Raw genomic sequence first — 144,179 nt, 5'->3', positions numbered from 1 at the left:
GGGGAAGAACCCATCAGAGACACCGTGGGGGCCGAGGGAGCCCCCCACCCTGGGAAGCAGCAGCTGTCACTCAGCCAGGCCGCTCTGCTGGGCATCCCTGAGGATGAGGGAGGGGCAGCCGGCCAAGGAGGGCTGCAGGGAGGCGGGGACGCTGATGATGATGATGCAGCAAGAGCCTGGAAAGGCCCTGGAGAAAGGCCTTTGACACAGGAAATGCACAGGGTGGGGCTGCTTCTGGAGGGGAGCCTCGCACTCCCTTCCCGGCTCCCCCCACCGCCGCCCCTACCTGTGTGCACAGGGAAGCTGTTGGGATTCCAGGACAAAGCCTTCATCTCTGGAACTGCCCTTCTTGAATGAATCAGGGTGGGAAACAAGGCAGCGTAGGGGGCATCGTGTAGAGTCCTGGCTCTAGGGTCCCAGAGATCTGGTTTCATAGTTTGGTCCTGCCACTTCCTAGCGAGGTGGCTTTTGACCAGTGTTTCACCTTTCTGGCCTCTGGGGGACTGGATGCTGCTTTTTACTTGTTCTGAATGATCTATAATATCTAGCACAGCACTCGAGGCTGAGTAACGGATCCGCTCCTTCCTTCCTTCCTTCCTTCCTTCCTTCCTTCCTTCCTTCCTTCCTTCCTTCACTCATCAATCACCTATCACATCTGACCCACTCACTCCCATGTCCACCGTCCTACCAACTCCCCACATTTACCCTTTAAACCCCAACAACTGGACCCTGCCTAGAACACACCTTCCCACACTCCTACACTCTAGTGGCCTCACCACCTGTGGGTTCCAGAATGTCCCAGGCTCCCTGGTGCTTGTGAACATCTATAGGCACAGCCCCGGTCTGAAACGCACCCCGCTCCAGCCTTCCCCCCTCCCCAGGCAGAGCTAGTTTGGCCCCTTCTTAGCTCTTGAATCCCCTTATACTTGGGCCTTTAGTGTGATGGTTATCAGGGCCTATCTACCTCCCTTGTAGCCCGGGGGCTCGCGCAAGGACAGTGCTTTGGTCGTGGACTTCTCTTCATGCTCAGCATCTGGCGTGGCACCTGGCACAGAGTGGGAGCTGAGAAAATGTTGAGGCCTGAAGGAGAAAAGAAACTACACTATCCGGTATGTGTTATGGGTTGAACTGTGTCCTCCCTCACCCCCAAAAGATATGCTCAAGTCTGTTATGAGTTGAATTGTGTCCCCAAATGTACATGTTGAAGCCTTAATGCCCAGGATCACAGGTGACTATTTGGAGATGGAGTCTTTGACGTGGTGATTAGGTTAGAGTAAAGCCTTTAGGGTGGGTCCTCACCCACCTCCCTTCTTTCTTTTTTTTTTTTTTTAAGATTTTATTTATTTATTCATGACAGAGAGAGAGAGAGGCAGAGACACAGGCAGAGGGAGAAGCAGGCTCCCTGCAGGGAGCCCAAAGTGGGACTTGATCCCAGGACCCCGGGATCATACCCTGAGCCCAAGGCAGATGCTCAACCACTGAACCACTCAGGTGCCCTGACCAGTGTCCTTCTAAGAAGAGGCAATCAGGACACACACAGGGACTCACTGGGGAGGTGTGCACCAAGGAGAGACCACGGGAAGATACCGGAGAAGACGGCCACGTGCCCAACGCGGGGGAGAGGCCTCAGGAGAAACCAAAGCTGCCAACACCTTGATCTGGGAATGCCAGTCCCCAGAACTGTGAGAGGACACAAGTGTCATTTAGGCGGGGCCCCGCCCGTGGAATTTGGTTATGAGCCCAGGCAAAGTGATTCCAAGTCCTAACCACCAGCACCTCACGGTGCGGCCTTATTTGGAGACAGGGTCCTTATCGCTGTGATTCGTCAAGATGAGGTCATTAGGCTGGGCCCTCTTCCAATCTGACTGGCGTCCTGTGAGAACAGGATGTTTGGACAGAGACGTGCGCTCCGGGAGAGCGCTGCGTGGAAGTGAAGACGGCATTCTGTGGACATCAGCCTGAGACCCCGGGCTTCTGTGGTTGGAGGCCGCCCGCCCAGTGGGGGGCACCCTGTTACAGAGGGGAGACCCACCCGCTACGGGGATGAAGTACTGCTCTGTTACCTGCTCTCGGAAGCGAGGGGGTTTCTGCCTATGGTAGTGCAAATCTCTGGTTTCCCGGCCGAAGTCTTGGAGATGAGCTCCGAGGCCCTCCTCCTGGACATGGGCTCCCGGGCCCTCCTCCGCATCACTCCCTGCTCTTAACCTCTGCCTCCTCTCATGCTGCCCGGGCTCAGGGAGCCTTGTCCCTTGCTGCTGAGTTACCTGCCCCAGACCACGATGCCTCCCTGAAACTCCACCTGCAGGAAACCCGGACCCAGGCCTCATCCAGCCCTCAGCAGGTCCCCCGAAGCCCCAGATGCCAAAGCTTTGAAGCTTCCTGTTAGTTTGCAGCTTGGCCATCCACAGCTGCCTTCCATTCTGTACCTTCGCTGTCACCTGTCCAACTGTACACCTGTTCACACCCAGCTCCCAACCGGGAGAGAGGGTGGAGGAGAGGATGGAGCACAGGCCTCCGGGAAGCTGTGGGAGAAGAGCCCGGATGGGGTGAGCCTCCCTGCTCCGGGACGGGTGGCTGGGAAGCACCATCCCTGCCAGGCCTGCCCCCTGCAGGCAGAGCCAGGAGCAGAGGCATCCCCTGGAGGGACACAAACGCCTCAGAGCGATCTGAGCCAAGGCTCCTTGACTTTCAGTGGGCCTGCAGATCACCTGGGGTCTTGCTGACGCCAAGATGGTGATGCAGAAGGCCTGCGTGGGGCCCAGACGCTGCGAGGCAACCAAGGGATGTCCATGCCTATGCTGCTGGCCCAGGGACCACGCTTTGAGTACTTGGGGCCCCAGCCCAGGGTACCCTGGGTATCCCTCCCTCCTGGGTGGGTACCCGGGTGTGTGTTTGAGCACCTTGGCTGATGGGTGTCAGCACCTGCGGGGCAGTCTGGGTCTGAGAATGCCTCCCTGTGGCCTTGTGGGCTGCTTTCCATGCCCTGCTAGGGCCCCGGTGGTATGCCAGCGCTTCTCTTCTCGCACCAGCCCTTCTCATCCCAGGCTCACCCCCTGCCGGGGGATCTGGATATGGGCTGTCAGCCTGGGGCTCATGCAGTCTCCACACTCTGAACCCCAACTCCCACCCCGGCGCTCACATCCGTGACTCCACGGTCCCAGGCTCCCTCACGGTGTGTCCCCTCCAGGAATCCCTTTCCTGGGAGGAAGCGGAGGGCACCCAGTCTGTACTCAGCTTTGTGGTCCCTCCTCGCCAGTGCCTGCTCCTCCTCCCCAGCCCTCCTCCATCCCAGTCAAGGTCAAGCCCACCCCTCCCACCAGGTCCAAGCCTGCTCCCTACCACGGAGGCAGGCTCCTCAGGCCAAATAGCCAGTGACCTGTCCTCCTCCACCACACCTGCGCTCCCACATGTCCTCACTCCTGGAGTGGGGGGGGGGGTTCAGCTGAGAGGACCCCAGCTCAAGGGGAGCCCAGTGCCGCTGTGACCCTGCTGCCCCACGGGGTCCCAGGAACCTCTGAGATGCCCCCAGGGCTGTGACCTGGGAAGGGAGTTAGCTCTGAGCATCTGCCACAACACAGGCAAAGGGGAAGGAGGGAGGAAAAGGAAAAGATGGAAGCAAGGGGGGCTGAGAGAAGATGAGAAAATGAGGGGACGTGGCACTTGCCTGGGCCCTGGTGGGATTTATGAATTAATATCTTCAAGGGTGCAAGGGTCTCCTGTGGGTGGGGACCTTCAGGCCAAGGTCACTGCCCTCCCCTAGCTCATGTGTGGTGGGTACTGACCTCTGCCTTGAGGGTTCCCATGGCAACAGGCACCTGGCCTCTGCTCAGAGCCCCCCCAACTCAGCCTGATTGGCCCAAAAGTTCTGGGGAGCCCATCTGGTTTAAGACCCGCTCTGGCTCTGTTGGTGGGTCTGGGCCCAGAACACTTCCCAGGACAGTGACGGTGCCAAAGGGTGGCGTGGATATAGGCACAACCTTCGGTAGGGAAATCTGAGAGCTGCCCCTGGTCCTAGACATGCCAACTCTCAGGCAGGAGTGCTCAGATGAAGAGCAACCGCAGGCCTGCTCCGTCGGCGCCTCCCCAGCCCTCCCCAGGCTCTCCCACCCCCTTCCCAGCCCAGTGTCCACTGTTCCCTCATGTCATTCCTATAAAATGAGTGTGTTCACTGCTCCGCTCTGCGCCTTTCTCAGCTACACACATTTGTCCACTCTTGGAATCTATATCTCGAGCGGCTGAAATCCCACACAGCCTTCAAGGACTGCCCCACACACCTCTTCCTCCAGGAAGCTCTCCTTGATAGCCTCAACCAGAAGCAGTTTTCACTCCTGTCTTCACCTCTCCTCTGTCCTAGCTGGGTGACCTTGAGCAAGTTACTTCTCTGTCTGGGTTTCAGTTTTCCCATCTGCAAAGCGGGTTTTAGTAAGGCCTCAGGTTGAAGGAGATAACACACGTCAAGCAGTCAGTAGGCGGGGAAGAAAGGCAGACCCCCCCCCACCAGGGGCCACTTCAGGGACTGGACATGGTCCTCCATGGGGCTTCCCCTGGCCCTGGCCATCGCTCAGCTGCTGCGCCTCCGCCTCCCACGTGGCCCAGCCGCCCTATTTCCACTCTCATCGCTTCCCTCCCTCCCCGCTTCGTGGTCTGCCACTAATTTATTGAGGTCTGTGTGCTCCGGGGAGGGTTTCGATATCTGGCCCTGCTGGAAGGAGAAGGGAGATGGGGTGGGGGGCGGGGGGGGCATGAGAGGTGTTGCCCGGGGTCCCAGAGTTCTTCCAGCCCCCCACCCTCTCGGTGAGCTTCCCCCAGGTCCCAGCCCTGCCTCCCCTCATCCTGTGTCCCCCCCAGGACACGGTGTAAAGAGCCATTCCTAAAGCCCATCCTTCCAACACCCGAGGCCCGGATTAGGGGAGGCGACCCGGGAGGGCAGCCTGAGCTCCAAGAATGTGATAACCATGAATTTTGTGATTCAACCACCCACCTCAGCCTCAGGCTGCCCACTGGCTCCGGGACAGAAAGATGGGGTGGTGTGCGTGCTGCCCCACGAGGCAGGCATTCCACACCCATCCCATCATGTCACTTGGAAGTGGCCCCAGGAAGTAGACAATGTTGTTTCTCCCCATATCACAGGTGAAGAAACTGAGGCCCGGGCCGTATGCCCAGGGCCACAGAGCAGGTCCTTGCAGAGGGTTGGAGCCAGGGCTCACGCTCACTTTGCCTGCTCCCCCAACTGTGCCTCTTCTGCTGTGACCCCATTTTACCTTCCTCAGCCAGACCAGGCTGAGGCCTATGGTCCTGCACACCGTGGCTGTGTGGATATCCTGTGTCCCTTCCCGAAGCCTCTGTGACCTCAGGTGGGCACTTGGCTCCCATCCCTTTTGACCTGTAGATAGATGCTAATTTGCTTAAATAATCTTCGGTTTACCACCTGCCAACGTTGTGTCTTTAGGCCCTCCCCGGAGCTCTTTGATGTCAGGGCTGGAGTGAGGCCGCCTGGACTGCAGAGGAAGGGGCCGTGGGGCGGGAGGGACAGGATTTGTACAGGAGCCCAGACGGGTACACGCGAGGCAGGGACTTGAAGCCTTCTGGCTGGCTTTCTCCTCTCTGCTCCTGGCAGCGTAAAGCAGGGTGAGCACCAGAAGCTGACTCACAGCTACAGGCGACAGCCTAGGTTTGGGATGTCGGGGTGGCTCAGTCAGTTAAGCGTCTGACTCTTTATTTTGGCTCAGGTCATGATCTCAAAGTCATGAGATCGAGCCCCGAGTCGGGCTCCCTGCCCAGCACGGAGTCTGCTTGAGATCTTCCCTCTCCGTCTCCCTCTGTCCCTCTACCCTATACACTCTCTCTATCTAAAACGAATGAATAAAATTTAAAAACCCACAACATCCTAGGTTTAAAATACGCTGGGTTATCCATTGTCTCATCAATGCGCAGAAATTGTCCTCTGATACCTGGTGTTCATGGAGTCTGGGTGGAGCTGCCTGGTGCGGCAGGTCCCGGGGGGGTCTGGGATTCCCGTGGGAGCAGAGGGGTGGGCTGGCTGCTAAGTCTCTGGCCACTGTAGTCCCCTCCCTCCAGCCTCCCTGGTCACCGAGATGGACCAGACTATCCACCGTTGAGCTCCCAGCTGCCTTCAGCTCCTTTGGCAGGACAGACCTCCAGCCGCTGTTCTTAGGAAAGACTCATTTTGCCCAGAGCATCTCAGATGTGCTACAAGCCCCAAAGCCAGGGGTTGGGTGACTAAGCCGCCGGCGGTTACGGCAGCTGGTGGTCCTGGCTGTGAGCAATGCCTCTGCTTAAACACCGATACTTTGCAAAGAAGTGTGCTCCCTTATTGGCTGTAGGGTGGAATTCCATAAATGACATGAAGCATTTGTTTAGCACCGACAGTTTACAAAGTGCTTCCACAATGACAGTAGTCACCTCCGTGTTAGGGCTGTGAGTCTAGAAGGACCGCTGACTCTTGTTCTAGGGCTTTCTTTACACCTACAGGTCTCTAAAACCAGGGAGCAAGACCTCCAGTATGTCTGGATTGGATGTGATTTTTTAATAACCCTATTTATTTTTCATACATACAACTTGTAGGAATATGAGATCAGCCACAAATATTAGATGATAAATTTTACTCCCTTCTGCTGTGTTAACTCCTGCATATCCTGGCGAAGAGCTTGTCAGGGTTCAACTCTATACAGCCTTCCAATTGGAGGCAAGAGCCAGGAGACTCATTCTGTCAATCTCTAGAACTTTATAGTAAAGTCTCAAAGATAAATAAGTTTTTTTTCCTTTTCCCAGAATTTCCTCAGTGTTCCAGCTAACCAGATTCTGTTAGCTTTATTTTGCATTCATTCATTTACAATAAAAAGACTGTCCTGGTCTGGGGCACTTCTAGTCCAGTGGGGGGCAGGGGTGGTGTTGGTCAATGGCCATCTACACTCTGAAAGCAAAAGTGTACTCATAATGGAAAGTCTGGGAGCACAGAATAGAGACACCTAATCCAGGCTTGGGCATATCAGGGAGGGCTTCCTGGAGGGAATGACGTCTGAGAGAGGTAGGTGAAGGAAAGAGGAAAAGTCCAGGCAGCAGAGTGAGGCTGGAGGCTTGAGAGCACTGTGTACTCAAAGGACTTATTTAGTGAGATGGCTCTGAAGGAGCACAGTGGCCGTGGGGACAATTGAACTTTAACCCCCAGCCAGGAATCCTGTGACTCCAGGAACCACTGGGATTTTTTCAGCAGGGAAACATTCTCATGTTACCTTTTACTTCCTCCAGGTACCAATCACAGCTGTTATTAAACAATCACTGGCATAGTTTGATAGCTAATATTTCCTCCACACAAATATGGATATAATCTCCATGAGGGCCGAGAGTAACGCTCTAGACCTACAATTCTCCAGCCCTAGAACAGTGCCCGGTCATCGTGGATGTTTAGGAACCAGGGAGAGGAAGGGAGGGAGGGAAAGAAAGGCAGCGATGAGATCTGCAAGCCCTTTGAGAGAACTCATCCTGGCCACAAATGGAGGGAAGCCAGCAGAGGGTCGGGCTGGGCTGGGCCTGGTTAGGGTGACAAGTGCAAGTGGTCTGAAGGAGGTGGCAGGGGTGGGAAAGGGAGGGACATAGAGCCCAGAAAAGCCGAGCAGGTGAGATCTACACAGTCTGGCTCCCGGGTGGGTGAGTGAGGAGAAGGAGACGATCCCTCTAAGGGGGTCGGAGGCCCAGGCCTCCAGCATTAGTTGGTCTGGGGTGCTGCAGGAGGCAGGGGTGATTCTCAAAAGGCCCCCGGGGACCCTTGTGTGCAGCCAGGATGGAGAACACAGGAGGGAGAGAAGGTTCGGCAGAGTCAGCACAGACAAGGAGGTCATAAGAGAAGTATTGATGGAGCTTGAGGCATGTGAATTAAGAAAGGAAGATGTCAGCTGGCTCCTGTTCGCTGTTTCAGGAGTCGAGGTGGGGAAAACGCTTGCTTTGCTCAGGAGTTAGAGAAAAGGCGATGAATCTCTTGCTTCTCGGTGGGAGTGATTCTGAGCCACGGAGCTCAGGGGGAGCCCCCTGGAAATTCTGTGTGCGAGGTGCTCTGTTTTCAGGCTGAGCCCCGGGTGATGGGAAGAGGCATGAGTGTGGGCGGCCAGGAAATGGCAGGGCGAGCCCTGGAGCAGGTGCTGGGGACAGAAAGGTGGCCTTCCCCGCGCCACGCTGCCAGGCTTCTCTGCATGTCGGAACGAGGCCCCGACTTTGTTTCATAATACATTTCTTAATGGGCTCTGGCAGCACTGATGCAGACTTCGTGTTCCATTTGTTCCTTGGATAATGAGCTGAGCCTCAGAGCCACCGGAGAAAGACCTAATGCTTATTATATATACCGTCGTGGGCCGTCTGCTCCCCCAAACCTCCAGACAGATGTTGCACTAAAATCGTCCGGCTCGGTCAGGCCATTTGCATCCAGGCAAGTAGCCCTTGGTGGCTAATAGAAATCCAACCTTATCTTGCCCAGAAAGACCTTTGGTAAGCTGCATTCATTGTGTTTGCACGGTGGAATGGAGCGCATCTTTAGTTCCTTTTGGGGAGCCGGGTTTGTGCTTCCCCCCAGACAGCGCTTCCTGGGGGCTCCCAGGCGTCGGACTCGCCCGCTGTAATTAAGCTCGGCGGCTTCCAGGTCCAGCTCCTGCAAACAAGGCACAATCTGCCTCATTGTTTCATGGCCTCCCAGCTCAGAGGCTGTGGTGATGATGGGGCAACCTGAATTCTAATAAAGCCCCAAGTAGTCACTGGGGCTTGATGCATTCGGTCTGGCATATGCAGAACCTCCACAGCTGGGATGATGCTGTCTGGCTTCCCCCCACCCCAGTGGTCTGGAAATTAAAGCTGTTATTTTCCATCTGGAGTCCTGGGAATTGGGTCATTATTGGCAAAGATGAAAGAACGAGTTTCAACAATTATCATGCAGGAGAACAATGCATCAGAGAGAAACTCGAGATGTTTCCAGAAAGGTAGCAGCAGGCATCTCGGCAGCATTGTAATCCGAACATGAAACATCTCTGCCAGCTACTTGGGACCATCTCGGGCTGGGTGGAGCACCCCTGGATGCATCTTTACCAGGCATTCAGAGGATCTGGGAGGGCAGGATCACTTCCTTCAGGATTTTACTGCACCCATTGGGGAAAAAGCCCATAGCCGTCAGGGGTCTCACGACGCAAACTCAGCAAGGATGTCCAGCCACGAACTTCCAGAATATATCCAGTCCAATTCAAATAAAAATGTTGAAGAACTACTGGTGCCAGGTGGGAGTGGAGGGGTAGTGGGGACAGGAAAGGAATGCAGTTGGTCGTGCCATCGCTGACACCAGCAGTCCTGGACCGAGCACGGCTACGTCCCAGCTATTGCGCTGGTACAAAGATGGATGATGTGGCTCCTGCCCCCCAGGTGCTCTTCTACTGGGGCAGATAGACAGGCCTCACAGACAGAGCCGCAGAGGGAGGCACACTGTCCCAGGAGTTGTGAGACAGACACCAGAAAAAATGTAAGAGAAATCGCTAAAACACAGGAATTGCTTCTGAGTGCAGAAACTAGGGAAGACTGAAGGGAGGAGGAAATCTGGATGCAAACAGGGCATTTGACCAAGTTTCTCTTGGTCTGGTCAACGGTAGCAAGAGCCAATGTGTCCATAGCATTTGCCATGTTCTGGGAGCTCTTTCAAGAGCTTTGCGTATATTAATTCCTTTAGTCCTTACTACAGCCCTCTGAAGTAGTTACTGTTATCATCCAGATGAGGGATCTGAAGCACCGGAGGTTAAATAACATCCCCCCACCCCCGCCGAGATTACTGCTAATAAGTGGGCAGAGCTGGGATTTGCTCCTAGGGAGTCTGGCCCTGCACATCGGTATAGTTCAGTAGATTTCTTTCTGGTTGAACAAGCCTACCCCAAAGAGGTGTTTCTTTATTATTTGGTTTGATCTAGTCAATACGAATTCATGTTATAAGAGCAGTACAGCATTACAGAAAGTGTGGAGAAAAGGATAAAGTGTCCCCACCCCACCCCCCGCAACAGTCCCAGCGCCCCACGCTGGCTTGCAAGGTGTTGGCAAGGGGGGGCTAGAATCCAGCCTGCCTCCCACTCACCACACTACACCCCGTGGGGCCGTCCCTCCCTCATTCACACAAAAGGATCCTATGCGCTACCTGAGGCCATGACATAAGGGAAATGAAACCCACAGAAAGGACCAGGAAAACGGGGATGAACAGACTGCAGATAGAACAGAGGTTACCTGCTTCACCACGCTGGCCACGGTTGTCATTGATCGTCCCAAAGGGAAAAGCAGGAATTAATAACAAAATTAGCTGTCTTATAAATTCTTGGTGTGTTGTATGTATTCAAATATTCATATATATCCAGTTACCCAAGTTAACTGGTGCGTAAACTCCACCTACATCTCCTGGAGTTTGGGGTTCAGTTATTCCCTGTGACACCCCCTGCAAGGGGTTGTTCCAGAAAGATCTCTTCAAGGGCTGGTTTTCCTGCTTGCTGGAATCAAGGTCATGGTGTCCAGACCGGCTGAAAGCAACGATGGGTGGCCCTCTTCCAGAGTCCTGCCTGCCGTGCCACCCAAATAGAGCCAACGCTACCCTCTTGTTTTCTCCATATGCGTGTTTACACAATGATTTCATTTTGCATATCGCTCTTCTCGCCTGACATATGCTAAGCATTTTCCATAATGGCCACATGATTTCCACACCTGTCATTTGTACAGCGTAACTGTATAATATCCCACTGAGCAGTGCTCTGTAGTATGATTAATAATTATCAAATGGTTTACTTAGCAGAGAAATGCCAGCAATGAGGGACGCGCTGAGTGGGGGCGTGCTGAACAGGGGTAGGTGGACATGTCCTGTCAGCCCCGCGATTCTGGGGTTGGTGAGAGACTGCAGGGTCTTCCCCACAGTCTCTAGACCCAGAAGTGACCTGCTAACAGATGGGTAAGAAATCCCTGGGGAAGTGCCTGGGGGGGTCAGTCAGTTAACCGACTGACTCTTGATTTCAGCTCAGATCTCCAACTCAGGGTTGTGAGTTCAAGCTCTGTGTTGGGTTCCTCACCAGATGTGGAAACTACTTTAAAAAAAAAAAGAAAAAGAAAAGAAAAGAAAGAAATCCCTGGAATAAAATGTTGGTCTTGGGCTCTTCCTTTGCAAACCATCCCTCATTTACAAAGTTATTTCAGAAACTGGGGAAATCCTAAGGGAGTGGGGTCCCTCACCCCAACGGAAGCAGCAAAGGAGGCATCTTCTGAAGCAAGGAACTGTTCCCACGTGCCTGGTGGCTCTCCTCTCCCACAGGTGGGAGCAGAGTGCACAGGTCTCTGTGACTGTCCCCTCCTTGGTGGGGACCTGAAGGAGGCAGACATATGACCAGGTCCTCTCAGGGTGAGTACGAATGCCCCCCTCCAAATAAGGATGGCGTGCTGTTTTCCATATAATGAGCTTGCTTCGTGAACTGGGTTCCCTTGGCTCAGAGTCCACATGGGCGGAAGGGGAAGGAATCTTCTAGAAATTAAGCCTCCCCTGAACCCTCAATAGCAGGGGCATCTTCCTGGAGCCCATGTGAAATGCAGACTCTCAGCTGAACCAGAATCTGCATTGTAACAAGATCCCAGGGGATTCGTAGGTCCAGAGAGGTCTGAGGATCCATGTTCTGTGGCACTTTGTTATGTGTGCGTGTGTGTGTGCACACGCGTGTGTGCAGTCTCCTCCTCATTCTCCTGTGGGACCTGGGAGGGCAAGGTCAAAGCTTCATTGGCACGTGAATGAAGCACATAGTAAGCACGTGGGAAATTTTTAAAGAATAAGCTCATTCATTAAATCCTCTTACAGACAGAATTGGTGTTCCTAATTCTTTCCTTCCATTCTTCACCGGAGCAATGCAACAGCCTTGTGTCCTTTCCTCCTCTTCCAAACCACAGGCCCCCAGGCGGGCACACTCATGTGGGCACCACCCCCCACGGGTTCCACGCACATCCTCACGGGCGTACAAACCCTCTCACCCACGCCCCTCCAGGGAAGCAGAGCAGGAGTCCCTGCAGGTGGGCTGATTTGGGGGCCTGAGAATCTGTGGCTGAGGAGGGCGAGTGGTGAGCTGGGGTGTCTGGGGTTGGAGCTCATCAGGACAGCCCAGCAGGGTGGGAGCCCCCAGCTGGGCCCAGAAGCTTCCTCATCTGGGGCCCAGCTGCGATGACTCCAGGCCTTTGGGCCAACTCTAGTGAGATCTGCTCAGAAATGTCCTTCCCGCCCCCTCTCCTTGCATCCTGCAGCTCCTCCAGGCTCATTGCTTCCTCTGTCACCCCCCTACCCCCCCAACCCTCACGTAACAGGCCTGACTCAGCTCTGTCCTGGGCTTGCCCTCTGCCTCCCACTCATTTCCCAACACTACCCAGAGAAAGTCTTTTAAACAAGACTTTGGGCAGGTCACTCCCCACTCAAAACTCAACAGCAACCCATTATCCTCAGCAAAAAGCACATGTTCAGTCCAGCATTTTATTTTATTTTTTTAAAAGATTTTATTTATTTATTCATGAGAGACACACAGAGAGAGACACAGGCAGAGGGAGAACCAGGCTCCACGGAGGGAGCCGATGTGGGACTTGATCCTGGGACCCCAGGATCATGCCCTGGGTTGAAGGCAGACGCTCAACCACTGAGCCACCCAGGTGTCCCAGGATGTGCATTTAAACAAGAGCCCAGTGACCGGGGTGTGCGGGGAAGTCTGAGCAGCGCCGACCGACCACCCTGCTCAGAGTCCAGGCGCCTTGTTCCCCTGACCTGATCCAGCACCCGGCAGCCCCAGGCCTCGCCCCCACCCCATCCCACCTCCTGATCCGGCTCCGGGGCATCTGCTTCCCACACTGCCCTGGGTCTGAGCCTTGCCTGTCCCCCCAGTGAAGTCCTTGATCTGGCAACTCCATGCGTTATTACTCACCAGCCTGGGGGAGCATGACCGCTCTGCCTTTTTTCCTTTCCTTCTGACATCTCTCTCTTTGATTTATGGCTCTGTCGGCAGCAGGGGTGAGCAGGGGCCTCCCAGCAGAGCTGGATGGTGCCCTTTGTCACTCCCGCCCTAGCATCTGCCAAGGGGGTGGCCCTTCTGGCCCTGGAGCCTGTGGGCAGAGCGCTGCCGGGAGCAGGTGGGAGAAAGCACAAAGGCATGGGGTCAGGCCGATGGGGTTGACCCCTGGCCTCCGAAGCCACCCGGGTGACTTCATTCCTTTGTGCTCCCATTTCTTCCTTATCCACTGGCCAGGGGAGGAGAAGAAATACTCATGTCAAGAGAACTGAGCATTTAAGCAATTGTCATTTGATGGAATTCTGGGTAGTCAGAACTAGATGGTCCATAGAAATCGTTAACAGACGGGGAGACGGAGGCCCAGAGACACTGTGTCCTGTGCAAGGTCACATGGCCAGTTGTGAACAGAACCAAGACTACACGTCCCTTCTCTCCTGACGCACAACCATGGCCCTTTCCACAGCTTCTATTCTTTGCACGAGGAAATGGAATTGGGGGGCGGCTCAGGAGAAGATGATGTGGATTCTAAGGGTCAAAGACCAGCATGCTGTGTCCGTGGGCTAACTGCTGGCCCTGGCCGAGAGCACAGCAAGCTGGCCAGTGGGTGCCCCTGCTGGCTACTGCTGGGCCCCGAGCCCCCTAACAGAGTGGGCTGGCGCTGGGGTCCTTCTCCCGCTGGTGGGGAAGTGCAGTGGGAGGAGCTGTGATCCCTGAGCCTCTGGCACATAGAGGCAGCCGGACCCGCCCCTCACCAACCTCTGCCAGAGACACGGACACAGACAACACCCAAACCCCAGGGTGTGGGCTCATTGACAGATACAAACTCACACAGAGGACACACATACAATTAGGCATCTCAGGTGGGCTCCCAGGCCCCACAAACCAGAGTTGGATGACGTGTAGGTGCTTTTAACACGTGCACCTGCAATGCACGTACACCTGTGCACAGCCCTGCCCAGACACACACGCGCACACACACACATACACACCCTCTATCACTCTGGCCTGAGGGGGACGGAGCAGGTGCACAAGTGAGCACTGAGCCTTGGCCTGGGCAGGTGCGTGGGTGTCCCCTCAACCCAAACGGGCAGCCAGAGAGGAGGGCACAGGCCTCAGGTTAGCTGAGCACAGCTGTCCTGTGCGGGGGCGGGGATTGTTGCCATGGAGATGAGAGCCAGAGATGCAGCCTGGGAGGCAGGCTCTGTGTGGGCGGCCGAACACCACGGATCCACAGATCATGGGGAGGGAGGGCGAGCATCGGAGGTTCTGGGCGGGGAGGTGGGGTCGTGGGGTCAGGTTGGCGGGGGCTGAGGTGCTCCAGGATGGCAGGACCAGCTGCCTGACTTGCAGGCTGGGCATGAGGCAATGAGCTTGTTAGTTGGTCTCTGGCTGGCTGCACAAAGCCACAGTCTGGGGCCTCTGTCTATACCCACCAGTGATGGGGCTTCTGTCTGTACCCACCAGTGCCATGACACCCCTGGCCCTATTCCCTCATGGCTGATCCCAGCGCCAGGGTGAAGCCCTCAGCGAGGGCAGAGCGGGGGCTTGGAAAGGCGAGGTAGTAACCAGCCTTTGGGAAAACAGCAACGTGGTGAGGGTCTGGCTGGCTCCCCGGCCTCTCTGTCACCTTCCCTCCTGCAGGCCGGTGGAATAGAAATCACACAGGATCAGGAGTCAGATAATAAATCAGGATACAGTTGCTGCCAACCAACTCTGAGAGTAAACAACCTACCCAGCGCTGCTGAGCCTTAGTCTTCACAGCTGTAAGATGGGATGAAGAACCTGAGCTCCCTAACTCGAGTTGCAGGGACCATCAAGTGACTCTGAGCAGAGCCTGTGGTCGGTCCTCAATAAATTCAACCAGGCAGGCACTGAGTACCTACCATGTGCCAGCATGGTGGAGGGCTCCACGGAGGAAGCAAAGAAGAGCAGGTGAGAGGACAGCACAGAAGAAACAGGAGACGGCTTAAATGAACTCCAGTCTCAGCCTACGTAAGCAGCTCACACGAGCACCTACTAAGTGCCACATGTAGGAGACACAAACAGGCAGGTGCAGCAGCAGAAGCTGGTGCTCCGTGCGATGCAAGACACAGAGAAAAACAATGATAGTCTGCTGAGCATCCCTCGAATGCATCCTGACTTGTTATAACAAGCCGAGCGGTTGTTAGTTAGCATCAACCCCATTTTACAGGTGAGAACAACCGAGGTTCACGGGCAAGAAGTAGCTGTCCCAAGTGAATGACCGTCTCAAACTTGAACCCACCCCTGGCTAGGGGGTGGCCGGGATTTGACTCCCCTCTGGCAGGCCCATCTCTGCTCAACCTCTTCTTCTTCTGCCCCCATGGTCCCCACACCTCCAGGAGGGAGCCTGCCTAGCCATCTGGGGCCTCCTGCCTGCGTGAGGGGCTCTCCTGGCCTGGCCTGGCCTGGGTGCTTGCCCCGACCATCCACCCACCTCCACCTGCCCCATTCCCTCCTCCTCAAGGACGAGGGCGCCTTGAGTCCAGGGATGTGGACAGATGGCAAGTGCTCACGGAGCCTGGCAGATCTGATACCTGCTTCCTGGGCCACCACTTGTGAGCTTGGGCAAAGTCGCTTCACCTCTTTGATGGTCTGATAGTCAAGAGGGTCGACAAGTCCTTCATCCACGTGTGGGAAGTGCAGGGCACCATGGGCTGCACCCTTGACCATTAGCGTCCCACTTGCACAACCAGGAGCTCTGTGCGCTTCCTGAGCGGGCCACCTGCCTCTCGTCTCTCTGCAGGGGATGATGTCCAGCCTGCCAGGCAAGTGCATAGAGGCTGGGCCTTGTCACCAGAGGGACCAGGGTTCAGATCCTGCCTCTGCCACTCCTTAGCTGTGTGTCCTTAGGAAAGCCCTGGCCCTCTCTGAGCTCCTACCGGCAGATGCCTTTTCCCCCTTGCCTCTCCCTGGCCTGAGACCTTGCCCTTTGTCAGGTGCTCCTCCCTAGCTTCTGTTGACTGGGGCCTGTGTGGGTCCTGGGGGATGAGGGAAAAGGAAGGGGAAGCACAGGCTCCCGTGTCTGAGGTGAGGTGGGACTGGCAGGTGGTCCAGTGAAGCCAGCCTGGGCGGGAAGGGGGTGAGGTGGGGGGTAGGGGGTGGGGGGGGTGGGAGCCCTGCTGCTTCCCCTCTCTGGGCCAACATTTCCTGTCTGAGGGTGGGGGGCTTGGCTCCCCAGTGCTGAGAGCCTGGCGCTGGGGTGCAGGGAGGGTGTGAGGTGAAGCTGGCTTGACTCAGCTTTGAATAGGGTGGCTTTGGGGAAGCCAGGGAAGGCCACGAGGCCGAAGGGCTGGCTCTGTGCTCCGAGGCAAGGGGGAAGGTGGGCGCGCTGGGGGAGGAGGGGGCACCGCGCTGGCAGTCACCCAGCAGGGTTTCCGAGCCAGTGTTTGCTTCCACAGAAAAAAAATCTGTTGCCATGGCAACCCGATGTCTTCTTTGCCAAGCTAAGTCCCTGGGGGGAGAATAATCTCAGAGACGCCAGCAGCGGGTACCTTTAGGGGGCTTCCCGGGCACAGGCCCCGGAGCAACCAATAAACCTGCCCCCTGCATCCCTTCAAAGGCTCCTTCGCTCAACAACCCCTCATTGGGCTACACCAGGCACTAGGCTAGGTCCTGAGGCTGTGGGAATTCACCAAGGTCACAGTCTGGTGAAAAGACAGGTGTGTAAATGATGAGGATTCAGAGAGTCAAGACTTTCACAGGGAAGTGGGACAGTGGTGTGTCAGCGCGGGCGGAGAGTAGGAAGACTTCCTGGAGGAGGTGACCATTTTGCTGGTCTGGCCGGGGAGAGCCCTGCAGGCAGAGGGAACAGCAAGTGTGGAGGCAGAGAGGAGAAGGGGCAGGACAGCTTCAGGAAGTGGCCTCGGGAGGCAGACGGGTCTGAGGCCCCTGTGGTGCACAGGTCGGCTTGGAGGCCAGGCTGCCCGGACTTGAACTCCAGCTGTGTCACTCCCACCCTGGGTGACCTTGGGCAAGGCTTCTTGGCTACTGGGCACCCAATTTCCCCGCCTGTAAAAGGGAAATCCTAGCATTACCCACCGTTCGGGATTGTCGGAGGGTAAGTCGGACTGCGTCAACCCCTGTGCAGGGCCTGGCACATAGTGATGTTCTTATAAATAACCACTTGTCTCCTTCCTGCTACCTGAGCTGCTCAGGGGAGGTGTGAGCAGGGGGAAAATCTGATCCTGAGGGCAAAGCGTGCAGGTTGAAGAGAGATGGGGTGGAGAGAACGGAGACTGAGGGGCCCCAAGAAGCTCGCCAGTGCCTGGGAGCCCTGGAGACCGTCCAGCCCAGTCCCCTGCCTGGTTCCACCCACCCTACAGATGAGAACACTGAGGCCCAGACTTGCCAGAGCGCACAGCATATTAATGGCCGTGAGCTGGCGGGGTTGATGTTCAGGAAATAAAAGGAGGCTTTATATCTGACCTGAATAAATAATTTATTTCTGGATTTTAATAATTTAAAAGCCCCCATTTCATTGGTGCCTCACCAAAAATAGAAACTTTCTTCTTTTTTGATTCCAGTTTTCTTTTTAAAGTAGCCTGTGGGAGCAGGGGCTGGGGCAAGGGATCTTTGAAAGGTTTTGTGGCAGCAGCGCCACCCCCACCCCCTGGACAGTCCCTGAGCACCAGGCCTCTGGCTGGAGAAGTGGCGAGTGGCCGTCACATCGAGCGTCCTCCCTCCCTTGGCTTTGGTGGGTCCCACTGTCCCAGGAATGGCTTTGTGAGAGGATAGAAGCCTCAGGAGAGCCGGGCAAGAGGCCTGAGGCCCCGGGCACAGCGTAGAGGTGACGATCAGTACCTGCTGTCCCTCCACGGCCACCAGCCCCCCTTCCCTGTGGGCACCCTGGGGGTCACGACACCCTCCTCCCAGAGTTACTGAGAGAGTTCCTCAGGTCTGTGTCCGCAGTGGTCCTGTCTCTGCCCACACCTGACACGCAGAAGGCCCGAGGCCTACAGGAATGTTTGTCCTTGGCGACAGGCCTTAGGGAAAAGTCAGGGAAGCAAAAGGGCCCAGAAGCACAAGAGGGAAACAGCACTGCTTGAGGGACAGCTTGGCATCCTCCGCCGGGGGGCGATCCCGTGGCTTCCCATCTGGACCAGCTCCCTAAATCTCCCCTCGGCAGGGGCCCTCTTCTCCCCCGACCTCAGCCCCCAGCGGCTCCTTCACCATCTTACAAAGCCTCAGATTGGGAAGGGACCAGTGTCTTTTCGGGGAGAAGTCAGCCAAGGAGAGGCCTCCGAACCACCTCCCTGAGGCTCCCAGCTCCTACCGTGCACTTTCCCCGTGTGCTCATAGGAACTTCCATGTCCTGGACCCCTCCCTGGAGCTGACCAGAGGGCACCCACAGCTCAAGGTGATGCCCCCAAGCCAGGTCACTCCCACATGCACCCCATCCACCCCAGAGCCTGTGCTTAGCACCCGCATCTCTCCTGCAGAATGTCCTCAAGCCCGAAGCCTTTGGCCTTCCTTCCTCCACTTGTTCGCGGATTTGGCTGCTAGGGTCTGTGGGTAACAGTAACCCCTAACGCAGCAAACCCCAGTGGGAGCTCTGCAGTCTTAAATCACTTTCTTTTTTTTTTTTTTTTTTTTAAGATTTTATGTATTTATTCATGAGAGACACAGAGAGAGAGAGAGGCAGAGACACAGGCAGAGGGAGAAGTAGGCTCCATGCAGGGAGCCCAACGGGGGACTCGATCCCGGGACCCCAGGATCACGCCCTGAGCTGAAGGCAGGCACTCAACCGCTGAGGCACCCAGGGATCCCAGTCTTAAATCATTTTCTATCAAATTAACCCACACCCACACCCCCAAATAATCCTCAGAAGTAAACAGTATCTTTAGGTAACTTGGATGAGGACAGTGAGCTAGTAAGTGGCAGACCCAGGGCAGAAATGGAGGCCAATGTGCCCACCTGAACTCCTTACCCTTCCCACGCTCTCTGGTCCTCCTTTATTCACATTCACTTGGACCTGAACAGCCCTGGGGAGAAGTTGTTACCCCACTTTCTAAATAAAGAAGCCCATCAAAGGGAAGTGTGTGCCCAGGTTTCTGGAACAAATGTTTTGACCTCCATGAGAACTTAGTGTTCATTTGCCAGTGAGGGGGGCAGGGTGTGGTCACCCCTATCTCTACCTAGAAAAGCAACTGCTGAGGCCATCAACCTGGCCTCAATAACTGGCTTCCCCAAATAAAAATGCCTCCATGCTATATTTAGCTACTCTGGGTTAAAAAATATCTCCGTTGAAAATGAGGTCAGATCATCAGTTAGCCTGAGTTTTCCTCCCTGGGACAGATGGCAGTGTGGGACCCCACGGCTGGTCCCACCAACAGGGCGCTTCCATATAGACACATTGCATACTGCCCCGAATGGAAACGTGGGGTTTAGATAAGAGGAAGAAGGAAGTCTTTTCTAACACATTTAGAGGGTGCCCCTTCGCCTTTGCCCTGGGGAGTGGGGTGGCATGACAGGAGAGCTCAGAGATGGACACCCTGGCCAGCGACCTAAGCAAATTCAGTCACATTCTGCCTGTAGTCCCAGGCCTCAGGTGGGCAGAGGGAGAGCTTGGATTCCAAACTTACTGACTCTGGGCAACAACTTTCTCCAATCTTGGTTCCCTAATCTGGGCAGATGGAGGTAACTAATCCTGCCCAGGCAGCCTCTTTCCTGGGGTTACTGGGGGTAATCAATGGTGTCTGATGTGAAAAGGTGCCTTTACTCCAGTGCAATGCACACAAGTGTCAGCTTTGGGTGAGGCCCCCAGTGTGGCATGAGGACAAAGGGCTGCAGAAACCATTTTGATTAGAAATGAGGACTCTGAGGTCCAGAGAGCTTGGCCAGCATATAGAGGGAGCACAGCAGGGGCTCCCAGACCACCCGTCCACCCAGGCCTGGCTAAATGACCCTTCCTCTGGGCTGGGGGAGCCTGCTTTGGGCAGCAGACATGCCCTTGAGCTCACATCCAGAGAGAAAGGTACTTTCAACATGTTTGGAGACGTATCTTGCTGACAGTTGCTTTGACAAAGACAGGCCAGATGATGCGACACCAAGTTCCTAATGAGACACGCCACTGGGGATTGAGGATTGCTTCTACCTCCCCAAGAAGTCAAGCAGGGTTTTGGGTGGATCTTACAGGAGTCCTCCTTCCTTACCCCAGAGGCCAGCCACACCATCCTATCCCCCAGGCCTTGGCCAAAGACGTCCCCTCAACTGGTTCTCCTTACCTACTCCCCTGCCTGGGGAAGTCCTACCCTACCTTCCAGGCTGCCCATGGCCCCCTGCTCCAGGAAGCCTGCCTTGACTGTCCAGGTGGAAGTAGTTGTGCCTCCCTCTTCCTCTAGGAAGCTGTAGGAAACCTGGCTTCACTTCTCATGTCATCAAGTAAGACTAACAGTGAAACCGTGGGCAAGTCACTTGGTCTCCCTGGGACTGTTTCCTTATCTATAGATTAAGGATAATGATACTTATTCTACTGATTGTTGGGGGAGGGGGGACTAAATTGATATGCTGAAATGCTTTGGAGCACCTATTAAGTGCCAGGCTTGATTTTAGACATTTAAGATGCAGTGGTGAATAAGACAAAGTCTTCCTGGAATTAACATTCTACTGGGGGAGAAAGTGAATAAATGGACAAGGGCATAAATAATAAGAGAGCAGGTTAGGAGCATAGAATGTTGTTCATGGGGGCAGTGTGCACTCTTTTAAACACAGTGGGGACTTAATAAATGCTGGCTGACTGGATGATAAGTGGATGGATGGATGGATGGATGGTTGGAGGGATGGATGGAAGTATGAATAGATGGAAGGATGGATGGAAGCATGGACAGATGGAAGGAAGGATGGAAGAAAGGAAGGATGAACCAGTGATGGATGGATAATGGGTGGATAGATAAATGGTTGATGAATGCATGGATGATGGATGGAAGGATGATGGGTAGATGGATAAATGGATGAATGGATGGATAAATGGATGTTAGATCATGTTACCCCCACATTTCATAACCAACAGTGACCTTAGTTGTAGCTCATTTCATCTCCTTCTCCTTTTGAAGCCCTGACGCTGGCTCAGGAGAGGTCAGAAGGGACCCCTGGAGTAGAGGCGGGCCTCGCTGTCCTTCCACACTGCCTCCTTCTCTCATTACCGTCTCAGAGCAGCCCCCCCTGCATGAAGACTCTTGTACCTATGGAGAGCCAGGGCCACCTGGTAGGGCAGAGAGGGCCACACACAGCCCTGGAAAGAGCCACTAGCAGCAGATAGCAAGAGTGCCAGCCACTGTGCTAAGGGCTTTTCCTGCTTCCCTGACTGGGCCTCATGACAACCTGTCAGGGGGGCCTCATCCCCAGAACGTGATGCTGAGAGGTGGGCTGAGGGGAGAGGAACAAAGACCAATGCATGGGGTCCTGGGCCATTGGAGCCAGCAGGGCCTTTCAGAGTCCTCTGATCCCTGCTTCTTGTCCCTACACGGAGAAATGGAGGCCTAGCAAGGGAGACGACTGGCCTGAAGTGGTACAGGGAGTCGGGAGGGCAATGGGCTCATCTCCCTACATCTTCTCTTACTTAAATCACAGGCCTCCCCGCGTGTGTCCTGCATCCTAAGGCCTGTTGCCAACCGTGGTAATAACAGACATCAATGAGTGACTCCTGCTTGTGACCTGAGATGAGGCACAACCCAGCCCCCACCCCACATGCTGTTCTCTAGCAGGAGCACCCACGCAGGCAGGCCGTAGGTGCGGATGGAGTGGATGAAGTCCCGGGGGTCAGGCAGCAAGTGCTGCCCCAAGGTGGGGCCCTGCTCTTGCCTGGGCTCTGGAGCGCAGGCTCCTCATTCTTCCGCCTGACTCCTGGACCTTCCCCACGCGCGCTGGTCCCATTTCAGCAGCCTCGCAGGGAGGTGACATCCGTTAGACTGAATAGACAGGAAAACCACAAACCAGGCCTTCCCTCGATTCCTAGGAGAAGTCACAGGCCAGGGGTTGGCAGGAACCCAACGGGCTGATCCAGCACAGCGTGAATCAGAGAGTGTGGGCATCACTGAGAGGTCCTCCAAATCACAGAGCTCTAGAGACACAGGCATTTCACGTCACTGGATCCCGGCATCGTGAATCCTTGGAATCACCGAATCCGAGGTTTCAGGGATCCCTTGGACAAAGATGTTCGGGGTAAGAGAATGTCTGTGCACGTCCGGGCTCAGGGAAGAGGTGCATCTCTCCCTGCCTCCTCCCCACTGATGTCTCCCCAGCCCACGCTCTGATGCCTGGAAGTCCGTGGTAGTGTCCTGGCTTCCGGGCCGTCAGCCTCACGCACCGTCTGGTCCGTGCCGCCCGCCATCCGGTGGCCTTCCCACTCACAGCCCCAGGGACTGCCCCTCCTGCTCAGCAACCTTGGCAGACCCATTCTTGTCAAGAGGATAAGTCCACAAGCCTGAGCTCAGCTGCTGAGGCCCTCGTGACCTCCAGCTTGCCCTGTCCTCTGGCCCCTACATCCCCAGACACACTTTGGGGATCAGAAACGAACACTGAGCACACAGCCTGGTAGGTACTTACTGTTTGGTGTAGACCACACCCACGGCATTTTCTCGTGGCGCGGCTCAGGGCTCCTGGGGAGAGTGACCAGGAGGGAGGAAATGGAAACTGCTGGCCTCTCCAGGCCCCGCCAAACCCCGGACCAGCTTTCCTTCTGCCATGTTCCATTGGCAAAGCAGTCCTGGAGCATGCCCAGGCTCCAGGGCAGGGGACACAGGCCTCACTCCTCAATGGAAAGAATGTCAAAGAATGTGTGTCTGTCACTAATGCACCACAGATGTGGGCTGCCCTGGGAGCAGGACTTGACCTCTCGGCGGCTGTGGCTGCTGTACGTCTGCCCTGGGAGGCAGGCTCGGAGGGTCTGGGCAGGTCGGCGGCACTTCACTACATGCTATTGTGTTGAACAGTCCTCCAGGGATTCTGTTGCATTTCCACTTGCTCCAAGCCCGTGGACTTCACTCTAGATCTTAGACCCTGGGGGATGGATGTGAGAACATCTGTCAAGGTCCCAGTTCTCAGTTCCAGGGGTCACGGCCATTGTTTCTGGGAGAAGCATCACAGCGTCTGGAACACATCAGAGGAGGCCTGAGTACAGACTCTCCAGAGCTCAGGCAGGATTCTCCATCCTTCGGGGCTCTTGGCTGCAACACCAGGAGCCAATTCCAGCTGTGTGCAGCAAACGAGGAATTTTGTTTTGGTTTTTGGCTTTATTGTTGTTGCTCCTGCCACTCAGGACTGCAGAGGACTCACAGAATAGACAGGAAGCTCACAGACAGAGGCAGAAATGGAGGGAGTCCCAGGGACGTGAGCCAGAGGCAGCCGCAGCCGGGCCAGGCCCTGCTGCTGTCACAGGCTGGTCTCCTCTCCCAGGTCCCAGCACGGTCACCGCCACCATGGATGGCAGCAGCGGAGTCTGGGCCACACTGCAGGGCCCCCAGCAGCCAGACACAGGAGACGGCGACTTCTACCTTCCTGCACCCCTAGTGGGGGGCAGGCAGGTGCTGGGGACTGCCGCTGTGCATGAGGAGGGGTGATGGAAAGACATCTGTCTTGTGCTGGACCCTGACTCGATTTGGTGGAACATTTTTTGGAGAAATGCCTCCTCAGTTCAGGAAGAATGCGTAGAATTTTTCCAGGAAAAGTAGGGGGAAAGGTACTCTGACAGTCCTTGTTAAGTGGTAGGAGTGAGCCCCTCTGGATGGTCCAAGGGAGGGGGCTTGATGGGATCTGAACTGTGGCTCTGGAGGGCCCACCCCGGCCTCTGGAAGCTCACCTCTTAACTCAGAGCAGGGCCACCCACAGGGGACACCATGTCTGAACTACATCTTTATTTTTTTTAAGATTTTATTTATTTATTCATGACAGACAGAGAGAGAGAGGGGCACAGACACAGGCAGAGGGAGCAGCAGGCTCCATGCAGGGAGCCCGATATGGGACTCGATCCTGGGTCTCCAGGACCAGGTCCTGGGCTGAAGGCAGGCACTAAACCGCTGAGCCACCCAGGCTGCCCTGAACTTCATCTTTAAAGGTACAAAAGACTCCCCCAGGCATCTGGTGGCCATAGGGTGGGCGTTGGGGGTGAGGGAGCCAGTTCAAGGGGCCTTGGCGGCAGATGGGGTGACCAGCAGCAGCTCCCACCCTTGGGCCATGGCAGGGGCCACAGCTCTCCTGTGGAGAGGACGGTTGGGAGATCTACTTCACCTCTGATTTCAATGTGTCTCCCAGGAGGGGGTACCTTCTGTGGCCTGCCCCCCACCCACGGAGGTGTCCCTGCTGCCTGCAGATCAGAATGGGATGGTGTGGGGGACTTGGTACAGCTCCCTGTTCCAGGAGTCAGAGACGGGGAGTCGAGGCCAAGAGAGAGCTCTGTGCAGCAGACCCTGGGAGGACGGCCACCTGCCTACAGCCTCTGCATACACACCGGCTCCTTTTCCATACTTGCCTTGCTTTTGCTCAACAGGTAAGTAGGTTTGGCCACCTCATTGGGGCTTCCTTTTCCTATGGGGCTCCCAGGTACCCACAAAGATCTGTATGCTGTTCTCCTGTTAATCCTTCTAGGTCAATGTGATTTTCAGGCCCTGCTCAAAACCTAAGAGGGGAGAGGGAAAATCTGGCCCCCGCAAGGGCACAGCCCAGGCACAGGGGCTGTGTGTGGCACCTGCAAAAGTCCAGGAGGGGCCTCAGGACCAGGAGGGACTGAGCCAGGAGGGAACAGAGCACGTGTCCTCCAGGCTCAGATCTTGTTCAGGCCAAGCAGGGACGGGCAGGCCGGAGAAACCAGCCGGCCAGCCCCACGCGACACATTTCCCTCAGTTCTATCCTCTGACCAAACCCTGCAGACTCCAGGTTTCCAGCAGCTGGTGGACGGTCAGCGGGCACGGGAAGGGCAGGATGGGAGCCAGGAGAATAGGGAGGATGTCTCAGGCAGCCCCAGACCGTATCTCCGTGGCTAATAAAGCCCATGAACAAGCCTGTGCTCATCGATGGGGTGACGGTTTCCACATGGTGCTGTCAGCAAGCCAGACCTGCAGGAATAGCAACCCCATAAAAGGCAGCCAGTTCGAGTCCTACGCTGCCAGTAATTTATGAGCACTGTGGGCAAATCAGCTCTCCTGTTGGGCTTTAATTTCCTCATCCGTGCACTGAGGTGAAGCAGGTTTTCCTTCTGGATCTGTGACCATCCCATTTTTGGGTCCTCCATCTAGTACTGCTGTTAAAAATAAGCAATTTCTTCAAACGGTGAAAATTTCCCCATTAAGTCCTTACAGAATATAAAAAGAAAATTAGTCAGGCGAGCATGGAAATCCTGTTTCTCGGGCAAATTTCCTTTGGGTTATAAATAAGCAGACCTCAGCGGAAGAGAGCCCGCACACCGGGGCCGGGAGGCCCACACCGCTTTGCCTGATACGCGGGCTCAGCCCTTCTGGTGGGAAGGATGCGCGGGCCGGGGGGAGACAATGTTCCTGTTGACAGTTGTCGCCAAGGTAACATCAGGCCAGACTACAAACAGGTAGGAACAGCTGGCTCTTCTTACTCACCTTGGAAATCACCAGAAAGCTGATTAATTTTATTTATTTATTTATTTAAATTTTTATTTATTTATGATAGTCACAGAGAGAGAGAGAGAGAGAGAGGCAGAGACATAGGCAGAGGGAGAAGCAGGCTCCATGCACTGGGAGCCCGACGTGGGATTCGATCCCCGGTATCCAGGATCGCGCCCTGGGCCAACGGCAGGCGCTAAACCGCTGCGCCACCCAGGGATCCCGATTAATTTTTTTTAAAAGATTTTATTTATTAGAGGGCAACCCTGTCGGGACCCCTCTCACTTCTGAGAGCTTTCTCCGTGTCTCTGCTTAATAAACTTCTATCACTTTGCTCACACACACACACACACACACACACAAAAGATTTTATTTATTAGAAAGAGAATGAGTGGGGGAGAAATAGCAGAGGGAAAGGGAGAAGCAGACTCCCCACTCGACGGGGAGCCTGACGTGGGGCTGGATCTCAGGACCCTGAGATCGTGACCTGAGCTGAAGCCAGATGCTTAACCCACTGAGCCACCCAGGCGCCCCTGAAAAAATTTTCTTAGCATCACGGCTGGGAGCCGAGAAGCCTTCTCCTCCTCCGCTGGAAGCTGGCTGGAAGCGAGCACACCTGCCGCTCATCTCTGCGCGGCCACACTGTGGTTCTGCTATCGCCGCCCCTCGGGCTCCGCACCTGCCACACGAGAGGTCAGGTGGATCCCTAAGTCCTCAGGGTTTCAGGGCGCCCCTTGGCAGGTGCTGTGGGCGTGAGGCTGACTTTCATCCATCTCCCCCCTCCAAGGGAAAAAACCAAACTTTCATTCTGACTGCATAAAACGTAGAAGCACTTAAGCAGCAAAGAAAACCCTAAATAGAATAAGGAAGGTTGAAAGAAAATCAAACACCAGAACCTGATGATAGTAGAATGTTAACTCCCTTCACTTAGTCTGTGAATTTACGGCGAAACCGTGAAAACCATGGACAGGTTTAGCTGGGGCCCGGGGGGGCGGGGGGCGTTGTTTGGGTTTGGGGGCAGTTGCATTGCTTTTAAAACTAATCAGGATCCACAGAGGTGCCAGTTGCGGGACTCCTGCATATTTCTCCTAACAGCTCATAGCAAATCGAAACAGTGTTTGTTGTTTTATGCGTCTCCATCTGGGCATGTCCAAGTTCCATTATGGTTTAAGTAATAGTGGGCCTTTTGTTTCTTTCTGGTTTTTTTTTTTTTTTAAAGGAGAGAGAAGTTTATTGAATACACCGCAAGGGAGCCGCGGGCAGGACAGCAGAGGAGAGATTGTCTGCCAGACCTGCGGTTTCAATCAAAATACAGTCCTTATCCCATCTAATTCTAGAAGGTCCGACGAAGTACAAATAACACATTCATAATAATTACATTAAAATTGTCTATATTTGAAGAACGCTATCTTAGGAAATATAATTCTATTGGATTTCAGTAAAAGCAAGCGTAGCATCGATTAAGTAGCCGCAACTAAACTAAAAATACTGATGCAAAATTACTTTTTTTTTTTTTTTTGCAAAATTACTTTTGAGAGAGAAAGGGGGCTAACATTCTGCTGTGTGGACATGCGGGGCCTCCTGCGTGTGGCCCGGGTCCCTGAGCCCTGGTGGCTCACCTGGCCTCCTCCCCTGGGGGCCTGAGGCGCCCCCAGAACCCTTGCCCACCCCGACCTCGGCCTCTATCCTGGGCTAAGTCGGGGTGAGAGGCCACCAGGGGAAAGCTGATCCTAAATCTACCTCCACCAACTTGTGTCTGTGTGACCAGCTCCCTTTCTTACCCGTTGCACTGGGAAGGGCTGCTCATCACCTTTCTGGAACTTTCTCCTCCTTTGAGACGACAGCAGGTTGTAATAGAAGGAGGTGGCTCTTTCCCGGTCTCACTCCGGGTCCTCGGCCCTCTTCCTGTCGGAGGCCCACTTTCTGAGTGCTGTTGACATTCGCTCCCACAAAGGTCAGTCAGGCTTAGAAATTTTGGCTGTGGGATTTCCGACTGCAAACACGCTCACTCAAAGTTTGGAGGCTTTGTGCTGAGCTGTCAGCAGTCTGTCCCGAGACCTTTCCCTACGCTCCTCACTTTCCTCCTCCAAGCCTTTGGGAGGAAGTGGCCAAGCTGACAGCATCCATGAGTTCTGGTCTGGTAGTTCTGGTCTCCTTTTCCCAATTCACTCTGTCTGGTTCCAGGTTAAGGTTAACGGCATCCGTGCGACATTCTCCAGAGTGAGTGGAAAATGTGTCCTCAGCCTGCGTCCCCTCAGAGATCCTATGTCCCCATGTCACCTGCAGCTCTCTGCCTTCTCTTCCAGAACCTTCTCCTGCTGTCCCGTGGCTTTCCTCAAGATGACTGTTTTCATCCAAACCTCCAATATTTGCCCCTGAAGTTGTTCTAAATTCTTCTGAGAAGCTTTTCAGATGCTTCTGGCATCAGGCACTTGGGGTGGGAGGGATTTCAATGCATCATCCATGTGTGAAGGCAGCTGGCATCAGTCCCTGGAACAGAGGCTCAGGGGCTCACTTTTCTGTTCTTTTTCAAGAAGTTTGCCTGCATTGAGTGAAGAGGTGGGTCTGTTGGCATCTTTGTGAAGTGCTGCCAAACACACAGTATGTGGCTTCAGGGGCCTGCTGCAGGCTGGGGACTTGGCGTCCCCCTTGACTTCACCACAGCTTTCAACTCGGGCAGAAGACCTCTTGGCTGGCTCCTTTCCCTCCTTAAAGTATGTTGGCTCTTTTACTATAAAATCAATCACAGCGCCGCATACCAGAAGCTCCCAGGAAAACCCCGAGTCTTGGGCTCTGTCTCAAGTTTTCAAACAAGCAGGAGAGCACAGCACAGCAGCTCCAGGATCAGTGGGAGGGGATTTGGGGGGCTGACATCAGGCCCTCCTTGGCTCCAAAGAGCACCGCAGCCCTGCCCGTGTTTGCTGTGTCTCTGTCTGCCACAACTGACCACAAGGAACCCTGAGGAATATTCCAGAACTCTGACCCAGACAAGTGTCCCCAAACCAGGACAGACCCCTGGTGGGCTAGGGGAGGGGAAGCCAGGCACTACAAGACAAGGCCCTCTGTCCTTGCCCTGGTCACTGCCCAAACAGAACATGCAGTATGTGTCTGTCTAGTGTATGAGGGTGGTGGACAGGGCTGCTACAGCTGAGCCACCTCTGGCCCCAGCTGGCCCTCCAGGAAACCTAGGGACCAAAGCGAGGCCACACTGAGACCCCTGTGCTGCTGGAGAGCACGTTGGGGTGTGTGATGTGTGCACTGCAGAGAGGACAAATGTACCACATCCCCTCCTGAGGCGCCTTCTCCTGACTTCGAGCTTCCTTCTGCAGCTGGCAGCCCACCCAGCCTGCCTACCAAGGTCATGGGGCTTCCTTCTCCCTCCCTGCAGGCCCTTCCCTCATTCATATCTGCTACCTCCTCAGGGCAGGGGCAGAGGACCGAAGGACCTCACCCATGGGATTCACTCACGACCTGCTTTCCACCCAGAAGTCAGGAGAAATTCATCCAAGTGGGCAAAGTCTTAATATTTCACAAATGTTCAATGGAGCCAGTTGGCCCTGTTCAGTCCAAACATTCCTGGACAAGACTCCCCAGCAGGGACAGGGGGTGACCCATGGCCAGGTGCCTTCCCCCATGGGCCTGCACCTTGAGCTCACTGCCCAGCCCCCAGATGCCTGGTTGTCTCAGCAGTGTACCTCTGAGGCAGCTCCACCAGGCAGCAGGCCCTTTTCTCGCTGACTGGGCTGCTCTTGATGCTTCAGCAGCATCTCGTGGTCCTGTTTCCTCTCTGGCAGGCTCAAGCTTAGCACCTTCCTGTCCACCACCCAAACCTGCCATGAGCCACTGTCCAAACTGCCTTTACCTGTGGCGGGGGATCCCCATGTGGATATGGGGTTCGAGGATGGGAGCAGGCCCAGAGGGCAGTGGATGAGGGGGTCAGATGTCTGATGGAGGGGGCAGCCTTGGTCCTCCTTTCCATGCACCAACGGTCTCATATCAGGCTTCTGCTTAAGATTTCATTTGAACAAATGTTACCTTAGCTAGAAAAGCCAATCACCACTGAACAGTGCACTTAAAGATGGTTACAATGGGAAATCCCATTTATATTTTACCACAATAAAAGATCTGATGGGGGCGCCTGTGTGGCTCCGTGGTTGAGCGTCTGCCTTCGGCTCAGGTTTGACCCTGGGGTCCTGGGATCGAGTCCTGAGTCAGGCTCCCTGCTCAGCGCCTGCTTCTCTCTCTGCCTCTGTCCACCATTCGGCCTGCCTGTGTGCTCACTCTCTTTCAATCTCTCTCTCTCTGTCAAATACCTAAATAAATAAAATCATAAAAAAAAAAAAAAAAGATCTGGTCAGTTGCTGTCAGATCAACTCTCAGGCCCCTACAGCACCAGATTCAGCACCCTGTGGGCTGAGTCATGACCCCTGCCCTGTCTGCTCTGCTGAGCTCCTTCTCCGTCCTCCCGGAGGCTCCCGCTCCTGCTGAGCACTTCGCGATGTGGGTATTCTGTGGGTGAGGAAGGCCCTGCCAAAGTCCTGGGCACCTGGTGAGCACCGCAACCCATGGTGGAAAAATTGGTGGGGAGAGAGAGAAGTGGGATGTTTTTGCTAAAAACCAGGAGTAGCCCTTCTGTTTTTTTGTTGTCTCTAGTCTTCCAAATAGGATACAAGTCAAAGGAGCAAATACATACAAAGCTTAAATTCAAATATTACATAATGAAGTGAAAAGGATTTTTTAAAAAGATTTTTTCATTTATTCATGAGAGACGCAGAGAGAGAGGCAGAGACACAGGCAGAGGGAGAAGCAGGCTCCCCACAGGGAGCCAGATGTGGGACTCATCCCAGAACCCCAGGATCACGCCCTGAGGTGAAGGCAGACGCTCAACCTCTGAGCCACCCAGGTGCCCTGAAAGTTTATCAACTGGTATCATAATGCCTCTTGGTGGAAGGGGAAGGACTGTCTTTGTTGGGTGGGGGGGAAATACCTTAAGTGACCCCCAGGGCCTTCCAGGAGGGTGGAAGTTGTTCTAAGTAGGACAAAAGGGAGATTTGAGATTTTAGTTCTACAAAGGGAAGAAGGGAGAAGTGAGTCACCTGAGGTGGAGGAGGGGAGAGGGGGAGCCCTTTGAGGTGGGGAGGGGAGAGGGGAGCCCACTGAGGTGGGGGAGGGGTAACCAAAGGAGACACAGTAGCTGCAAAGGTGGAAGGGCTCTAATGATGAGAGAAAGGCCTCCTCAAAGAAGCTGGCAGCCCAGGTGGCTCAGCTGTTTAGCGCTGCCTTCAGCCCAGGGCGTGATCCTGGAGACCTGGGATTGAGTTCCGCATTGGGCTCCCTGCATGGAGCCTGCTTCTCCCTCTGCCTCTGTCTCTCTGTGTCTCTCATAAATAAATAAAATCTTAAAAAAGAAAAGAAGCTGTCCGAGCTTCTCAGAAGCCTTCTTACCAGGGAGAAGCTCAGAGAACTGACTCCTTGGAGGCGCAGGAACCCCAAGGCTCTTGGGAATTGGTCAGACGTGGGCAGCACATGAGAACCTGGAGGATGTGCCCAGGCCTCCAGGGAGTGGGGTCCCAGTGCCCTTGGTTTGGCAAAGAGGATGGAACCTCCGAGGCCCCACAGGCCCGCCTGACGCTTTAAGCTGATTTCGGATGTACGAGTTCTGGGGGGAAGTGAGGGCCTCCCCAAGAGGGGAAATCCTGCCCCACCCTGACACCCCCTGCATGGTCTGTTGTTTCCAGAGGGGAAAAGAGGGGACCAGTGGGAAACAGGGGGTTTTCCCAGGCTCTCCTGCACTTCCTCCTCAAAAACAAGCCCACAGACCTGCACAGCTGCGGCTGGGCCCCAAATAACCTCTCCGCCAGTGCTGGCAGAGCTTCCTGGTTAAAAATAACCTGCAGCCACTGTATCAGGACAGAGCCAAGGGGCCCCCACCCGGGGAAGACCTCGCTGCCCCCTGGTGCCTGTAGGAGCCACTGGGAGTCCTTGAGCCTAACTGCTAACACAGGGCAGGGTGTACAGGGCTGGTGCCACTCCCACTTAAACCCTACAACAGTCCATTTTATCAGCACTTAACAAAAGAGGAGGCATCTGCACAGAGAGGTTAATGAACCAGCCCAAGGTTACACAGCTGGGGAGAGGCCTAACCAGGACTCACACTTGGAAAGCCTGGCCAAGTCTGTTGCTCAAGAGGCTGCCTTTTCCTCCCTCAGAGCCAGGAAAGCAGGTTGCATGCTGTTCCTTCCACTTGGGCAAGTTGCCTCCCAGTCTTATTCTCCTTACCAGAAAAGTCAGGGAAGAGGCTGAGGGAGAAGTTTAGGCTCAGAGCTGGTGCAGTGTCCCTTCTGCGGCACCCTCCTGGTCAAAGCAGTCCCAGGCCAGACCAGGCTCAAGGAGAGGAGAGAATGACCACATCTGTCAAGGTAGGTGTACTTGTCTCCTTCCTATGGATTAGTAGATCGAGGCTCAGAGAGGTGAAGCGTGCAGAGTTACAGAGCTTATGAGACAGAACCAAGCTTCATGCCTGGGATGGTAGCCTGATCTGCGTGGATCTAAAGTCTGAACTCTCTGCCCTGCCACCCACCTGTCTCACTCCGTGTGTGCCTTGGCAGAGCCATGGCTCAGGACTGACTTCTAACTTCAACATCTAACCTAGTGGTTCCCACCCTGGCAGCAACCTCACCTAAACACTTCAAAATCACAGGTTCTGGGCCCTGCTCCCTGGACTTCGGCTTGAAATGGTCTGACGTGGAGCCTGGACATTGGGAATTTTTAAAGCACTCAAATGATTTTTACTGCAGCCAAGGGCAGAGGGCACTGTTTAAACAAAAGAGGTTCCCTCCCTGCCTGTGGCCTGTGTGGAGAACCTTACTCTGGATGTCCTTCCTTGACCCTAAGCATCTGGCTCCAGCCCTGCTTCTGTTCCTCCCTCCAAGTCAGCAGGGAAGAGGAGATTGCCACCTGGCCAATCAGCTCCTCCCACAGAGGATGGAGGAGAGACGTCCTGCCCCTGTGCAGGGAGGAGCTGGAATAAGTTGCCACCACCAGAGCAAATCCAAGGTCTATCTCTGCTGCAGGACTGGGGACACAGGTTCAAATCCCAGCTCTGCCACTAACTGGTTGAGGCTTCTTTAATCTACAAAATGGAATTAATAATGACCACCAAGCTACTTACTTCATAGAGGGTTTGCAAGGCTCCAAAGAGGAAATGAATATAAGAACACTTTATAAAGAAGAGCAAGAGCAAGAGGGTACCTGGGTAGTTCAGTGGTTGAGCATCTGCCTTCAGCTCAGGTCATGATCCTGGAGTCCTGGGATCGAGTCCTGTATGGGGCTCCCTGCAGGGAGCCTGCTTTTCCCTCTGCCTGTGTCTCTGCCTCTCTCTCTGTGTCTCTCATGAATTAATAAATGAAATCTAAAAAATAAATAAAAAGTGCAAGACTTTTACTTGGAAAACTGCAAAACATCTTTAAATGACTTAAATAAATGAAAAGACAGCCCATGTTCATGGATTGGAAGACTTAATATTGTTAAGATTTAAAATTGTTAATATTGTTGGTGCTGGGCAAATTGACCTACAGATGCAACGCGATATTCAGTTTAAACAAACTCTCATGGACAGAGAATCAGAAGGCAACTGGATATTGAATAGGAGATGCATGTTTTTTCTCCACATTTTAATATCCCTGAAATCAGTGTATCTTATAAGTGAGGGTGTGTTGCAGTCTAATTGTCACAGGACCTCTCCAGCTGGAGCCTTCCTCATGGGGTTATGATGAGTCTTCCAAGGCCCTACCCCACCCCCCCTCATTTCCAGGGACTCCTTGGGTTCCCCACCCCATCTATTACCCTGGGGCCTATCCAGCCCTTTGCATACACTGGGGAGAGATCTGTGTGTAGGATGGTGTGCGTGATAGGTAGGCTGTGTGCCTGCCTGCACATGTCCTCCAGGTGGGGTGCAGTGGGGGTGCGGAGCAGGAAGAGGGTGGGCAGGGGCTGGCTCACTCCACACCATCCTGTTTGGGCATATAAGTCCAAGAAAGCCAAAAATTCTAAATTTGATCCTGGACTTCTAGGTCCCTATGAAGCTTATTTGCCAAGGTAAGAGGCTGGAACATAGTTTAATTGTTTATGAACTTCATTTATAACTTTTGAATGTGTAGACATTGAACTCATGGGCCTGGGCCCTGGCGGTGTTTGAGTAAGGTCTGCCAGCCCCGTCCTCTGAAAACACCAGCTTGGGAATTGGTACAGGCGGCCTACTTCGCTGGAGCACCTTCCCCCATCAGTCTGCCTGGCCAATTCCAATTTTCCCCTCAAGTGCCAGCTCAGATTCCTGACTCCCCCGGGGCAGATGGAGGCTCACAGGGACTTGGAACCTTCCTCTAGCTCAGCACTCCTTTGCCAGTGCTGCACTGCTTCAGTGACTGTGGGGAGGCCTGGCTGTCAGGAGGAGCCATGAGGCCCTGACCTTGGCCATCACCCCTAGAATCTCCAGATCCAGGCATAGATGCTGCCCAGGTGAAGGCACAAGTATCACCCTGCAGTTCATGGCCCACCTGAGCCCAGGTGCTTGAGACACTCATTCCTCCAACCATAACATGCACACCGATCACTCAGGCTCTTGTTAAAATGCAGATTCTGACTCTGTGGGTCTGGGGCAGGGCCTGGCATTCTGCATTTCCCACCAGCTCCCAGGTGATATCAATGCCGCTAGTTCAAGAATCACACTCCAAGTAATGAGGCTTGAGAGCTCATCAGCTTCCAGAAAGACAAGCTCGGGAGATATATTGCCCTTAGCCAGTGTAAACTGTGGGTGACGTGGCTCTAAAACCAGATGGCAGCTGCCCTGCAGGTCCCACAGGAGATTCCTGAGCTAAGTCCTCAGTGAAGAGAGCTGCTCAGGGACTCTCACACGAGGGGCTGTACCAATTCCAGGCTGTGGCATGGTCTCAGGAGCACACAGGATGGAGCCCTGCTCTCAGGCTCCACACTCAGCATGGCCCTGGCTTGCATGGTGTCCTCAGGCGAGACATCTCCTTCTCCTGGGCCTCTGTCCTCATAGGTACCATCTGCCGTGACAGTGACAGAGCAAACACTGACAAAAGAAAGAAGGGCTGGTGTAAACAGCACTCACCAGCTGCCAAACACTGTTCTACGTGCTCCTTTTATGCCAATACCTTTCATCCTTATGGCACCATCCACATCCCTCAGAGTGGGCACTAGTCTTCTTATCAGCATCTCACTGATAGGGACACTGAAGTCCCAAGAGAATGTCTAAAGGTCACAGGACGCCATAAGGCCCCAAGCAAGCACTTAACCAACTTGTTAACTTGGCCTCTCCAGTGTGGAAGATGGAGGAGTGAGAGTGTCTCGAGCACCTGGGCTCAGGTGAGCTGCAGAGTGATGCACGTGTCTTCCCTGGGCAGCACGGGTTCCAGGACCTGGAAATTCTAGGGGGTGTTGGCCAAGGTCAGGGCCTGGTGGCTTCTACTGTCAGCTGGGCCTCCCTACAATCACTGCCGCAGTGGCGAGTGAGTGCTGAGATGGAGGAAGGCTCCATGTCCCTGTGCCCCACTGGTAGGCCAGTGAAAAGGCATGGGGCCCATCCCACTCACCCCACAAACTCTGAGGCTCCTTTGCAGACACAGCTGAAAACCTCTCTCAGATGCACCCTCTGGAACCCCACCCTGATGGGCAGCCTAGGGCCTCCAGAGCAGGGACTGGCAAACTTCTCCTGGTCTGGTGGGGCCTTCAGCTGGGAAAGGCTCCTACTGATAGATTTGGGGCCGCATTGTTTTAAAACAGTCCTATTCTGTGGCACCCCAAGCTCCCCCCAGCCATGACCCTCCCTCATTGTATTGTCAGGGTCTGTTCCTCCTCTAGCTTCTCCCCTAAACGGTGCACTCTCAGACACAAGGCCATTCTCCTCTTTCTTGGATCCCCAGCTCAGGTCCTGGCACACAGAAGCTGCTTGACCGACCTTTCCATTAGACGCGCTCCTGGGCAGCGGTGATGTTTCCAGATCTTGCCACCAGAGGGCAGGGGCACACAGCAGCTGGAGCGCTGGCGGAGCCGGGCCTCCGTGGGGCGGGAGGGGTGCCTCAGACCCCAGGGTCCGGCCGGCTGGGGCGGGGAGCCTCTCTGCACTTCCCCCGCTGACTCCAGCCTGGGCTCCGGGGCCTCCCCCCTTCCCTCCACCCTCCTCCCTCCCCTCCTTCCCTCCTCGCTTGCCTCTCCAGGTTCCTGGCTCAATCTCCACCTCCCAAAGTCTGCGACTTTGGTCAGACACCTTCCTCTCTTAGTTTTCTCATCTGTGAAAAGGGAAAATCCTGTGCATTTCTGCCCCCCGGGGATTTGGGATCGCCAGCGCAGGGCTCCACTTGTCACCCTGGGGCCTCCTGCCCCACCCCTGGTGCCAGAAGTCTCCAGGCCTGCTGAACCAGGAGGGCCACTCCTCCTCCAGCCTCAAGGACACGAGGACACAAGAACACAACCGGTCTGCTCTGTTCCCCGAACGGATGAGCCAGAACAAGTGGATGGATAAAGGTGTCAGTGAGAAAAATTCATGAATTGTTCAGAGCATTTGTAGCAAAGGGACTTCCGTACCCACTGCCTGCAGAACCCTAGGGCCTTGTTAGGCTCCTCCGAGCTCGGCTTCAACTGGAGTCAACCGATGGCCTGTCCCCCTTTGAAGCTCCTTGTCTCCTTGGGATTCCCTACAGCAGCCCTCGCGGACCTTTGTCCTTGGTGGTGGCCGCTGTCCTGGGGAGGCTGGGGGGAAGGATTTTGAGACCTGTGAGGGTTTCCTTGTTCTGCTGCAGGACCAGCCGGCCAGCTTCAGAGGAAGTCATTGGCCAAAGGGTCGGCCAGAGGGGACCCTGCATGCTCCCCAGGGAACGGGGATGATGTGACAACCCACAGTCAAACCTCCGAGCCGGTCCAGAGTCTGGGTGACTCCTAAGCTCCTGTCCTCTGCTGATGCTATGCTGCCTCCGCAGAAAGGGTTTCTGGGCGCGCACGGAAATGAGATGTGTCATAGCAGCGGGTTCTGGGTCAGCGGCTGAGCTCACCGCTCTTAGAGCCAGGCCTGTCTCCCTCTCCGGGCACTGGGGCCGCCTGCAGGGACTTGCCCGTTGCTGACCCAGATTTCCAGGCCACTCTGTCAACACCTCCGGGGCAGGGCAAACGTGGCTTCTCAGAGGCCCCAACAGAATCTGTGACCAACATCACAGGGACCCAACCTGCTGGGGGAGGAGAGGTGGGGGAGGGGGAGAGGGAGGCCCTGAGGTGGGGGAGGGGAGGAAGGGGAGCCCCTGAGGTGGGGGAGGGGAGGAAGGGGAGTCCCCTGAGATGGGGGAGGGGAGGGAGGGAAATCCCCTGAGATGGGGGAAGGGAGGGAGGGGAGTCCCCTGAGATGGGGGAAGGGAGGGAGGGGGCTCCCTCACAGGGCACAAATGGCTGCCCTGGGCTTCCTGGTGTGCCTGGCTCAGCCTCCCCGACCCCCCGAGGCTGTCCTCAGGCATGAAGGAAGAACTCCTCCTTCTAACACTCCCCTCCGTGAATAGAGAGTAGGTAGCTGCCAACAGAGGCATTTGGGGGCGCAGAAGATGTAAGAACCTGGGGCGGAGGGTGCCGTTTGTGTCTGGGGCTAGTTTTACTTTGTGACTCTCGCAGTCCCAGGCCCCGGCCCTCCTGCTGCCCCGGGGTGACTCAGCCTCCCCGTTGCTGCTGCACCCCCCCACCCCTCCACCGCCCCCAGCCTCGGCGCAGCCAGTGCTCTCGGGATGGCTGATCTTGTTGCCGCGGCCTAGAAAACTCTGCCCCTGGCTCGGGGCCCCAGTAGCTGAGCCAGGTTGAGGCATGAATCACAGGGCTGTGTCAGGAGGCGGCCTGCTCGGGAGCCGCCAGAGCTGTCCGAACCACAGGCCCGAGCGCAGAGCCGCGGCCCCTGCCCTCCCCGTGGCCTCCCTCCGGGCCGTGACATCATCCGCTTCTCCCAGTTCTCCTCAGCCCGCTGAGTCCCAACAGCCCCCCCCCCCCCCCCCCCCCCCCCCCCCCCGCTTAGTGCCCCCAGCAGGTGGGGGCCCGACGGGCCATGGCAGCCGCCCCCCACCCCCTTTATAAGAGCTTTGTCCGACGGTCCAGGACGTGCAGGTGGTACTGCTTAGATTTTTCTTGGATTACAAACACCCAAATAAAATTCTTCACAAAAAATTCCTGCGCTCCCAAAAGGACCCGGGAGGACCCCGCTTGAGAAACATTCAGAGCAGGAGTCAGGGCCTGGGGACTAGCCCTGCGTCTGGTTTGCCGCCAGTTGTCCAAGTGCCCACCGTTCTCTGAGCCTCGAAGCCTCCGTGCAGCTCAGGCATCTTTGATTCCTCTGACGCATCCCAGGCGCTGTGGCCCCTCAGACACTGGGCTTCAGGGGCCGCCCGGCAGGCTGGCCACAGGCAGGGTCCTCTCTGACCAAAGGCTGGGCTGTAGGGCTGGGGGGGGAGGACCATGAGGGGGGCTGGGAGGAGGGGCAGGGCGTGCCCAGGGCTGGGGGGAAGGGACAGGGCATGCCCAGGGCTGGGGGGAGGGCAGGGCCATACCCAGGGCTGGGGGGAGGGCAGGGCCATACCCAGGGCTGGGGGGAGGGCAGGGCCATACCCAGGGCTGGGGGGAGGGCAGGGCCATACCCAGGGCTGGGGGGAGGGCAGGGCCATACCCAGGGCTGGGGGGAGGGCAGGGCCATGGGGGGGGGGGAGGGGGACAGGGCAAGCCCAGGGCTGGAGGGAGGGGCAGGGCATGCCCAGGGCTGGGTGGCTGCTTCTCTGCCTAACCTCTGCTGCAAAGTCCCCTGGCGCTGGCCCAGGGCTTGACCGGAGGACATGGGTACCCCGGGCCTCCTGGCTCCCAGCCAGACCTCTGGCCGCTCCAACCACAGGCCGCTCCAAGGCCTCCAAGCCTCAGAATCCACAAATGTGAAACCTCTCTGAGAACCAGGTCATGAAGTGGACACACAGGGTGACGGCCGCTTAAGGGAGCTGGGACTGACGTATTTGCTATCTGCCTCCATCCCCTCTTCTTAACAGCTCCCCGTGTGCAAGACGAGAATGACCCCCACACACACATGGGACATGTCCTGGTGGCACCACAGGAACCAGCCACCTGCTCCCTCCTAGAATTTGAATCCTGAATGAGGCCCAGAGCGAGTGGACATCGTGGGCCAGTCCTCTTGGGAAGCAAAGAGGCAGCGGGCAGCCTGACTGTGTAGACTCCACGTCAGTCCTGTGTCCTGCTCAGAAGCCTCTAGAACCACCTTGGCTACTGGCCATGCCTGAGCCCTGGTCCTCTCCTCTCCTCTGAATTTGTCTCTGTTACTGGTTGAATTGTGTTCGCCCAAATTAGAATATTGAAGTCCTAACCCCCAGGACGTCAGAATGGGACCTTTTTTGGAAATGGGGTGACGGCAGATAGACTGAGTTGAGATGAGGTTCTAGAGCAGGGTGGGACCCTCATCCAATGTGACTGGTATCTTTAGAAAAAGGGACATTTGGATACATACTGGAAGCGCTCACACTGTGACCATGAAGACCACATCTACCAGCCGAGGAGGGTCCCCATCCCCTCCGAAAGAACCAGCGCTGCGGACACCTGCACCCTGGGCTTCTGGCCTCCAGAACTGAAATGTGAGAAGGACGAGGTAGGCTGAAAGGATTCTCCTCAAGGCTGCCCCAGAGAAATCCTGCCTGAGTTTCCAGGCTGCCAGCCTGTAAAATGCGACTTGCCAACCCCCACAACCATGTGACGCAATTGCTTCAAATACACCTCTCTGTCTCTGCCTCTCTCTCCCTCTCTCTCTTTCTCTCTCCCTCTCTCCCAGCCTCGCCTGTTTCTCTGCAGAACCCAGATACAGTCTCTCACATATCCTTCCGATACATTAACATTTGCTTACATTAACCAAAGTTTCACCTCTTGCAGTCAAAAAACCCTGATAAGACAGAATGAAAGGTTTTTCCCTTTTGATTTTTTTTTTTTAAGATTGTATTTGACAGAGACAGAGAGAGAGCACAAGCAGGGGGAGTAGCAGGCGGAGGGAGAGGGAGAAGCAGACTCCTTGCTGAGCAGGGAGCCTGGTGTGAGGCTCGGTCCCAGGAACCAGAGATCATGACCTGAGCCACCCAGGAGCCCCTTGATTGAATTTTTTTAAAAAATGCTATTTCTTAAAAAAGTGCTAATCGCTAAGGCTAAGAGCTTGTTCAATCATGGAGATAGGAGAAAAGAAACAACGGGGATAACTGCTGGCAACATCCCTCAAACAGTCCAAGGAGCTTAGTTAACACAACTTGAGACTATCTGGCCGGCTGGCGAAGCCACCCCCACAGAGGAGCTGACTACATCGGCCGGAACAGTCTAAGGCCATTAAGTATCCAAGTGCTCCAACTCCCATATTCCGATTCCATTTTCATCAAGTGGACTTTGGCTTTCTAGAAACAAAAATGCACTAATCACGTCTGTGCAAAAAGTTGGTCTGTAGGACATTCATTTCTCAATAGAAAAGGATATGTTGACTTTTTATACATGAGTCACAGGAACTGGGTCAGTACGACTCCTTCTGTGAGAGAAGGATCTATTTTGGCCAGTTGACAAATCTGGTTCTGAGCCTGCAGGACTGTTGGTACCCAGAGGCCCTGGTGGGGAGGGCCTTTAAGGCTGGGAGGACCAGGCCCTGCAGCAGCCTTTCTGGGAGAGAGCAAGCCTGTCTGTTTCCGCTGCACACTGTCCCTCCCTGACCTGCCTGCACTGGCTCTTAGTTCTACGTTCCTTCACACTGTAGGAAGAGCTTAAGGACAGGCTTTGTAGAGGGTCCTGGTGTGGCCTGTGCCACACACGCTGCCTCTCACCACCGTGGTGCAGCCAAAGATGAATCTTAATGAAACTCTGAATAAATCACCTCTCCTCTGAGAGTCTCACCCAAGGGGTGGAGCCCCCTGGTCTCTAGGCTTCCCCAAGGAAAGTCTCCCATGTTCTTTACTCTCTTACCACTGGGTGGCTTCCTCCAGAGTGACACTCCCTGGAGCCCTTAAACAATCTCATTTTTTTCCTGTTATGTGACCTGTGCCCACTGGCCTCTTCCTCCCAACCCACTGCCTTTGTTTAGCCTCCCCTCGAGCTGTGGTGCCAGTGGCCCACCTGGACCAGGAGCCGTCATGGAGGGCTGTGGACAAACAGCTTCTGCTCCAAACCAGACCTGACCCCCAGGCCCGACCACAGGAGGCACTGCTTCTGCTGCCTCAGCGCAGGGACGCAGGGACGCGGCCTGCCAGGCCTATCCAGCCCCTCCCACACCTCCATCTCTCCTGTCTTCTGCTCCTGCGGTGCTTGGAGCTCCACTACCCACCACCTCCGACCAGCTTCCTCAGGCCCGCTCCTCTGAGATGTGTCCTGACCCTACAACCTGAGGCCTGGCCTCTGAGGGTGGCCCCGCCCGGTCACCCTGCCCCAGTCAAAGCCCCAGCTTGTGTGCCCTCTCCTGGCCAGCCCGTCACACCCACCTCGGGCTGGCCTGGCGGTCACGTGGGGCCTCAGCCCTCCACCCTAACTTCTGGCTCACTCCCTGTCTCTGCTCAAGTCAGAACCTTGGCTCCAAACCCCAAGCCTGGTTCTGCCTTTGACCCCGGGATGGGCACCGGTCCCAGGCCGGCCTATGGGAGAACAGTCAGGGCCCGGCTCCCTGCACAGCAACAGATTGGGCCCCGTGCGTGTCACCCACAGTTCCCCCAGCCCCCGGAGGATGATGAGGGCACAAAGACAGACAATAATGAGAGTTCACAGGCTGTTTGGAAGCAAAGGGAGGCAAAGCGACCAATTGAGCAGCACCAAAGTTTCACACAAGGGCCCAAAGAGCAAGACAGCAGTGATAAGGTCAAGTGTGCCTTGCAGAACCATTGACGACTCTTGCAGCATGTGAGGTGGATGGAAGCACAGAAGCCTGGCATCGAGGGGATCCCTGGGTGGCTCAGCGGTTTAGCGCCTGCTTTTGGACAAGGGTGCGATCCTGGAGACCCGGGATCAAATCCCACATCGAGCTCCCGGCATGGAGCCTGCTTCTCCCTCTGCCTGTGTCTCTGCCTCTCTCTCTCTCTCTCTCTCTCTCTCTCTCTCTCTCGGTCTATCATGAATAAATAAATGAAAATAAATATTAAAAAAAAAAAAAGGAGCCTGACATCGAAAAGGGGAATGGAGGGGAAGTCTTCATTCAGGGAAATGACCCCCAGGTGTTCCCCCACCATGTAGCCAGGAGACTCCCTTCCATAGGAATCCCCCGAAAGCGTCTCTGGAGAAAACTGAGCCCAAGAGGCCGAGGCTTCGAGATGGGCTGGGAGGCAGTGGGGATAAAGTCAGAGTGGGGGCCCGCGGAGGTCCGAGGAAGAACCTGGCTGGCCCTTGCCCCCTTCCTCAGTTTTGCTGCCTGCAGTGAACACTCCCCCCATTCCACCCAGATGCCCTGGGGCCCTTGGAGTCCTTCTGGGTGCGCCTCCTGGGCATCTGCCGCTTGAGCTTCTCGTGGCTTAACCCTGCAGCTTGGCCAAGAGCTCCAGAAGCCACTTGGTGGGCACTTGCTCAGTCCCCAGGGTGGCCCTTGGCTAGTGACTGGCTGGTGGCTGTTCTCCCAGGGCAGCACCAAGGAGCTGAAATCGCCAAGAGGCCACAGCGTATAGCAGGCAGCCCTGCTCCGCCACTTCCTGGATGGGAGACAATGAGCCAGTTAGTCAACCTCTCTGAAAAAAAGAAACAAGTAATTCCTGTCAAGTGGATTAGCAAGAGTGCAGTGGGCGAGCACCGGGCCTTGCACAGATACTCAGAAATAGTGGTTGATGTTCCCTCACCCAATGAGATGGTATAACTAAGAGACAAAAGCCTCCCACACAGGCCATAGGCTCACCCTGACCCACCCAGAATGGGTGCCGCCTTAACGATCTCCCTCCTCTAGCAAATCCTGCCTAGAGAACCCTTGGGATCTGTGGGTGAAAACCAGGGGCTTACAAACCCCCCAGAGGAAAGGTCGCTGGCTCCTGGGAGCACAAAGGGACAACAGGTTGCCTGGGGCCAGCCTGGAAACACGGAGGAAGACAGGGACTAGGCTGCTCAACACCCCTGGGGGAAGGGAGGGGGTGTCCAGGTGTCCCAGCCTGGATTCCCCTGGGGGTTGACTTGGGAAAGGCACAGGGCAACCTGGCAGGTGCTCACGTCTACAGCAGGTGTCCTGGCTTCATCCGCCCTAAATCAGTAGATTATAGGAGGGGCCTGGGGTGATGGGCGAAACTGAGTAGACAGGCAGTTACTGGTTAATGGGGGGGGGGATCACACTCAGCCTCGCCCACACACTGACAGCGCAGCACACAACGCCCCCCTGCCCACACGTGGATCAACGTTTGCTACTCTTTAGGGTACACCGACCCTTATTTCTCTGTGTCTGGGCTTCCTACCCGGGCAGGGGTGCATGTCATTCAGGGGTGAACCTCCTGGCGCAGCTATAGGTGCCTGGGGAGGCTTGCTGTGTGGACGGAGGGGTGGGTTCAGGTAGTGGTGGTGCCGCTCCAGCGAGGGACCTCACTTAGAGACGCTCACGGTACTGACCGGAAACATTTCTTTAAAAAAGAGCGCACTTAATGATCTTTGAAGCAACCTCCAAATAACAAGCGGGACTAATAATGGTGCACCCCCTCCTTTTCACATAGAAACTTTGAAGGGCATTTCTAACATGAATATTTGGGAATATGATATTTGAATGTGGTGTGAGTGGGGTTTTGGTTTTGTTGTTGTTGTTTCTATCTTAATGAAAATTGAATTAAATTAATGAAAATGGTATGGGTTTTGCCATGCAGAGACTCTTTCTTTCTTTTCTTTCTTTCTTTCTTTCTTTCTTTCTTTCTTTCTTTCTTTCTTTCTTTCTTTCTTTTTCTTTCTTCTTTCTTTTTATCTATCTATTTATTTATTTATTTAGAACAGTGTTTCTGTTTCGGAATTCACGTCATTGATTTTCTCAACAAGTACCAAAAGCTCCTCTCCCCAGATGTGGCAATGTTGGGAGGACATACGGGGTTTTTCCCCCTTCCCTCATCTCCCCCTGGTCATATGTGAATAGCAGACAAGCTGGTGAGGCAGCCAGAGCTCTGAATTCTGGTCCTGGCCCCTGATCTAGTAGGATGTGACTTTAGTAGCTCATTAACCACTGTGAACCACAGTTTCCTCTTGCGTTAAATAGACCCGCCTCTCTGGGTTTTTATGGGAACTAAGTGAATTGATGTTGGTTTATACTTTTCCAACTGGGCCATGAGTTCACTTGAAAAAGTTCAGAAATGTACTGAAGGCTCATGAAGCCACAGGATAAACATGTCACTTCGCCAAAGTGTCAAAGATCAGAGGAGATATGATTTCATATTGAAACCAACATGAGTTTATAAAGGAGAATGGCGTTAAAAAGATAGGAATTTTAAGGATAAAAACTGAGGCTTCAAAGAAACTTCAAATCGGGAGCTCCTAGCTCCAACCTCCGTGTCTGATCTCACCGCAGCTCAGATTCTTCCCTGGTGTGGGTTGGACTGTGCCCCCCGCTCCCCAAAGATATATCCTGTGAGTGTGACTTTACTTGGAATAGGGTTTTTGCAGATGTAGTCCGGTTTAAGATAAGGCTGCGAAAGTGGCCCCTAAATCCAGCATGACTGGTGTCCTTATAAGAGCACATTCCGTGTGAAATCAGAAACAGGGTCATGTGGCAGAGACCAGAGTGACAGCTGTAGGCCATGAGATGACAAGGATTGAGGGCCAGAAGCCGGCAAGAGGCCAGGAAGGATTCTGCCCAGAGTCTCCGAGGATGCGTGGCGGCCCGACACCTTGATTTTGGTGTCTTCTGGCCTCCAGAACTGCGAGGGACTACATTTCTGTTGTTTTAAGCCTCCTAGTCTGTAATAAGCCACCTTATTACAGCAGCCCTAGGAAACGAAAAGACCCCCTGTCTTCAAGAATGTGTGGGAATCCCTGAGGTTGGCCAGAGGGAGCAGGAGACTTATTACTAAGCCAGGCATCTGCCTGCATTGGCTGTGTGACCGTGGACAAGTCACTTCGCTACTTCGCTACTCAGAGCTCCATTTCTGTCTCATTTGTGCCTGGCCTGTTCCTGGCATATGCTCTCTTGTGTCACTGTTAATGTTTGCTGTTCCTGTCCCGCTGTTAGATTCCATGAGCAGAATCTAGCCCCGGGCCACCACCTGAGGGGAGCTGGGTCTTAGGGTGGCAAGGCCCCGTATGCTTCCCGATTAAGGTCCTGGAGGAAGGATGGCAGCTCAGGCTTCGCCCTCAGGTGCCTGGGAGTAAGGCCATAAGGATCTTGTGGCCCAACAGCTCAGAGAAGGTGCCAACCAGACTCCCAGGGCCCTCTGTCTGCCTCAGCCACCAGGACTGAAACGAGCGGAGGGGCCTTCAGACCAGACCCAGAGAAGTTTCTTGTGTGCTCTGCCCATGGGGGCGGCAGGACGTCCATACCAGCCATAGGTGCCGCTGGGTGCTGAGTGCCTGCCTGTTCTCAAGTCAACCAACTACACATGAGTACTCAGGGGAGGCTTTCTCCAGGAAGTGGGGTTCCAGCCAAGCTAAGGAGGGGTGGCTTCATTGATAGGATCTGTTTACCTGTCTGTGTTCTCCATCATCACTGTAACTCAGCACAAAGCCTAGCGTGGAGTAGGTGATTGAAAAATATTTGTGGAAGTGAATCAAGCCAGGTGGAAGGAGACAGGAAGGTGATTTCTCCTGTAGGAATGACTCCAGTGAAGTCTGAGTGGGAGCACTCCAGGCATCAGCAAGAGCGGTGCCTGGGAACATGGGACCGAAAGACTGCGGGGCCCGGGGCCTTTCCCACCCCATCCTGATGGAGACTCAAAGGCATTCTGAGACCAGCGCCCCCAGCACTGGCCCTACATTGCCTCCTCTTCCACACGGAGGTGGAAGGCTGTTTGTAAAGATGAGGAGAGGAGGCTGGGAGTAGGAGTCCTTTTTTTCCCAGACAGTTCTGGAAATAATCCAGTTCAGTTTTTCCTGGATCCCACCCAGACCCAGGAGCCCTGCCGGCCAATCCTCATGGCCTCTGGCTGGTGAGCAGCAGGGGTGCAGGTGCATTTTCTATAGCTGTCTTCCAGTGGGGGGGGGGGGCACCTCTGCTTGGATCCCCTGGTGCAATGCTCTGGTCTCTTGGTCGGAGTCTCAACACTTAGGTTCTCCTGAGAGAAACTTGGGGAGTGCAGGCCACCCCACTTCTTCACTCACTGACCGTGTCTTGGGAGACCTGCAGGCAAAGTTCTCATCCATTATGTGCTGGCCTAACAGCTTCCGTGTCAGGACTCCCCTCTGACCTGAGACAGGTGCCTGGTGCTGAGGAAGATGATCCTGTACCTGCCACTGACCGCTTCCCAGGCCGGGTGGGGCGGCCACAAGCGGGCAGCTGCACAGCACCGGTGTGTGTCCCAATGAGGGCACCCGGGGGCCCCTGAAGGAAGACGCCTCCAGACAGCAGGGACCGCGCTCCTGGTGAAGAAGCAACGGCTGCCAGTGAAGTTCATAATGTTAACAGCTGCCATGTTTAGCACCTATTAGATGCCAAGAGTTTACATCCCTGTCTCCAATTCTTAGGGAAACTCCAGGGTATAAATAATTATCTTCTTTTTTTAAAAAAGACCATTTATTCATTCATGAGAAACACAGAGAAGCAGAGACACAGGCAGAGGGAGAAGCAGGCTGTCTGCAGGGAACCGGATGCAGGACTCGATCCCAGGACCCCCGCCGGATCACAACCTGAGCCGACGGCAGATGCTCAACCACTGAGCCACCCAGGTGCTCTAATGAAAACCCAAGACCCCAAAAGATGGCAGAGCTGATCACCCCAGGCCTCCCTGCCTCCCAAGCGCACCCTCATCTCCCACCCACACTGCACCCTACCTGGTGGTCTCAGAGTTGGTGCAACCCTGCACAGGTCTGGGGAAGAGGGGGAAGGGGACAAGGAGGGAGAGGCATCAGGACCTGTAGGAACAGGACCAATGAGACCTTCCCCTTCCAAGGGCTAATGCCGTTTTTCCCTGGAAGGAGGCCCTGCGCACCCCGGTGGCCTGTCCCGGCAGGGGTGGGGTGTCAGGACAGGCAGGCTGGCAGAGTGAGGTTTTGGGTCCAAACTTCGGGATCTTCAGATCCGTGGGTCAAGGGCCTTTGGTGCGATGACGGCGTGCGGCCACTAGGTGGCGCCCGCACCCCTCCCGCAGGACCGTCGGGGACCCCCCCCCCCCCACCCGCGAGTCCTCCAGGAGCCTGGGGGCGGGGCTGGGGCGCAGAGGGGCATCCCCGAGGCCTTCAGGGTGCCGGGGCGGGGAAAGGGCCCTCAAAGCGAGGGAGCCCTGGGAGAGCCTGCGGGGAGAAAGGGTGTCTTGCGGACACAGTTCCCCACCCTGATGGGCCCCAGCCCGGATTTGGAAGAAAGGTCTTAGTTTTAAATCACAGGTCCCCAGCCGTCGTGATGCCTTGTTCTTGTCATTTCACATGCCCCAGTGTGGCTCAGAGAATATTCCTAGGTCTGCGGATGAGATCCCAGAGAGACAGGCCTTAAGAACCAGGGTAAGGGGCACCTGGGTGGCCCAGCGCTTGAGCGGCTGCCTTCAGCCCAGGGCATGACCCGGGGGTCCTGGGATCGAGTCCCACATCGGGCTCCCTGCAGGGAGCCTGCTTCTCCCTCTGCCTGTGTCTCTGTCTCTCTCTGTGTGTCTCTCAGGAATAAATAAATAAAATCTAAAAAAAAAGAAAAGAAAAATCTAGGGTACAGAGTTTCTTCAGGACAGGAGAGACAGGGAGCCTCAGAAAGGCTCCATGTGAGGGAGGGATGGGGAAAACCACAGGTGACTAGGAAGAAAGCTGTGTCCTGAACTAGGGGGGCTGGATGGGGAAGGGGGGCAGAGAGGAAGTTAGCAGAGACTGTACCCATCGCCCCTTCTCCCCATGCCCTTTGGTCTGCTGCCCAGGGTCATTACTAGCTCTACATCCTTCTCTGGTGGCCACACAAGGACACATCCTCCCAGGTCGATGCCCTGCACCAGCCCTGAGCACAGCCTTGGTCTTCCTCTGTAAGACTTCCTTCCATCCCATTCCTTCAGAGCTCTGCTAAGAGCATGCTGATGAGCCCACCAGCCAGTCGGTGCCACTGCATTAGCCGGTGACGTGTTTGCGCCCAGCACTGTCTGGCAGCGGAGGGTGTTTTAATAGGAACCTCCCGCATTCACTGTCCTAGTCCAAAGCAGTGACCAGTAGTGAAATGTCAGGCAGAAGGGCCAGCCAATAGCTGGGGACGACCAAGTGTGGGAGGGAGAAGCCTCTGAAGTGCCTCAAATCCTATCAGAGAAATAAGCCCACTGGAATCGCCAGTAAAATCAGCCCCCTTTGATCAAGGGCCCTTCTCTGGTTCCCAAGGCCATCTCCTGCTTAATTCACAGGGACAACGTGTTGGCCAGTTGGCTTGGGGTTAGCATTCAGCTCTGTCCTACCCCAGATCCTTGTACTGAAATGGGAAGGTGACTGCAGTTTGAACTCGGAGCCAGGGGCCATTTTTGGCTCAGTGAGACGAAGTAAGTCACTTATTCAAGGTTCTGTGATAAATCTTAATCGCAGCCAGCTCAGAATTGTGTCTCTGTAGGTCTAAGACCAATGGTATATATACATGCCTTTTATAAGAGGAAGTCTTGTTCGTTATTTGCCATAATAGTTTCAGACGGAGGAGCAGATTAGCTCAGGTCAGAATTACTGGCATTTGACAAAATCTAGTTAAGCCAGTGTTTTGTTTGCAAAGGATTTAACCGGGATGCTATTAATGCTTTAGCCAGAGAACACTTTGAATATAACACAGATGCAGTCTCAAAAAAATAATAAATCTTACTCCTAAATGTTAAAAAAGAAAGAAAAGATGCTTTTACGTGGCGAGTATAAGGGAAGTCAAAATGACATATTAGGGGAAAGTATTTGTAATATATATCAAAGATAAAAGACTAATATGGTTAATATTTAAAGAACTCTTTAGGGGATCCCAGGGTGGCTCAGCCATTTAGCGCCTGCCTTTGGCCCAGGGTGTGATCCTGGGGTCCCGGGATTGGGTCCTACATCAGGCTCCCTGCATGAAGCCTGCTTCTCCCTCTGCCTGTGTCTCTGCTTCTCTCTCTCTCTCTCTCTCTCTCTCTCTCTCTGTGTGTGTGTGTTTCTCATGAATAAATGAATAACATCCTTAAAAAAAAAAAAAAAGAACTCTAAAATTTGAAAGAGGAGCAACTGAGTGGCTCAGTTGGTTAGGCATCCGATTCCTATCCTCAGCTGATGTCTTGATCTCACCATTGTGAGTTCAAGCCCTGCATTAGGCTCCATACCTAGCATGGAACCTACTTAAAAATAAAGAAAAAAAAGTTTAAAATTTGAAAGAAAGACCCAAATTCCAATAGCGAACTACATAAAAAAACCATGAACATGAAATAAAATGGCTCTGAAACATATGAAAAGATGTTCAACTTCACTCATCATTAGAGAAACATACATCATAACAAACCCTAGGGATGCCTGGGTGGCTCAATGGTTGAGTGTCTACATTCGTTCCAGGGCATGATCCTGGGGTCTGGGATTGAATCCCACATCGGACTCCCTGAGAGGAGCTTTCCCTCTGCCTGTGTTTCTGTCTCTCTCTCTGTCTCTCATGAATAAATAAGTAAAATCTTTTAAAAAATTGTAACTACACTAAAATGGCATCTTCACCTATCAGATTGGCAAAAATTCAAAAGCCTGTGAACACACTGTGTTGGAGAGGCCATAGAAAAGTTGGCATTCTCATACATTGTTAGTGGAAATCAAAATAGTAAAGCCTTTTGGAAATGATTTGACAATACTGAACAAAACTATATGTATTTATGCCCTAGCAACCCCCTTTCTAGGAATTTATCCTGAAGATATGTTTCCAACAACGTGAACAAACATAGGCACGTGGATATTCATTGCAACATTATATATAACCGCAAATTCTTGGAAACTGCCTCAATGCCATAATCTAAGACACCATGAATTAAACGTGATAGGCCCACAAAATGGAGTACTAGGCAGTTGTAAAAAGAGAGAGAGAGAGAGAGTTCTAAAAACTGCCATGGAATGATTTATAAGATCTATTAAGTAGAAAAAAATAAAGTGTATGTGTGATATGCTATCTTTTCCGTAAGAAAGAGAAATAAGAACATATACATATAAATCTGCATGTTCTTGCAAAAAAGAAACATGGGAAGGGTAAACTAGAAACTAATTAAGTAAATAACTTAACAGGGTGGGACAGAATGGAGTGGAGGGGAAAGGAGAATGATATTTCTCTGCATCTTCTGAGCGTAGTTTTGGCAAACTTTGGATCCTTGCTAATAAGTAACACATTCAGTAAATAAAATTAAATCAGTATGAATGGGGAGGTCACCTCTAAAATTGAAAAAGCCAAAACAACAAAACTCTATAACAAATAGATAGCATAACCACACAAGAAAAAGAATTGATTCAAATAACTTTGAACACAGTACTTTATACCCTCAGTCTAAACATAAAAAGAACAGGAGGGGCACCTGGGTGGCTCAGCCGGTTGAGCGTTGACTCGATCTTGGCTCAGATCATGATCTCAGGGTTGTGAGATTGAGCCCCACATCAGGCTCTGCACTGAGTGGGGAGTCTGCTGGGGATTCTCTCACTCTCTTTGCCCCTCCCCACTGCCTTCTCTTTCTCTCTCTCAAATAAATAAATCTTTAAAAAAAAAAACCTGGAAAAAAGAAAATCATAAATTTACTTAATAATTTTGTGGTTGGGAGAGATAGAACAATTCTGAAACAATTTCTGTGTATCGTAAGACTGAGAAAATGGGTAAATACATTGATACTAGAAGCATCGAGAAGGATGATGATAGCAATGGACTCTAATATGCGGATCAACAAGAATGCAGGAGTCCGTGCTGATTCTAAAAATGAAACAATGAAACAAACATACAAGTAAATTGGGGGAGACAGGAAAGCTTTTCTTTATAGCAGAAAGACAACCAATGTAGAAAATGAGAGCTTGAAAATATTTCACAACCATTGTTGAATCCCTGCTTCAAACGAGAATTCTAAAACCATTGAGTGTGTTGGGTAACTAGATATTTATAGCCTCAAATCATCTCCCTGGAGATCACTTAGTAATTATAAAGAGAAAAAGGGGCGCCTGTGTGGGTCAGTTAAGTGTCTGACTCATGATTCCTACTCAGGTCATGAACTCAAGGTTATGGGATCGAGTCCCACATCAGGCTCCATGCTCCGTGTGAAGTCTGTTTCTCCCCCTCTCTCTGCTCCCCCACCACTGCCTGTGCTCTCTCCTAAATAAATAAATAAGAGAAAAGAACAGTATCTTTGCCATGGAGAAATCTGGAGAGTACCACCTTCGCCAAGTACTCAGAGTAAACATGAACATAACAGGATAGTCTGACGTCACATGCCTCCTGGTGTAATGGATGGAGAAGGACACGATGTCAGTCAGGTAGCATTCCTGCCAAAATAACACAATCTGAGTCAGATCTTGAGGAAACAATCCAACAAATGCAAATTGAGAGACCTTCTCAAAATAACAGGTTTGTATTCTTCAAATATGTCGGTGTCACAAAAGACAAAGAGAGACTGGCTGTGAAACTTTTCCAGATTAAAAGAATGAGATGTTTTACAGAAGCTTTGTAAATTTACCCTAACATTTATGTTAGAGGTATAAAAGATCCTTGGATAGGTAAATCAGGTTTTAAAACCGGGTAGAAAGAGGATTGACCTTGCCAGAAATTAAGATGTACTACAAAGCCATTTTAAGGAAAATAGCACTAAAACAGACCAACAGACGGAAGCAAGAGAATGGAGGACTCAGACCCATGGGGGGCCTTAATCTAATAGGACTAGTGTCCTTATAAGGAGAGGAAGAGATACCAGACAGACCCAAGAATATTTGGCAACCTAGTGTAAGAGTCTGGCATCACTATCAATAGGGAAAAGAGTATATATATATACACACACATCTAGGTAAATGCTGTTGGGAAAATTGGTTCCCTACATATAGAGAAAAAAAAACCTAGTTCCTTACCTAACATCATATAATCTATTCCAAAGATACACTGACATATTACAAGAAAGAAACATGAAAGGCAAGCAAGCATGCTCTGCTAAATTCATCAGTAATCAGAGAAAAGGAAACCAGAACAACAAAACAGTTTCCCACACCAAAGGGCTGAATAAACCAAGCACTGGGGAGAGGCAGGAAGTGGGTAAATGCTTCTTACGCTGGGTGGTGAGATTGTGAATTTGTGCAGCCATCCTCTGGAGTGATCTGGAAATTTGGAATCGAATTCCTTAACCTAATTCTAAATAAGGTTAATCCAGTAGAGGACCCTGTGATGCCATGCCTCCACGGGACAAGGGTGTTCTTTGTGGCCTGCATTGTGGTCCCATCCCTGGGGAAGGTCATGATTGATTCCAGGTCGAGGTAGGTCAGAGCAGATTCAGAAGGAAGCAATTGAAGAGATCAGTTGTTAAAGGACAGCATCAAACCTGAAGAAAGCCCTACAGGCCCAAAGATAAGACAATTTGAGCGTTAATAGGGTTGATCATTGAAACGGATGAAGACAATCAAACGTGCTTACGTTCATGAGTTTATAATGACAGCGAAAGAACAAACAAGCAAAAACATATTGATTACCCTTTAGACAACACTAGGAAACTGCTCCATTATTTTGAAAGTGGCTAAATAAGGAGGAAAAATTAAGTATTTTTTCTGCTTTTCTGATATGAATTGTATCTCAGAGTTAAACCAAATAGGTGACAAAGAAATGTTTCTCTTTATTTACATATTCCAACTAATAAGCTAACAAAGAAAGAAGGAAATTAAAATATCACTCTTATGGCTTGGATTTTGCCCCCCTTCTCTCTAAATTCACGTATTGGAGCTCTAACCCTCCCGTGTGGAGATAAGGTCCTTGTGGAGGTAATTAAGGTTAGATGAGAGCATTAAGGTGGGACCCCAATCTAATAGGGCTAGTATCCTTATGCGGAGAGGAAGAGACAGCAGAGGTCTATCATGCTCACAGAGGGAAGGCCAGCCGCAAGAGCATGAGGTGAGAAAGTCACCATCTGTAAACCAGGGAGAGACATCTCACCAGAAATCAACCTTGCCAGGACATTGATCTTATCAATCTTGGATTTCCAGGGCTGAGAAAATACACTTCGTTGTTTAAGCCACCCAGTTTGTGATATTCTTTTTTTTTTTTTTTTTTTAAGATTTTATTTATTTATTTGAGAGAGAAAGAGAAAGAGTGCACGAGCATGAGCCAGGGGAGGAGCAGAGGGAGAGGGAGAAGCAGACTCTGTGCTGAGCGGGAGCCTGACGTGGGACTCCATCCCACAACCCTAAGATCACGACCTGAGCCGAAATCAAGAGTAGGACGTTTAACCAACTGAGCCACCCAGGGGCCACCAATTTGTGGTATTCCATATGGCAGCCCGAGAAGACTAATGAATACACACAGCATTTCACAACTCTTTATGAATGGGCGGATCTGGGCAATGATCATCATGGCTGATAGCACCACAAAAGAGAGAGAACCAGACATAGGTACCTCCTAATGGTCCCACTCAGGTGGGGGTCTTCTCTAAGCTAACAAAAATAGCGAAACCAAGCAAAACAACCCCGAGCCTGAACAACTTTTAGATCTAACCAGTAATTTACAGAAACTACAAGAATCGGGGGACATGTTAACCAATACCACAGGATGCAATTAGCAGAATCCAGAGTGTGGGAAATTTGACAATATCTGGTTTCTTCAACAGAAAAATTATAAGGAAAATAAAATAGAGGAGACGTCAACAGATTGGCAGAGACTGAAAAAATATAGCAAATAATCACAATGGATCACTTTTAAGTCACTTTTAAGAACTAGTGGATGAAATATTATGTCTGGGACATGTCTGGGATGAAATAGTAGGTCTGTGATTTGGTTCAAAATAAACCAGAGGGTTAAGAGGAGGAGGTACATATAGACAGGATTGGCCACAGACCAGCAATCTCTGATGCTGGGTAATGGATATGTCTGGGGCTATATTATTCTCTCTACTCTTAAACACCTGAAAATTTCTGTAGTTAAAATAATTTTGTGTGAGAGTATTTCTTTCTTTCTTTCTTTTTTTTTTTTTTTAAGGAAAGGGAGAGAGAGAGAGCAAGCTGACTCAGGGCTTGATCTTACAACCCTGAGATCAACGACCTGAGCCAAAACTAAGAGTCAGATGATTAATCGACTAAGCCACCCAAGCACCCCTTGTGGTGAGTGTTTTTAAACATAATAAGCAAAATGAGACTTATTTTTAGCTGATCCCACTTAGGTAAGTGAAGTATCTATACACAGAACAGGGTACACTTTACAAGAGCACAAAGTGATAGCATCTAACGTGTGAGAGTAGGGAATGAGGATAAAGGGAATTGCGTTTCTTCTCTTTTTTTTTTTTTTTTTGAGTTTTTATTTAGATTTCAGTTAACATACAGTGTAATATTAGTTCCAGGTGCACAATTTAGTGATTCAGCACTTCCATACAACTGGTGCTCATCACAAGTGCCCTCCTTCATCCCCATCTTCTGTTTATCCCATCCCCACCCCCTCTGGTGACCACCATTTTGTTCTCTATAGTTAAGAGTCTGTTTGTTTATTTGACTCTCTCTCTCTCTCTCACTTTTTCCCCTTTGCTCATTTATTTTGTTCCTTAAATCCCACATAAGTAAAATCATATGGTATTTGTCTTCCTCTGACTGACTTATTTTGCTTAGTGTAATACTGTCTGGCTCCATTTAGGATGGAGGGGTTTTTAAAGACCAATGATGACTGTCTACCACGGACGGAGGAGTGGATTAATACCATCCTCTACACCTGAAGTCCAAGAAAAGAGAAAGGATGGGAGATGGAATAGCACAAGGATGCACAAGAAATTCCTGTGGCCCTACCACTCAGAAAGAAGCATCGTTGCCATTTTAGTGTTTCCTTCTCGTGTTTTCGCTGTGCTTACAGAAAATGACCCTTTCCTTTTCACTCATTCTCAGGCTTTAGAGACATGTAGGAATGCATTAAAATTCTGGATTGCCCATTTTATTATAGGTGTTATTTGGAGGCAAGCTGCTTCCTCTTGTCCAGTGTTAGTTTTCTCATTCTGAAAAGCATAAATGATAAGGTTGCGTGGTGATGAAGTAAAACAATCGCTGTGAAACTCATCTGGCATAACTGGGAACCCAGCAGGTACTCGGTAATTCCAGCTGCTTTTTCTCCTAGAGGTTCGCTGGGGTGGCTCCCCCAGGTACTTTGCACAGAGTCCTGCAGACAGAAGCTGTTGATAAATATTTGTCAGACTGAAAGGAACTGAGTAGTGACAGAGCCAGACCTCACATTTGGTTTTTTGTCTCATAGCATCTCCCTCTTCTGCCAGGATGGAGACACGCCCCCCCAAAAAAGACAGGGTGTCATGCACACTGCATCTTTTCCTATGTTATTCCATTCTCTCAGTTCTGAGTACGGTGAAAAAGAACTCACTATTGGGCCCCCCAATTTTCATGGCAGTGGTGAAACACCCCAAAAATGGTTTTGTGTTTTTTTGGTTTTGTTGTTTTGTCGAGGAGCATTTTCCAGGGAAGAGTTCAAAGATGTGGAAATTGATATGGGATGCCTGGTGGTTCAGTTGGTTAAGCGCCCACCCCATTCTTGTTTCCACTCAGGTTGTGATCTCAAGGTAATGAGATGGAGCCCCGTATTAGGCTCTGCACTCGGCATGGAGTCTGCTTCAGATTCTCTCTGGCTCTCCCTCCCACTCACCTGCTTTATCTCTCTCTCTCTCAAATAAATAAACAAAATCTTAAAAAACACACACACACACACAAAGATGTGGAAATTGACAGAAATACTGTGAGAAATCTTGAAAAGGGCTTCCTGGTTGCAGGGAATATGCATGTTAGCTCTTAAGGACCCAAAGTGTCCCTGAAGGTGTCTTGCTTTCAGTGTCTCTGTTTCACATGAGCTCTCCTGGAAGCTGCCATACATGGTGATGTGTTGTGTTCCCAACACAGTATGGGGTGGCCAGGCACAGAGCTGGGGACAGGTGCCCAAACCAGTCATGACCCCTGCATGGCTGTGGGACTCCTCAGCTTCTGCAGCAAAGCTGTCCTCACCAAGGGGCCAACGGGTCCTATGAATGTTTTCAGTTCGAGTGTTTTTGGCATTCATTGTTAGTAGAAATTGTATTTGTGAATTAGAGACTTTTAGAAGTGTCTAGAATATTGTCCTTGTGAGTCTCAAGGGCCTGCTTGACATCTGGCGACAGCAGATGACAAGCACCAGGTCATATAGGCAGGTCAGCAGAGGCAGGTCCCCCACAGCAGGGTACAGATTGGAGCACCAGAAAGTTGAGCTGGCATGAGTCAGGGTTCTTCCCTTCCCTCTCAGAAATATCAGAATGGCACATGAAAAGAGCTCATTGGCATCTATTCCCTCAGTCCTGTTTACTTTCATGTTTTTATCATTAGTTTTTAGTCCTGTTTACTTTTTCTTTTTTTTTTTTCTTTTTTTTTTTCTTTTTTCCTGTTTACTTTTTAAAATGACTGATGGAAATGTTAAAATCTAAGAGCTCTGGAGCTGGAAGGAGGCTGGTCCAGTATGTTCACCTTGTTGATCAAGAAACTGAGGCCCAGAGTGAAGGAAGAACTTACCCAGGGGACAAATGGCTCTGGTCGCAACCCTGGGGTAGAATTCTGGTTTGCAATTCTACATCTCCCACACCTTGCCGTTGGGATGAATATACTAATAGGTGCAGATTATGATCTGGATGTACTCATCCTGAGCACACCTATGCTTACCTCTCGGTAGTAGTCACAGTTAGGGTCTTCAATGCAGGTCGAAGAGGTAATTACTGCAATTATGTGTCTTAAACTCAGAACCACCTAATCTTGGTGCTTAAGGAGATTATATTACATATTACTATTATTCATGTATTCACTCTTGGTATGTTGCTTTATTGTTTACAAAGGACTTTTCCCTGCATGATCTTACTTAATTCTCTCAACAACTCCACAAGGTAGGTATTCATGGTTTTTCTATCATCAGGACCTGAAGGCTTAGACAGATGAATTAGACACTTAGCCAGTAGTGTTTGACTCCCAAGGATCCTTCCCTCCAACCACAGAGGCCTTGGGAGCCAAGACTCCTTGGCCATTGGCAGGACGAATTTCCATCCTGGAAGTAGCAACACACGTAGGCAAACTTCTTTTGTTTGGCCTCAGATTGTCTTAAAACATCTTAAGCCAGCATTTTAAAATCCAGGGACTTCTTTAAAAGTGAGAATTTCCGATTTGTGTTTTTCCAAAGAAATCTGGAAGCTCTGGCAAAACTGGAGCCTTCTTATCTCTGTTTAGCAGGTTTTCCTTCTGTGGTGTGTCTGCTTTGCTTGGTTCTCATCATTGTGATTTCCATGGTTGCTTCTACCTGTAATAGAACCATGGTAACTGAGGTTTACATCACTCCAAAGCATAGGGAGCTCTGGTCTTGGACAGGTGGCTCAATCTTTCTTAGTCTGGAAAGAATCTTTTCTGAGGGCAGGCAGTAGTTGGATCTCAAGGAAAGAGACACGCTCACTCATGCACAGCTGTGTTCACAAATACTCACAGAGGACCAGCTATGGCCAGGCCCCGCTGGGTATGGAAGTGTATGGGGTAGAGTGGGAATTCCGCTTCCTTAGAGCAATCTCAGCTGACCCAAATAACACACATGTAAGCTCCAGTTCCAGTCCTAACTAGTTATTACTAACTAACATGTGCCCTTGGCAAGCTACCTGCTCTCTAGGGGCTTTAAGAACCCTCCAAGGAACGGGAGGCTGGACTGGACAACTCAGGTGGTTACCCCTCTGTCTCTCTGGAAGTCTGTCCAGTTGATAAAGGCCATGGCTGGGCCAACCCACAGGCTGATTCTGGTCTAGGCCATCTTTTTTAGATAAATTGACAAGGAATAGATTTTTGCCCAGGGCTGCAGAGCCATCTTCAGGCTAAGTGTTGCTCCAGCCTATAGTTTTCTATCTCTAATAACACTGAAGAGCACCCCGCAGGGCTGTGCCAGAGCCCACTGATTGCTGACCCAGTGCTAAGTGGCTTATTAATGCCACAATTCCTGGGAACAGCAAAGGAAAATCAAATCTCGATAAAAATCATGGGCTCTCTGGAGCACAGACCTTTATCAAATCCCAGGCTACTATTAACATTTCAGGATACAAAGAGATTTTTGCTCTATTTTTTGAAAAAAAAAAAATCTTCCTGCAGGAAGATTTAAATCAATAACAATTTGTTGGGATGCCTGGGTGGCTCAGTGGTTGAGCGTTTGCCTTTGGCTCAGAGGGTGATCCCGGGGTTCTGGAATCGAGTCCCTCATCAGGCTTCTTGGATGGAGTCTGCTTCTCCCTCTGCCTGTGTCTCTGCCTCTCTTTGTGTCTCTCATGAATAAATAAATTAAAATCTTTAAAAAATAAAATAAAATAAATTTAAAATATCCATTTGTTGAGTGTCACCGCTGGTAGATAGTCTGGGGTGACTGAGCCTCAGCCTCATAGGGGAATCAGACGTGGCCTACATTTGTACAACACTTTACAGTTACAGAGCATATTCACATAGTCAGAGTTAATCCTTACTACAACCCTGAGTGGAATCAGAAACTCTGAGAGGTCAGGTGATTTCAGTAAGGAGATGCCAGTGTTAAATGTGAAGTCTTCTGCCTCTGGATTCAGGGCTCTGCGACACACATACAGTTAAATTGTTGGGAGACACAGGGTGGGGGTGTTCAAGAAATGTATTATTATTGTTCTTTATGAAAGACTTTTGGAGGTGTTAACATTTGACATAGGATTAAGATGAGTATGATTTTTTTTTCCTGTTTGAATAGGTCATCATAGATCTGGAAAGTATAATAAAATGCAAAAACCAAGCTAACAAACAAAATGAAGGATTTATCATCCCAATACACAGGTATTGCCACTGTAAATGATTTATATTGCTCCAGTTTTCCTTTGCATTTTTTCTTGAACTAGTTGAAATCAGTCTTCTTTTTTTTTTTTTTTTTTAAGATTTCATTTATTTATTCATGAGAGACACACAGAGAGAGAGGCAGAGAAACAGGCAGAGGAAGAAGGAGGCTCCATGCAGGGAGCCCGACGTTGGACTCGATCCCAGGACTTCAGGATCACATCCTGGGCCTAAGGCAGGCACTAAACTGCTGAGCCACCCAGGGATCTCCTGAAATCACAGTCTTAATATAATTTTGAACTGTTTTTTCTCTTTACCTTACATTTTATCACGTACATTTTGAATGGGTTGAACTCCAGTAGGAAGTGATGGTGTGTGATTAGGGAATGCTGTGCTAAGAACTTAGCAGAACTGGAGAAAAGGTGTGGGTAAGGCAGGGCATACTCAGGAAACGGTGAGTAATTCTGTGAGGCTAACCTTGTGGTTCAGTGAGGAGTTGCAGTGTGGCAGGGAGTCTGGAAAGATGTTCAGTGTCAGATAGTGGAGAGCCTTGAATGGCCCCTTAAGGATTTTGTATTCTCACTAAAGAATATTACACCATACACTGTACACATTTAGAAACATACAAACAAGAACATTTAGAAATAATTTACAATCTGTGCAAATAAAATTGCTATTAATGTTAGATACATGTATAAACTTCCAATTCCTTTCTGCACACATATATCTTCCTTTTCCCCCAGAGACACAACATACTGATTCTTTTCTAATCTTATTATAATTCCACATATGTCTTTCTTGGTCATTAAATTTTTTTCTGCAATAATGGTTTTTAAACATTTGATGAATTGGAACTCTGTTTTTAAACAAAATCTTACCAGGAATCTGAAAAGCTGAAAAGGATAAAAATAAGGCTACAATGATTAGAACATGAGTGGAGGCCCTGACGCCTGCCTGACCCTGTAAAATGCCCTGACCCCATTCTGAAAACCACGGTTGCATCACATCATTTTTATGGCTACATGGTAAGAATACACCATCTAGTTAATCAGTCTGCTCAGTTGTTTCCAATTTTCTCCTTTGTAAATTGATACTACATTCTTTGAGCACATCCCATAATTATTTCCCAATGAAGGTTTTTGAACATGAGTGTGACATAATCAGAGCTATTAGTGTGAATGCCAAATACAGTAAAATATGACTTAACTGGAATTCAGCTAACCACAATCCTTAATTAACCAATTTTCTTTTACTCAACTTGGGGAAACATAGAGGAAACTCCCTCTCTTCCTCCCTCCCTCTTTCTCTCTCTCTTTCTCAAACACACACACACACACATACACACAGAGAGAGGGAAAGAGAGAGAAAAAATTATGAAATAGGGATAAATTTAACAAATATGTGCAATAAGTATACTCTGAAAACCATGAAACATTACTGAGATAAATTAAATATTAGCATAAATGGTGACATATACCATATTCCTGGACTGGAAGATTCAATTTTGTTAAAATGTCAATTCTTACCTGCTCCCCCCAACACCAAATGCCAGTTCTCCCACAAACTGATACATAGTTTAAACACAGTGACATTCAAAATATTAGCAGGGTTATTTTAAAATTCAGTAAGCAAATTGAAAATGTATGTGGAAATCCAAAACAAAAGTGAAAAAGAGCAGAGTTGGAGGACTTAAATTATCTAGTTTCAGGACCTACTACAAAGGTAACAGTAATCAAGGTATTATGGTACTGAACTAAAGATAACATATAATATAGACTAATGGAACAGAATAGAAAGTCCAGAAAGAGACCCCCACAAAAATATGGTCAACTGACCTGGCAAAGATGCCAAGACAATTAAATGGGGAAAGGATAATCTTTTCAATAAAAGGTGCTAGAATAATTGGTTGGCTACTTGCACAAAAAATGAACTGAAACAATAAACCTTATTTTGAAAAAACAGCAGAAAATCTTAATCACCATGAATTAGGCAAAAATATTTTAAATATGATACATAGAAAAATCAATAATTTGGACCATCAAAATTAAAAATGTGTACTTTTTGAAAGTGCAATCAGGAAAATGAAAAAGCAAGCCACAGACTGGGAGATCATATCTGCAAAACATACATAAAATAAAGGATTTGTATTCATAAGATATAAAGAATTCTCACAACTCAATAATGAGAAAGGATAATTAAAATTAGGCAAAAGATTTGAGTAGATATTTTATTTAAAAAAATACAGATGGGGGGAATCCCTGGGTGGCTCAGGGGCTTAGCACCTGCCTTCAGCCCAGGACGCCATCCTGGAGACCTGGAATTGAGTCCCACATCAGGCTCCCTGCATGGAGCCTGCTTCTCCCTCTGCCTGTGTCTCTGCCTCTCTCTCTCTCTCTCTCTCTCTCTCTGTCTCTCATGAATAAATAAATAAAATCTTTTAAAAAAATACAGATGCCAAATAAACACATAAAAAGATGTTCAATATAATTAGTCATCAGGGAAATGTAAGTTTAAACCAAAAAGAGATACCACTACATACCCACTGAAGTGGATAAAGCTTAAAAGATTGACAATGCCAAGTGGTGGCTACAATGTGAAGCAACAGTTTAGCATTTACTTACAAAGTTAAACATTTACTTACCACATGACTCAGAAATTCCACTCTTGGATATTTTTCAAGTGAAATGAAAACATATGTCCACACAAAGATTTGTACATGAAGACTCATAACAGCCTTGTTTGGAGTAGCCCAAAACTGGAAATAATCCAAATGTCCATCAGTTGATAAATAACGAAAAATCTATAACTAAATGAAATACTGCTTAGCAATTAATAGGTGTGAACTACTGATATATGCAATACCATGGATGAATCACAAAACCATTACTAAGGGGGGAAAAAAGCCAAATCCAAATGATCCAAATGACTACACATTGTATTTTTTTAAAGTATGTATGTATGTATGTATTTAAGAGAGTGACAGAGAGACAGAGAGAGTGGGAGTAGTATATTGGGTGGGGAAAAGGAGCAGAGGAAGAGAGACAGACTCCATACTGAGCACAGAGCCTGATGCAATCCCACAACCCTGAGATCATGACCTAAGCTGAAATTGAGATTCGGATGCTTAACCGACTGAACAACGCAGGCACCCCTACACACTGTATGTACGTAAACAAAGTTCTAGAAAAGACAAGTATATGGTGATGATAGCAGATCAGTGGTTTCTAGAGGTTTGGGCTTGGAGATGGGAACTGACTACAATGTTCTAAATCATTTTGGGTAATGGTTGTATATATATATACATACATATGTCAAAGCTCATCACATTCACTTAAAATTAGTGAATTTTATTGTTAATAAATTATACTTCTACTGGCATTCGAATTCACCTTTGTTCACTTTTTTGTCATTTGTCATTCTTTTAGCCACTTGATGTCACATGTAATGGTTCAGAATTGCAGTGTCTTCTGATGTCAAGGGTAGAGTTTGTATTTTTGTTTGTTATTTTCTTTTCTGTTTTAAGGTAATTTTTGAGAGTAAATCAAAAAATTGAGAGTAAATTTTTGAGAGAAATAGGAACATCTTCTCCTCACCATCTTAAACATGGAAATCTTATAGATGATATTTAAAACCATAGGACTGGAGTTGTCCATATTTCTTAAAGTATCACTTTACATTTTGAGACACTATACTGACTTCCCACAATGATAAATAAGGACTGAGATCTCCTATACCTCTCTACTTCCCCTTTCCTATCCCCTAACATAGTTATAAAACAATTTTAGTTATATCAATAGTCAGTATATACTTGATCATGATGCCCAAATGGCATTTACTAGAGAACCACGTTAACACTATGTTCATACCAAATTTCTTATTTGGTAAGAAATAAGATAATATTATAATATAATATAATATATAATATATATAATAATTATAACAATAATATTATTATAATAATATTATAATAATATATATAATATATATAATAATAATATAATATATAATATAATTATATAATAATAAATAATTTGGTATTCACTATGTTCATACCAAATTTCTTATTCAGTCCTTCACTTTTACTATGGTTACTCGTTTTCTCCTTTTCTTCCCATGTGCTTGATTTTCTACACATTATTTTTCCTAAAATTTTAATAAAGTCTACCTCAATTCTATCAATAATGTTTTCCATAATCTTTAATATGTTATATGCATCTTACTCCTGGAGACCGTCCTCTCAGAGCCTTCCTTCCACATTCTTCAATTTAGCCTGGACATTATACAGATGTCATCTGGAAATTTCTATCCACTATCATCAGGGGGACTCACATGCCTCGTATGTTTTAGATCCCTTGCTTCCTCCATTCTACGGGGTTCCTTTCTTGGTTTACTCCCGTGTTTATTGGATCATTACCTCTAGTAGTCCACTAAAGGCACAAGGGAAGGGTACAAGGGAAATAAATTATATCAATTCTTACATGTCTGAAATGTTTTACCTTCATTTGATGGATAGTTTGGCTGAATATAGAGGTGTAGGGTGTAGATTAGAACACCGAAGGTGTCAGTCCCTTGTCCACTAGAATTCACTATGCTGTGGAGAGGTTCCGATTTTCTTCTTCCCCCTTTAAGTTTATAGCATCTTCTCTGTATCCCTGATATTCGAGAGTTCACAATGATGTTACTTGACTCCAGTCTTTTTCAATCCTTTTGAGTTGGAAACTTATGCTTTAGTTCTCAGAAATCTCTTTGTATTATTTCCCTGATAATTTTTATCCTCTTGGCTCTCTTCTTGGTATTTTCTAGCAGATGGTTTTCAACCTTGTAGACTTATTTTCTTGCTTTATCTTTTCTTTGGTATTTTCCATTTTTTTGTTCTATCTTCTGGAATGTTCTCTGAATTTATTTTTATATTAAATAAAAATTTAATATTTTAATATAAATTTTAAATAAAAATATTTTCACTTAACATAAATTTTAAATAAAATTATTATTTTGACTCATATATTTAACCTTACAGAGGTTTTCCCTTTCTTTCAGGTGGTGGTATTTTTTTTTTTTTAAAGCTTTCTGGTTCTTGTTTCATGGACACAGTATCATCCTCACACTTCTTAGGGAGATTTTCAGGTTTTAAGCTGTCAGATTTCTCCCAAGTCTCTGTTCCACTTGTTTTCTGTCTTTCAAGTTAGAAGCGTTTTCCCTTGTCCAAAGGTACTTCGCCATCAGCTGTCACTTAGGAGCCTAGAAAGCTCTTTGCACATAAGCCAGACTTGGGTTTAGGGCTTCTGGCTTATAGGACAGAATTCAAACCCATTCACAATGAAGAATCCCAAATGGTAGTCTCTGGAATTTACACCAGAGAAGATGCTCATCTCCTACCTGGGAAGATGTAAACTTGCTACTGACATTCTGGGAAGGAAGTTAAGGGCAGTATTCAGATTTTCACTCACTTCCCCTTTTTCCTGCCTCTGCTTCCTCCTACCTGACCGGCCCCTCTCCAATGCCTCTTCAGTTACCATGCCTCCTCCATTTCCTTGGTCCTTGTGGACTTAGCCCTTTTATTTGGCTATTTTAGGGGGAGTTGGGGAAGGGAAAAAAAGGAAATAATGCATTATTCAGCCTGCCCTGTGTTGTTTCAGTGATAAGGAGACTGAGATTTAGAGAGGGGGTGCCTTCTCTGTGGGTCACCATGACTCCCCAAGTTACTACTTCTGTCTAAATCTCAACTTCCTCATCCATAAAATGGAAGAGTAGTTCTAGATTAATTTCAGAAAATTTATATTCTGGAAAATTGTATGTTTCAAGAAATCAGAACCTGATCTTCACGTTTTTTTTTTTAAGATTTATTTATCCCTTTTTAGAGAGAGAGAGAGTGCATAAGTGTGGGGAGGCAGAGGGAAAGGAGAACCAGACTCCCCACTAATCAGGACACCTGATGCAAGGCTCGATTTCAGACCCTGAGGTCATGACTTGAACTAAAACCAAGAGTTAGGGATCCCTGGGTGGCACAGCGGTTTGGCGCCTGCCTTTGGCCCGGGGCGCGATCCTGGAGACCCGGGATCGAATCCCATGTCGGGCTCCCAGTGCATGGAGCCTGCTTCTCCCTCTGCCTGTGTCTCTGCCTCTCTCTCTCTCTCTGTGTGACTATCATAAATAAATAAAATAAAAAAAAATTTAAAAAAAAATAAAAAATAAATAAATAAAACCAAGAGTTAGACACTTAACCAACGGAGCCACCCAGATGTCTCTCCGGGGCTATTTTATTTATCATATTTTTGGTGCTTTCATGATGTCCCACCAATCCCCTTCTTTTGGGAGCGGAGGAGGAGCAGAGGGAGAGAGAGGATCTTAAGTAGTTTCCACATCCAGTGCAGAACCCAGACAGGGTGCTCGATCTCACTATCCTGAGATCGTGACCTGAGCCAAAATCAAGAGTTGGATGCTTAACTGAGCCACCCAGGTGCATTCCCCACCAGTCCCCTTCTAAGATTTCTTCTCCCTTTCTCCTGAATCAATGGCTACAGGCAAAGGCTGGCTTCAAGAGTCTGCAGCTTCTACAGTCACACAGGACCCTGTACTCAGAAGGGTCCCAAGCTTGGTTTAGTGCTCTGCTGTTCACACCTTAAAATTCTTACTAATTTTTGAACAAGGGGTGCCACATTTTCATTTTGTGCAGGGCCCCATGAATTATGTAGGTCGTCCTGGCCAGGGGATGGTCACCAGCCAGAACTCCTCTTTCAAGGATTTTCCAGCCCATATCTAGAGTTACAAGTCCTTGGCTCGGTTGAGTCTGCTTCCTGAAAGGGAGGGAGGAGCATGGCGAGGAGTGCCCCATGACTAGAAATGGATAAACCAGCCCCCAACAGGTTCTGCAACTTGCCTGAGATCTTATCACTCAACAGTCTGGGAAACTCCTGAGTTATTTAAGGCAAACTCTGAGTACCTCACACAATCTTAGAAGGTTGTTTTGCTTCTGTTTAATTGAGGCTGTGCCTTCTGGCTGTTGATGTCCTTTGACAAAGCAATTTTGCATCCAGAGGACTTTATTCATCCATCTCCTCATTCACTAAAGAAGCCTTTAGGAAGCACCTACTCTGTGAGGGAGGAGAGTGGGCTCCTCAGAACAGGCGTAGCTGAGTTAAGATCCCCCCTCTTTCTCCTGCTGGCTGCATGACCTGATTTGACCTCCTGAATCTCAGTTTCTCTTCCTGTTTGATGAGAAGAGAATAATTAGCTCCCAGCTCAATGATGAGAGGACCCGTGTAATGGTCTGATGCAGCGCCTGACACACAATGGGCCCAGCAAGTATGCTTTCCTTCAGCTTTCTTCCCAGCACTAGGCAAACCACAAAAGATTTCAGCTTCAATTGTGGACAGATCAGGCCACAAGCAGGCCTTGGAATACCCAGAAGGTCCATTCATTGGGGATGCACTAGAGTCTCTCTTCCCTTCAGCAAGAAATGTTGATGGGCGCCCAAGGAGGAAGGCTCATACATCTATGAAGTGTGAGGACGGTGTTTGCTTTCAGGAACACTCCTGTGCTTTGTGATTAACATTTAATAGGTTTCAGGAAAGCTTTGAAGTTAATAATATGTCTCCCGTCCCTTTCAACAGATGATCTTCAAGTGATACATGTTTGTCTGTAATGAAATTTGGAGGCTCTTGCAAGAAGCCAAGACTTGCTCTTATCTTTATAAAAAAAACCCCACCAACTTTAAAAGTCTAGTTATGAAAATTAAGCCCACAGAGAGAAGTGGTACAGGAATGTGTCCCTAGAAATGCCTCTTCTACAAGCTGTGCCTGTTGAGTGATATAAATGGGGGCAATGATTTAGTAAATTTAACGTCATGACACTTTATGGCATTTATTCTCACTTTCCAATTTACAATTTTCAACAGAGCCTTTGCACATCCATCATCTCATTTGTACTTTACAATCTCAGAAGGTGTTTTGTTAAAGTTATTATCCCCACACTGCAGATAAGAAAACAGCTCTGGAGAAGTGACCTGTCCAGGTCATGTGGTTACCCTATGTATATCAGGGCCAGGATTCAAATCTACTCTCCTTATTGTTCTGTTGCCTCCTTGAAATAGTATTTAGTTATTTCCACACTTTGTAGAATCCCCTTGAGTAAACTGCTAGCTGAGGTGTGCTGGGTTTCAAGCCCTGGGATGCTGGCAGCATCAGGAAGTCTGGAGGAGGCAGTGGGACCAGCTCTAATGTGGCCACCAGGGCCCCAGACCAGGGTCCCTGCCTGGTGGAGTGGTGGTCACATTCCTGGAATTCCCATGGCCTGGTCAGGATAGAATAATGCAGCCCCTCAGGCTCATCAGGGGCCAGATCTGTCCCTCTCACCCACTCAAAGGCTTTGCTTGGAGTTTGCCTGCGATCTCCCCTCTCTCTCCTACTAGCCGATATTTTCCATGAGCATATAAATGTGCTGCCACAATTCCCTGTTTAACCCCACTGTGTCTCCCCACATGGTTGACCAACTTTATTTACTCTTCCTTTCGGCAAAACTCCCACAGGCTTCGTCTTTACTGTCTCCTCTTTCCTCCTGTCCTGCCTTGAACCCATGCCAAGCAGGCTTCTACTCTTCATACTTGGACAAATCATCTTGTCCATGACGACTATCTTGCTGGATCCTAGGCTAAGCTCACTCAACTCTTAACAGCATTTGACGTTTCTTCTTTCTTGAAATTCTATTCATGTGACTCTGGTCACTACCCTCCACTAGTTCTCCTTCTACCACCTTTGCTGGATTGTCCTGTCTGCCCGACTTCTACCTGTTATATACCCTTGTCTCAGCCATGGTCCTTTCCCCCTCACCTACGATCTACCCTCACTCCCTAGGTGTCTGCATTTAGTCTTGGGCTTTAAATCTTATGTTTACACCATGGCTCCCACTTCACATCTCAGGCCAGAACACCTCCCCTGAATTCCAGACTCACTTGTCCAATTTCCTATTCAGTATCTCCTCTTGTATTTCTTACAGTTATATTAAACTTAACATGTCCCAAGTTTAGATCTTCCCCCACCAGCCTGCCCATAACCATCCCAGTGAAGGGCTCCACTGTGACCTCACTATGCCATCCTCGATTCCTCTCTTTTTCTCACAGCTACACCCAATCCATCGTTGGCATCACCTTCAAAGTATATCTTAGTATAGTATAGATATACTATACTAAGATAAACTATACTAAGTTTCTCCTTGCCCTCTATAGTACCCAAAACCAAGGACTGGTCCTTCCAGTGAGTCATCTTTATTCCTCCTCCTCTGTGGTCCGTTCCCCACAGAGACCTGAACAACACTTCAAAGTGTAAATTAGACCATGCCACTCTTCTGTTCAAAATCCTTCAATGGCTTCTCAGTACACTTAGAATTAAATGGAAATATCTAACCATGGCCTCAGAAGGAATATTCAAAACACTCATATTCAATAATATATCCATCTATATGAGTTTATATAAATGGAAATTTTAAAATGTATTCCCTTTTATTTTCTAAATATACCAAACTAAATCTGTTTATAGAATAAAACTGTGGGGGCACCGGGATGGCTCAGTTGGTTAAGAAATTTCAGCTCAGATCATGATCTCAAGATCGAGCTCCAAGTGGTGCTCTGTGCTGGATGTGGAGTCTTTTTGAGCTTCTGTCTCTCCCTCTCACCCTGCTCTTTTGCTGCCATCTCTGAAATAAATAAATAAATCTTTGAAAAAATAACAAAACTGCCAACAAAATGATGTAAGTTAGAGCATTCACCAAATCAGTCTCATAATTTCTAAGTCATTTGTTGGTTTTTAGAAATTATTATTGTGATCTTTTGATATGTTCTCACTAATTAAATAATGCCTCTATTGGAGCTATGGTTTGACAGAGAGAAATGCACCCAACTTTTCCAGTAACTTCCCCAATAAATCAGTAGCCACTAGGTTTCTTTTAATATTTCTTTTAAATATTGTATTTATTTATTCATGAGACACACAAGAGAGGCAGAGACATAGGCAGAAGGAGAAGCAGGCTCCCTGCAAGGAACCTGATAGGGGACTCAATCCCAGGACCCCAGGATCATGACCTGAGCTGAAGGCAGATGCTCAACCACTGAGCCACCCAGGTGGTCCCAGTAACCACTAGGTTAACTTGTAGTCTCAACATAGAGAATTTGTCAATAACAATATTGTTTGTGGTAATAAATTGTCTCTCAGTTGCTATTCAATCGAGAGTAATTATATTCAAATATTTTCTGATCCTCACAGTATCAGATTCTGAGATTCTTTCATACTCAGTATCTTATCTAAGCCACAGAACCCTTTTGTGGAGTTCCATGTCTAATGATGTTGAGCCCAATGCTTCCTGAGAGGCTCAGAATATGGCAGCCAAAACTCTATGCTCCACTAGGCTACTCAGTTTTAACTCCAGGCTCAGACACTTACACAAATGCTAAACAACCTCTCTTTTAGTTTTCTTGTTTGAAAAAATGAGGCTAATGGTGAATGAACATGTTTAGAATGGTGCCTGGCTCAGAAAATGCTAGATATACATTAGTTCTCACTTTACCAAAGAACACTGTTGTTAATGCCCTTGACTAGAAGGCCTGTGGTGGGTTTTAATAAACATACACCCTTAAATGGAAGTGAAATTCAGGAAGAATAGTGAAAAGTGGGAGCTACACTCTGGAATCCTCAGGCCCTTCTTTCCTTGCAGCCTACCTCCAGTGGAAGGAGTGCTGCTATTCCAACTAGCCCCAAATACCTGGCTAGTACCTGTGTGGGCTCCCTACTTGTCTGCTCCCTTGCTCTCCCCAGCTCTCTCTGAGCCAAAACTCCATGAAGGTTATCATCCCTACAGGCTGGCATGGGTTAAGTGGGAAGTACAAGGCAGCCATGGCCTGCTGCCTGGCCCCAGGTTGATTCATGAGGTTCTCCCTTCCCTCTTCCCTGGTGAGAGCCAGTGATGGTGGCCAGGAGGTGGGATCTACTGGGGACATCTGGTATAATGCATGGGACAGACTATGGATGTACTGGCTGATATAGCCCTGTGGGTCCAGGAGACCTGGGGGCAGTCAGGGCCCTGCCTAGTGCTCTCACCCTGAGGCCCACAGCTCTACCTCTTACCCATTATCCTGGCCACACTGGCTTCCTTTTGTTTCTTAAATGCATCAAGCCTAGTCCAGCCCCAGGGCCTTTTCCCTCTCCCTGGGATACATTTCCCCACATTCCTGCAAGGCTCTCACTGCATTCCCATCTTGACTCAACTGGCCCTTCTTCAGAGAAGTCTTCCTCATGAGCCTCTAAAAATTCTGTTCACTTCACCCCACCCCAGTCACCATATATACCTATATGGCTTTAAAGCATGGATCATTCCCTAAAGTTTATATTTTGTATTTATTTGTTTCTATCATTCTGCCACGATAGATATGGCTGAAAGAGCAGACGACAAACACTGTTCCAAATACTGTTGAAAGACACAGAAACTGCTGAAAACTTAGAAGAAAACATGTATTAGAATGACACAGATTCGCATTGTGAAGGTTTGCTATCCAGCAGGATAAAATGTAGATGTTTCTAACAAGTCCCTGCTCAGAGTGGTCACTGGATTCCATTGCAGTCGTGGAACGTAGGAAGGACGGCCTCTGAGGGGCCATCCAGGGGAAGATGCTTCAGAGAACATGTGTTCTCCACAGTAAATTGTGTCTTTTATACAAGAGATACTTGGCCATACCCTGTCCATGGAACCACTGACTAGAACCCCTTTGACTAGAATGGCGGAAGAGCCCTGGGATGAGGCTGCAGACAGGCCTCAGGAGATTCGCCCGCCACCTCCTTCACCAGCAGCAAATGGCAGCGAAGGCTACAGGCAGAGGGGCACGCGTGGCTGTGGGATGCCATGGACGTAGTTGATTTTATAAACTCGGGACCTTTCAGGTGTCATGGATCCTTACCCTAACCTGTAATGAGCCGAAGATCCATAAAACTCCCTTGTTCCACATTGAAGGCTGTGGTGTGTCTTGTGGCAAAACACTTAAAAGACCTGTCAGACTTACAGATGAGTTATCTTTTTTCTCCTTAAAAGAAAAGGCAAGTATTTCTGCAAGGACAAGTGGCTGTCAGTAGTATTACCGCCTGGCAGGTCTTTTTGGAATTGTGAATACAGTTAATCTGTCCCTTCAGGGTAAAGGGGATGTTTCACAAAGCAGCAGCTGAATGGCTGGGTGTGTTGACTGGCCTTATCTTCGTATTTATGATCTCAGATGTCCAGGGGGCGCCCTCAAGGTGCCTGACACTTCAGTAGATTTCTGATTTAACTCTCCATTCCCCAGAGGTATTACACCTCTGACCTCGAGGAACCCTCCCGACTCTCACCCTCAGCTCCTGACCTCCTTCCCACTTCACCAGGAGCCCTTCCCCCACATCCCCACCGGGCCTTCCTGGTCCTGTCGCAGGTGGAGTTGTCTACACTAAGGCCAATCCCCCTGTCTGACCTGCGGATCCATCCTGTCTCCTCAGCTCAGTGATGGCCCCTCTCCCACCTCATGGCCTCTACCACCCACGTCCTTGCTTCCTCGGGGCCGCCTCACTGTCTCCGGGTCTTTGCACCTGAAGTTCTGATCCTCCATCTATTTGCATGGCTCAGTCCCCTACTTTCTTTTAAATCTCCTCTCAAGGGAAACCCACTCGGGTCCCCTCCCTTTTTGGGAGCCTTGTACTATCATTCAATAAACTTGATTTGTTGCCCACCAAAAAGAAGAAAAAAAAAAGAAAGAAAGAAAGAAAGAAAGAAAGAAAGAAAGAAAGAAAGAAAGAAAGAAAAGTGAAAAGAAAGAAGGAAGGAAGGAAGAAAGAAAGAAAGAAAGAAAGAAAGAAAGAAAGAAAGAAAAAGAAAGAAAGAGAGAGAAAGAAAAGAAAGAAAGAAACTCTCAAAAGTTGCTTTTATTTAGAGGCCTTCCCAGACCACTCTGTCTAAAATTAGCAACTCCCAGGGCTCTGGAGTGGCTCAGTATGGGCAGCTGACTCTTGATTTCAGCTCAGGTTGTGATCTCAGTGTCCTGGGATCCAGCCTGTGTTGGGCTCCACACTCAGCGGGGAGTCTGTTTCTCCCTCTGCCCCTCCCCTCTCTCTAAAATAAACAAATAAATCTTTAAAAAGAAAATAAAATAACAACTCCCACCTCCTTTCAGCCTGTCTACTCTTTTTCTTTCTTTTTTTTTTTTTTCATATTCTACCTTCTTTTTCCACCTGGAAGTTTTTTTTTACCACCTGACATATTTTATAATGATTTACTTATTATTAAGTGACTCTGCCAGCTAGAATGTAAGCTTCATGAGGTAGAGATTGTGTTTGATCATTGCTTTATTCTCTATGACTAAAACAATGTCTAGCACATGCTAGGTACTCCTTTATTTATTTATTTAATTATTTATTTAAAAAGATTTATTTATTTATTTATGATAGACATAGAGAGAGAGAGAGGCAGAGACACAGAAGGAGGGAGAAGCAGGCTCCATGCCAGGAGCCTGACGCGGGACTCGATCCTAGGGCTCCAGGATCGCACCCTGGGCCAAAGGCAGGTGCCAAACCGCTGAGCCACCCAGGGATCCCCTACTCCTTTGTTTATAGAATGAAAAAGTAATCACTTTTTTGGAAGACATATGTGCTATACCACATTTTGAGAATGGATGTTTGCAAATGTTTACATTGGTATGAAAATACATGGTTTTCTGTATCTTTGTGAGGTATCTTTTTCCATTATGATCCTCATTAAAAAGAAGTACTAAGGTAAACTAAATTTAGGACAAGAACTGTAAATCTCTGTATCACAGTTTTTTTAAAGATTTAATTTATTTATCCATGAAAGACAGAGAGAACGACAGAGACATAGACAGAGGGAGAAGCAGGCTCCCTGTGGGTAGCCTGATGTGGGACTTGATCCCAGGATCCCAGGATCATGACCTGAGCCAAAGGCAGATGCTCAAACACTGAGCCACCCAGGTACCCCTGTATCACATAGCATTAAGCCAAGATTACTCTAATTATGGTATTACTAATATTTTCATTGAAAGGGAGATTATTTACATTAATAATTTATATTGTTAGCTTATTTTGATTTTATGAGTGTCCTATAATATACATCAATAGACGAATCCTGCATATGCATAATTTATACAAAATACATATCTTTAAAATGGGGATATATGCTCAAAATTCTTTTCTGAGAGGTTGCTATTTAGAGGAGGAGATGCTTGGATAGGATTAGATCCAGGCACATATTTTAGGGTTTTGTTACATAACATTCTACTTCCAGAACCAATTTCTGTGGCTTATCTATTCCTTTGTAACAAACTACTATCTAGTATAACAAAGTATGTCAGAATTTAGTGACTTAAAAACAATAACCATTTTGTTGACTTGGAATTCTGCAGTCAGGAATTTGGGCAGGGCTTGGCTAGGTGGTTTTCTGTTTCACCTTGCATGGGATAGGAGCTGCATGGGGCTAGTGACAGGGCCAGGCTGGGAGATCCAAGAAGGCTTCACTCATGTGAAGGGCACCTTAGTCTTCTGTGTAGTTTTGCTAATATACGTGGTAAGTTTGGGCTTCCTCACAGCATGGTTGTCTCAAGGGATTTGGACTTCTTACCACTGTCTTTCGGGATAGTGCATTTGAGTAAAACAAAACCTACAAAGACACTGTTTGGAGGTTATACAATACCAGTGACTCAGCATTCTGTTGCTCAAAGCTGTTCATAAGACCATGCCCGATTCAAGGGACAGGGAGATGGACCTCATTTTTCAATGGGAAGAGTGGCAAGTCCATTTTTAAATCTACCAGGCTTTTTTTGCACATCATTATTTTGTGAGACTCATCCATGTTGTTGCCTGTAGCAGGTATTTACTTTCTCATTACTGTATAAGATTCCATGGTTTGACTATCACAATTTGCTATTGATTCTCCTATTGTTGGACATTTGGTTGGTTGTAATTTGTGGCTATTATAAATAAAGCTTAATGAAAATATTTGTATGTATCTTTTAGTGAACATATGTACTAATTTCTCTTGGGTATATATATATATATCTAATGGTAGAGTTGCCAAGTCATAATTAGCATACAGTTAGCATTACTTCCAAACAACTTTCCAAAATGTTTCTGCCAATTTATACTCCCATCAGCAACATAGAAGAGACTGAGATTATCCATATTTTTGCCAAACCTCAATATCATCTTTTTTTTTTTAAAGATTTATTTATTTATTCATGAGAGACAGAGAGAGGAGAGAGAGAGAGAGAGAGAGAGAGAGAGAGAGAGAGAGAGAGAGGCAGAGACACAGGCAGAGGGAGAAGTAGCTTCCTGCAGGGAGGCTGATAGGGGACTCCATCCCGGTACTCCAGGATCACGCCCTGAGTCAAAGGCAGATGCTCAATCCCTGAGCCACCCGGGCATCCCGACTTAAAACCAGGCAAACTGACTTTCATACCAATGGAAACATTTGCAAATATCCATTCTCAAAATGTGGTATAGCACATATGTCTTCCAAAAAAGTGGCTACTTTTTCATGTGTTTTGATTAACTGAAGTTCTCAACTTTAATGAAGTCTTTCATTAAACTTACTCTTGAACTTACTCTTTTCATGGACAGTGCTTTTAGGATTGTGCTTTTCAGAAAATCTGTTCTATCTCAAGATATTTTCTGATTTTTTTTCCTGGAAGCTTTATGGCTTTCCTTATTACATGTGGGGCTGTAATCCATTTCAAATTAGTTTTTGTATATGATGTGATGTAGAGGTCAATAATTTTCATATGATTGTCTAGTTGATCCAGAATTATTTATTGAAAAACTATACTTTCCCCACTGAATTTTAGTAGCACCTTTGTTGTAAATCAGGTTATCTAACATGTTTTGGGACTTTCAGTTTCTGGACTTTCTATTCTGTTCCATTTATCTTTGGGCCTTTTCTTGTACTACTGTTTGACTTATATATATTCTAATGTTAAATCAGCTTTACATTCCTAGAATAAACTTGGTTTTATTAACCTATTTATATATATTGTTCAATATAACACAGGACTTGCATTCAATTTGCTGATATTTTGTTTGAAATTTTTACATCTATGTTTCTGAAACAGAATGGACTTTAATTTTTACTTTTCTTCAAATATTCTTGCATGTTTTGATGTCAAGGTCATGCTGGCCTCATAAGGTGTATTGGTAAATGTGCTAACTTTTCCCATTATCTGGAAGAGTCTGTTTTTGACGGGTACCATTTCTTTCTTAAACATTCGGTAGAATTTATCATCTTTTTTTTTTTTTTTTTAAAGACTTTATTTATTTGTGAAAGACACAGAAAGAGAGGCAGAGACACAGGCAGAGGAAGAAGCTGGCTCCATGTGGGAAGCCTGATGTGGGATTCCATCCCAGGATCTGGGATCATGACCTGAGCTAAAGGCAGACACTCAACCACTGAGCCACCCAGGTGCCCAGAATTTACCATCTTTAACCATATGAAACTGGGGTTTTCTTAGTGAGTTTTTTTTATACATGGAATCTATTTTTTACATATAGAATTGCTCAGATTTTCTATTTCTTCCATAGGCTTTTTGGTAACTTGTATTTTTCTAGGAATTTATCCATCTTATCAAAATTTCAAATTTATTGACATAGAGCTATTGGCCCTATTGCAGAATTGAGTAATGGTTAGTGCTGGGTTCTGTGTTTGTCACTTATGTGGAACCGTGGGTATAGTAGCTGCTGGTGCAAAATAGCAGAGCTGGGTCCTTGTTAAGATTTAGGCTCACCTTTATTGGGCTTGAAGGGCTAAATATATCTTTTTCTAATGTACACATTCTTCCTTTATATATGTTAATATGTTCAGTCAAATCTTGGCCCAGACTCCTGGGTCCCTTTAAAGGTTTATTATCTCTGTTCTAATTTTATTTTTGTTTTCTCTTCTTGGGGTTACTCGAGTGTTGCTCCACCGTATCACCTGTATATAGCTCAACTGTTCTTCAGAAATTTACCCATGAGGTGTCTGGGTGACTCAGTTGGTTAAGTGTCTGCATTTGGCTCAGGCTGTGCTCTCTGAGTCCCGGGATCTAGCCCATCTCTGAGTAGGCTCACTGCTCAGTTGGGAAGTCTCCTTCTGCCCCCAGCCCCAATACTTTCTCACTCTGTCAAATGGATAAAAAAAAAAATCCTAAAAAAACAAAAAACAAAAAACACATTCATGCTCACCTGCAGCATAAGGTGGAGTCCAGCTCACTGAGCGCTTCCACCACTGATCATTTCCATTACACATAAAAAATTGTGCTAATTGGACAAAAATGGCCACCTGAGCCAGAGTTTTAAGAACTGCGTACTAAAGCTTGTCTGTTAAAATCCTCCTATAAGTCTTAAAGGCTATGAAAACATCTTCTTCTAAAGGGCTGACTGCTCTTTTAAAACACTCAATTTTCTGTGAAAAATGGCTGGAAAACTCTGTGACTCATTTCTGTGCAACCACAGTCCAAAGTTGCTGTTTTTTTTTTTTTAAGATTTTATTTATTTTTTCATGAGAGACACACAGAGAGAGAGATAGAGAGAGAGATAGAGAGACAGAGGGAGAAGCAAGCTCCATTCAGGGAGCCTGATGTGGGACTCCATCCCAGGACTCCAGGATCATGCCCTAGGCCTAAAGGTCTGGAGGCTTAACCGCTGAGCCACCCAGGCACTCCCAGACCAAAGTCTTAAATCAAGGTACTCATCTATTTAAACTATTTTGCATATACATGAACATCTTACAAAGTCATTCACCCAGTCAACAAATATTTATTGATCGCATCCTGTGAGCTAAGTACTGTTCCAGGCCCTGGATATATAGCAATAAACAAAAAGACAAAGATTCCTGGTCTCATATTTCAGTTCAACGCCTTAACTCTTTAGTAGCGCATTCAGTACTGTCGCTTCCTGTTCTAACATTTCAACATTTGAAATCAGGGCTGATCTAGAAAATAAAAGGCTGGGGGATCCCTGGGTGGCTCAGCGGTTTAGTGCCTGGCTTCGGCCCAGGGCATGATCCTGGAGACCTGGATAGAGTCCCACCTTGGGCCCCCTGCAGGGAGCCTGCTTCTCCCTCTGCCTGTGTCTCTGCCTCTCTCTCTCTCATGAATAAATAAAATAAAATCTTAAAAAAAAAAAAGAAAAGAAAAGGCTTATGGTCAAGCTGTTTCTAGGACAATCCTTAATGCTGTAAAGATAGGTAAGGTTTTTTTCAGAAAGTCTCAAGTCGCACAGAGCCAAGCCTGGCAAATGACATGGGTGACACAATTGGACAGAACACTTGTCTAGTGCCATGATAAAATAATGTGACCGACTGTTGCACTGGACTGGATGGCTCTTGAAGGCAGGGACTCTGTCCTCTCATTTCCCAATAGCTGGCACAGTGCCTGGCGTAGAGTGGATGTTGAATAACTGTGAAATAAATAGACAAGTAAATAAGGAGTGCGTGAATAAAGAGCCAGTGTCTTTTTTTATTTTTATTATTTTTTTTAAAGATTTTATTTATTTAATTCACGAGAGACACAGGCAGAGGATGCAGCAGGCTCCCTGCAGGGAGCCCGATGTGGGACTCGATCCCGGGTCTCCAGGGTCACGCCCTGGGCTGCAGATGCTCAACCGCTGAGCCACCCAGGCGCCGCGAAGAGCCAGTCTCTTGACGATCTCCAGTCTCAGGACCTTAAATACCATCGAGGCAGAGAGCACTCCCAGTCCAGACGCCACCTGGGCGCGCTCGGTTCCCTGATCCAGCTGTCCTCGCATCCTACCGGGGCCTCCTGCTTCCTCTTCTCCCCGATTCCCACGCTGTCCCCGCGCGGCCTGGCCCTGCTAGTCAGGCGGGCTTCACCCCTCCCAGGTGCTCAGGCCCAAGGCCCTGCGGCCACAGGCCTCCCGCGCCTTGGTCCTGCGCGAGCCACCCGCGGACCTGACCTTCTCTCCACCTCTGCCTCTGCCCCCGTCGGACTCTTCTCCCCTCGAGCGTCGGGCTGAAAGCAGGAGCCAGGCGGTGTAGACTCCTCCCCCAGCTTCCAACTACCCCGGGCAGCCAGTAGCCGAGTCTCACGGCGGGGGAGACCGAGGCCCAGCGCGCCCACACGGGGCCTGCACCGGGCCCAGCTCCACGAGCGCGCGCCTCACTCCCGGAGCCCACGCCGCTCCCGCGCCTGTGAAAGCCCGACGGGGCGGCGGCGTCCACGCCGGGACCCGGCGGGCTCAGCGGGAGGCGCGCGCGGCCTCCTCCCGACGTGGGCGGCAGGGCGGTCGCCGGGGCGGAGGCGAGCAGTTTGGGCGGGGGCTGCGGGCGCGCGGGGCTTGCTCCCCGGAGCGCGCGGAGACGAACCCGCGGCCCCAGGCGCCCGGAACTCCAAGCCGCGGTCTGGGTTTCCGCCCGGCGGGCTCCTTCCGGCGCTCCCGGAAGCTGCGCTCGCTGCCCGGGTAACGGGCCCGGCCGGGGGGCGGTGGCGGCGGCGGCGGCACCACCATCACCACCACCACCACCGCTATGGACCTGGAGGAGGCGGTGAGCACCGGCCGGAGCGGGGCAGGCGGAAGGCTGCGGGGCGGGGAAAGCGCTGGCGCTGGCGGGGCGGGCGGGCGCGCGCTTCGGGGACAGAGGCCGGCGTTTCGGGCCGGGTGAGCTTGGGGGAGAGGGAGGGCGGGGCGGGCGTCCACGTGGGTGTGTTTCTGGAGGACGACGGAGTTGTGGGTTTTATGGGGTGGCCACCCGCAAGTTTCCTTGGACGGCGGGGTGGGCGTGGGAGAGCCGGGTCCGACGGGCTGGCTCCTGAGCCCCCCCCCCCCAGCCACCCCGCAACTGTCCCTCGGCATCCCCGCCACCGTCCATCCCCGCCACCGTCCGGTGATTCCAAACTCGGCTGTGGGCCCCTCCAGGGTAATTTATCCAGGTGATCAGGACGCGGGCACCGCACACTTCACCGGCCTGTTGAAATAAATTCGGGTTCGAAAAAAAAAAAAAAAAAAAAAAAAAAAAAAAAAAAAAAAAAGAAATAAATTCGGGTTCGTTTTTTAAAAAAGATTTTATTTATTGATTGTTGTTGAAATAAATCCGGGTTCATTTTTTTAAAGATTTCATTCATTCATTCATTCATTCATTCATTCATGAGAGACTCACAGAGAAAGGCAGAGGGAGCAGCAGGCTCCCTGCAGGAAGGGGCCTGATGCGAGACTGGATCCCAGGACCCCCCGGGGTCACGCCCTGAGCCACCCCCCCAGGTGCCCCTCCGCATTCGTTTTTGTTGTTGTTGTTGTTGACACACTGCGCTAACCACTGCGCTCTTGTGCTGCGGTAAAGGAGTATTCGGCAGTTAGATCAAGGGTAAGGTCAAAGACCCATCCTTTTAGGGTCTGCCTGTGTAGGTACAGAAGCGTCAGGGTGATAGAAGGCCTTACTTGTCATAGATGCTCAATAAATGTTTGTTGGATGATGGATGGCTAACGTCTGTACGTGCTGGGTTAATGAAATTAGTGATTGTATCTCACCATTAGCCCGTGTTTGCTGTGAGTAGAGATCACGTCTGTTTTGCTCACCGCTGAATCCCCGGCCCCTAGTTAAATGCCTCGTGCATACACAGGTGATATTCCTTATATTGCTGGATGAATAAATCGAAACTCGGAACAACCCCAATAAAAATCTGGTTCTTTTGCTGTATGTGTTTCTAGTATCATTGAGAAAGTTCCAAATGGTTTGCAGTTTCTATTTTTAAAGTTTTGTCTTTACTTAAATCTTGTCCCCCTTTTTCTCCCCCTCACAGCACTTTGCAGTTTTAGTAACTCATCCTTTTTTCCCATTTTACCCCTACCACCTTTTCTTCCTCTTTTAACCCCCCTCACACACTGTGTGTTTTAGAAACTTTTTAAATCATTTAATTCCACTTCAAACTATTCAAAAGACTGAACTATTCTCTTTGTTTATAGTTAATCTCTCGGATACATTTTTCTTTCTTTCTCTTTGTTTATAGTTAATCTATTGGATACATTTTCCTTCCTTCCTTCCTTCCTTCCTTCCTTCCTTCCTTCCTTCCTTCCTTCCTTCCTTCCTTTTTTTTCTTTTAATCTGTAGGTTAAAATTGCAGGGAACCCTTTAAGTAGAACTGCAGGGTTTAGGTGCAGTGTGTTGAATATGGCTTGATAGTAACAGCTTTTCTATCTTCTATAGAAAGAGTTCAAGGAAAGATGTACTCAGTGTGCTGCTGTCTCCTGGGGTCTTACTGATGAAGGCAAATATTATTGCACTTCTTGCCACAACGTTACAGAAGTAAGTAATATATATCATTTATGAGTCTGCTAATGTTTTAAAAATTGCAATTTTAGCCTGATATGTAGCCTAGTTCCCAAATAATCTTTGTCACTCATGTACTGCCCAAATTCCAAGAACGTAAGTAGTCTTCAACTGTTTACACGTGGGTTAAGGAATGAGTAAATTATTATTATTATTTTTTTATGATAGTCACAGAGAGAGAGAGAGAGAGAGGCAGAGACACAGGCGGAGGGAGAAGCAGGCTCCATGCACCGGGAGCCCGATGTGGGACTCGATCCCGGGTCTCCAGGATCGCGCCCTGGGCCAAAGGCAGGCGCCAAACCGCTGCGCCACCCAGGGATCCCAGGAATGAGTAAATTAGATTTAGGATGGGTTTTTGAAAAGATGTTGGGCTGCATTTATAAATAATTTCATGATTCAGACTGTGTAATATAAGGGAAAATAATTAAAATTGTACTTATAAGGTGATGCATTTCTCTTTATTTGTTAATACTTATGTAAGAGTTTTTATGTGTTGTGGTAGCTTAGAGGTTTGGAAGATGGAATGTAAAGATTGAAGACTGTTGGGAATATTGGAAATATGCTTCATTATCATTTTATCTTTGTACAGTACTTTAGAGATTACAAAGTCTTTTCTTATTCATTATTTCATTTCCTCCTCATAAACACCTGTGAGATATAGTACCATGCCAATCCATGGATGGGGCAAGTAAGGCTCAGGAGTTGAATGAGATTGCCAAAGTCACACAAGTATAAAGTGTTGAGCCAGGACGTGAACCTGAGTCTTGTGACTACAGTGCTCATTTTACCCCATCACACCTGCCTCTTACACTAGAGATTGTCATACTGTCTGATATAACCTTGGTAAATGAGGCCCCCTTCACACTGGGAGTGAGTGTTAGGTCCTGTTCTAATCACCACACATTCAGGGCAATATAACCAAAATAATCAAGGGTGTGGACAGTCAGCTATTGGACAGGTAAACATGCCAGGGCTCCACTTTGGAAAAAGATTTACTCAAAGTCTCCAAAGCCAGGAAGGAACAAATATAACATTTACCACATAGACTTAAGAAAGGCAAATTTGAGACAGATAAAAGTAACTGTGTAGACTTCTGCTTTTGGCCAAGATGGAGTAGCAGGGACTAGATTTATCTTCACACTTTAAACAACTGAAAACTTGGGCATAATATATAAAAAAACTAAAAAAAAAAAATTCCTTTGAGGAAAGTACCTAATATACTTTGTTGCTTATACAGAGCTTTTCTTGAAACAATCATTATTCTTTAGTATGCAGCTGAAGTTCTTGTGCCTGCTTCCATTTAAGTTACACAGAATATTAAAAAGATGCTAGCACAGTGAAATTTTGTGGATGGTGGATATTTTATTGATTATGGTGATGGTTTCGTAAAGATGTATATATATGTATGTATTTGTATAGATACATGAATATGCATACATATATACATTAGCTCATATACTTTATTTGTTTATTTTAAAGATTTTGTTTATTTATTTAAGAGAGAACATGGCTGGTGGGAGGTTGTGGAGAGGCAGAGGGAGAAATACTCTGCTGGTCAGGCATCCCGATGTGGGACTCAATCCCAGGACCCTGGCACCATGACCTGAGCCAAAGGCAGACAATTAACTGACTGAGCCACTCAGGTGCCCTTGCATTTTATTTATTTTTTAGATTTATTTATTTTCAAGAGAGAGGGAAAGTGTGTGTGGGAACACTAGTGGGGGAGGGACAGAGGAAGACTCTCGAGCAGACTCCTTACTCAGCATATTGGGGCCTGATCCCATGACGCTGAGGTCATGACTTGAGCCAAAACCAAGGGTCAGACGCTCAAGTGACTGAACCACCTAGGGGCCCCAATGCATACACTTTAAATATATGCAGTTTGATCCTCTTTGCTTTGATGCATGTAAGGCACTAGCAGTTTTACCCACGGTTGTTTTTGTAGCCGCAATGCAAATGTAAAGGTAGTGAAGGAAGATTGTGTCTAATTGGACTGTTTGCCATTAGAAGATGAAGTCAGCGTGCTATTTTTTTTTTTTTTTATTTATGATAGTCACACAGAGAGAGAGAGAGAGAGAGAGAGAGAGAGAGAGAGAGGCAGAGACACAGGCAGAGGGAGAAGCAGGCTCCATGCACCGGGAGCCCGACGTGGGATTCGATCCCGGGTCTCCAGGATCGCGCCCTGGGCCAAAGGCAGGCGCCAAACCGCTGCGCCACCCAGGGATCCCCAGCGTGCTATTTTTGTAGAAATTAAACTACGTTAACTAATTGCCTCTTTTATTTCTGCCTTTGATAATGTTCCTATTTGATTCTGAGTGATAAAATCTGCAGTCATTTTAACTTGAAAGATCTTAATACTACTGGACTACCTAGTTCCACATTTGAAAGAGAACCTGTATAGAGTAACTTGTCAAGAAAGAAGCATTCTTTTCTTTTATGTGAGATTTCATTATTTTAAAGAGAGGGAGAGAGTACAAGCAGGGGGAGGGGGCAGAGGGAGAGAATCTCCAGCAGACTCCTGGCTGAGCACAGCGCCCGATGTGGGGCTTGATCTCATGACCCCAAGATTGTTTCCTTGCTATTGAGTTTAATAAGTTCTTTATAGATCTTGGATACTAGCCCAAGACTTAATTCTTTTATATTTTGGTTGTGAGAGAGGCAGAATCTTAGGCAGCAGCCCTTGAGAGCACTTGGAGTTGAAGACTATGGGATGAGTTATAATCCCTATTCAGTCATTCTAAAATTGTGTAGGTTTGGTTAAAAATAAAAAGTAGTACTTTTATAATTTCAGAAATGAAAACTATATTATTCAAATACATAGAAAAGCAGAATAAAATGAATCTGTATGTAATGTAGGCATTGCTGGTTACAAAAAATACAGTTCTCTTAATTCCAGAGTGTGTTTGGATGGTGGAAAAAGGGAAAAAATTTGATTTTAATTTCAGGTTTTATTTTATTTCATTTTATTTATTTTTTAATTAATTAATTAATTAATTAATTAATTATGATAGTCACAGAGAGAGAGAGAGAGAGGCAGAGACACAGGCGGAGGGAGAAGCAGGCTCCATGCACCGGGAGCCTGATGTGGGATTCGATCCCGGGTCTCCAGGATCGCGCCCTGGGCCAAAGGCAGGCGCCAAACCGCTGCGCCACCCAGGGATCCCTCAGGTTTTATTTTAAAGTGATTTAAAATAAAAGAGTGAGTAAATAAATAAATAAATAAAATAAAATAAAAGAGTATTCATTTACCAGACTTTTAGTGTTTACTGTGTTCCAGGTACTGTTTTGAGTAGTGAAAAATTTTGAATGAAAAAGCAAAGTAAAGGTTAACCAGAATCTTACTGTCCTTGGTCCTGGCACTTGCAGTTTGGTTGATTATGCTTCCAAGAGCGTGCTTGGAAATTTTATTTAGGGAGATGTAAAACTACTTTTTAATGGTTTGTTTGTTTCCTGCAGCGATCTAAGGAAGTTATAAACACTGGGGATATTCCTAATACTAAAATACAAGCCATCAACCGGGGACTTAAAAGAAAAAGAAAATTTGGTAAGCCCTTTCTTTATACATGCTTAGGGATATGCAATGGAATTTTATTTTTAAAAAATATTTATTTATTCATGAGACAAACACACACACAGGCAGAGACATAGGCAGAGGGAGAAGCAGGCTCCATGCAGGAAGCTTGGTGTGGGACTCGATCCTGGGACTCCGGGATCACGCCCTGAGCCAAAGGCAGATGCTCAACCGCTGAGCCACCCAGGTGTCCCGTAGAATTTTAAATAGATTGTCAAGAAGTTGCCAAAGTTGTAAACAGGTCATCCAAAGTGGAATTAAAATGAGTAATTGTTGATGGTAAAATTGGAGGTAAATGTCTTTAAGCATATCCTGTTTTTATCCTGATTATGGTTGTGAGTTGCTTTTCCAGTGGAGCAACTATTATGCAAAAAATGATAACGGAGTGTATTCCTTCTTATCTGTTGACATATGTTTCTCTGTTCTGTGTCATCTATTAAGAATATGATTTTCTGTGCTTCTAAGAGAGATGCTTTCTAAAATGATTTGAGTATGGAATTGTCAAGTTAGACAAGTTCAACCTGATGTTCAACTTTTAGAAATCCACTTTTCACATTGAATTTTGAATACACTCTATTAAAATAGGAAAATTATTTTCCTTAAAATAATCTCAACATGGGTGTGCTTTTTAAAGGTAATCGACTTCATTAATCCAGTGAGTACATAGAATAACCATTATAGAAAAGAATCTGAGGTAAAGTCTAACTGATGCTTTTTGTTTCTGTGACTATCTAGAGCCAGATTCTCCAGTATGGAACCAGGCTAATGAGGGTGGTGGATTCTTGTAGAGGAGATAGCTTTCAGTTTGCACACACATGAAACCTAGATATATAAGTGTTAGTGAAATATCTATGTGAAATATACTGGTATTCTTAATAGAATAGCAGAGAGAATGCCTGAATGCTTATTATTTCTGTTTAACTTTTTAATAGTGACTATTTTTATTAGGCTGGTTAATTTTTAATTAAATTTTATTAGAGTATACCTTGATTAATTTGGATTTGACTTAATTAAAATGTATAGTTTCAACTTTAATTGCTGCAGGAAATTTAGATGCTTCAAATTAGCTACCAAGTGGCTTAGATTCAACTTACTTGACCCTGCATAGTTTCTTATCTTTAAAATGAGGATGGTAATATGATTTGTTATGTAAAACAAAAACTCAGAATTTAAAATACAACTTTACCAGTTTGTAAGAGTAGTGTTCTGGAAGAAGAGTGCACAGGTATACAGTTTGAGAAGTTTAAACTTCCTCACATTCAGAATGCATCAAAATTAGAGGCTTCCTCTTTCACTTATATACAACCCAAGAAATTGAGGTAGTCACAGGGTAGGGAAGAAGAGTCCTATGACATTCTGCAGTGGAGAGGGGATCTTGGAGTCCTAGTAATAGACTTCATAAGCTTCGTGTTAAAGGTGTCGATAGCATGTTTTTCAAAGAGTTGTAACATTTATCCAGCAGGGAGGGGTACTACATTAGGGTCTTAACAAATTTTAATATTTTCTTTAACTTGTAGTTCTCTTTAAACATGTAGCTCTGTCTGGTGGTGGCATATTTCTTCACAATCTCATACGGTTTTATTGCAGATTAAAGAAAATAACTTATTTAAAATACCTAGTACATACTTGATGCCTAGGCAGGTCCTGGTAAGTATTAGTTTCCTGCTCCCAATATCTCCCTCTATACTGGAACTGTTTCCAGAAAAGCAGAGTGCCATCAAATAGTTTATTTTGTCTGAATGTTCTTATTGCCCTTTCCTGTACTCTTGGACCATCACATCTTGGTTTTTGTTCATTCATTATCCAAATACTCATTGTTTCCTTTCTTTGTGAGTTGGAACAGAGGAGGAGAGAAGCAAAGGCTGAGTGTTGAGCATGCTTTCCTTCAGGATTCTGCTGGGTATTGTCCAGTACGATATACTTCATCGTTGAATACACACTTTTAAAGCTTATTTAGTTTTTTAACATGGTGACTATTCATTTTTCTACCTTGTAATTTCATTAATATTTTAGAAAAATTGTAGATAATTTAAAATATTTAAAATCTGAAAAATTCTAAAAATGGAGTTTAGCTTCAGCGTTTGTGTACATATTTGCTGGATTGGAGCCAAGAGAGTGTAAGGATGGAAACCCTCTTCAGGAATACAAAACAATCCTAGCTGTAATGTGTAAAGCACGGTTGTAACTGTGTAGTAGCATATTAATAAATAGGAGTACAAATGTCTGAAACATGTTATTTGTTATTTAGAGAAAGGCTGGGATTGGTATGTGTGTGAAGGTTTTCAGCAGATACTTTATCAACAAGCAGAAGCCTTAAAGACCCTTGGAGTAGGCCCAGAATTAAAGGTAAGTCCATTTGTGCTAATACCATTAGGTATTAGCTTTACGTTTTGTTTGAAGAACAGTAAGATTTAGAGTGAAACTAAGGAGAAAAGTATGGTTATCAGTAATGACGCTAGGGCTACTGGAAAAATCTTTTCCTTTTTTTGTGTTTTGGCTTTAATTCTTTTTTTAGGTCACTGATTCCCAAAGTGTGTTCTACAGGATATAAATAAGCAATACAACCAAAAGAAAATAAAAAACGTTTTACTCTTTAGAAATTTAGGAAACAATGGGTTAAATAAAGTAAAACAAATAACTTTGCAGCCTTTTTGGTGTCTTTTGTGTGTTAATGTGCTTGTTTGATTGCTCAGGGTATAGTGTGCAGTATTCACATTTTGAGAACAAAATCCTGTAGTGTGCGTATATAATGTAGCATCTATTAGGACTTGAGTTCATTATGTAAAACTTCATTCTAAGTTTTAAAACTTACATAGGACTTGAGAGTGTACTTCGGGGAGTGATACATTAAACCACGGTTTCTCAACCTTGAATGTGTATCAGAATCACCTGGAAGGCTGGTTAAACCACAGATTACTGAACTTCATTCTAGAGTTTCTGATTCAGTAGGTCTGGAGTAGGGCCCAAGAATTTGCATTTCTAACAAGTTCCCAGCTGACACTGATGCTGCTGGTCCAGGGTCCACACTTGGACTTTGCTGCCCCTCCAGAGTACCACAGTATCTCTGCTATTGTGTGAATTTCATGTTTTTTCATCTGGTTGAAACCATTTCAGGAATTCTTTAAAAAGCTAGTTATTTAGCAGCTAATGGTCATCATACACTTGCTTCATGCCCATTATTGGAAACCAAGCTCTAAGAGATCCAGCCAAGTTGGAGAGAGGAGTTTTTTTTAATGTATACCTGGAATGAGTAAACATGAAATGATAGAATGATGTGCTCATAAGTAACATTAAGGGGAAAGAGAAGGCAGAAAGATCAATTGGGACTGAAGTGACCAAGGAAAGATTTGTAAAGGAGCCTTTGCTGTTCAAATCAGTGTTTGGGGCAAGATCAATGCATGGCCCAAAAGGACTCTGGGCCTACCCTGAGAAGTATTATAGGAATTAAAAATAACAAAACATGAGACCAGATGGCACCCATGGTGGTAGTCTGGGGGTTTGTGAATCCCGGTTTGTTTCAAGTCATCCTATGTTATAAATGCTTTTTAATTTATAATTTCATATGGTTATACCAAATAACTACAGTAGGTTTACTCCTGTATAGTTTTCTACATACTTCATCAGGGTTAATCCTGAAAATGGTTTGTCTAAGATTAGCCAATGAATATAACTGTTTAGACCTGACCATTTCAATAGCACAGGAATGGCATTATGCTAAGAACACAGGCTCAGGAATCAAAACTGGCTTCAAATCTTATTCATGGATTTTCTACTTATTGGCTAGGTCATTTTGGCCAATTTACTCAGTTTCTTTGGTGGTAAAAAGGAGATAGTAGCTCTCTTGCAGTATTGTATTAGAGCTAATGGATGCCTCTTACCTAGTAGGTGATGAATAAATAGAAAAGTTGTTTTGTTATCTTACTTTACTCCCACTTGGACCTAGTAGCAGCTTTGCCTCTAACTAGACGTGTAGTTACGGATAAGTTGCTTTCTTTCTCTCATTTTCGATATACTAACTGTGCAAAAGGAAGGGAAGAATGAAGACTTTGTTCACTAAGAATTTATTCACTATTTCGCATATACCTGATTTTGTAATGATAATTCTTTTTCAGAAAAGTAGGTAAGAAAGCTAAGAATACATTTAGATAGAGGGCAATATATAAAATACAGGTGGTATAGATGTATCAGTGTATTTGTCATAACCTGAATCACCACTCCTGTCCCTTCTACCTTAGAATGAAGTTTTACATAATTTTTGGAAGCGCTACCTTCAGAAGAGCAAGCAGGCGTATTGTAAAAACCCAGTTTATACCAGTAAAAGAAAAGCTACGGTAAGTCACAAGTCTGAGAAGCAGGATGAAAAGATATTCCTAATGTGAGATAGAGATGAAGACAAGTTCATCTTCATCTGGATTTATGATGTTTGTCAGAATTATCAATGAAGAGGTTTCTCTCGTAGTCTAGAAGGACAGGGTTATTGATCTAGACATTGGAACTAATTTTGACTTCTAATTTGACTAGTTGAAACAAAGAAATTTGTAGTTAACTTCTAAGTAGAAACTTAAGGAATTTCTATTAATTGTAGTATTAAAATGTTTTGTTTTTGCATGTTTTTCCTTTTGCTTGGAATATCCACTACCTCATATTTCATGATTCAGCTTGTTCTCTCTACTCAGCAGTCTTTATGTGAAGAAAAATAAGTCTGGCTGGACTCCCACATCCTCCAAAGCATTTATATTTTTAGTTTGCTTTTAACTGCTTTATGAGTATATCATAGGAAGTTTTATTTGGGGGTAGGAGAGGATTCCACTGGTGAAAAAGGCAAGTTTGATAAACTAATATGATCTTGGGGTGCCTAGCTGGCTCAGTTGGTTAAGCATCTGCCTTCGGCTCACTTCATGATCCTGGGGGACTGGGATTGAGCCCCATGTCAGGCTCCCTGCTCAGTGGGGAATCTGCTTGTCCTTCTCCCTCTGCCCCTCCTCCCCCTCTTGCACTCACTCACACTCTCTTTCTCTCAAACAAGTAAATAAAATCTTTATAAAGAAATTCTGATCTTTAGAATTACATAGTTAAGGTATTGGTTGGTTATATTTGTATACTGGGGGTTTGCCTAGCACATAGAAAATTTAAATCAGAACCTGGAATTCTCTTTGACATTTTAACATTTTTAGGTTAAGATATTTAAAAAGATTTTGTTAACTCGAATAAACATCTGTCTAAGGTAATATTAGTATCACTAAAATCTTCTCTTTTTTTTAAGATTTTACTATGCTAGAGAGACTTCACAAGAGAGCGCAAACATGAGCAGATGTAGGGACCTGGTGAGGAGGGCAGAGGGAGAGGAGAAGCAGACTCCTCGCTGAGCTCTGAGCCTGATGCAGAACTCGATCCCATGACCTGGGTCAAAGGCAGATGCCTAACTGAGCCACCCCCACACTAAAATCTTCTTGAGGAATAAATAAGCACTAAGCAAAATTTTAACCTGATAAACAAATTGTTAATATAATTTTTATCGAAGAGTATAGCTACTTTGAATATATTCTCTTTTGAAAGGATAAAGGAGCACGTACTTTAAGTTAGAAGCTTAGTCTTCAGTATGGTACTGGCACTAAAATGGACACATAGATCAATGGAACAGAATAGAGAACCCAGAAATGGACTCTTAGTTCTATGGTCAACTAATCTTTGACAAAGCAGGAAAGAATATCCAATGGAAAAAAGATAGTCTCTTCAACAAATGGTATTGGGAAAATTGGACAGTCACATGCAGAAGAATGAAAAATGGACCATTTTCTTACACCATACATAAAAGACTCAAGATGGATGAAAGGGCTAAATGTGAGACAGGACTCCGTCAAAATCCTAGAGGAGAACACAGGCAGCAGCCTCTGTGATCTCAGCTGCAGCAACTTCTTGCTAGATACCTCTCTAAAGGCAAGGGAAACAAAGGCAAAAATGAATTATTTGGACTTTATCAATATAAAAAGCTTTTGCACAGCAAAGGAAACAGTCGACAAAACCAAAGGACAACTGACAGAATGGGAGAAGATATTTGCAAATGTCTTTTCAGATTAAGGGCTGGTATCCAAAATCTTGAGAACTTAATCAAACTCAACACCCAGAGAACAAATAATCCAATCAAGAAATGGGCAGAAGATATGAACAAGATATTTCTTTAAAGAAGACATGCGAATGGCCAACAGGCACATGAAAAAATGCTCAACATCACTCATCATCAGGGAAATACAAATCAAAACCATAATGAGATACCACCTCACCCCAGTCAGAATGGCTAAAATTAATAAGCCAGGAAACAACAGTTGCTGGCAAGGATTCAGAGAAAGGGGAGCTCTCTTAGATTGTTGGTGGGAATGCAAGCTAGTACAGCCACTCTGGAAAGCAGTATGGAGGTTCCTCAAAAAGTTGAAAATAGAGCTATCCTATGACCTAACAGTTGCACTACTAGGGATTTACCCCAAAGATACAAATGTAGCAATCTGAAGGAGCACCTTCACCCCAATGTTTATAGAAACAGTGTCCACAATAGCCAAACTATGGAAAGAGTCTATATGTCCATCAACAGATGAATGGATAAAGATTTGTGAGATGTGTGTGTGTGTGTGTATATATATATATATATATATATATATATAATGGAATATTACTCAGCCAGCAAAAAGGAGAAATCTTGCCATTTGCAATGACATGGATGGAACTAGAGGGTATTATGCTAAGTGGAATAAGCCAATCAGAGAAAGACAATTATTATATGATCTCACTCATATGTGGAATTTAAGAAACAAAACAGGATCATAGGGGATGAAGGAAAAAATAAAATAAGATGAAATAAATCAGAAGGAGACAAACCATGAGACTCTTAACTCTAGGAAACAAACTGAGTGTTGCTGGAGTTGAGGAGGGGAAGGATGGGGTAACTGGGAATGGGCATTAAGGAGGGCACTTGATATAATGAGCACTGAGTGTTACATGCAGCTGATGAATCACTAATATCAGTGCTATTTCATGGGGAGTGATCAGGGAAAGTCTCCTCTCTGTGATGAGGAATCTTAGGTGAGAGTAAGCCATGAGGCTATCCAGGGGAAGAAATGAAGAATTTCAGGCCTCACCCAGACCTACTGAATCAGTCTGCATTTTAACACAGTTCCTAGGTGCTTCTTATGCACACTAAAGTTTGAGAAGCCCTCTTCCAGATAAGACATGGTGGTGGCTGGGGCCATGTAGTAGCAATGGAAACGACAAGCGCTAAGATTCTAGATAAACTTTGGATAGAGTCATCATTATTTCCTGATGGATTGGATGTAGGATGTGAGAGAAAATGAGGAGTTATCAAGGATGACTTAAATTTGGGACCCGACGCAACAGGTGGAGCAGGAAGATGTATAGTTTGGTTTTGGACACATTAAGTTTGAGATAGCTGCTATACACCTAAGAGGAAATTTTAAGTACTCAGATTTACAACTCTTCAATTCAGGAAAGAGGACTTTTGGAGATCCAGATTTGGATGTTGTCAATCTACATTATAATCCTCAAATCTTAAATGCCATTGTTCGGAAGATGTGCCCCAAGAAAGAAAATAATGCTGCAAATCAAACTGTGACATACCATTGGTTGTAAGATACACCCTGATATTAGGGATACTAAAATATGGGGAGAGGCAGTGTACTTTAGAGTTGAAAACAATGTAGTAGGTAGTATTTAAAACCCCAATACCAGGTGACATTAACAAGGAGTGAAGACAGAAGGGGACCAAGGACTGAGTTCTGGGCCACTCTAGGGTAAAGATGTCTGGGATAAAAGCAGAACCAGCAAAGAAGTCTGAGGAGCAACTGGTAAATTAGGAGGAAGCCTAGAGAGTGAGGAGGGGGTGTTCTCGAATTCAAGGAATAAAGTATTTCAAGAAGAGGGGAGTGATCAACCGAGAAATACAGCTTCCCAGTCAGGAAGGGAAAGGGCTAAAAATGGATGAGTGGAGCAGTGGGGCTGCAAGTTTGATTAGAATGAGGTATAAGATAGGCTGGGAAGAGAGAAATTGGAGATGGCGAGTCTGGATAACTCTTCCAAGGCATTTTTCTGCGAAGAAATACACAGAAATTATTTTGTAGCTGGAGTCAAGGACATTTTCTTAAGTGAGATAAATGATAGCATATTTGTGTACTTGATAGAAATGATATAGGAGAGAAGAAATTCTCAATAGAGAGAATAGAAATGAGGGATAATCTTTGAGTAGAAAGGGTGGCGTTAGGTGCAGAGGGATAAACTGGCTATTTATATATTTTAAAAGATTTTATTGATTTACTTATAAGAGGCAGAGACATAGGCAGGGCAGGCTGCCTGCAGGGAGCTTGATGCGGGACTCATGATCCTAAGACCCCAGGATCACGTCTTGAGCCGAAGGCAGAAGCTCAACCACTGAGCCACCCAGGTGTTCCGAAACTGGCTTTTTAGATGGGAGCTTGGATAGTCAACCAGAAGAATCAGAGAGTAGAGTATGTGGTCAAATTCCTGGCAGATGGTTGCTTACATAAGCTTGTAGACATTTTCTTCTGTGATTGCTTCAGTTTTCTCATTGAGTCCATGCTTATTTGCCAGTTTTATGGCATACCTTGTCTTACATGCTTACCTGTAGAGAGAGGATCTTTTCCCTTATTTTTTTTCCTTATTCTGTTGTGAGTTTCCTTAACATGAGTTTTACTTCCTGTTGATAAGATTGAGTCTCTTGGTCCATGTGGCTGATAACATGGCTTTTTGGCTGTGATCAATTTCCCCAAGGTAATGTCAGCTAATGAGGCCTTTGGGTAGCCAGCCAGCTGGCTGTCCCTTTCTTAGGGACACTCTGACCACCATTTCAACAGTATATGTGTAAAAAATTAAATAGTGGTATCAGTATATCCTTGTCAATTAAGTGTTATAAATAGTAAAGTACCAGAGGAGTTCAGGGAATCGAAAACTCATTGAAGAAGAGTTGGTTAGAAAGACAGCATGAAATAAGAAATTGGAGAGAAAGAGAAAAAAAGATAACCCAGGTAGGAGAAATGGAATTAGCAAAGATCAAAGTGAAAATTCCCAGATAGGCTCAGTGAAGAGAAGCCAGCATTGTGCAGGAGTCATTATTGATGTTTTTATTTGTGTAGCTAGTCGGGCTATAGGAGAGATGTTAGAGGAGAAGGAATCCTGATGTGTCTGCTGGCAGCCTGTTTCCTTGCTCACCTTTATCTGTAGCCTTTCGCCAGGAGCAGCCAGGGAGCACATTGCAGAGGTAAAGATCTTTTGGTTTTAGGAACTTGGTAAATGGTTGCAATTTTCTAGAATAGTTTACTCTGTGGTGTTTCAGATGGGCAGGACTTGGTTAAGCTCATGGAAATTAACTGCATTTTAAATTCCTATGTAATAAGCGGGACACCAGGGTGGCTCAGTGATTGAGTGACTACCTTCAGCTCAGGGCATGATCTCGGAGTTCTGGGATCGAGTCCCACATCGGGCTCCCTGCATGGAGCCTGCTTCTCCCGCTCTGCGTATGTCTCTGCCCCTCTCTCTGTCTCTCATGAATAAATAAATAAAATCTTAAAAAAAATTCTTATGTAATAATTTTATGTATGTTATTTTGCAAATAGGTATTAGAAGATAACCCAAGTCATTCAGACTGGGATAGTGAGCCTGACTTGCTGAGTGACTTTAGCTGCCCTTCTTTTGTTGAAAGTGGAACAGACTCTAAGCCTGATGGCCACACTCAGAAGCCTTTCCCCATCAGCAGAACATCACAATCAGGTAAAAATGAGAATCAGACTACCTAGAATTTTAAAGCTAGTAATATGTCCTAAAAATAATTTAGTCTAATCTTTTCATATTCCAAGGAAAGGAACTTGGCCTAGCAAGAAAGAATGATTTGCTAAATAATATGGCTAGGAGAAAGGTAAAATAAATGAAACCTTTGGGATCCCTGGGTGGCGCAGCGGTTTGGCGCCTGCCTTTGGCCCAGGGCGCGATCCTGGAGACCCGGGATCGAATCCCACATCGGGCTCCCGGTGCATGGAGCCTGCTTCTCCCTCTGCCTGTGTCTCTGCCTCTCTCTCTCTGTGACTATCATAAATAAAAATTTAAAAAAAAATTTTTTTTAAATAAATGAAACCTTAGTGGAATTTTTTAAAAGGTACATTGTTTCCACACGAGTATTTTTGTATGATTTTTAAGGAGACTTAAACAATATGTGGATCCAGAGAGAAAGAAGCTAGCTCAACAAAGATCACATATGTGTGGGCTCAGAATTTTCAAAGAAAAGTTGCAATAGAGAGATGATAGATCTTAGCCATATGGTCAGATAGGTAAGAATCAAAGATGATATGCCCAATTTCTAAGCATAGGCTGCAGTAAAACTTACTATATCATATGTATGTGTGTGAATTTTACTTTCTGATTTAATTCCATAATTCTAAATAAAAAAGAAGTACGCTTAAGGTAACAGAGACCTTCTTAAAGGATATATTCGTGATTTTTATTGTTTCCAGATTACTTTTTTTTTTTTTTTCAAGCAACATGGTAGAAAACAGACCTCAAAGAACAGACCAAGTTCTTATTATAGATTACTAGAATCTTGATGTGTACTGACAGGGTTCTTTGGGAAATAGCTTCCAAACTGGTGTTAGGGATTGTGGGTAACTAGATTGTGTGGTTATATAAAATTTTCAACAAAACATTTCTTGTATGGACTACTGCTTTGCAAGCCTCTTGCCTTCCAGAGTAAAAATTCCTTTTATCAGTATATCCGCATTACTTGCTGGACTGCACAGTGACACAGATATCAGATAAGTTACTTTCTGTGTCCAAAGAAGTAAAGAAGTTAGGATCATAGAGTAATTGAGCAGTAGTGAATCTCTGGTTTCTAGCTCCATGCTTTCAGACAAGCCTGAACTAAAACTGTCCCAGATGACTAGGACTCTCAAATCATCCAAGCCTTTTAGAGCACCATGGTTGTTTACCTATGTTAAGAGTTTTTGTTTGTGTGTTTGTTTTTTAGTAAATGATGATCCTTACAGCTTTGTTTTAGTTTTTACGTTTAAAGTAACTGCAAATATAACCCTTATTTTAAAACTATAAAATACAAATATTCACAAAGAAAAAATCTCTAGTGTACCATCCGAAAATAACCACTTTGCTGTGGTAGATCATTCCAGAAAATTTTTTATTCATGTGTTTATAGGGAGAGAGGGAAAGAGTTTTATTGTTTATTTTTACAAAAAAATGTGAACTATTTCTTCATTCTTTACATTTTCTAATCAGAATTTTACATGGATATAATTCAAAAAGACTTACAAAGTCTGTTATGAAAATATTATTTTCATTGTTTCATGTTTAATATTACGTTTCATTGTTTCATTATTCCCCTAAATGTGCTTTTCCCGAAAGGGATTCATTTTCTGCTCTTCTGCAATTTCCACAGCTTCTAATACTATATCTTGATTTCTGCTTTGGGAAATTAGCTATTAAATTACCATTATTGAAGATGAAGTCTTGGCTCTTTCACACATTCCTCACCGCCCCTGTCCCCATGTAGTCATCAGCAGACAATTGTGCATTTCTCTTTCTCTATCTTCACAATATAATTATAATTTTTTACTAGTCCAGTATTTAGTGTGAGCCATATAGCTTATGATTACACTTTCTGTACATCTTTTTGTTTTCCCACATTTGGTAATTGCCTCATTATTTGTTTAGTTTTCTATTTGCTTGTTACTAATCTATAATTTATTACTAGTATATTTCCACATGCCCTCCCATTTCTGAAAATCTCTCAATTTCTTAGATATTCTACCAATTTCATCTTCTGGAAGAAGTCTTTGTGGAACTTCTGACTTACTCTAATCTAAGATGATATATCTCTAAACCTATGACCCAGCTATCTTTGGTATCTCTTCACCAACATCCTGAAGATTCTCTTACTCCTCTTTTGTTAAATTCCTTATTTCCTTGATCGTATTTCATCTTTCCTGGTTTGCTTTCTCATTTATATGGCGCATCTTTTCTTTTTTTACTGAGGATATTGATAAAGCTATTGATTATGTTCCCCCGACTTGATTCTTTTGGCCATTGCTTTTTGAATTAGAGGGTTTCTTCAAATGTTTAGGATCCTAATATGACTAGTCTTCTTAAAAATGGAGACTAAAAAATTGAGTGAAAGCCTTGTACGCATGCTGAGTTTTGTCAGTTGTGCTGTGCATGATCTAGCTGGATTATTTTCTTAACAAGCTTCCAACATTATCATCTTTAAATCTTTTCCCCCTGAGCTGATAGGAGTTTTAAGAGAAATCTCTTTGAGTCATCTGTTTGGAGTGTGTAATCCTGGCTGTTCTAGGAACTGGGTGGGTAGAAGGCCTCAGGGGAGTGTAGAGGGTGGGGGTTTTCTCTGTACTCAATATGTACACTTTCACTTAATCTTCCTGTTTTTAATAATATACCCTATGCTTAATTGTGTATATGACTGACATGCCCTATTCCAGAGACCCTTTGTTTTACTGTCTCCAGAGGAGAAACTTCCAATTAGGAAGGGGCAGGCATTTGCTACATAGAGTTGGGGTAGGAGTCTGAGTGTCTGACTGCTTCTCAATCAGACTTTCGGGCGATCTTTCTGGTGTTAGACCTATTTTCACCCAATTTCCAGGGTTTAACCAATTTGGGAGCTTTCTTTAGCAGTCCCCAGGGAAAAATTGTTGTTTTATGGTTTTCCCTTCTTCTGGCTTTGAACCAGCTTTCTTGACACTGCTAAGGCAGTAATCACCTCTACGTAAGCTTTCTTGCTTTTAAATTTTTATTACTATTGTCTCCTTTTCTGTGTTGTTTGTTCTTGAGTTTATATATAATTGTAGGGAGACAGAGCAGAGGCTACTATGTGTTTTCAATCTGCCATCTTAACTGGAAGCCTCTACAAGTTATATATATATCTATGTATATACTTTAACATAATATTTTATTGAAATTTGTATTCTTATAATTCTTTTAAAACTGTCCTCCTCAAACTTTAAATTCCCTTGGAATCAACTGGAATCCTTCTTAGACCACAAATAGATAGGCTCAATAATTTGCATCTCTGATAAGTTCTCAGGTCATGCTAATACACCTGGTCTAGAGACTATACTCTGAGAACACCGACTTAAACATTGAGTGAATTGATATTAGTATTCCATTGCATAGAGTTATTTAATTAAATTTCTATTCACTTTGGTTGTTTTAAATTTATTTCATATTATAAACAGTACTGCTACAACATGCCTTGACTTTGAATCTTTGCATGTTTTAAAAACCATTTCACTAGGGTGAAAATCTTGAACTGCTAGCCTGTTTGTCATCAAATATTTATTGGGTACCTCCTTTGTGCTAGCCTGCTCTAGGCACTGGAGACATAGTGGTGGGCAAGGTTGTCTGCCTTCAAGGGGCTTAGATTGTAGTGGGAGGTGCTAGACAGCAAATGCACGCATTTATTCAAAAGTTCAATTATTGGGATGCCTGGGTGGCTCAGCGGTTGAGCGTCTGCCTTTGGCTCAGGGGATGATCCTGGGGTCTCAAGAGTCAAGTCCCACATTGGGCTTCCTGCATGGAGCCTGCTTCTCCTTCTGCCTAGGTCTCTGCCTCTCTCTGTGTCTCGAATGAATGAATGAATGAATGAATAAATCTTAAAAAAAAAGGTTCAGTTAATGATAAATGCTATGAAGAAAGGATTTGTAGGATTTGGAAAAAGGGATTTTGAGAAATAATTTGGAGAGTTGTCCAAGAAAGCATGGGGTCTCTTACTTGGGGTCATTCTTAGTCCTGCTTGCTACTTACCCTACTTCTGGCTTTAAATACCAGCTGTATTCTGACAACTCAGAAATTTCTATCTCTAGGTTCTCTTCTGAACTACAGATATTTTTTTGAACTACAGATTTTTATATTTAGCTGCCTACTTACCATTTCAATTTGTATAGTTAATAGGACATTACACTTAACACGTGCAGTTCTGAATCTTGATTTCTTCCATCAACTCTGCTCTTTTACTATCTTCCTTGTCTCGTAAATAGCATTTCCATTCTCCCTGTTGCTCAGGCCTAAACTCTCAGAATCACATTTTATACTCCTCTTTTTCTCTCCTACTTCACATTCAATCCACCAGCAAATTCTTCTGACCCTGCCTTCAAAATATGTCCAGATTCCAACCACTTCACCACCTGCAGTGCTACCACTCCAGTCCAAGTGCTTGTCATCGCTGTCCTGGATGGTGGTGGTCTGTATCCACTCTTGCCCTCCTATGGCTCCATTCTCCTAAAGCAGCCAGAGAGAGCTTTTTAAAAACACAAATGAGATCAGGTTGTTCCCCTTTTTTAAAACTCTCCAGAAACTCCTTATAATATCCAGAATAAAATCCAAAGTACAAAAGATGACCTCCTACAAAGCCCTGTGTAATATAGTTCTTTCTTTCTTGCTTTCTTGCTTTCTCTTTCTTTCATTTAGAGCAGGAGAGAGAGAGAAGCAGAGGGAGAGAGAGAATCTTAAACAGGTTCCATGCCCAGCACAGAGCCTTATGCAGGGCTCAGTCTCACAACCCTGAAATCATGACCTGAACTGAAATCAAGAGTCAGATGCTTAACCAACTGATGCTTAACTTACTCTCTTATATCATTTCCTACTACTTTCCTTTCACCCAGGATGTTTTCACCACATTGGCTTTCTTGCTGTTCCCCTCCACCTTTTTTAAAAGAGATTTTATTTAGAGAAAATCCAAGGGGGGGGGGGGCAGGAGGAGGAGAGGGAGAGAATCGTAAGCAGACTTTGTGCTGAGCTTGGAGCCCTATGTAGCCTGGACCCCACAACCCTGAGACCATGACCAGGGCCAAAACCAAGAGTCGGTCGCTCAACCAACTGAGCCACCCACATGTCCTCTTGCTGTTTCTTTAAGTTCATTCCTGCTAATGAACTTGGTGTTCTTTCTGAGATTCTCAAGACTTATTCTGAATTCATTTAGGTCTTTGCTCAGATTCCATCTTCTCCAAGGGCTTCACTGACCACCCATATAAAGTATCACCTATATCCTCTTCCCATCACTTCGTATGCCCCTAAATTACTATTCTGTGTAGCACTTACCACTGTCTTTCAGTTGTAATTTTTTCCTGTTGAGTGACCATCTCTCATTACTAGAATGGAAGTTCCAAGGGACACGAGATGCTGTTCCCTGTCATTTCCCCAGACCTAGAACAGTGGTACAAAGAATGAGATGAGTGTTGAATGAATGAGGGAGGAAAAATAATGGTCCTATGGTTAAGGTGCCTGGAGGATGAGAGTGAGATGAGGTGCTGCCCTAGCTAGTGTTTTGGAGAGTATTTCAGAGCTTTAGAGGGACATGTGGCTTGGGGCCTGGATCAAGAGCAGTTACATACTTTTTGTTTTGCTTTAATTGTTTATTCTTTTATTTGGAGAATTGTTCCTATTTATTGTAAAAAATTCAAGCAGGTCACATCCCTCTTTAGAATCTCAGCTCATACCACCACTTATCCCACTCCCATAAAGAACCAGCAATTACCTTTTTGGTCAGTTTCCTCTAAGCTGTCATTGTTCTTTATTGCCAAATTGTTCTTTGTAAAGATTGTATCAATTATAACTTGATTTTAAGATATTGAAAATGCCTCTTTGGATTTTTTTTCTTGTTGTTGTTATTCTTTTGTTGTTCAAACAGTTACTTTACTTTTTAAGTTAAAAAAACAAACAAACAACTCCATTTATCCCCTAAGAAACAGCATCCATCTGTTCTGGATCTCTTGATGGAGTTACATATTCGCTACAAAAGGAGAAAGGAATCGTGAAGATGACGGTGCCAAGGACACTTGCTCTTTGCTATCTGTCATTACTGTGGCAAAGAGAGACAATTACTCTTTCAGATCTTTTGCGGTAAGCTTGACCTCTCGTATGATGATGTCTTTGCTGATTATCTGTGTGAACCAGGGGACAACCTTTGGATATCTTGAATTTTACAAGGAGGCTTAAATTGAGGAAGAGACAGGAAAGATTGGGTAGCTGAGTTCTAGATCTAAAATATAATCCTTCTCTGGCTGGTAATTCATCTCCTTGGTTTCTTTATTTATAGAGTGAAATAATGGTTATTTACCTTACACAAGTAGTTGGAAAATTAATTATGCAATATGAGTAAAATAATCTATGAAAAGTGACACTTAAGTACCTGAGTGGTAGTATTAATTATTTTGCATTTCTAAGAAAGAGATGAATAGAGGACCTTCATATTGGCAAATGGTTGTTAGTAGCTCCATAGCAGCTTATGTTGGTATTGGTAAGAGCTAGAATATAGGTTGTCGGTGTTTGTAAGGTAAACTAAAAACAAAACTATTAGAAAAACCCGTTAGTGAATGGTCAATATTTACATTTTTTCAGGATAATTTATAGCGTTTTATAGTTAATGAGTAAATAGGGCATTAAAAATAGGGCATTTATAGTTAATGAGTAAATAGGGCAAGACTTTCCCATTAAATAGAAGATGTGCCAAAATTATAGTATGTTCATGTTTCCCTTGTTTTATATGTATTCTAAATATTAACATTTGGGTTTAATCGATATCTAGAGGGATTTTAAGGGCACAGATTTAGAACCAGACTCCTGGGTTTGAATCCTGACTATGCCATTTATATGTGACCTTGAGTAAATTATTTAATTTCTCTTTGCCTCTGTTTCATCCTTGGTGAAATGGAGCTGATAATAACATCTACTTCACAGAGTTGTAACTACTTCCAGTAATTACTACTGCATGAAAAGCACTCAGGACAGTGCCTAGCACGTATAAGAACTCAATGCTAGTTATTGTTTTGTTTTCATCATCATCATCATCATCATCATCATCAGTACTAGGCCTTTTGATTAAATAAAATGCCTCCAGTAAATGATGATAGTGCCTTTGAATTTGGCCACATCAACCAAATAACAAGGCTTTTCTCAGAGGTGATTGCCCTGCATACAGATAGTACATGATTCAGTGAATTTTACTGTTAAGTTAAAAACCTCACCTTGTTCTATATGCCTTCATTGGGTGATCTCATCTTCTCCCAACGCTTTAATTACCATCTATATGATGATGACGACGCCCAAATTTATATCTGCAGCCCGGACTTGTCTGGTGAGGGTCAGACCCATATATTCATACATACAACTGCCTATTGGACACTACTTAGGTGTCTTTATGGTATCACAAAATCAGTATGACAAAAAGAGGTTCATCTTTCATCATTTTTCTCCTCGACCCAACTCCTTCTCCAGTGTTTTCTTTCCTCATAAATATCACACACTCCGTTTCTTCCTATCCAGAAACCTAAGATTCTTCCCTCTCTCCACATCTACAGTCAGTCATATCCTGTCAGTTATATTTCCAAAACAACCCTTGAAACAATTTTCCTCCCCATCCCCTCCATATCTTCTCCTGCATTACTTAGCAACCTCCCAAGTGCGCCCTGTGCTTGCAGTCTTGTGCCATTCCTGTCCGTTTTCCTTTCCATAGCCCAGGGGTCTTAGAGAAAATAATCAAATCTTGTCGCTAGAGCTGGGTAAAGGGGCTGTCCAACTACCCAGGGCAATCTATAAGGGAGTAAGAAGATTCCTAGAGACCTGACAAGATGGAGAAAATAATATTCACCCATAATTATTCTTAAAGAGAATATTAGATGTGGTTGGAAAGATGGGAGTAAGATCCTACACATTTGTCTGTCTCCCTCTCCGTTGCCCTTCCTCCCTCTTTCCTGCTCTCCCTTAAAGGAGAATTCTGAAGAGCCTTTATGGACATTGGATCTAGTTAGCTGGAGGGCTTTTATTTTGCTCTGTTGGACATACAAATTTGGGAACCGAGCCTTAGTATTTGGAGCAACAGGAAAAGGGACTGTTAACCACTGATCCTCTTTCTCTGTTTTTCTCAGAGAAGGAGCTCCAAGGCACAGGTTCTGATTGTGGTTCCCTGACTGGCAGCATCACCTGGCAATTTATGAGGGATGCAAATTCTAACCAAATTTAACCCATTCTGATCTTCTGAATCAGAAAGTCTGGGGGTAGGGCCTGGCAACCTCTGTTTTTAATAAGCCAGCCAGCCGATTCTTTTTTTTTTTTTTTTCCAGCTAGCAGATTCTTATGGATGCTGAAGTTTGAGAACCACTGCCAAACTTGGAAAAAAGTATTTAAAAACATTGATGTGAAGGAAATACATTATTCTGGCCCCAGTACTTATATATCTTATACATCCAGCGTGTCTCTCTCCAGTTTAAATTCCTTTGCTGCATCCATAGTCCTTAGGATTAATTCATAACTCTTAAACTTTAATCAACCCTGCCTGGGGCACCTAGGTGGCTCAGTCAGTTGAGCATCTGATTCTTGATTTCGGCTCAGGGTTGTGGGATCAAGCCCCAAGTTAGGTTCCACATTCAGTGGGGAGTCTGCTTGGGATTCTCTCTCTCTCCCTCTCTCTCTGCCCCTCACCCTGCCCGTTCATTCTCTTTCTCTCTCTTTCAAATAAATAAGTCTTTAAAAAAAAAAAAATAACCCTACTTACCTAGTGGTAAAAACAATAATAAATAAAAATAGTCAATATGTATTCATTCCACAAATATTTATTGAACCACCTACTAGGTACAGGTATTGTTCTAGAGTCTAGATCCTTGAATCACAGTTGCAAACCATATAGAACAAATTCTTACTCTCATGAAGTTCAAGACTAGAGGAAACAGATGAGCATTTAAATGAATAAAAAATGATCAAACAGTGAAGTGTTAATGTAGAAGATTGAAATCAGGTGATGGCTACTTTAGACTGGTCATTAGGGAAGGCCTCACTGAGAAGTACTTTGAATGGGAGTTGAGCCAGCAGGTGAGTATCAGCAGTACTAGCACTCCAAGTGGTGGTGGTAGGCAGTTGCTAGCATCAAATCCTAAAGTGAGATCCAGGTCTGTGATCAAGGAGCAGAGGAGGCTTGATAGGAATAAGAATTTGAAGAAACAGTAGGAAGGTAAGGACAGAGAGCTAATAAGCAGGGGCTAGGCACAGGTCTTTGTGAGCCAGGCTGAGTTTGGATTTTTTTTTTCATTGATATATAATTCATGTCCAGTAAAATTCACCCTTTTAAATGTGCCATTCAGTGGTTTTCAGTATACTTACAAGTTGTGCAACCGTCACCTCTATTTCCAGAGCCTGATCATCACTCCAGAAGGAAACCCCCATTAGGAATTTGGCTTTTGAGTGTGATAGAAGATTTTAGCAAGGGAGGCAGCTGTGAGGCAAATGGATTCTAGGTAGGCAGGAGTGAAGGTAGAGAGACCAGGTGGTCTTTTGCTGTATTTCAAGCAAGAGATAGTGGTCTGGAGGAGGATGGTGGCAATAGAAATGGAACAAGTTGAGTGGGCTCTGGGTATGTTTTGCAGGTAGATAACTGCAGGGCAGTGCTGCTTAAATTATCTGTGATGAAGAACCAATTTGGGGACACCTGGGTGGCTCAGCTGTTAAACATCTGCCTTCAGCTTAGGGCATGATCCTAGAGTCCCGGGATGGAGTTCAGCATCAGGCTCCCTGCATGGAGCCTGCTTCTCCCTCTGCCTATGTCTCTGCCTCTCTCTCTCTCTCTCTCTGTGTGTCTCATGAATAAATAAATAATTTTTTTTTTTAAAAAGAACCAATTTGTTAAATTTCCAGTCTATCAGAGATTAAAACTTTTGAAAAATACAACAAAATTATAAATTGAGACTCTTTTTTGGGGGGACATGGCCAGGAAGGGCATATGGGATGCTTTAGTCTATGGCAGTTCCTCTGTCAACTTCCTGGGTTGATTCAGAGACTCATCTGATACTTTTAACAAAATGAAGTAGATTATTCAGAGCTTTTATTCAGTAGCTATTCTTTGGAAAAGTATATATATTTCTAAAAGGAAAATTTTGAAAGACCCACCAAACTTGGAAAGAGGTTACAAGCAGCGCTATTAGAAATGGTGAAAGTTGTTAAAACCCCAGATGCCCAAGACTGCTGTGTGTGGATGTCTCTGCTCCCCCTCTGCTCCTGCAGCACTGTGCCTGTGCCTCTGTGGGCCACTGCCTGTTTTGCTAGGGCCATGGTGGGGACTCTTCATGTTCTATTGACTCTGAACTAACCCCTAACACAGGGCAAGCATATGTATATTGTCACACCGCAGCAGTGACTACAAAAATTGTAAATCTGTTAACATTGTGGAATACTACATAGTTATAAAAATGATAAGCATGCAATATATCCTACATATAAAATAATATTAAACCAAGAATGTAGTTCCAAAATAATATGAATACTGATCACTATGCACAAATACTTTCATGTAAATGAAAGAAATGAATGAAAACCCAAGTGAGGATGGTTTTCCCTGTAGGACTGTTCTAAAGAAGCATGCTTTATCATTAAATTTTATAAAACACCATTTTTATATAATATTTACTTTAATTCTCAACTTTCAGTAGACTAAAAAGTTAAAGAAGTCACATTTTTTAAAATAAATTTATTTTTTATTGGTGTTCAATTTGCCAACATATAGAATAACACCTAGTGCTCATCCTGTCAAGTGCCCACCTCAGTGCCCCTCACCCAGTCACTCCCACCCCCCACCCACCTCCCCTTCCACCACCCCTAGTTCATTTCCCAGAGTTAGGAGTCTTTCATGTTCTGTCGTTCTGATATTTCCCACTTATTTTTTCTCCTTTCCCCTTTATTCCCTTTCACTATTTTTTATATTCCCCAAATGAATGAGACCATATAATGTTTGTCCTTCTCCGATTGAAGAAGTCAGATTTTTAATTTGAAATTAAAGCTGAAGCAATGTTATTTTTCACACACAGAAAGCCAGAAGCTAGATGTCAGTTTAGCTTGAACAAGAACAAAATTTTTTATTATTAAAGATGTATTTATTTATTTATTTATTATCTCTTCTGGAAAACGCTGGAAAGATAGCATGAGTGAGTTGGGGGGTAGAGAGGCAGATTCCCTGCTGAGCAGGGAGCCCAACACCGGGCTCGATCCCAGCCCCTCTGGGATCATGACCTGAGCTGAAGGTAGATGCTCAAGTGACTGAGATGTCCAGGCACCCCAACAACAAAGATTTTAATGCAAAACATTTGTATATTAACTTATTCTTGTCTTTATCTTATTTTCCTTAACCATTTCATATTTTAAAAATCTAATAGATACGTATATATGGCCTAGATTGCAGTACCACCATTCTTTACTCCATGTTCTTCCCTATTTTATTTTTCTCCTTACCATCTTTTCCTACTTAAGAGACTATAGATTTCATCCATTTGTTTTGTCATCTCCCTTCATGAGAACATACACTCCTTGGGAACAAGAATATTTTCCTGTTTTGTTCACTGCTGTGTGCCCACAGCTTCAGGTAGTGCTGAGTTTTAGTACTCAATAAATTTCTTTTTTTTTTTTAGTACTCAATAAATTTCTGTTGACTTAATGAATTGTAAATAAGTATGTACTTATTTATATATATGTGCTATTTTCTTCAAACTCAATAATTTACTCAAAATATTTGATTAATTGCTGTGTACTGGATGTTGGATGGAGTGATAAACAAATGAGCAAGGTCCTTTCCCTTAAATATCTCTGAGGGCAAGCATCTACTGTGCACTATGATAGGTACTGAGGACAGGCAGGTAGACAAGGGAGGTTTTCCAACAAGGAAAATGGATCAAGGAGGGTCTCCCCAAGGAAGTGATTTAGAAGAGTAGATGCCAATCATGTGAGGGGAGCCAGAGATAGAAGGATGCTGTGTTGCAAGCTTGGTGGTGAATTCACAAAAAAGAATACGTACTTTGGGGGATCCCTGGGTGGCGCAGCGGTTTAGCGCCTGCCTTTGGCCTAGGGCGCGATCCTGGAGACCCAGGATCGAATCCCACGTCGCGCTCCCGGTGCATGGAGCCTGCTTCTCCCTCTGCCTGTGTCTCTGCCTCTCTCTCTCTCTCTCTCTCTCTCTGTGACTATCATAAATAAATAAAAAATTTAAAAAAAAAACAACGTACTTTGTAGAGCTATATCATCTAGTTAGTTAGAAACTTAAGATGCCATTAGATAATTGGCTAAATGTTTTCTCCACAGATGGGTACAGAGAATAATAGATCTTTTCAGATTTATCATTCTTAAAAACATGGCAGATGGAACATTTTTAACTGGTTCTCACCTGATCTTTGAAACACATCTTCAGCTCTTATCCCACTCTGCTAAGTCAGTGCATATCTCTTATTAACGCTTTTTTTTTTAATGCAGATTAGTTGAAGAGGGCCATATTCCTTACATACATGCTTTCCAGCGTTTTCCAGAAGAGATGAAATTATATGGGCGTGACAAAGGAATCTTTGCCATAGAGGCAAGTTATTATGTTTTTTTACTTTGTACTCGCTAATAAGACACAAAAATAATATAGTATAATTTCTATTTCCTGACTTATTATTTGGTGTTGGAAGTTTTAGAAAATGGCATCTAGTTTTTGTTCTGTGTATATGTAGAACATTAATCATAATTTAATGAGGAGTGGAATTATTATTTTTTATTTTCCTCATGTAGTCTCTTCTAATCCTTTCGGTTGTCCTGAACATGTAGCTACGGTGTGAGGTGCGAACACTGTCAATAGGTGTTTGGTTGAGATTTTTTTTTTTTTAAGATTTATTTATTTATTTATTCATGAGAGACACGAGAGAGAGAGGCAGAGACACAGGCAGAGGGAGAAGCAGGTCCCACACAGGAAGCTCTATGTGGGACTTGATCCCTGGACTCCAGGATCACACCTTGGGCCAAAGGCAGGCACTAAACAGCTGAGCCACCCAGGGATCCCTAGAAGTTTTCTATAGAGACATTTAGGTAATTTCAAAAAAATTTTTTTTTTAATTTATTTATGATAGTCACACACACACAGAGAGAGAGGCAGAGACATAGGCAGAGGGAGAAGCAGGCTCCATGCACCAAGAGCCTGACATGGGACTCAATCCCGGGTCTCCAGGATCGCGCCTTGGGCCAAAGGCAGGCGCTAAACCGCTGCGCCACCCAGGGATCCCTCAAAAAATTTTTTTAAAAGATTTTATTTATTTATTCACGAGAGACACAGAGAGAGAGGCAGAGACACAGGTAGAGGGAGAAGCAGGCTCTGTGCAAGGAGCCCGACGTGGGACTCGATCCTGGGTCTCCAGGATCATGCCCTGGACTGAAGGCGGTGCTAAACCACTGAGCCACCGGGGCTGCCCCGTAATTTCAAATTTTTTAAAAAAGCTTTTTGTTATTTGCATACTATGTTGCTTTTGAGAAAAGAGAAGAAAGTTATTCTTTTGTTTCAAGAGGTACTATTTTAATAGGTTGTTTACTTGTTGGTCTTTTTCTAGATCTGTTTTCAGAGGTCTCCAGTGGAAGGACTTCTGTCCTTTTATTATGAGTCTTTATCACTATTTATAGTGCTCAAAGATTATCTTCTCTTTGTTCTTCATCAGAAGGTTTTCAGTAAAAAAAAAAAAAAAAAAAAAAAAAAAAAAAAAGAAGGTTTTCAGTATCTTAAATATTGACATTAAATATTACCGTTTGCCCACTTAAGGAATTATTATTATTTTTTTTTTAAGGAATTATTTTTTATAGGCTCTCCTAACCTTCACAGCCTATGTTGTTTGTAGTTTAATTCAAGAGACATTTGTGATCTTTACTAAACCTCTGCATAAGTGTGGTTCACTGTCATCCCAGTTTTACACATGAGCAAACACTTCAGGAAGACAGAATGAATGCCAAGGCCATAGGGTTGGTGGTCCCAGACTTGGGACTGTAGTACTTGCAGCTTTTTGCTCCTGTATCATCTTTGGCTGTTTGCCTGCCATTCTGCCCTTCTTTATACACTGGTTCTTCTAAACCCTTAAGTAGGTGCTATGAAAATATAATTATATAAAATACTAATTTTGAAGCATTGAGCCAGAAGTTATGGATGATTGGAAATGCAGATAAACAAGCCTGCAACATTCTGTAACATTTTACATCTGCATTGAATTTAAAGTATTGATCACTACGAATGATTTGTAGGGAACATTAGATTTTTTTTTTTTTTTTGAACATTAGATTTTTAAACTAGAAATGGCTCCACTGTCAAAACAACTCGTGCAGGAGCAGTTCTATGGATTTAGAGAAAGCAAGTTTGGAGGTGGGTTCCCAGGGCTGCTTCCATGTAGTCCTCATTTATTTTACAGCCAGGATTGATGATGGGACGAGCTCCATGTGCGCTTGCACTTGCAGTGGCCCACATCCATGGGCAGCACAGGGAAGGTGGGTATGGCTGCATCTACCTCTTAACCTGATAAAAACAAAGAAGAAATAATAATAGTGGTAGTGCTTTTTCAGGTAGGCCCTGTTTTACATATTTTATAAACTCCTATTATTAATATCAACCCTGTGAAATACATATTATTATTATGCTTATTCTGCAGATGAGGAAACTGAGACACAGAGAAATTAGGTAACTTGCCTGGTACTCTCACAATGAACATAATCCAGCATGGCCAAGGCAGCCTTGGTTTGGAGGGAGACAAAGAAAGTAGGACTGTACCAAGCAATGAGGGGTGGGACAAGGAGAACAGGGGCAGGAAGTGGAAGTAGGTTATTGAGATAGTAAAGAAGCTCTGGACTTAGAGGCGCCTGAGTGGCTCAGTTGGTTAAGTGTCCAACTCTTGATCTCAGCTCAGGTCTTGATCTCAGGTCTTGAGTTCAGGGCCCTCACTAGGCTCTAGACTGGTTACCAAAACCAAGAGGTGGCCCTGTGGTAGAGATGGCAACCAGAACCAAAAGACAGGGTATATAGGATCCAACTGAAAGATAGTCCAGGCTAGAAGTGACAACGTGCAAGCCGTGTGTTCTGTCATGAAGCACAGGCTAGGGAGCCAGAGTAGCCTTCCTGAAAGATGGGAGATTAGTTTATTTTTTCTTAGCTTGGACAGGGTTCTGATAATTTATCTTTTGTTTTAGTTTTTAAAATTTGAACATACTTGACATACAACATTACATTAGTTTCAGGTGTAACAGAGTGATTCAGCATGTCTATATATTTTCGCTATGCTCAGCACAAGCATAGCTGCTATTTGTCACCATACAACACTGCTGCAGTATCACTACTATAGTCCCTATGCTATACATCTTATCCTGGTGACTTATTCATTCTGTAACTGTGGAGGGTTGCAATAATATATTTAAAGGACTGGGGACACAGAGGACACATCCTGTTCTTCTAGTCTGCATCCAGACCCCAAATAATTTGTCAGAGATGTGGTGGGATAGCTGAACTTGAAAGTCAGGGAGGTATTTACAAAGTACAAAGTGCCCGTGCCACTCTGTTTGCCTCTAGGAAAAGAAAAACACAAGTTTTTAGTTTCAGAATCAGCCTGCACTCAAGATTGATTGGTTTTTCATCTTCTTAAATGGCATCCCATGCTCAGTGAGACGTGTCTGGATTTCCTGGGCATGCCTTGGACTATAACTGAATCTACCCTAAAACTGCCACAAAGAAGGGTTTGGTTTTTTTTTTTAAGTGATTGATTTGAGAACCTGTATAATTCACTAATTAGTAATTTCAAATTTAGTTGCTAAAAAATTGGTCATAGCTAGTCATCTGAGCCTTGTTTAAATGTTCCGCTAAAAGGAAAAGACATGCGGGTCCCTGTGTGGCTCAGTGGTTTAGCGCTGCCTTCGGCCCCGGGCATGATCCTGGAGACCCGGGATCGAGTCCCACATCAGGCTCCCTGCATGGAGCCTGCTCCTCCCTCTGCCTGTGTCTCTGCCTCTCTCTGTGTGTGTCTTTCATGAATAAATAAATAAAATATTTTAAAAAATAAAAATAAAAGGAAAAGACATTTAGTTCAATAATTCTTGGTGTCTACATTTGTTATCATTTTTTGTATTAATCTCCCCAGTGTAGTCTTGGCTAACAAAAAATTATCTTTCCCTCCCTTATTCTCCACCTACCCTTCTCTCCCTTGCCTCTTCCCTTCCCTCTCCTCTCCCTTAGCCTCCAGTACATTCTGTATCTTATGCTGTAACTGAGCTTTAGCCTGATTTCTCGGAACCATTCACCACTCAAGTTATATTGATAATTTTTGCTTGGTTGAGGTTATTTGAACTTTTTGCTGGTGCCTGAAATTACTTACTTGTATTTAACTCCCTAACCAAATTGTAAGCTTCTCAGGAATAAACACCAGAATCTTTTATATGGGATCATAAAATATTAAAGCTGAAGGGAAATTTAGACATTACTTGGTCCATTTTCTTTGTTTTTTAGTAAGCGAACAGGCCTAAGAAAAAATGTGATTTGGGAATAGGTAAACCTCTACTTCATTAGGGTTTTCATGAGGATTATTTGAGATAATATCTTCAAAATGGAGGTATATGATAGACATTGAAATGGACACTCCTTCTGGGTCCCAGGATAGAAAAGCTTTTTCTCTGTGGAGAAGATTAAGAGTTATCCTCAAGCTACTTGGAAGAAAAAAATGTATTGTTTTTGGAAATTAAGATTTGCATTTTAAAGATCTGTTATAGGGATCCCTGGGTGGCTCAGCGGTTTAGAGCCTGCATTTGGCCCAGGGCATGATCCTGGAGTCCTGGGATCAGGTCTCACGTCAGGCTCCCTGCATGAAGCCTGCTTCTCCCTCTGCCTGTGTCTCTGCCTCTCTCTCTCTCTTTCATGAATAAATAAATAAATCTTTAAAAAATAGAGCTCTGTTATAAACAAACAAAAAAAACATCTTTGAATATGCCTATTTCTAAGTTTGCTACAAGGAGGTGCCAGGAAGTTCATGGATGACTCTTGCTTCTCATTACAGTGTTTTATAATTTTGGTTACATAAATTCAGCTTCTTGCAAAGGATATTGCTTCCTGGGCTGAGTTTATATGTTTGAGAGTGGTAGGTAACCAGTAATTTTCTTTTGAATTAAGAAATTTGGTTTCATTTTATACTCACATAGACACTCAAATTTCACTCTATAAAAATAATTATTTCAAAAAATATATACCTTGTCCTTTCAGACAATACCTTGTCCACTATTGCCAAATGTTGAAATGATTGCAGGAGTGACATAATGCACAGAACCATGGGACTGCTACTCTTGTAGCCAGTGTGGCTTATATTTCCCAGAAGCCTCGCTTAAGTCTTAAGCTAAGATTGGCTTTGCCTTCCTATGGGCAGTATGGGAAGGAGTGCCTGCAGTTATATCCACATTCATTTCTGGTGATTTGGAGTGTCAGCCTGGAATACTATGTTCTTACTATGGTATTGAATCTAGACTGTTCTCTGCCCCTCCTAGGTCTTTATAATTTGAGACTTAAATTTTGTAAATTAAGAAACAAAATGGGGTTTTTATATTTACTTACATGTTTTATAGTTGCTCTGAAACCATTCAAATACTAATTTTTACTCATCCTATTAGTTACCAAGAGAGGTATATTAAAATCTCCAGCATCCTAGGATTACAGCTGTTTCTTTATGCAGTCTGATATCGTCTACCTTAGAATTATATGTTTAACCATTGGCATTTAATATAATTATAAATATGATTGGGTTTAAATATACCATCCTGCTATTATTTGTTCCATCTAGTCTTCTGTTTTTTTTTTTCTTTTCCCGCCTTCTTTTGAATTGACTTTTTTTATGATTCTATTTTATCTCCACTCCATATATTAACTATACCTCTGTGGGGTTTTTTGTGTGTGAGATTGCTCTAGAGTTTATAACATTCATCTTTAACTTATCACAGTCTACTTCAAATACTAGTGTAGGACCCTTTCAGCAGTATACTTTCACTTCCTTGCTCCCATCCTCTAGTGTCAGACATGTTACTTTTTTTTCATTATTTATTTATATTTGAGGGAGACAGAGAACTGGGGGGCTGGGGAGAAGGGGAGGGAAAGAATCCCAAGCAGACCTTGCCGCTGAGTATGGCACCAGCATGGGGTTCTGTCTTACAATCCCAAGATCATAACTTAAGCCAATATCAAGAGTCAGATGCTTAACAACTGAGCCACTCAGGTCCCCCTAAACATTTTACTTTTATCTTTTATAATTTTCACAATGCATTGGATTATTTTTGCTTTAAAAATTCATTTATCTTTTTAAGAAATTAAAATGAGTAAAATGATTTTGTATTTACCTACATATTTGCTATTTCTGGCACTCTTCCTGTCTAAAAAACTCCTTTAATATATCTTACAGTACAGATCTGTTGGCAGTAAATTCTTTTGGCATTTCTTGGTCTAAAAATGTCTTTATTGGTCCTCATTTTTTAAAAGATGTTTTCACTAGTACAGAATTCTGGGTTTGTACCTAATTTCTTTCAGCACTTTATTTTTTATTAAAAAAAAGATTTGTTTATTTATTTTTTCATGATAGACATAGAGAGAGAGGCAGAGACACAGGAGGAGGGAGAAGCAGGCTCCATGCCGGGAGCCCAACGCGGGACTCGATCCCGGGACTCAGGGACTCAATCCCGGGACTCAGGATCGCGCCCTGGGCCAAAGGCAGGCGCCAAACTGCTGAGCCACCCAGGGATCCCCTCTTTCAGCACTTTAAAGATGTTTCATTTTCTACAGGCCTGCCTGGTTTTTTTCTTTCTCCACTCCTCTCGTTCCCAGCTTTATTGAAGTTTAATTGACAAAATGTTCAGGTATTTTGAGTGTACATCATGGCGATTTGCTCTATATATAGCTCGAGAAAGGATTCCCGCATTGAGTTAACACATCCATCATCTCACATAGTTGTCTTTGTGTGTGTGTGTGTGTGTGTGTGTGTGTGTGTGTGTGTGTGTGAAGTCTTTTAAATTTTACCTTCCTAGCAGATTTCAATCACATAGTACAGTATTATCAACTGTAGTCACCATGTTTTTACATTGGATCCTCAGACCTTATCCATAGCTGAAAGTTTGTACTCTTTTACCAACCTCTCTGTGTTCCTCCAACTCCCACCCCCTGGCAACCACTTTTCTTCTCACTGTTTCTATGAGTTTGATGGGGGTGTTGTTGTGTTTAAGATTTGACATGTAAGGATACCATGAAGTATTTGTCTTTCTCTAGATTATTCAACTTAGCTTAATGCTTTCAGGGTCCTTCCATGCCATCACAAATGGCAAGATTTCCTTTTTCCTTGTGGCTGAATAATGTTATATTGTGTGTGTGTTTGTGTGTGTGTGTGTGTGTGTGTGTGTGTGTATCTATCTCATACCTTCTCTATCCATTCATTTGTGGATGGACACTTAGCCAGTATATTGGCTATTGTGAAAAATGCTGCAATGAACATGAAAGTGCAGTTATCTTTTTGAGATCTTGTTTTCGTTTCCTTTGGATGTATACCCAGAAATGGGATTGATGGATCATATGGTAACTACATTTTTAATTTGAGGAACCTCCGTACTATTTTTCATAATAGTTGTACCAATTTACATTCCCACTAACAGTGCACAAGAGTTCCTTTATCCTACTCCTCCTCCACAATCTCACCAACACCAGTTACCTTGTTTTTTTGATGGTAGCCGTTCTCACAGGTGTGAGGTGACATCTCATTGTGGTTTTGATTTGTATTTCCCCAATGATTAGTGATATTGAGTCATATACCTGGTGGTCATTGTTATGTCTTCTTTGGAAAATGTCCATTCAGTTCCTCTGTTCATTTTTTATTTTTATGTTTTTTAAAGATTTTATTTACTTGAGATAGATATCAAGCACAAGTGACTGGGAGGAGCAGAGGGAAAGGGAGAAGTAGGCTTCCCATTGATCAGGGAGGCCGACAGGGTGCTTAACCCTAAGACCCCTGAGATCACGACCTGAGCTGAATGCAGATGCCCAACTCACTGAGCCACCCAGGCAGCCCCCTCTATTCTTTTCTTTTTTTTTTCTCTATTCTTAACTGGAGTATTAATGCTATGAAGGTGTGTGAGTGCTTTATATTATTTGGATATTAACTCATTATCAAATACCATATTTGTGAATATTTCTTCCCATTCCATAGATTGCCTTTTCATTTTGTTGATTACCTTTGCTGTACAGAAGCTTCTTAGTTTGATGTAGACCTGCTTATTTATTTTTGCTCTTGTTGTCTTTGTTTTTGGTATCAAATCCAAAAACTCATTATTTAAGACCATTGTCAAAGCTTACCTCTTGTGTTTTCTTCTAGGAGTTTTATGGTTTTAAGTCTTAAATTTAAGTCTTTAATCAGTTTTGAGTTGATTTTTGTGTATGGTGTTAAATAGTGATCCAGTTTCATACTTTTGCTTGAGGCTGTCCAGTTTTCCCAGCAGATTTTTTAAAATCTTTTTTAAAAAGATTTTATGTATTTTTTTATTTGAGAGAGTGAGCAAGAGAGAGAGCACAAACACAGAGGAGGGCAGAAGGGAGGGGTGAAGCAGACTCCCTGCTGAGGAGGGATTCCCAGTGCAGGGCTCAATCCTAGTATTCCAGGATCATGACCTGAACCAAAGAAAAAATGCTTAACTGACTGAGCCTCCCTGGTGCCCCTGCCCCCAGCACCATTTATTGAAGACACTATCCTTTCCCTATGTATGTTCTTAGCTCCTTTGTTGTAAATCAATTGACCATATATGCATGGGTTTATTTCTGGACTCTCTTGTTTCTTTGATCTATGTGTCTGTTTTTATGCCATTACCATACTATTTTGATTACCAAAGCTTTGTTACATAGTTTGAAATCAGAAAGTATGATACCTTCAGCTTTGTTCTTCTTTTTCAAGATTGTTTTTGCCTACTTGGGGTCTTGTGTGATTCCACACAAATTTTAGGGTTTTGGGGATGTTTTTGTGTGTTTGTTTTGTTTTTTTGTTTATTTTTAAATTTTTTTTATTTTTTATTTTTTTATTTTATTTTTTGTTTTTTTGTTTTGTTTTGTTTTGTTTTACTTCTGTGAAGAATGCTATTGGAATTTTGATAGGAATTGCATTGAACTGTAGATTGCTTTGGGAGTATGGACATTTTAACAGTAGTAATCCTAATCCACATGCACAGAATGTCTTTCCATTTATTTGTGTCTTCAATTCTTTCATCAGTGCCTTATAGGTTTCAGTTTACAGATCTTTTACCTCCTTGGTTAAATTTATTCCTAGGTATTTTATTCTTTTTTTTTTTTTTTAAGATTTTATTTATTTATTTGAGAGAGAAATAGCAAGAGAGAGCACAAGCAGGGAGGAGAGGGAGAAGCAGGCTCCCCACCGAGCAGGGAACCTGATGTGGGGCTCAGTCCCAGGAACCTGGGATCACGACCTAAGCCAAAGGCAGACACTTGACCAATTAAGCCACCTAGGTGCCTGTTAATTCTTTTTGATGCCATTGTAAATGGGATTGTTTTCTTAATTTCTCTTCCTGATAGTTTTCTGTTAGTGTATAGAAACAACTGATTTTCATATATTGATTTTGTATCCTGCAATTTACTGTATTTCTTTACTAGTTCTAATAGTTTTTTGGTGGAGTCTTTAGTGTTTTCTAGATGTAATACCATGTCATCTGCAAATAGAGACAATTTTACTTCTTCCTTTCTGATTTGATGCATTTTATTTCTTTTTCCTGCCTAATTGTTCTAGCAAGGACTTCTAATACTATCTTGAATAAAAGTGGTGAGAGTAGGCATCCTTGTTTTCCTGCTCTTAGAGGAAACGTTTTTTTTTTTTTTTAGCTTTTCATCATTGAGTATATATATACTGTTAGCTGTGGGCTTGTCAGAAATAGGCCTGCCTGATTTCTGATTCTTATCTTTTCTATTCTGTCAGTCTTATCTTTTCTATTCTCTATGTAATGTGTTTTTTTTCCTCCAGCTGCTTTTTAAAATTTTCTATTTATCACTCTTTTTCATCAGTTGGATTGCGATGTACCTTGGCATGGTTTTTTTTTTTATGTTTCCTGTTTGGAATTCATTGTCTGTGGGTGTATAGTTTTCATCAAATTTGGAAATTTTTCATTCATTACTTCTTCAAATATTTTTTTCTATCTTCCCCCTTTTTTTTTTTTTGGAATACCAATTAAATGTTAGACCATTTGATAGTGCCCACAGCTCACTAAGACTTCTGTTTTTTGTTTGTTTTTTATATCTTCTTTCTCAGTGTGTTCTGTTTTGGACAGTTTCTGTAGTCAAGTTTTCAGTTTCACTGATTTTTAGTTTTTCAATGTCTAATCTGCTGTTAAACCCAATAAATGTATTTCTTATTTCAGATCCTGTGCTTTTCTAGAAGTTTCATTTTAGTTTATTTTTTCCATTTCCCTAATTATGTTTGTTTTCTTTTACCTCTTTGAGTGCATTGACAATATTTATTAACAGATGTTTTAAGGTTCTTGTCTACTTATGCTATTGTGTCTGTTATTGCTGGTCACATGTTATGTTTCTATTGATTGGTCTATCTCTTGATTATGTGTCATGTTTTCCTGCTTCTCTTCATGCCTGGTAATTTTTGATTGGATGCAGACATTGTGAATTTTATGTTGTTGAATACTGAATTTTAGTTCTGGTGTAATGTAACATAGAAATCAGTTTGATCCTGTAGAAGCTTGTTTTAAAGCTGTTTCATTGCTGGCCCAGGGCCTTTATTCTGGGACTTACCCTTTCTACTATGGCGTGTTCCCTCAGAAGGCTTTATCCAGTGCCCCCAGTGTTATTAACACAGTCTTTCCACTGCAGCTGGTGCCTTGTATGAGCTCTGGGAATTGTTTGGATTCACTCGGAAAGAATCCAGTGATTTTTTTTTTTTTCTTGGCCTCAGGTATTTCCTCACACATGCATGGATCAGTACTCAGCCAAAGACTTGAGAGGATCTCTTTGCAGATCTCCAGATCTCCTTTTCTCTGTGTGTGGCTTTATCCTTGCTGGTACTCTGCCTGCAAAGTGTAGCCACCTCAGCTTTTGGGAGCTCCAATCTCTGTCTCCTTGACTCAGCAAGACCACAGGGCTCCGTTTCACTCCCTGGCTCCCTGCACTACAGTTTGGAAGCTGCCTCCAGGCTGTAAACTAGGCCTTTTACTTCTCTTATTTCAGGGATTATAGTCCTATGCTTCCTGTTGTCCATTGCCTAAAACTGTTATTTCATGAATTTTTCCACTTCTCTGTTTATAGTGGGGAGTTGGTTTCCTTGATGGGCAGAAATGGAAGTGCCAAATACTAATTTTTAGACATTTAGAAATAGATTCAATATTCAAATGTTTTTTAGGGGAGTGTTACCTAAAAAAGAATTCTTTCTTGAATGCCTAAAGTATCTCACTACTCATCCGTTCTTGGATTAAAAAAAAAAAAAACTATAATCTCTACTAATGAATGTTATCACTAGTCTGATCTTTGCTTAAAAATTTTCCCCTTGCTGGACCATATTAGTGGAAGGTCATGGTTGTAGCCTTTTGTTTACACAAAATACTTGCCTTAGTGATAATATCTTTTAACTATTTTTAAGTTAATCTTGAGTGAGGGGACAAGGGTAAGATAAGGGAGTGATTTCTTATAGAGATTTTGGTAGAAAGTATAAACATAAAAATAATATGAGATTATATCTTGGTAACAATAACCATTGCACTTTGTCTTTTCTGCTTATATCTTACCATTTTTTGAAATAAACTTTTTATTTTGAAAAAATTTTAGATTTACAGAAAAGTTGCAAAAAATGAAAATAGTACAAAGGACAGCCATATTTCCTTAACCCAGATTCAACTGCTGTTAACATTTTATCCCATTTTGTTTTATCATTTGTGCAATTCTCATTGCCTGTCTATTGGTCTATCTATCTGCACAATTCTATTTCTGAATCATTGAGGGTAAGTTACATTTATCATGGCTCATTACCCCTAAATTTTTTAGTGTATATTTTCTAAGAGATACTGTCTTATATAACTACAATTTAGTTAACTCTTCATTTTTGTAAGAACTGCACTATACAATATGCCATAGTTTACTTAACTAGTTCTTTATTGATGGAGTTTTGTATTTGGTGATAAAAGGCTAAAGAAGGCAGCTAGGTAATGAAAAAAAACAAAGCAAACAAGCCATCTAAATGTCTGTCAACAGGAAAATGGATAAAATGTGACATTCAGATGCTAGTATATTAAACAGCTACAGCTACAGCCACAAGCAAAATGAATCTAAAAAACATTCTATTGAGTATAAATGGCAATATTCACAAACTATACATACACAGTATGTTGCCGTTTGTATTCAGCTCAAAAAGAAGGTAAAATAAGTATATTTTTTTCGGTATGTTTAGTGTATGATAGTATTTTTTTTTTAAGTAAGTTGGGGATCTTTTTTTTTTTTAAGATGTTTATTTATTCATGAGAGACAGAGAGAGAGAGGCAGAGACACAGGCAGAGGGAGAAGCAGGCTCCATGCATGGAGCCCCACATGGGACTCGATCCCAGGTCTCCAGGATCACGCCCTGGACTGAAGGCGGCGCTAAACCGCTGAGCCACCTGGGCTGCCCGTGTATGATAGTATTTTTTAAAAAGTAAGTTTGTGATGAGCAAAATTCAGGATACTAGTCATACATGTAAAAGGAGGGGAAGCAGAGGGAAGGGTAGGGAAGGAGGTTACTGGTAGATGCAGCAGTGTTGGTAGTGTTCTAGTTCTTTTTTTTTTTTTTTTTAAGATTTATTTGTTTATGATAGACAGAGAGAGAGGCAGAGACACAGGAGGAGGGAGAAGCAGGCTCCATGCCGAGAGCCCGACGTGGGACTCGATCCCGGGACTCTAGGATCGCGCCCTGGGCCAAAGGCAGGCGCTAAACAGCTGAGCCACCCAGGGATCCAGTGTTCTAGTTCTTAAGTCAGGTAGTGGATTCATGGGTATTTATTTTATTACCATGCTTCAAGATTACAGATATGTTACATGTATTCTTTTATATTTTTCAAGACTGTAAAGGCAACTAGAAGATGTCCAAATAGAGTTTCTAAAATAGAAGTAACATGCAATATGTGGTGCATGGGTTTGTCTATGTTCTGCATCCTCGACTACTCTTTGAACTATATTTAATGCTTCTATTTTTTATCCATAAGACCTAATATAATTCTGAATATATGGTAAGGATTCAGTCTGTGTTTATTGATTAAGTGATTTGAAATAGCTAAAAAACAGGGGCAGCCCCAGTGGTGCAGCGGTTTAGTGCAGCCTGCAGCCCAGGGAGTGATCCTGGAGACCGGGAATTGAGTCCCGCATCAGGCTCCTTGCATGGAGCCTGCTTCTCCCTCTGCCTGTGTCTCTGCCTCTCTCTCTCTCTCTCTCTCTCTCTGTGAGTGTCTCTCATGAATAAAATAAAATCTTAAAAAAAAAATAGCTAAAAAACAGAATACATTTAAATGCTTTATTTTCAGGAGATTTCAAATTCATCTATTAGGAAACTTTCAGATGTATTTATTACATAAAATATGAGGAGGCCATTAGATAGTGGCATTTGATGAAAAAAAATCATTCTACTGATATTTTAGCAATAAGTATTTAAGGGACATGACTTCGATGTATAAACAAGGACATTGAAAAATGCAAGTTATGGGTGTGTCAGTATCACTCATGAAAACCAGTGTGTGAGAGAAATCATCTCATCAGTTAATTTGTACTGTTCACCAACATACTGAAACCAGTAATATATTACTCTGGTCAGAAAATACGTATGTGAGGCTACGCTGAGGATACTTCTTTTGGGAAAATTATACTTCATATCTGCTATGTGAAACTGGTGATTTCATGTGGATTATCTGTTAATTAGTTTGATCCTTGGCCAGTATCCGCAGGACCCAGCATGCTCAGCCCGGGTCTCCCCTCATCTCTATTTCCCAGGAGAAGAGAGATGGAGTGATAGGTTTTACACTAGCCTAAAGAAAACTGGATAATGACAGAAGTCAGTCTGCAAAAATAATTGCATAACCCTTCCAAAATAAAGTAGAGATTATTCGGGGATCATGCGCTTTTCTGGGTACTAACTTTTAATCTTCGTTAGTACAGATATGTGAAATTTGAATATAGCTAAGCAGCAGTCAGGAGAATATTTAGACAACAGACATCTTAAGGTGGACTCCAATAGGTTTTTCCCAGCTCTCATTCGTGGGCCCATAACAAATTGCAATTTCCCATCTAGTTGACAAGTCCTAATTGGTTATCAGTTTGTAAATTTGTGTTTGTTCAAAAGGTCTGTCTGTGTAAGTTGATGATGTATTTCTAAAAGAGTCTCATCCCCAGGACCAAGACTATAGCTCACATAAAATAATGTGTTCACCACAAACTTCCAGACTCAACTATGAACATAAAAAAGTATTTTATGTTACTACATGGTAAATTTACAATCATTAAGATAATTCTAGCAGACTAAAAATGCAAAGTGAACTGTTTTTATGAATCATAATACATGTGGAAATCATTTTATTCTTCCTTCATAAATATTACATACTTTGTCATTACTTCTGACTTTACTTTTATTTCTTACTAATTTTCTGTTATAATAGAAAGTCTTGTTTTAAGTTTGGAGGTTGCATACAGGTGCATGTACCATTCACTAGCTTTTTCTTAGCTGAATCTGCTTCAAAACAATCATAAGAATAAGCAAGGGTGAGGCACTGTACTCTTTTTTTTTTTTTTTTAAATAGCTAAGCAGGAAGTTCACCTCTGACAGGGTATTGTAATCAGGTTTATCACCAGAACCTGCTGTTGTGTAACAGAAACTCTAGCTTGTCCTTACCTGTCTCAAGGCATTGCCTCATGAAGGAAAATAAACTCACTGGAATATTTGTGAAATTCAATAAAATGCTTTCCCAAGCACTTCGTTTTTAATGCATGCTATAAGAATTTAATATAGCTTTGTGGTCTTTTAAAAAACATATTAACCTTGTGATTTCTTACTGTTAGAATTAAATGAATTTGTATCACCTCAGAAGTCCTATGTATCATATTTACTGTACCTTTTAGGCATATTTCCGGCCAAGTCTAGTAATAGTTCACATTCCCCCTCTCCTGTCCCCTCCTTTTTTCAAGAAAAAGGGGGAAGGTTTGAGATATCTTCAAACGACTGTTTATTTAATTGACAGACAGCTTTTCTTCATTGTATGTTTTGCCTTTCTCACAAAAGTGCATTCACTGTTCCATAGTATGTTGAAACTTTTCAATGGAAATGGCTTTTTGTTAACAAAGGAAGCATTTTCTTCCCTCCTTCCATGTCTTCGCTTTCTCCAGTAAGTCTTGGCTTCTTCAGCAGCTGTACCTCCACCAGAAATGACAAAAGGTGCAATTGTTCTAAGAGATGGCGGTGAAGATAATGCTGGTGGAGTTTTGTGTGTGGGCTGCTGGGGACTGTTTTTCTTCTGTGTTTGGTTTTGTTTTGTTTTTGTTATTCTAGAAAGTTGAGCACACCTTAAAAACAAACCACTACTCCCAAAAAGAGTTTTAAAGACCCTTGAACCTTTATACTGGGTGACCTCTTTTTTTTCCATTAAGTTGTTCTTTAGTATTTAAGTGGGCTCCTCTGTCCCAGGGACAAGAAATCCGACAGAACTCACTTAAAACCGAGAGGAATGGACTATAGAATACAGAGCATTGATGTGGTTTGTTTTCTTTTTCCAAGCAGGCCGTGAGCACTTAAGTCTTCCTGCCATTACTCTCCCTGAAGAGCAAAGCTCAGGAGAAGAGGCTAAGGTGTGCGAGTTAAGTTTTAGTGTTTCACACCGTCTCCTTTTTCTGAGTTCCGATTCCTAACTCCAGGTGGATAGGCTCTTCGTCTTATTTACTTATTTAATTTAAAGATAACCTCTTCCTTCTTTTTTCTGCCTCTGCTTCAGTCTCTTTTGCTGTTTTATTTTTGACTTCAGTTTCTGGAGCATGGTGCTGATTCAGAGCATCAGTTACTTCTATCAAAAATTTTTCAGGTTTCTGGGGGAATAAGGTAAAAATGTAGTCTCTTTCAGGGACCATCTCTGTGCAGTCCCAAATAATCAGAAAACAGCTCGAACTAAAGCTGAGCCTAGACACACACGTGTCTCTATTACAGGTGCTCCTTATTCTGCTGATGACTTACAGTAAGATACTTCTGTCTTTTCAGTATTGATTTTATTTTTAGATATGTTAAACTCACAGACTGGTTTCTACACAGAGAATATGTCATATACATGTTACTCTGCTGTGCTCCTTGACAGTGTTTCTAAATCCTCTCCAGAGTTAGGCATTTCGTCATCCCTCACCAGACTCAGCAAGAAGGGATAAGGAGGAAACTGCAAATTCGTTCTGAAGTACATCTCCCGTATTTTGAATGTTGATCAGCAACATTCTGATCTTCTCTCTGAATGAGTAAAAAGAAAAGATGTAATGCTGGTTTAGCCAAACCCACGGAGTGGCACTCTGCCAAGGTGATTCATCCTGGCTTGGAGCAGCCTTACACCTTTGTGAAACTAGGTGTCTGTCGGTTGAAGGAGAAAAAAGACTGCCCCAGAGCTGTCGGTTACTCCCTGAGAACCTCCAAGTGAAGGTCTTTGAGTCTTCCAACTTCACCCTAGCTTTGTTTGCCATCTTACTCTGTGGGCCATATGCAGCTCTTCAGATAGTTTGTGCAACCTTTGTTAGAGTAATAACCTGGCAGGTTTAAATCTACCCTAGGGAAATTGAGGTGAGTGTAATAAGAACAGGTGTTCTCAGTTTCCCTCACTCCCACTCCTCCTTCCAGAGTCACCACTGCCAGACAGCATGAATAGAAACCAGCTGATGTTTTCTTTTGTCCCTGACCTCCCACCATATCCTAACCATCACTGGGATTTGTGAACACACTTCTCTTTTCAAGCTTGTGAAGTAAAGCCATCTGAGGCTCTCTTCTAGGCTGCAAGAAAAATGAGGATGGGAAGCCATTGCATTTTGTTTTATTATTTTTGAGGTGTGCATTTAAGAATATCTTGGAGAGCTTGTTTAAAGCATAGATTCTTTGACTGGATGTCAGAAATTCATTAAGTCTGGAATATGCATTTTTAACAAGTATCTTGCAGGTGATTCTGATAAAGATGGTGCTTTGGACAGTACAGACTAGTCTTCTCTTTTTCTTTCTTTTAAAGATGGTGCTTTGGACAGTACAGACTAGTCTTTTTTTCTTTCTTTTGTTATTATTCCATCTTGTTGCACAGAAGATTCCAGGTAGAATTAGACTAGATAACCAAAGGGCCAGTATCAAACAGAATGTCATTATACCTTACTATACCTGCAGAGTTTAAAACAGGATTCTGGTAGTCCTCTTACTCTGCTTGAATATCCCGGAGATTATATACACCAAATGAAAATACGGTATGAATACCTACAACTTCTGTGAGACCCTTTCCTTGGGTGTGTTTTCTACATGAATGCATTTTCTAAGTCCAAAGTAAGACTATACTAACCCAGCCATTAAATGTTTACTATATTATATGATGGTTATCCATGTTTTAGAATCCTGTCAAAATGAGAGCCTGATTCAACTCTGTGGGCTGAGGACAATGGGATAGGAACAAAAAAGCTTCATTGTGGTCTTATTCTGTAAAACAGTACTATGTAACAGTGCTCCCAGTCTCCTGCCCGAGGTTAGGTACTCTGCTGCACTAGCAATGCAGGCCCCACAAATTAGCCTGTCTTCGTTGGAATTGGAGCAGATGTATACATTGGTTGGCTCATAGCCAAGCCCTCTAAAGACAGTTGGGCCACCACTTCAAGTGTTTTGGAAGCTAAGGGTAGCATTTTGGTTCTTTTGATGATGTCCTCTGGGTCAGGAATGGCATCCAGTGGTCATGTTCAGTTCCGACTCTTCCCTCATTTGAGGCGGTAAAAAGACCATCCCTTTTGGTATTGCACTAGAACCATTAAGTAATAGTTCCTGTATAAGGAGACCCAGAGCAAGAGATTTGGTAGATATTTTAGTACTTCATGTAAGTGAAATAATACAATATTTGTCTTTTTATATCTGACTTATTTCACATGGGATAATGTTTTTAAGGTTTATCCGTGTTATAGCATGTGTCAGAAATGAAAATTTCTTTTTAAGTCTAAATAATATTCCATTGTATGTATATACTACATTTTGTTTATTCATCCTTGGACACTTCGGTTGTTTTCACCTTTGGCTATAGTGAATAATGCTGCTATGAACATTAGTGTGCAAATATCTGTTAGAGTCCCTTTCAGTTGTTTTGGGCATCTACACAGAAACACAATTGCTATATCATATGGTAATTCTATGTGTAATTTTTTAGACCACTGTGTTTTTGAATATTTATTTTTTCTTACAAAAGAAATATATTCAGAGTGATTTTAAAAATGTAGAAAACAAAAAAAAATAAATAAATAAATAAAAAATAAAAATAAAAATGTAGAAAACAGTGAGATGTATAAAGAAGGAAATAAAAATCACCCACAATCCAATTTCTCCTAGGTGCCATTAATATTTGTTATATTTGATTGTCTTATTTAATGTACATAATTGCAAAATTAGACTTCAAGACTATCTACAAACTTCTCTCTTGCTTTTTAAAACTCAGTATTGCACTATGAGTATTTTCCTAAGTCATGGAACAGCCTGTGAAAACACTTTTTAATAGCTGTTTAATATGTATGTATGTAATGTATATCTAACATAGGTGCCCAATAATAAGGAAGTGATGGGTTCATAGAGGGAAATATTTTTAAGCCACTAAAAATTATGTTTTCAAAGGCTATCTCATGACATTAGAAAATTATACAAAATATAATTTTAGGTGAAAATGTAGGAGATAAAGCCATTTACATCTAACTTGGTTTGTACAAAGGTTCTCAGACAGATGGGAGCTTAGCCTAAGAGCAAGATAAATGATTAGATTTTAGTAGAGGAGTGACATATCAGGTTTGCATTTTGAAATATCACTCTTGCTGGTAGCTTCAAAGTGGCAAAAGCAGATATGTGGATACTGTTTGGTTGGGAGTCCACTCTGGAGGCTTAGTGTAGGAAACAATTGTGGATGTGATAAGAAATAGCCTCATTCTAGACTCAGCTTTGAGGTAAACAGTGCGTGTGCATATGGTTTGCAAGGAAATGGAGCTGCCAAGCATGATTCCTAAATGTTTGGGTTTTGTGACAGGGTAAGGAACTCTGATGGAGGGATAAGATTCAGGGGTATGGAAGATGAAAAACTCAGTTTGGAACATGTACATTCGACATAGTGGAAAGATATTCTAGTGGAGGTGTCAAAGAGGCTGCTGAATTGAAATCCCAGTGTTATAAATGTGGATATGCCCCAAAACAGCTGAGAGAAAAGTCTTCAATATGCTAACAATGGCTTTCTCTAAGTTAGGAGCAATTTTTATTGTCTTTATTATAGTATTTTATATTTCGAAAATTTTCTGTAATCATGTATTGTTTTTATAATCAAATTTAAGTGTTGCTAGAATACATTCATCATGGGGTTATTTATAGTTATTTATAAATTGGAAACAACTTATATGCAGAACAATGATTGAAGATTGGTAAAAAAAATAAGAATGATATTGAAAACTCTGTAGGCACTTAAAAAAAAAAGTTTTCAGCGTTATTCAAAAAGGAAAATTCCGTTTAGAATAAATGAAAATGTTGAAAGTGAAGTCTGCCATACTGACTTGAGACTACGAGAATCTAGAACCTATTGTAAACTATAATATAAATCTATAGACCTTCATTGTTAATAATTATTTTATCTTCAGTTCACACGTGAAAGAATGGTAGCCTATTTTTCACCAGATACTTAGTTTGACATATCAGCTTTTTGGGTGGACATTTGAAAATACATTAAATCTTTGTGGCTTAACAGATTCCTTTTCATTTACTACAATTCCTTTTCATTCCTTACAATTACTAGTCCATGAATTCATACATTAAATTGATTTTTTGAGATGATTATTTTTCTAAGGGAAACATTCACTGCTCTGGTGCTTATTTTGTTTGCAGATAAAAGTGCTTAATTATGTCTCCTACCTGCATTATTTGAAAGGATTAGTTGCCATAAATCTTGTCAGTAATGTTAAAATTATCTTGAGAAGATGCTTCAGATCTTGTGCAAAATGAAGCAACATTCTAAATGAGGTCATTTTATAGAGAAAAAAGACTACTTCCTCCCAAAGGTCACTGAGAATTTTTCCTTTTTTTCTCTCTTAAATTCACAGATTAGAGTACAGATTAGAATACAGTTTATAGTACTTGAGTGTACAAGTAGAATTATTCCATCTCGGGGATCCCTGGGTGGCGCAGCGGTTTGGCGCCTGCCTTTGGCCCAGGGTGTGATCCTGGAGACCCGGGATCGAATCCCACGTCAGGCTCCCGGTGCATGGAGCCTGCTTCTCCCTCTGCCTGTGTCTCTGCCTCTCTCTCTCTCTCTGTGTGTGACTATCATAAATAAATAAAAATTAAAAAAAAAATTATTCCATCTCAACATTTTAAAAAAACTTAAAAGGCAACATTGTTACTTTGGATTGATAGAAATTTATTTTGTAGTCTTCAGCTACAGGTTGATGATTTGTTAATAATACAGCATAAACCAAAGGCCTTTTTTTCTAATAAAACTTGGAAATTTAGATATTGAAATAGTGATATCAAAATAAATGCAAAATAAATACAAATGAGATTGTAGCTTCAGGCAAAGTAAAATCAAGCACACTTATACTTTCTAGAAATTAACAGTGTAATTGTTTTCTATAAGCATATCCCAGTACCATTATAAAGCATTTCCTTGTGCTTTACAATTGCATATGAGCTGAATTTGCAAAGTAAAATTTAGCAGAGAAATATTTATTCCTTTAGTTGGCTCCCAAAAACACTCACACATTTAGAAGATGGGCAAGACATGATTTAACAGTGGTACTTTCACAAGCAACTTGGGGAATTTTATTTTTTTTATTTATTTTATTTTTTTATTTTTTTATTTATGTATGATAGTCACAGAGAGAGAGGCAGAGACACAGGCAGAGGGAGAAGCAGGCTCCATGCACCGGGAGCCCGATGTGGGATTCGATCCCGGGTCTCCAGGATCGTGCCCTGGGCCAAAGGCAGGCGCTAAACCGCTGCGCCACCCAGGGATCCCAACTTGGGGAATTTTAATTGACTATTAGCTCAAATTGGGAAAAATTTTTCTTAGAATACAGATGAACTTTCTAATGATTAAACCCATTAACAGTGAAATAGACTACCTTTGGGGAAGGTATTGAGTTCCTGTCCCTGGAGATTTGTAAGAGGGGGTCAGACATCTGCCTGCTAGGGATTTTGTAAAGTTGGACCATAAACTTCTAAGGGTGTTCCCAATTCTGAATAGGCCAGTTATATTATTTCTCCTACAAAGTGATGTATGAAGTATTTCTATTACACAACATGGTTTTACTTACCTTTACTTACCATTATCTTTCCTTCCTTGCCACTTTTTGAGGTAAAGTAGATCACAGAAAAGTAAGCATATCACAAATGTACATAGTTGATGAATTTTCACAACCTGAACCAGTCCCTAGATGGAGAAACATTACTAGCACCCCTGAAGCTCCACCCTGATGCTCACTCCCTTCGTTACCTCCCCCACTCCAGAGTAGTCACTACCCTGGCTTCTCACTCTATAGAACTTGGTGCTGAGTTGCTTGAGTTTTGTACTTTATATACCTGGAATCATTCTCTTTTGCATCTGTCTGCTTTCTTTTAACATGATGTTTTGAAGACTCATTCATGTCGTTGCAGGCAGAGCATTCACTTCCTTGCTATAAAATGTTCAATTATGAGACTATATCAAAATTTTCTTACCATTAATGGCGTTTGTGTAGTTTCCAGCTTGGGGCTTTTACAAATAGTGTTGCTAAGAACATTCAAATCCATGTCTTTCCCTGGACATCATGCACATTTCTTTTGGGGATATGTAGCTAGGGGTAGAATTGCTTTGCCACAGAATGTACACGTGCTCAACTTTAATACTGCCAAACAGGTTTCCCAAATGTTTGTCTTCAGGCGCAATTGTAATAGACTTCTACCCTATCAGAAATGTTAGTTTTTCCAAAATTCCACAAGACTTACAAAAAAAACCATCTCACTAGAGACACTTGATAACTTTCTATTTTATACTATATGTTCGCATACCTTATCTCCCTTTCTAGATTATAAACCCCTTAAAGGCATTGTTTTATTCATCTTTACATTTCCCAAAGTACATTGCATAGATTCCAAATTAAGTGTTTTTATGAAAATGGATGAGGAAATGAGGAAAAATCATATGTAGTATTAATTTCAAGGATGTTTATAAGTTGCAAAAATAAAAATAGCATACTAGATGAGCTACAGAGGTAATCTTAAAGTGAACAGAACAAATTTATTGTAGCTCATAGATTTTCCTGGATTCTATAAGACAATTTTATATGCAGTTACATGAGAGAATATGAAGTTGAATTATGCAGAGTTTTTTTTTTAAGATTTTTATTTGTGAGAGAGAGACACACAGGGAAGTTCAATCCCAGGACCCTGGGATCATGACCTGAGCAGACACTTAACCACCCTGGCATCCCTGAATTGTGTATTTTAATTTTTTTTTTTAAGATTTTATTTATTTATTCATGAGAGACACAAAGAGGCAGAGACACAGGCAGAGGGAGAAGCAGGTTCCCCGCAGGGAGCCCAATGTGGACCTCGATCCCCAGACTGGGATCACACCCTGAACCAAAGGCAGATGCTCAACCGCTGAGCCACCCAGGTGTCCCTGGATTATGCATTTTTAACTATTAGACTTAAACCCTGGTGTTAGCTCCCACATTGAAGCTTCTGAATATTGTGAAACAGCTAAATTTGTTAGCCATGAACTTGAAGGTGAATGAGAGGGTGTGGCGAGGAAGTGTGAGAGGGAAGTCGTTCTGTAGAGCAGTCCTGACGGCTTTAGATCTCTAGTTTGGGTCACAGCTTTGTCCCTTCCCCTGGTTCTTCTGTGACTGGCAAGGAGTAATGATTTCACTGTATCATGGGGAAGACCAGTAAGAGTTTTATGAGCCAAATGGAATTTTTTAGTGGTTTTTAAATTTAGCGTTATTACTATTTTAAATTGCTGTTAGGAATTAGGGATTTATGGGTGTTTTCCCCTTAATGTAACTTTTCTCCACATTCTAAAATTCATTCAGTAAATACGTACTACTTCTAAAATTAGAAAATATTTTTAAAAATAGTTTATGTTGCAAAAGTTGCTACCTTGATTATTTTTTGTTTCAGTCTTGGCCTACTTATGAGGATATCTATAAAAAAACGATTGAAATTGCCAAATTCTTAGATTTGCCACGTTTTCCAGACATAACTGAAGACTGCTATCTTCATCCAAACATCTTGTGTATGAAATACTTGATGGAAGTCAATCTCCCTGGTAAGTGTGGTGTATATGGTGAGGAAGCTTTTATAGAATTGTAGAATTACAATGAGCAAAATATAGAATCCTCTCAAATCACAGACCCACCTGACAGAGTCCATCGTAACATGAAGCTTAATTTATCCTTTATCCTTTCTTAAGATATTTCAGGCTACTGAAAAATGTTAAAAGGACATTGTTCATAAATAATTGATTTGGGGATATGCTTGGTTTTTACAGTAAGTTTGCTGAGTACAATTAAAGTAACAAATGTTTCAATAATTAATCAGCTGGACACCTTCCTCCCCCCCCAAAAAAACAGCAAGTCATCATTTACATGAAGCATGATTATTATATAATGAATTCTAATAAACAGTATGGCAGAAGTTAACGAACTTATGGTAATATTTTTATTGTTTGGTAACATAATGCTATTTCCAGTCCCTAAAACAAATGGAGGTCAAAGTCTGATAGGATCACAGTGAACTCTTTAAGGCAACGAAACACAGACCTTGTTCACAGTATACCAAGACGCAGGTAACCTGATGGAATCTGCCGATGGAATCCATCCCTGAATTTCTCACAAAACTAGAAATGTGAGAAATTCAGGACTTATATTCTTTTTTTTTTTTTTTTTTTTTAATTTTTTTTTTCAGGACTTATATTCTTAAGAGAAAATACAAACATGGTGTGGCTATCCTATTGCTTAAGCAATATAAAAAATGATTGAAGATATTGTTAATAGGGAAGGAAAATACATATGTTAATAAAGCAATATACAAAACTATATATGTATATATAGTGTAATTCCAACAGTAAAAATAAAAATATGTAGTAACATATATATGTTATATATATACACACACACACACATATATATGTATGTATATATATACAAATGTAGTACTGGGTAATAGAAAGAACATAAGGGATTATCAAAATGTAACTGATACAGACTGGCTCATGGCAAGGTCTGGTTCCTATGCTTGCTGTTGGATGGAGAGGGGGACTAGAGTCCGCAGGACATGGTGACTGAATATGTGTAGGAAATGCAACTTAATTCAGTACAGTTTATTATGTTCTTCCAAATAATAGCTGTTCACTTAAAATTAATTAAAATAGAACGTTGTAAATCTTAAGTACTTAGATTACTGAGTAAAGAAATGTGCTTAGTAATTTAGAGTTTTCAAAGTATATTCACTTACACTATCTTATTTAATCTCAATTTACTCTCTCATAACCCATTTTATAAATGAAGAAACTGAATTTGAGTGACTAATGCAGAGTCACAAAGCTGATGATTGGAAAGCCTAAATATATAGGCACTAGGTAGGCTTTCTGGTTCCAAGTGCCACATTATTCAGCCTTGAATAATGGATGGAGGCTAAGGTACCATATAATTTCTTTGGGAAAACAGTACATCAAGTTTAATATACATTGAGGCTTCTAGTGTGCTAGCCAAGATGCCAGCCAGCTAGTTAGTATACATTCCTAGACAGGCTTTTGGTCTTATAGGAGATTTTGTTTCAAGTAAATGTAAATTGCTATAGAAACACAGACAGGAGAGTTGTATAAAATGATAGAAAACTAGCCTGTGGTGTGTGTTAGGTATCAGAAAGTATCCTATACATAGTAGATGTTTTTAGGAAGTCCAAATAGGAAAAGAGAGACCTTGCCAGGACTCCACCATTAGTGTTTCTATACAGATATCATTTTTTGGTTTATTTTATTCACATCCTGAGTTCTAGCATGGTACCCTGTTTTAAGATGATAAAGCTTATCTTACAGAGGTACACATTAATATGATCTAGTTAGGCGAAGAATTTAATTCATATTTTACTGTTTTATTCTTCAACAGATGAAATGAATGATTTAACCTGCCAGGTGGTAAAAATGACTGGAATAGGAGAAGTGGATTTTCTGACATTTGATCCCATAGCTAAAATGGCAAAAACTGTTAAATATGATGTTCAAGCTGTTGCTATCATTGTAATAGTATTGAAACTGCTCTTTTTATTGGATGACAATTTAGAATGGTAAGTGTATGTCAGTTTTATGAAGAAAAAATTGTACTGTTTTCACCTGATTATTCAGAGTAAAGGAATCCACATATTATCTCAACAGAAAATAGAGGCCCTCTGTTGTTTGTAGAACACTGACTAGTAGTGACAATTACTTCTAACATGAATTTTGACTCAGTTAGCTGTCAGAGAGTTAATTCTACCTTAGTAAGTTCTTTGTGTCATGTTTTATTCCTATTTTTTAGGTACATCACATGTTCTTCTTGCTTCACTGATTCCTGAGTTTAAATCATCATACACAAATCCTAAGGAATCTCATAGCAGTTTTTCTGTATGCCTTTAGGTTCCTGGTGCTATGTAACTTCAAAGATTATTATTTATTTATTTTGGAAAATAAACAAAAGGGTCTCTTCTCCCAAAATGCCAATAAACAATGGCAGGGTGTATAGTGATTGCTTCTCCATTAAAAATTAGCATCAGTTTCAAGTATTCCATACATTTTTTTCAGAAGAATTCAACATTTATCTTCAAACAAGTGACTTCAAAATAAATTGATTTGCTTTTTTCCAGGACTTTGTCTAATATTGCTGAGAAATATAATGAAAAGAACAAAGAAGGTATTTAATTTTTTATCATTCAAAGTGATTGTAAGTGGTGGATTAAAAGATGCAATAAATGTGAGGAAGAAACTTTGAAAAATATACAAGTACACATATACATACACATGAATACAAATTGTACCTTTTACCAGAATTATTTCTTCATATAATTATCCAATTATATACCTAGGCTGCTAAACTTCAGTGATTTCCTACTATGTGTAAAGAGCAGCCTGCTTTTTTACTCCCAGCTTCTCTTCACTAGCTGTACTAGACCGTGAACATACTGGCAGTTTTGTGACTGTACCATCTGTTCAAATGCCTCAACTTTTGCTCATGCTGGTCCTTCTACCTGAAATGTTTCCCCAACTCCCTCAATCCCTCTCACATCCACCTTTATTCTTCAAGATTCTACTTTCTCTTCACACCTACTCCTGACCTCACCACTTCCAATCAGAGCTAATCACTCCTGCCACAACCACTCCTACTCACACATCTGTTACAGGTTTAGCACATGGAATTAAAACTGGGGGACCGAATGTGTCTATCCCTGTTAGACTGCCGGTACCTGTAAAGTGCTAGGAATAGCTGATGTAGAGTAAAGCACAACATAAATGATAGAAAGATAGATAGGTAGGCTGTGAGTTTCTAGAGGGAAGGGCCATCTTTTTATTTTTTTATGTTTTATTTAATGTTTTTTTTTTTTTTTTTTAAGATTTTATTTATTCATGAGAGACACAAGCAGGCTCCATGCAGGGAGCCTGATGTGGGACTCGATCCCGGGACTCCAGGATCACACCCTGGGCCAAAGGCAGGTGCTAAACCGCTGAGCCACCCAGGCATCCCCTATTTAATGTATCTTTAGTGCCTAACAGTGTCTGGTCTAAGAGCAATTCGGTAAAGTTGGGTAGGTAAGAGTTCTTAAATTCAATTCTAGTTTCTTACCTCCCTCACTAGGATTTATGTTCATTGTTTTTTAATTAAACTTCAGCTTTATTGGGTATAATTGACCTATAAAAATATATGATCTTTAAAGTGCATATTGTGATAATTTGATATATTTGTACACTGGGGAAGGATTCTCCTATCTGGTTAATTGACACATTTATCACCTCACATTTTTATCTTTTGTAATTGTGTGTGAACATTTTTTTTTTAAAGATTGTATTTATTTATTTGTGAGAGACAGAAAGAGAGACACAGGCAGAGGGAGAAGCAGGCTCCCTGCCCAATGCAGGACTCGATCCCAGAACTCTGAGATCAAGCCCTGAGCTGAAGGCAGACGCTCAACCACTGAGCCACCCAGGAGTCCCTTTTGTAAACATTTAAGTCCTGTTTCCTTATCAAACTTCCTTGATGTGATACAGTGTGATCAACTACAGTCACCACGTCTTATATTAGATTCTCAGACCTTATTTATCTTAAAGCCAAAATGTTGTACCCTTGTATCAGCCTCCCATCCCTCAGGTCTTGGAAACTACTTTTCTGCTCTCTAAGAGTTTGACTTTTCTTTCAAGATTTCACATATATGTTCATTGGTTTTAGGAGCTTGGATTTAATGCTAGAAGTCAATTTGTGACATTGCTTCATGTCAGCCTCTACACAAAGTAAAAGGTTGAACAAGGTATCTTCTAATGTCTCTTCTTATGCTGTCTCAAAAAAAAAAAAAAGATAGTTTTTAGTATAATCTGGGTAGGGCCACAGTATAGATAGGAATTCAGGAGTCATGTTAAAGGAGACAGTGACTCCATAATGTTTAGTTATATCAGTGCATGAAGACTCAAATGAGTAATGTATATGGCTATAAATGTGACTGATTTCATTTCTTTCAGATAAGCCATGGTTTGATTTCAGAAAATGGTACCAAGTTATGAAGAGATCTATTGATGAGAAAAAACAAAAGTGGGAGGAAGCCAGGGCTAAGTATGTTGTCTCTTCTGGTTTTAGGTTTACCTGCTTGATTTCCAAATCTGTTACCTTGTATTTGAAAGCTGAAGTTTCATCAATTAGACTCCTTAGCATTATTACATTTTTTTCTACAAATCCTAACCCCTGTGTTCTCATTAACTTTTTTTGTGTGTGTATGTTATTATTAATTAAACTCTAGATTTTATTTGAATTAGACCAGTGTTTCCATTAATGTCCTCTTTCCAATCCAGGATCCAATCCAGAGTACCACATTATACTTAGTTATTAATTTTTTATAATTTGCATGAGTCACACTTATATTTCTCATATTCCTCCTCCTTCCTTTCTTAAAGTTGATCATTTCCCATCTGTTTCCCAATATTAGAAAGATTATAAATATCAGCCTGTGACATACATAATTGGAATATTCCCCCCAAATAAAGATCCCTACAAAAATCAAAATGGAGGAAAGCACAAAAAGAGGATATTTAATTCAGTCAGTCTTGCCATTTGACTTTGAACTCTCATTCTGATGTAGGTTCATTGATAGGGTGGAAAGAGGATGGCTGTAGAGACAGACAGTGCTGGGTTTAATCCTGATTGCACTAAGACAAATTGTGTGACCACGGGCAAGTTGCTTGATTTCTTAGCCTCTGTGCACTGAAAGTTAGTTTGCTCATAAATTTTCGTAGATGCTATATCTTACATAATATAGAGTATTGATCTTTCTATTAATCTCTGAACAGTTTTATATCTATCCTTAGAACTTTGAGTCTTTACAAGACTTAAAGAAAAAGTTAACATCTCTGGATTTCATGTAACTTTATGGTAATACTCATTTGATCAACTAACCTTATATACTTTGAGAAAAATCAAGGCTCTTCAAATTAGTTAAAATGATAATTCATTCAGCTCCAGGATCCTCATCAATGAAATAGGGATAGGAATACCGCTTTGTGTTCTGAGAACTAAATTTAGTTTTCACAGGTAGAACTGGATTATTTATCCTCTATATTAAGAGAGCTTTTAAATAGAGAAACAGACTTTGGGGATGAATAAAGCACTGTGGGGAAGAGGCTCCTTGCCAAAAAGGGGAGAGGTGTAGTAGTTTCTCACTATTCAGGTTTGATACACAATGATGAAAGAAAAGAGGTGGGGTGTGAACTTATTCTGACAGCCTATGGGTACCCAGGAAACTGGGTCCTTCCTCTTCCTTGTCAGAGAAGGAATATCTCTTTAGTCATTGGGTCTCAGTGGTTACAAGAGTAGCAGGAAGAACAGAAGTTCATTCTGTTGTCTTAGGCTATCTTGGAGAACCAGCCACTGGGTCTTCCTTTTTATGGCGTCAACAGGGATTGTCCTGACAATTCAACAATGATGCCACTCAGGCATCTCATTGGTAACTAGGAATTCATTAGCTCAAGCTGAGCACCAACTTACACTGAAGACATAGCTATTAGAGCCCAAATTGAACAGTGTTCAGTTACACATCTTAGACTTAGTGACTCTTAGTGACTCTTTTGGGGAGAATTTAGTGACCAAAGAGAGTCTGTTTTCAAAATGGCATCTTCCAGGGAGAGCCCAGGGGTCAGGGAAGAGATTGTCCAGGGGATACATTACCAAGATTCTTCTGTATAGAGTAGGTGCTTTGGGCTAAGTGAGATACCATATGTAAGTCACTGCTGACTAGGGCTTGGGCACAAAGCCCCTGTGTATGTGGTCTGTTACCTGTCTGTTTTACCCTACCTCACCCTCACTGTTGACATAAATTTGTAATTTTTGCCTGTTATTCTGATCATCATCTTCCATGTTGTCAGATGAAGGTCATTAAAGCAATTTCTGTAGCTAAGTATGGGTCCTATGTATGAGATTACGAAAAACACTGGTAAACAGTAGTTGAAAACCTAATAACAGCTTAAGAGGGTGCTTTGATGACTTCCCATTGTCATGGAAGATGTTGGGAAGAACATGGAGGAAAATTTAAAGGCATGTACAGGAAATCTTTGCAGCCTTTGGGTTAGGCAGAATTTTGTAGATATGATACCAGAAGTATGATCTATAAAAAAAGTATAAATTGGACTTCATCAGAAGAAAGAATATCTGCTCTTCAGAAGACACTGTTAAGAGAATGAGAACCCATATAGTGGGAGAAAATATGTGTACATTACATATCTGGTAAAAGATTTGTATCCAGAATGTATAAATAATTCTCATACCATGAGAAAACAGAAAACCATTATATATATTTTTTCTCCAACCTGCTCCAAATGTTTTTCTGTATTGTACAGGTATCTATGGAAAAGCGAAAAGCCCCTCTACCACTCATCCATTGACAAAGGAGTAGTATATAAAAGAAGAGGTGAGTTGCATTTTCTCTTAACACCATGTAGCAATACTGTTGTAGAAAAGCTAAATATCGGGACACCTGGGTGGCTCAATGATTGAGCATCTGCCTTTGTCTCTGGAGGTCCTGGGATCGAGTCCCATGTCAGGCTCCCCTCGAGGAGCCTGCTTCTCTCTACCTCTTTCTATGTCTCTAGTAAATAAATAAATAATTAATTAAAAGAAAGAAAGAAAGAAAGAAAAGCTAAATATCTTGACTTGGGGTGCTTGGGTGGCTCAGTTGGTTAAGTGTCTGCCTTTGGCTCAGGTCATGATCCCAGGGTCCTGGGATCAAGTCCTGCATTGGGCTCCCTGCTCAGCAGGGAGTCTGCCTCTAGCCTCTCCCTCTATCCTTCCCACCTGCTTGTGATTCTCTCTTGCTCTCCTTTTCTTTCTCAAATAAATAAATAAATCTTTAGAAATAAATAAATATCTTGAATAGTGTGCCTAGGGGCACCTGACTGGCTCAGTCTTTAGAGCATGTGACTCTTGATCTCAGGGTTGTGTTTCCCGCTCGCATTGGGTATAGAGAATACTTAAATAAATAAATAAACTTAAAAAAAACTGAGGGATTATTTTACTTCTTCAACAAATATTCCAACACTCATCCAAAGAAATATCATCCTCCGTAAATCTCCAGAGGAATCTGTTTCAGGAACATTGCATTCTTTAAAACAGAACTTAAGTTCCCACCAAAATCTAAAATCACCCTATATTTGTATGACTTTCAGAGAGAAAGTGGAGAATTGCCTGTAGATTGTCTTGTTCATTTTTTTCTCATTGTGTTAAAAATATATAACAAAATTTACCATTTTAACCTTTTTTAAGTAGTTCCCCAATGCCCCTCATCCAGTTTCAACTCCCTCCTGTTGTTGTCCTCTTGCATTGTCATGATGAATTTATCAAAACTAAGAAAGTAATGTTAGTACTTGACTAACAACTAAACTCATCTATGATTTAACATTAGTTTTTATTTGATTTCTTTCCTTTTGTCCTCCATTTCCAGAAATGGTGGTGAATCTACAAAAACAATTTAGCACACTTGTTGATTCAGTACCAACTGTTGAAAAAAAAAGGCCTTCAAGTTTTCAGTTCAACTGGACTGAAGGAGACTCTACTAGAACCTGTTTCCACGGACATGGCCTCCAGGGGATTCTGAAGAAGAAAGGCCAGTCACTTACAACCAAGAATTCACTATATTGGCTTAGCACACAGAAATTCTGTAGAAGGTATGTGATGCTTTTAGAAATCAAAGGATAAAAAAAAACATCGTGAAATATCTAGTTTGGCATGAAGTAGTATTCTTTTCTAGTTAAAAAAAAAATCACGTAGAATTACAGTTGACTATAATAAGAACCAGATAGGTATTTCTTGGAATTAGAAGATGTTGGGCTTATAAGCATGAAAATTGGGATTATACATTGAGTCTTGTTTAAGAGTTTTAGGGAGGAAGGTGTTAACTAACCTTATTGTGATAATCATTTCACAACATACACATTGCATGTTGAAAGTATCTCAGTAAAGCTGGAAAAAGTTTTAGATTATAAAGACTTTTTTCATTGTGACTTCATATTTTTATACTAATTTCATTTTATACTAATCTCACTCTTGATACATAGAAATTGTTTATAAGGCAATTTCCCAGCAGTGAAGAGGACGTGTGAATGAATTGGGCTGTTCATATCCCAACGCTGCCACTTGCTTATTGTGAGAAAGCTGTTGACCATCCTTGTTGCTCTCTCCCAATTATAAAACCAGCCTATGAGTGAATTATGAGGGAGCTTATATCTTTATCTTTTTCCCATGGCACGGAGAGCATGTAATACTGATCTTTTTTCTCTTCTTAAAACCTCCAATGGCTCCCATCTTATTCAGAGTAAAGTTCAAAGACCCTAAGGAACCTACAGGCCCCTACAATTCTCTGACCTTCCTTGCTTACCTCCTTTGCTCTGTGCTCACTGCCCCTGTTCACATCAACCTCCTCACTGTTCCCTGAACTTGCTAAGCACACTTCCCACACAGACCTTTGCACATGTTAGGCCTCCAGCCTGAAATGCTTTTCCTTATGTATCCACATGGGCTCAGTCCTGTTGGGTTTTTGCTCAAATTCCACTTCCCCATCCTGTCTAAAATAGCACCTACTCTCCCCTCACCCTCACATGCACACCTCATCATTCTCTACCCCCATGCCTGTGTTTTATTTCTTAAAGCCCTTAACAGTATTGAATAGATTATTATATATTTATTTTGCTTTTTTGTCTACCTCCTCACACTAGAATAGAATATAAGGGGGATCCCTGGGTGGCACAGCGGTTTGGCGCCTGCCTTTGGCCCGGGGCACAATCCTGGAGACCCAGGATCGAATCCCACGTCGGGCTCTCTGCATGGAGCCTGCTTCTCCCTCTGTCTGTGTCTCTGCCTCTCTGTCTCTCTCTCTGTGACTATCATGAATAAATAAATAAAATCTTTAAAAAAAAAAAAAAAAGAATAGAATATAAGGTCCTTGAGTGCAGAGACTCTGTCTTAATTAATGAAAAATCCCAGAGGCTAGAACAGAGCCTAGTATATAGTAGGTGCTCACCAGTTTTTTGCTGACTGAATGTATAGAAAATAGAGTATGAGAATTAAATGAGATTCTGGTGTCTGTCATATAGTAATTCTCAATATATGGTAACTGATCATTACTTTAAATAAAACATAATTTTCTATTAAAGAGTTTCTCTTCCTGAGTTGAGTATCAATCAAAGATAAGTAAAATGTAGAAAACACATTAGGAGATAATAAAATGAAGCAATTTGTATGAAAATTTACTACTCACCAAAAGTTTAGCTGAGTCTAGAATGACTACAGAGTGGCGCTGTCTTTACAGTAGGAACAGGGAAAGGCTGGAATCTAAACCCCAGGGTCAACTCCACGTCTGAGGTGTTACATTCCTGTGCAATGGTCAGTGCAATGGCTTTTTCCGATTTTAAGATTTCATCAGAAGGAAGAGAAAAGGTTGTAGTGTGCTGGCTGGTGAGGAGCACCAGCATGAGACCTGTAAGTTAGGAAGTGGTGTTCTGGCGCCCTTCTGTCTCTCATGCCTGCGGAATTAGTCCTGAGTGAGTTAGGGGGGAGCTTCTACCTTTATGGTGCAATCAGTGTATTTCTAGGTCTTTCTAAATCTTCACAGATTTAATACAGTAATATAAGAAAATTAGTTACAAATAGACCTTGTATAGTTGGAGATGAAACAGCTGAGATTTTTTTTCTCTGCATGAACTATAAAGGCTAAAAATTATAACCTATAGATGAAGCATTAGGGATATCATGACTTTATGCACCAAAATTTTGTCAACCTTGCCTATTTAGACCATAGTCTAGAACCACAGAGTAAGCCAAAAAGGCTCCTGCTAACCAATAAAAATGTCACAAAGTCCCTGACTAGAGCTAATGCACTTTTCTCAGAAAATCCCTAAGCCCCTCACTCCGAGCCAGCTTACTCTGCCTTCAGGTGTGTTTCTGTCAGGCTAAGATGTCTGATTTCCAAATTCCTAATCATCAAAGGAAACAAAGGACAGAGACTGTGAGGTGCTCCACTGATAATCATCTTGACTGCAAACATAAATGACATCCACTTGACAAATGAGAGAGGAGCCAGCATCAGAATCAGAAGCAGACAAAAGAACTCAAGTTCCAGCAGACTGAAAGTTCATTCATGACCACTGTTTAATTGCTCCACCTAACAAAATAAGCCTAATGGGGGGTCTCAACTATAACACAGAGCATGACCCAAAATGCTGTGTGCATTCTCTTTGGGTTTGTTTCTCTTAGCTGTATTTTCTAATGTTTTTACAATAAAAGTGAACAACTTATAATACCATAATTGTAAAGGCTAAAAAAAAAAAAAAAGAAAGAGATGCTGTGTGCTCTGTTTAAATAACCAAATAGCATGTAACTCAGTTTTAAAAGATGTCCATACAATATGGTTAAAATGAAGTGTTTTGATGCTTCAGAAAGCAAATTTTCAACTGTATAGAGAATTTTGTTCCACAGAAGGACTCATGTCTGAGGGTTCAAGAGACAAGCATCGTACAGTAAAATAATTATGAGAACCTTCACACTCAGGCCTTAAGAACTAAGCAGAGAAAGGCCATAAGAGCACTTCAGATACAAAAAGTTGTTTATGCTTCTTATCTGAGGCAGAACTAACAGTCTTCATGAATTTAAATACCCTTAATATTCCTCACATTTGTAGAAGTACCAATCTCTAAGCTGGCCAGCTGTCTGGCCAGCCCACAATTAGCTAGGTCTAACAACCCATTGTAGGCACTGGCTAATCAAGTATCTATCCTAGGCCTCCGTGAGTAGGGCAGGTGGTTCCTCTTTCCTTCCATAAGAAGAAGTACTTCAAATTGCCATCCACAGGAAATGGAGAGGCTTTGGATGCCCTCTTACTCCCCCATACACACACGTCCCACAAACATTTGATTTGAATTTAAAAGATTTTAACTAATACTTTAGAGTAAAAAAAAAAAAAGTACTCAATCATATGTCAAATTTGAACATCTAGTATCTTTCAGACCACCAAAACATTAACTTGTGTTAGCAGGTTTATTTATTTTTGTATGTATATGGACTTGGGGAGACTGTACCTTTACACCCTTCTTTTAAATGTAAACCTGTGCTTATCCCTTTGCATAAAATTGTTTGTATGAATGTATTCTGACAGCATCCATTTGCCACACATTTATTTTCCATGTCAGGGCTCAAGAACATCTGTTGGCACATGTTCTATGCACAGCAAAATACTTGGCAACAACGAATTGTATGTTATATTCAGTTTTATGGCTTATAACTCTAGGATAGTTTTCTGAGTTTGTGATAAAGAATGTAATTCTTACAAGGTATTGTTCATGATTCAACTTAAAAGTCTTATGGGAGCAAATAATTTGTATACCTTTTCTTATCTTTCTGGTGTAGAAATAGAGCTTCCCTAAGTAAAAGAAACATTACTTTTTTACCCTTTTTGTTATAACCGTTTGTCTGGAAGAATCTCTCTTACAATTGCTGAAATTTAAAAGAAAAGCAAGAGGCCACCAGTTTGTGAGAATTCCTGTGAATGGCTTATATTTGATTTCTGTTACCGCAATGAGTAGTTGAGGCTAAATGCCCTATTAGTGAATATGGTAGGGTTTGGGCTTTATTGTAGATTGTTAAAGTAATCTTAAGATTTTTAAGTGAAAACAAAAACTGATTTGAAAAGAACCTAGTGGAGGTGAGCATTTTTGAGCCCTTACTGTGTGCTCACCACTGGGTTAAGTGCTTGATATGTATTCTCATTCAATACTTTTGTTCACTCTGTGAGGTAGGCACTGTTATTTTTTCCTGTTTTACAGGTGAGAGAACTAAGCCTAGTTATCCTAGTCACAACTGTTAGGGGCAGAATTTTGTGGTGTACATACAAACTTTCAGGCATGCATAAACTTTCAGGAACTTAGGACCATATATGTTATATAAGTCTTAATATCTAAGGGTTCATATCTTCTGTAGGGTTAAGTTTTTTTTAAAGCTTTTTATTATGGAAAATTTCAAGTATATTAAAAAATAGTATAATGTGCCTGTCATTCAGCCTTAACATTTGTCAACATTACTAGACTTGCTTTGGACATGCCAACCCACTCCTCCACCCCTGCCTCCAGATTATTTGGAAGCATATCTCAAATGTCATAGTATTTTTTTTTTTCAAATGTCATAGTATTTTTAAAAACAAAACCACAATAAACATCAATCACACATTAAAAAATGAATAGTAATTCCTTGATATTATCAAACATTCAGTCAATGTTTAGGCTTTCCCAATTGCTATGAAATTTTTAATATAAGTTAATCCAAATAAGGCCCATACATTGGGCCTTATTTTGCAAGTAGCTGAGATATCCCTTAATTGTTGGGGTTAGTAAATTCCCCTTTTAGGTCTTTTTTTTTCCCTGCAGGGAAAAAATTACTTATTGAATAATCCAGGTCTTGTGTCCTATACAATTTCGTAGTCTGCCTTTTGCTGATTACAACCTATGATACCATTTAACATGTTCCTCTGTCCCCTGGATTGCCTACACCTTGGTATAGTTAGAGATGGGGTGTTAGAGATTCATAATTAGAGATTTGGTGGTAGTTGGGCACTTGATCTACTTTTAAGATAAGTGAAATTGCTTTGTAATCTCTTCTTTGTATAATAGTGCAAGATTATAGGCTACATTATCATGTCTGGTGTGTTATTTTGGGTGGGGATTAGGGATTATTTTGAAAATATGCTCAGAATCTCTTCCTGTGTGCTATTGTTTGCCTTGAGCATGGTAAAAAGAAGCAGCCCATCTGGAATGGAGTAAGTAATGGAATTACAAGTAAGTAATTCCTTACTTGTGGGTAAGGAATTGTGAGACCTGGCTCTATTATCCTGGCATGGTAGCTAACCCAGGGACGGTGCTAACATTTTTCCTCTGTAAAATTAAGTTGTTTTACCAAATTGTTCCGAGTTTCATTCCAACTCTGAGTACTATTTTAAGCCTAACTATATGTATTTGCTAGTTTGGGCGATGTTTCAGGGATAGATAGATACATGTCAAATGGTCATTTTAAGATAACTTCTTTTTCTTCCCTTTCTAGCTATTGTAAACATGTGACAACCTATGAAGAATCAAATTTTTCACGGAGTTATCAGTTTATAATAAATCTCTTCTCCTTCCTGCTAAGAATAAAGACATCTTCTCTCCATGAAGAAGTGAGCTTAATTGAAAAGAGACTTTTTAAAGCAAAATATAGTAAAACGAAAAAGAAATCAAGATCCAGGAAAGGGAGAAAATAACTGAGAAAAATGAAACAAACTTTCTTGGGAAAACATTTTAATAGTGATAATAATGTCAAATTATAATATTCTAGAGAATTATGGAAAATAGAATTTTATTATATGTACACACACATATATATATCAAATGTGCTTATAAAATGTGTATTGGAAAATAAATAAACAGTGTTTGAATTTATTTTTTAAATTATGAATGTTTTTTGAGAAGATTAAAACAGTAAGTTTTATAAATGGTATCCAGAAATTTCTATGCATTGTATTTTAAATTTCCTTTTTTTTTTTTTTTTGCCCTTTTTTTAGGTTAACTTTGCTTTTAAACTAGATCACTTCCTTACTCTTTATGCCCTAAAGAAAATCCCAGATAGATCAAGGATCTAAATATCATAATGTTTTACATATACATATATGTTACAGTATTAGAAGAAAACAAGTATGGCTGCTTTGATGATCTTGAAACAGGGGAGAACTTTCTAAGCATGCCCCCAAACCAGAAGCCAAAAAGGAAAAATTGATAATGTGACCACAAAGTCACAGGCAAATGGCAAACTAGGAAAATATATTTGCAGCATATGACAGACAAAGGAGTAACTTCTTTAAAGTATCAATAGCTCTGGCAAAGCAAGAGGAAAAAGACAGGCTGAGCAAGGAATATGAAAAGATAGCCTTCAAGGGGAAGAAAAGAGATACAAAGGCCAACCCAAAAAATGATACAAATTAAAATATATACTATTTCCCACATGTTAGATTACCAGAGATTTATAAAGGTTTATAAGATCAGGTGAGGATATTGAAAAATGAGGCATTCTTGTTCACAGATTATTCATGCAACAAATAGCGGCTGTGTTCCAGGCATATTCTGGGCATTGGAGATGGAATAGTTAAAAGAGGTCCCTGTCTTTAAGGATCTTCTATTCTAATTGGGCGGGGGGGAAATAGTAAACAAATATATGATAGTTGGACCAATGAGGTGCAATGAAGAAAAAAGCAAGGTAGGTAGGGGTGATTATAAAAAGTGGTTAAGGTGCCTGGAAGGTGACCTTGAGCAGAAATCAACTGGTCTGAAGTTCAATCAGGGGAGTAAGCCACATTGCCCTCTGGGGGAAGGTTATTTCAGGCAAAGGAAACATGGAAAGGCTCTGAGGCAGTAGTATGCTTGACGGATTCAAGGAATAGGCTATTCAGGGCAGCTGGAGTATTAGGGTTGTCAGAGAAAGTAGTAGCACATGAAATGGAAGAGTTTGCATTCAAGGCCATGGTAAGAGCTTGACTTTTATCCCAAGAGTGTCTCAGGAAGCCGTTAGAAAATTCTGAGCAAACGAATGGTGTGATGAGATCTATGTCATAAAAGGACTACTTTACTCTGTGCTGAATAGATTGCAGGGGAAAATAGATTGTAGAGGCCACAATACAG

At 44.3% G+C, this 144,179-nt stretch overlaps 1 protein-coding gene across 4 annotated transcripts; it reads left to right on the top strand.

Moving 5' to 3' along the window:
- Positions 1-78,168: 78,168 nt before the first annotated feature.
- TAF1B (TATA-box binding protein associated factor, RNA polymerase I subunit B) lies at positions 78,169-142,828 on the top strand. Of its 4 annotated transcripts, XM_041756914.1 has the most exons (15): positions 78,169-78,292; positions 79,949-80,047; positions 83,528-83,615; positions 85,891-85,988; positions 87,878-87,973; positions 93,278-93,431; positions 99,416-99,572; positions 105,954-106,053; positions 128,885-129,032; positions 130,873-131,050; positions 131,606-131,652; positions 133,467-133,557; positions 135,831-135,901; positions 136,931-137,153; positions 142,570-142,828. In XM_041756914.1, exons 1-15 carry the CDS (start codon positions 78,275-78,277, stop codon positions 142,766-142,768), a joined length of 1,767 nt encoding a protein of 588 aa, XP_041612848.1. In that variant the 5' UTR covers positions 78,169-78,274; the 3' UTR covers positions 142,769-142,828. The 4 variants fall into 4 exon arrangements, with proteins under 4 accessions (XP_041612848.1, XP_041612849.1, XP_041612851.1 ...); XM_041756915.1 differs by lacking the exon at positions 87,878-87,973; XM_041756917.1 differs by lacking the exons at positions 78,169-78,292; positions 79,949-80,047; positions 83,528-83,615; ... (1 more) ...; positions 99,416-99,572; positions 105,954-106,053 and having other exon boundaries at positions 85,893-85,988.
- Positions 142,829-144,179: the final 1,351 nt, after the last annotated feature.

Source organism: Vulpes lagopus, chromosome 5, assembly GCF_018345385.1.
Source record: "Vulpes lagopus strain Blue_001 chromosome 5, ASM1834538v1, whole genome shotgun sequence".
NCBI lineage: Eukaryota > Metazoa > Chordata > Mammalia > Carnivora > Canidae > Vulpes > Vulpes lagopus.
This window is presented reverse-complemented; position numbering and strand designations above follow the sequence as displayed.

Bases quoted from the DNA above. Each gene is read 5' to 3' on its own strand.
- TAF1B (XM_041756914.1), top strand. The intron at 80,048-83,527 runs GTAAGTAATATA...TGTTTCCTGCAG, and splicing joins CTTGCCACAACGTTACAGAA to CGATCTAAGGAAGTTATAAA. The intron at 137,154-142,569 runs GTATGTGATGCT...TTCCCTTTCTAG, and splicing joins ACACAGAAATTCTGTAGAAG to CTATTGTAAACATGTGACAA.